The sequence below is a fragment of the Oryza glaberrima genome, chromosome 7 (genome assembly GCF_000147395.1).
Source record: "Oryza glaberrima chromosome 7, OglaRS2, whole genome shotgun sequence".
In the NCBI taxonomy this organism is placed as follows: domain Eukaryota; kingdom Viridiplantae; phylum Streptophyta; class Magnoliopsida; order Poales; family Poaceae; genus Oryza; species Oryza glaberrima.
Window position 1 is genome coordinate 1,054,481 of NC_068332.1, and position 114,970 is coordinate 1,169,450.

At 41.7% G+C, this 114,970-nt stretch overlaps 14 protein-coding genes and 7 pseudogenes across 30 annotated transcripts; 9 read left to right on the forward strand and 12 right to left on the reverse strand.

Moving 5' to 3' along the window:
• The first annotated feature begins 16,096 nt into the window (after window positions 1-16,096).
• On the forward strand, window positions 16,097-18,071 carry LOC127778280 (myb family transcription factor EFM-like). Its single transcript, XM_052304860.1, has 5 exons — window positions 16,097-16,477; window positions 16,569-16,723; window positions 16,814-17,204; window positions 17,350-17,426; window positions 17,558-18,071. Exons 1-5 carry the CDS (start codon window positions 16,267-16,269, stop codon window positions 17,789-17,791), a joined length of 1,068 nt encoding a protein of 355 aa, XP_052160820.1. The 5' UTR covers window positions 16,097-16,266; the 3' UTR covers window positions 17,792-18,071.
• A 7,117-nt stretch (window positions 18,072-25,188) lies between these two features.
• On the forward strand, window positions 25,189-28,077 carry LOC127780743 (L-ascorbate oxidase homolog). The gene is made up of 4 exons (XM_052307695.1): window positions 25,189-25,657; window positions 25,777-26,981; window positions 27,113-27,191; window positions 27,579-28,077. The coding sequence occupies exons 1-4, from the start codon at window positions 25,508-25,510 to the stop codon at window positions 27,780-27,782; spliced, it is 1,638 nt and encodes a 545-aa protein (XP_052163655.1). The 5' UTR covers window positions 25,189-25,507; the 3' UTR covers window positions 27,783-28,077.
• A 3,016-nt stretch (window positions 28,078-31,093) lies between these two features.
• LOC127780584 (uncharacterized) lies at window positions 31,094-34,172 on the reverse strand. The gene is made up of 3 exons (XM_052307506.1): window positions 33,881-34,172; window positions 31,889-32,007; window positions 31,094-31,514 (listed from the first exon to the last, which is right to left on the reverse strand). Exons 1-3 carry the CDS (start codon window positions 34,082-34,084, stop codon window positions 31,310-31,312), a joined length of 528 nt encoding a protein of 175 aa, XP_052163466.1. The 5' UTR covers window positions 34,085-34,172; the 3' UTR covers window positions 31,094-31,309.
• A 3,378-nt stretch (window positions 34,173-37,550) lies between these two features.
• On the forward strand, window positions 37,551-38,196 carry LOC127780102 (uncharacterized). Its single transcript, XM_052307053.1, has one exon. The coding sequence runs from the start codon at window positions 37,642-37,644 to the stop codon at window positions 38,068-38,070; it is 429 nt and encodes a 142-aa protein (XP_052163013.1). The 5' UTR covers window positions 37,551-37,641; the 3' UTR covers window positions 38,071-38,196.
• An 8,715-nt stretch (window positions 38,197-46,911) lies between these two features.
• Window positions 46,912-47,551, reverse strand: LOC127780706 (uncharacterized). The gene has a single exon (XM_052307660.1). The coding sequence runs from the start codon at window positions 47,478-47,480 to the stop codon at window positions 47,052-47,054; it is 429 nt and encodes a 142-aa protein (XP_052163620.1). The 5' UTR covers window positions 47,481-47,551; the 3' UTR covers window positions 46,912-47,051.
• Window positions 47,552-48,520: 969 nt separating this feature from the next.
• LOC127778940 (uncharacterized) lies at window positions 48,521-55,128 on the reverse strand. Of its 3 annotated transcripts, none has more exons than XM_052305592.1 (3): window positions 53,959-55,128; window positions 53,407-53,488; window positions 48,521-48,827 (listed from the first exon to the last, which is right to left on the reverse strand). In XM_052305592.1, the coding sequence occupies exons 1-3, from the start codon at window positions 54,970-54,972 to the stop codon at window positions 48,790-48,792; spliced, it is 1,134 nt and encodes a 377-aa protein (XP_052161552.1). In that variant the 5' UTR covers window positions 54,973-55,128; the 3' UTR covers window positions 48,521-48,789. The 3 variants fall into 3 exon arrangements, with proteins under 3 accessions (XP_052161552.1, XP_052161553.1, XP_052161551.1); XM_052305593.1 differs by having other exon boundaries at window positions 53,901-55,128; XM_052305591.1 differs by lacking the exon at window positions 48,521-48,827 and having other exon boundaries at window positions 52,991-53,488.
• Window positions 51,507-52,349, reverse strand: LOC127778941 (uncharacterized). The gene has a single exon (XM_052305594.1). It carries the CDS (start codon window positions 52,083-52,085, stop codon window positions 51,657-51,659), a length of 429 nt encoding a protein of 142 aa, XP_052161554.1. The 5' UTR covers window positions 52,086-52,349; the 3' UTR covers window positions 51,507-51,656.
• An 801-nt stretch (window positions 55,129-55,929) lies between the features above and the next one.
• On the reverse strand, window positions 55,930-56,667 carry LOC127780130 (uncharacterized). The gene has a single exon (XM_052307092.1). It carries the CDS (start codon window positions 56,595-56,597, stop codon window positions 56,169-56,171), a length of 429 nt encoding a protein of 142 aa, XP_052163052.1. The 5' UTR covers window positions 56,598-56,667; the 3' UTR covers window positions 55,930-56,168.
• Window positions 56,668-57,735: 1,068 nt separating this feature from the next.
• LOC127779865 (uncharacterized) lies at window positions 57,736-59,797 on the reverse strand. 2 transcript variants are annotated; one of them, XM_052306788.1, is made up of 2 exons: window positions 58,501-59,797; window positions 57,736-58,051 (listed from the first exon to the last, which is right to left on the reverse strand). In XM_052306788.1, the coding sequence occupies exons 1-2, from the start codon at window positions 59,717-59,719 to the stop codon at window positions 58,011-58,013; spliced, it is 1,260 nt and encodes a 419-aa protein (XP_052162748.1). In that variant the 5' UTR covers window positions 59,720-59,797; the 3' UTR covers window positions 57,736-58,010. The 2 variants fall into 2 exon arrangements, with proteins under 2 accessions (XP_052162748.1, XP_052162746.1); XM_052306786.1 differs by having other exon boundaries at window positions 57,736-58,065.
• A 91-nt stretch (window positions 59,798-59,888) lies between these two features.
• On the reverse strand, window positions 59,889-60,538 carry LOC127780527 (uncharacterized). Its single transcript, XM_052307446.1, has one exon. The coding sequence runs from the start codon at window positions 60,481-60,483 to the stop codon at window positions 60,055-60,057; it is 429 nt and encodes a 142-aa protein (XP_052163406.1). The 5' UTR covers window positions 60,484-60,538; the 3' UTR covers window positions 59,889-60,054.
• Window positions 60,539-63,450: 2,912 nt separating this feature from the next.
• Window positions 63,451-65,159, reverse strand: LOC127778798 (uncharacterized; annotated as a pseudogene).
• A 217-nt stretch (window positions 65,160-65,376) lies between these two features.
• On the reverse strand, window positions 65,377-66,037 carry LOC127779449 (uncharacterized). Its single transcript, XM_052306224.1, has one exon. The coding sequence runs from the start codon at window positions 66,023-66,025 to the stop codon at window positions 65,597-65,599; it is 429 nt and encodes a 142-aa protein (XP_052162184.1). The 5' UTR covers window positions 66,026-66,037; the 3' UTR covers window positions 65,377-65,596.
• A 140-nt stretch (window positions 66,038-66,177) lies between these two features.
• LOC127779446 (uncharacterized) lies at window positions 66,178-72,070 on the reverse strand. 5 transcript variants are annotated; one of them, XR_008018655.1, is made up of 14 exons: window positions 71,923-72,070; window positions 71,775-71,843; window positions 71,608-71,691; window positions 71,147-71,248; window positions 70,357-70,443; window positions 69,641-70,267; window positions 68,993-69,460; window positions 68,486-68,547; window positions 68,294-68,393; window positions 67,732-67,811; window positions 67,355-67,645; window positions 67,133-67,216; window positions 66,991-67,040; window positions 66,178-66,318 (listed from the first exon to the last, which is right to left on the reverse strand). XR_008018655.1 is itself a non-coding variant. In XM_052306222.1 (13 exons), exons 1-12 carry the CDS (start codon window positions 71,998-72,000, stop codon window positions 67,180-67,182), a joined length of 2,085 nt encoding a protein of 694 aa, XP_052162182.1. In that variant the 5' UTR covers window positions 72,001-72,070; the 3' UTR covers window positions 66,226-66,318; window positions 67,133-67,179. The 5 variants fall into 5 exon arrangements, 3 of the variants coding, with proteins under 3 accessions (XP_052162182.1, XP_052162181.1, XP_052162183.1); XR_008018656.1 differs by lacking the exon at window positions 66,178-66,318 and adding an exon at window positions 66,430-66,513; XM_052306222.1 differs by lacking the exon at window positions 66,991-67,040 and having other exon boundaries at window positions 66,226-66,318.
• Window positions 72,071-72,152: 82 nt separating this feature from the next.
• LOC127779448 (uncharacterized) lies at window positions 72,153-75,699 on the forward strand (annotated as a pseudogene).
• A 502-nt stretch (window positions 75,700-76,201) lies between these two features.
• Window positions 76,202-82,892, forward strand: LOC127780768 (uncharacterized). 7 transcript variants are annotated; one of them, XM_052307726.1, is made up of 6 exons: window positions 76,202-76,378; window positions 79,474-79,603; window positions 79,715-79,864; window positions 79,983-80,056; window positions 80,635-80,706; window positions 80,835-82,892. In XM_052307726.1, exon 6 carries the CDS (start codon window positions 80,844-80,846, stop codon window positions 82,362-82,364), a length of 1,521 nt encoding a protein of 506 aa, XP_052163686.1. In that variant the 5' UTR covers window positions 76,202-76,378; window positions 79,474-79,603; window positions 79,715-79,864; window positions 79,983-80,056; window positions 80,635-80,706; window positions 80,835-80,843; the 3' UTR covers window positions 82,365-82,892. The 7 variants fall into 7 exon arrangements, with proteins under 7 accessions (XP_052163686.1, XP_052163687.1, XP_052163692.1 ...); XM_052307727.1 differs by having other exon boundaries at window positions 79,758-79,864; XM_052307732.1 differs by lacking the exon at window positions 80,835-82,892 and having other exon boundaries at window positions 79,758-79,864; window positions 80,635-80,707.
• A 273-nt stretch (window positions 82,893-83,165) lies between these two features.
• On the forward strand, window positions 83,166-86,616 carry LOC127778950 (uncharacterized; annotated as a pseudogene).
• Window positions 86,617-87,524: 908 nt separating this feature from the next.
• LOC127778381 (NAD(P)H-quinone oxidoreductase subunit 5, chloroplastic-like) lies at window positions 87,525-89,674 on the reverse strand (annotated as a pseudogene).
• A 908-nt stretch (window positions 89,675-90,582) lies between these two features.
• On the reverse strand, window positions 90,583-95,508 carry LOC127779972 (receptor kinase-like protein Xa21). 4 transcript variants are annotated; one of them, XM_052306906.1, is made up of 4 exons: window positions 94,762-95,508; window positions 94,444-94,477; window positions 91,591-94,321; window positions 90,583-91,493 (listed from the first exon to the last, which is right to left on the reverse strand). In XM_052306906.1, the coding sequence occupies exons 1-4, from the start codon at window positions 94,869-94,871 to the stop codon at window positions 91,126-91,128; spliced, it is 3,243 nt and encodes a 1,080-aa protein (XP_052162866.1). In that variant the 5' UTR covers window positions 94,872-95,508; the 3' UTR covers window positions 90,583-91,125. The 4 variants fall into 4 exon arrangements, with proteins under 4 accessions (XP_052162866.1, XP_052162865.1, XP_052162868.1 ...); XM_052306905.1 differs by having other exon boundaries at window positions 91,591-94,330; XM_052306908.1 differs by lacking the exon at window positions 94,444-94,477 and having other exon boundaries at window positions 90,584-91,493; window positions 94,762-94,886.
• Window positions 95,509-98,263: 2,755 nt separating this feature from the next.
• Window positions 98,264-101,320, forward strand: LOC127778922 (uncharacterized; annotated as a pseudogene).
• A 476-nt stretch (window positions 101,321-101,796) lies between these two features.
• Window positions 101,797-108,242, forward strand: LOC127779651 (uncharacterized; annotated as a pseudogene).
• Window positions 102,555-104,388, forward strand: LOC127779244 (uncharacterized; annotated as a pseudogene).
• Window positions 108,243-114,970: the final 6,728 nt, after the last annotated feature.

The following is a 114,970-nucleotide window of genomic DNA, read 5'->3' on the forward strand; positions in this document are numbered from 1 at the left end:
CATAAAAAAAGCCAAAAAGTGAGGAAAAATGGTTTAGTTACTGCTAAATAAAAATTATACCTCTCTGCACCCTTTTTTTTTTTGACAATAACGTCCCTCCATATTTCTACTACCGCTAATTGGGGTGATAGTATAAATAAATTTGAACCCTTCGATCAAATGAAAACAATGGTTTAGATTGCTTTCTACTATCAATAGAAAACACCATAGTGGGGCTCTAACTTTTATGCTAACCCAATTAGAAGCTTTGGCATAGCTTATTCAACTAAATGTTGACAAAGGAATATTCAGTTGAATCTGAACAAGAAATGGAGAATTGCATTATCCCCTTAACTGAGCTATGTACATGGTTGTTATGATGGTTACATACACGATGAATGCAGCCTAGCTAGTTCCGGCAGTTGTACACCTTATACTGAGAGTGTTTTGCTTATTCTAATCAATCCATTCGTTTGCTATATTAGTAAGACTGCACTATTTACAGTTAATGAAATTAATTAAGGCCTAAAAAGGAGAATGGGTGTAAAAAACATTTTTTTAAGTGAGACAAGAATTAGTAAAAAAAAAGTCAGTGGAATTGATACTTTTATGTGTGTTGGCCGGTTGGGCACCATTTAGATTAGATCGTTGTTGTCTTGTACTCCTTCCGTTTCGTATTATAAGTCATTTTGACTTTGGTCAAATTCAAACTGCTTCAAATTTGATCAAATTTATAGAAAAAAGTATAACAATTTTAACCCAGGCCTTGTTTAGTTCGCGAAAAGAAATTTTTTGTGTGTGACATCGGACGTTTGACCGGATATCGGAAGGGGTTTTCGGACACGAATGAAAAAACTAATTTCATAACTCGCCTGGAAACCGCGAGACGAATCTTTTGAGCCTAATTAATCCATCATTAGCACATGTGGGTTACTTAGCACTTATGGCTAATCATGGACTAATTAAGCTCAAAAGATTCGTCTCGCGATTTCTATGCAAACTGTGCAATTAGTTTTTTTTATCTATTGCTCCATGCATGTGTCCAAAGATTCAATGTGACGTTTTTAGGAAAAAAAATTGGGAACTAAACAAGGCCCCAAAACAAATAGGCAAAATAATATATTATGAAAATATATTCAATTATGGATTTAATAAAAATAATTTGATATTGTAAATATTACTATATTTGTCTCTACAAACTTTGTAAAACTTGAAGTAGTTTAAATTTGACCAAAGTCAAAAACGACTTATAATCTGTAATAGAGGGAGTATTACTAATTGTACAAACCAGTTAGTTAGGTCAAAACATTGTTTAATTAGTTTAGGTATGATAACGGTAGGATCTTGTAATGGAGAGAATGAGCTATGTACATGGATGTGATGAGGGCTAAATGCATCAGGAATGTGCTTCTATAGAATTGCTCAAGTATACTATATATGCCTTAAAGACTTAATTTTTATGCTAATCCAATTAGAAGCTTTGGCATAGCTTATACAACTAGATGTTGACAGAGGAGCAGATAGATCGATATTCAGTTGAATCTGAACAAGAAATGGAGAAGTTCATTCTCCCCTTAACTGAACTATGTACATTGTTGTTATGTACACGGTGAATGCAGCCTAGTTCCGGCAGTTGTACATCTTATACTGAGAGTTTTGCTTATTCTAATTAATCCATTCGTTTGCAATATTAGTAAGACTGCACTATTTACAGTTATGAAATTAATTAAGGCCTAAAAAAGAGAAAGGGTGTAAACAACAATTTTTAAAAGGTGAGACAAGAATTAGTAAAAAAAATCCCCAATTACTTTCATTAGTTCAGCATCAAGAGAGTTTCATTTTCCAAAAATATATGGATATCTGTCATGACAAACAATCAAGCAAAAAAAAGAAATAGAAATACAAAAACGTAAACACAGCATAGAAATCACACACATGGAAGGATCAGTGCAATTAACAAGAGAACCTTAAATGGCTAATATAATTTTCTGAGGTTGACGTTTACTGAACCATTATTGAACTGAAAGCATGCATATTAATTTATATATATCAGGAAAGAAAAATGTGGCAATGTGGTTGTTGTTAATCGGTCAAAGGGCCAGACTTTCTTCGATCTGTCGATCAAGAGCAACTCCAGCTAGCTATACTATACTTGTGATCATCGATCTTCCAAACAGTTAATTACTCGCTGGCGATCGAATCATGCCAAGATATTCTCAAGATTCTAGATTTCTAGACCACCAATATGTGGTAGAATACATTATCATCTTGTCGCTGTAGAAGAATCTCGCATCGAGATCATCTATTAACAATAATAGCATCCATCCATGATCCATCAGGGTCAACACAACCCAAGAAATGGAAGAACGACTCCAATGGATTGTAAGGGCCAACTGATAGTAAGCTCTAAGCTGGTTTAGTGATTAAACTATCATGGTATTGAAGAGGCATTTTTCTTTCTTTAGATCCTCCGGTTTGCACATGTATCCAAGGTTTATTAATTAGGTCCCAATTCTGTCTGATATGATGCAAACTGGCACCTGCCAATCAGAAACCACTGGCAAGCTTCCAGTACCTTTCAGCTCTTGCTTAATTAAGCTTAAACCAATCTACTCCACCTAGAGTTCATGCTAATCTCTTCAGGGTTAATTTATATATACACATGGAATTCTTGTCTATAAGCTAGTACCACATAGACTATCAAGAGTCTTAGAAAATGGTAAGAACTAGAGAAGATGCTAGTATCAAATCAAGTAGTATGGTACAGTAAATAAGATAATTAATCAAAGCTGGAGGAGGAGGAGTAGCTGTCAATGAGAAGCTTCTCTTCTCTTCTCTTCTCTGGGATCAATCTCATTGGAAGAATGAATGGTTCTTTCCTCGAACACGACAGATATGGCATGCAATACAAGGATTAGAGAGAAGCTAGATGAGAGAGAAAGAGGGTGATATACTAGCTCTGCCTCCTGGAGACGACGAGGAGCCGCTTGATTGCTAAGGATTAAACGTCTCTTGTAGGTGATGCTAATCATCATTAATTCGTCAAGCTATAGCGGTGCATGCAATGCATCCTTTGCATAGTGCCAACTACCACCTAGCTTTGCCTACATGCAGCTACCCTCTTCTGTTGATTGGATTTTTTGGATCGATCCCTTGTAATTGTGGTTGTGATCCATGCTGCTGAATATTCCTGGGCCTGCTTGCGTTAGGTACACTGGTACAGCTTGATGCTGCATGCCTCCATCTGAATTTCTGAAATCTGAACAACAACAGGTGGTCAATTATTGTGTTAACAGTAGTGAGCTAGACTTGTGTCGACTATCAGAAACACTCACCGTACCTTTGCAACCGTTGTCACAGTCAAAGCAAGGAAATATTATTCATTAATTGACATTTGCTACCACGCATTTCCTCTTAATTAATTTCGTCTTGGATTCAGGTATTCAACTCAATGGTAGAGCCAGAATTTTAAGAGCCCCAGCATATGTATCTAACTACGTTAAATATATATTTGCTGTAAAAAATTTATTTATTTTTTGTAATAACATTAAAATTCTATTACGCACCCGCTGATGAGCCTGGGAAACTATTTTGATCCCTCAAGGAAATGTCCCCTCGTTTGCTTAAAAACTATCCAAACGGTTATGAAAAATTCTGAAAAAATTTGACAACACTCATACAACATATTTATACAACTCCATAAAAATCTAAGGTCCAAACTCAACTCACATGGAGAAATATAAAAAAGATAAATTCAACGTATGAATAATAGTGTGTTGTTCAAATCTAAATTTATCTTTTTTGTTTCTCAATGTGTAGGTCAAATGTGAACTTGATTTTTGGTGGGCCGATATATATCACTATACTCTACATTGTCAATTTTTTTCAGAATTTTTCACAACTAGTTGTATCGAATTTGGAAGAAAAAGATACATGATGGGACATCCCCTTGAGGAATTAGAATCCACTCCCCTATGCCACTGATTCAACTGGTGGTGTGATCAATGAAACTTGATATTCGATTGGTAAATGTTTGTTTCATTTGAGAATGGTCATATGCCAAACAATATCTAATTAAGGGTGTGTCTGTTAGGAGAATATGTCTAGTTGAGTCTAAATGTAAAGAGGTGTAGTACAACTATAACTCGCTAAAAATGAAAGTGCACTTGCCCCACATCACTTCAACACAAGCATCGTCATTCATGTAAAAAAAGAATATTTTCATAATACAGGCATCGTCCTCAATTAATTCATGATCTATATCAAGAGTGGAACACGATTCAATGGAGAAATGCGTGCACTCAAAGATCGACCTATATGGTGCTAATTATTGCTACATATGCATATAACTTTGTCCCTCTACCCTCATTCCATCATGCGATCAGGCCAGGGGCGAAGAAGATCGAGAAGAGAGAGCATAATCTTTTGCACTATCAAGAAAGGGACCAACCAATACAATGCAATGAAATGCAACCTAGAGGTTGCCATCACCACAAAGGAGGGGGGTGGGGGGCATCACAACCATTGGCTCATCCATGCATGCAAATTGGCAGCAGCAGGGAAAGGAAGAAGCTTTCTATTGATGGAATCCAATTCTAATTCAGCACTAATGAAATGCTTGCTAGCTTAGTGCTTTGCCCTAGCTTTCATGTGTCCTTTGATGGTACCTAGCAAAAGCTAGCTTTCTCCTTGCATATGTCTTCCTTCCTTCTTCCTCCCTTTTAGATGGTGGGATGGAAGAGATTCCTCAGCCAGTGCACACATCCAAAGTGCTCACCTATCTCATCTTTGCTTGCCTTTGAATCCACCACTTTGAAAGGTGCCAAAAGATCCCATCATGTTGCTACCTCTGGATTCTCTCTTTTGGTGTACATATACACAGATGGTCAATATTTGTTTGGTTTCTTTCTGTGCTTTCTAGTGCCCTTCCAGTAGTTTGGTTTAAATTCTTTTCATCTCATCAGCAATGCAAAGTCTCTGGTGTGTCTGGAATTTATTGGCTCCAGATTAAATTAATGAGTCCTCTCAGCTGAAAGCATCTTGTTCTTGACAGCCATGACAGAATAATGTGTGATTCTTACTTCTTGAACGAATCTTTCTACCATGGACCCTGTTCAAACATGCATGCCTTCTTTATCATATCTGACCTTTCTTGCATTGGTTTAGAACTATTAATTAATTAATTGCCATTGATATGAGAACATGAGATTTTTGCATATTAACCCCTGCTTGTTAGGTGCAAAAATATATTTGTCACTAGGTTCCTTAATTAGCACACCGACAGATAGCTTTTACAAATTAGTAGTAATAAGTAATTAAGGTACAGATAGGATCATACCATGTAATTACCATTCCTTACAAGTCTTAATTAAGCCCATGGTTTCAACTCATTACATTACTTTTCAAGGTACCCCACTATTGAGTATACAATACTTTTATCCCTTGCAGACAACATATATAATACAAATTATGGATTAGGCCACAAGGGCCCACAGTGCAGGCATGCTCTCGTGCCTGAATTTGTCCACACCCTAAGGTTTGGATAAGAGTGGCCAGGTAGGGCAGGCATACTACTCTCTCTCTATATATAAATGAGGTACTCTCTCATAATAAGTTTATTTTTCACTCATTCCATACATATCAATAAAAAATATAATCTCATAATTTTATCAAATTCTAATGTAATTATTTATCTTTTTATCTACTCATAATGTATTATCCTCTATTTTCATAAACTCGACTGCAATGATTATAAACAATAAATTTATTTTAAGATAAATCTGAGAGGCTAAAAATGAACTTAATTATTCTGTGATGGAGGGAGTTGAGATTAGGTTGTGACAAAGAGATGGGATCTAGTTGTCAAATCCTTAATCATGGCATACATGTATGCTTATCTAGTAAATAAAATATTGTTAATTACGGCCCAGTTGGGGTTTTCCATTCTTGCAGGGGTTAAAATTGTAGTAGTAACAGCTAGTGCCTCACTAGTGGCAAAAACGAATAAGGTGGCTATCTCTTGGTGAATAATGTCAATTTGATGACAAGATAGATGTTGGAGTAGTCACCTTCATGGATGCACAAGACCAACGGTGGCGGCAATAAACTGCTCTATCACCCAATTAATTTCCTGCTTTGTCCCCTGGTTCTTGAAAAGTCTTGGGAGTATGTCATTTGTAACCATACCAAAATTTTGGCATTGGTAAAAATAGGTCATTTGACAAAAATTTCAATAGAAGTTGGCTAGATTATTGTTTGGTTTGCTGGCAAAGTCACACTTAGGTATTTAACTAAGCCCAATAAGTTGCCAATGTCTATTTTTCTCTGAAACCAAATAGATGGAAGATTTTTTAGTTTGCCAAATATTTTGGCTTGGTTGAGAAAGGACAAATAGAATGTTGCAATCAAGACTTATTTGGAGTAGAAATTTTCAAAATTATGTGTAGGGTTTTTTATAGGGATTGGTTCAGTTCTTCAAGGACTTGAGAAAAAAATTCGGTAGGATTTTCTTCGTTTCTAACCCAGCGAAAAAGAGAATGTACTGATATTTTAAATAGAAAAGAAAAAAATAACAAGACGTGTGTCATATGATATTATCAGAGATATGTAAAGTGTTTTTCCCTAGGAAAGACCATGTTTTAAGCTAAGAAAATCTATATGTAATTTACAAGATATTTACATGAATTGGGCCACGATTCCCAAAAACCAAGAGAGAAGTTTTCATCCTCTGAATATACCTTGCAAATTGTACATAGATGATTCCTATATCCTGATGCTCTTGTCCTGCCCAAGCAGTAACTCTGAGCATCTCCTTCCCTAACATGAAAGGATGATGGAAAATTGTCTCACCTAGATACTCCTAAATTCCTATCGTCAATATTCCAACTAAAAGAAGGTTTTTTTTTAAAATCCAAACAAATTGCAACCACACGATATACATAGAGAGAAGGAAAGGGACAAGAGATTTCATGCAACCCCCCATCAATATCCCCAACAAACAAAGAGGTGGTTTGATTTGTTTGCTGAAACCAGCCCTACAAAATTTGACGTTACCAATATTTGGTAAAGCTGTAGTTTTGAAGTATATTTGGGTGTGCTGCTCATGTCAGAATTTTGTCATCTAGCTAGAATCATCAAATTTTGGTAGTGAGATCGGTTTAGGCAACATTTTAGATTATCACTTCCTCCGTTCTAAAAATATAGACATTTTTAAGGTTAGCACGAGTATTAAGAAAGTATGTGAGAATGCTTAAAGAAATGGTTCGATTAGTTGAAAAAAGAAAGTAGGTGAAAGAGAATGGTTATGATTGGTTGAGAGGAGAAGATAGGTGGTGAAATAGCTTTATTTTAAGATAATGTACTGTGTTAAAAATAGCTATATTTTAAGATGGAGGTAATACCTTATTACTTTGCATTCTTTTTAGATTACCTTGTCAATTTTCGGTAGGGTGAAAATTCGATAAGATCTATTTTAAAACATACCTAAACTCTAATTAGTGTGATAGAAGGTTATACAACTTACAACAGCAAAGGAAAAATAATTTGTAAATAAGCGAAACGGTATATTTGCAAACGAAAAAATAAGCGAAACGACATATTTGTAAACGAAAAATCATTTGTAAATAAAACTTTTATATGCGTGTTCATAGCGATTAAAAAGTAAATGCTGAAAAATAAACTTCGATGAAAATATCTCAAAATCGGTTCCAAATTAAAGGTTAAAAATTTAAATTTTGGCTGACGAGTCGTTGAAAATAGAAGAGAGGAAAGTGAGAGAAGAACCGAAGAAGGGGAAAAAAAGAAAAGAAAAGAAAGAAAAAAACAGGGGGAATTATTGCATCCGATCCGGAGGCCGGCGCGATGCGGCGAACCGATCGATTCGTGGAGACGAGGCGAGCAGATGAGGTGAGTGTTTGCCGCGTCACGCTTCCACCCCCGACCGCGGCCACGTGTTCGGTGGGCCCCACCACCGCAGACGGCGTCCCTTCCCCTCGCCCTCCAACCGAATCTCTTATCTCTATTGTACGTCGTCTTCTACGTATCCATCCAATCTCTCGCTCTACATAAACACACACTGCATGCTTCTCTACCTGCAGTCTTTAACTCTGTAGGTTTTTATCTTTTCAAACCTCATCTTTTTTTTCTTATAAGTTTATCGGCTAAAATTTAAAATGTTAACCTTAAATTTAGAGTTAATTTTAAGATTCTTTTTATCAAAGTTTATTTTTCAGACTTTACTTTTAGGTCGTTAAGAGCCCATATATAAAAATTTTATTTATAAATTATTTTTCATTTGTAAATGGAGCCCTTAATGTATCATGTTGTTGGTTGCAGGCTTGCATGTCTTCTAGTCAATTAAGCAATGTATTTAGGTTTTACTTTTTCAGATTATTCGCCCGAATTATTAAAACAGGTTATTCGCTCTATGCTTAAATACAAAGTATGTTTCTTTTTTAAAATGAGACGAACGGTTAAATATTAGACACAGAAATATATAATTGCACTTAAAATAAGACATAAGGATTATATTAGTAAGCTGATGAAAACGTCCTGCTTCTTGCTTGCTGGTGCTAAAATGCTCACTGCGCATGCTGTATGCTACTCCAACAACAGTTGTAATTAAAGGCACGCATGCACTAACAAATTACTATATTCCCAATCTACAGGATTCCAGAGATCGGCGGCCATGTCAATTAACCTTTATCTTTCAAAAAGAAAATGTTAATTAACACCTCGTTCAACGCGTGCAGTTAGCAGAGAGTAAGCATCGTGAGTTCGTGACATGGACTTTTTTGGTGTCAAAGTGCATATATCTTCACTCAAACGCACACGTATTGACGTATATACGTAGTACGGTGCCAAGCCGGCCACAATTAGCCAATTAAGTCTTCCTTATCATTTGGTTCATCACCACTACATTAATTAGACTTGGGCCATGTTTAGAAGATTAGCCTAGTGCTAATTTTGAGAGCTAATGTTTAGTCATGAATTGGTAGGCTAAACATTAGCTTAGGGTGGTATGTTTGGATCCATGGGCTAATTCAAGGCTAAAAAGTGGAGAGAGAGTAGAAAGAGAGGAGAGAGAGAGCTGCTTTTTTATGGTCCCCACACAAAATTAGCCCCATTAGCACCCCTTGGAGGGGCTAATGTTTTGAGGGGAGCTAATTCACATTAGCTCACAATTAGCCCACCTGTTTGATTCCTTGAGGGCTAATTTGAGGCTAAAAGGTGAGGGCTAAATATTAGCCCATGGAACCAAACAGGACCTTGATGTGTGTATATCATGATCCACTCAATCTTTTTTTTAAGGAAATGATCCACTCATTAATTAAAAGAAAGGATTCCTAGGTCCTAGTAATTAACTTAGTTTTACATTTAAAAGAAGCTAAATCCTATAGTTTGCATTATTCTTGAAATGGAACATCTCGTGACTGATCGTATATGTGAATTATTATTCTAATTTATTAGTATAACTCTATATTGTGGAGGTGATCATAGAGTATTTCTTAAGTATTGTAGAAGAAATTGCATACATAGTGCGGCCTACCTTAATAAGGTTTTACAACAAGGGGTGGATGGATAATAATCCTTAAAAAAAATACAAATAACGCACTCTTTTTATTATACGAAAGCACATATATCCACGAGTGCATCATTTTAACATAAAAAGGTACTACTATCATAGGAGTATGAGCCTCAAAAAGTTCCTTTTTCTAAAAAAAAAACTGAACCTTAATTACCACTTCCTCTATCCTAAGATAGAACCGAATATGACACATCTACTTTTCTAAATTTGTACTACTAAAATTTTTCATCCGATCTTATGTTATATATTTAGAATAAATGTAGTAGATGGAATCATGCACAGTAACTCCCACCACACCTATGAAAATACTCAATACGCTATCCTACTGTAAAAGACAATAGTGGTGGGTCTGCCACAGCCTACCACCACTACTTTTGCATTTTTTATAAATTAATCACTGATATTTTCTGATATTATATAATAATCTAATATAATATTTGTTTAAATCAAGTGAATAACATATATTAAGTATATATGAACATTCTACCTATAGCAAAGCATGAGTATTTTGCTAGTCTGCATATAAATGTAGAGCTGGATACCACTATTAGCGAGTCAACTTTTAGCGTGTCAACTTTTAGTGGTTGTGTTATGCAGTTGTTTCCATGGTGATTTTCGGCTATAGACCAAAATAGCGTGCTCAATGTTGAGATTGGATAGCCGCATAGCCAAACCAGGAGTTGGATTTGATGTTGGTTCACCCTATGATTAAAAAAGTATGTATATTTATTGTTGATCATAGGAGGGGGGATTAGGTTAAATTGTGCATGTACCAACAATTGTATGTTAATATATTAGACGAAAACATGTATCTGAGTAATTTTTTCACACGTTGGGACTACGAATAACTTGATTTAACTTATGTCAACTCATACGACTTATGCAAGTATGAGTATCTCGTAAGTTCTTGCAATACAAGAAAATGGGGTTGTACTTTTCTTTGTACAATGTGTACTATGACCAGAAATAATAAAACCCAAGATATCTTATCTCATCGTACAGGGGAGATATCATTTATTCGCAACAAACTAGCTAGTGGGGTGCTCACTTGCGTATGGCATATATATAGAGCCTATCTACAAGATTGATGTGGTCACTAGCTTGATTATATATTCCATTTTATTTATGGCTATATGATATTTGAGTAATTAATAGATTAAAAAAATCAAGTGTTACACAGAAGGGGCACAAAAGTAGCTACAATCCTAGACCACAATGTTCCAACATCTTCCTTCAAACTTTTTTTTTGTTTCAAGTGCTATTTTGCCTCTTGCATTGTATCATTGAGTTTGATATAAAACGACAATAGACATATCAAGCACGTTCTACATAAATGTACTTATTTTCCACCGAATTGAAAAGGTATAAACAGATTATAGCTCAAACATAAAGAAAGAAATAGAGCTCATGACATATTTCTACATAGATGTCCGTAGAGTACTCTAGGACACTAGCTATCAGTTGAGTTTGAGCCATGCTTATATATCACTTGTGTCAGTATGTGCAAATTTTTTTCATAGAGAAGCTTATCTAAAAGAATACTCATACCAAAATAATCTCTTTAGCAAAATGATCTACCCACGCACTAAATACATAGAGAAAACATCCCGGCCTTCATGCACTTCAAAAAATAGATTTGGCATGATTCAAAAGGCTAAAACATCAAACCATGTGCCATCTTCTAAACAATATAGTACGGCCTACGGTCAACTTGAGAAAAACTGAAAGGAAAAAAAAATAGAGGATAGTTGGATAAATTATTCTCAAAATTTGATAACTACTATCTCCGTCACAAAATAATACAGCTGTGGGTATCCAAATCCAATGTTTGACTGCCCGTCTTATTTGAAAAATTTTAAAATAAATTAGCCGATCACACATAAAGTGCTATTCATATTCTATCATCTAATAATAATAAAATATTAATCATAAAATAACTTCAAATAAAACGAACGGTTAAACATTGGATATGAACAATGTAAAACTGTATTTATTTTAAGACGGAGGGAGTAGTACTCTTTTCGTAAAAAAAAAGGATGGGATGTGATGTTTTCTAGCACAAATTATCTAGAAATCTTGACTCTTAGGTTTTTTTAAGGGACAGGAGAATATTCCCTCCATTTTAAAAAGTAAAACTATTATTAAATCTGACATAAATTAGTATAATGAATCTGGATAGAAACCGTATTTAATTTTTTTAAGGAAGGGAGTACAGTATGTTCTATGATTTCTATCACGTAGGGTGACGAACCCTACATAAGCTAAGCTACACGTTGTGTATGATTAAATATGGTTGTTAAGTTGCTTTCCTATCAAAAAAACTAGACAGAAACGTGGCGAGCCGAGTGCGCGTAAGGTGTCCACTGAATCCGTGACGAAAATGCCCCTGTTTCTCCAAAAATCACAGGAAATTGCCACGGAATAGAATCTTTGCCACTAATCTCTTTTCTCCTGCCCATCGAATAGGTCCAAAAATGCATCTTGTAAAATAATGGCAGGGCTCCTAGGGAATATTTCTCTTGCCCCCTCTCTCTTTCACCATATTAAAATACAGGAAAAAAAATCTTGGGAGAGTATTGGATTCAAGAAAAAGGCATCGGAATCTGAATCACCGGCCGTCCAAATTCACATGGCATATCCTCCAGGAATCCAATTTATTTTATTTGCCTATTGCTTCCTCATGGACTTTGTTTGGAATGAACACCAATGGATTGGGACAGCTAGTTTTCTTCCCTCCTTTTTTCCTTTTCTTCATAAAAGTATTACATTAGCTAGTATTTTATTTTTTTTTCAGAATTTAACTTTTTATATCGTATCTTAAAATTTGATGGTATTTTAATTTTATAGAGTGTAACATAAATGGTCATTTTGCTTTTTTAAATGGTAGCACAAATAAGTAGTGGGGATGACACCACCATACCATATAGCTATTCTACAGATGGACACAACTTTGCAAGTGACTAAATTTTAAAAGACAAATATATCTTCTAGATGGATATTCGAAACCCCGTGTATATGCCATGTTGAAATGATGTCACTGTTCCCAATAAGACAAATATCAAATGGCCAATTCTTATCTTCAAAGCGGCACCCAAAAATCTCATTCATGGTTTGTTGTTCGTGACTCGAATTTCTTTAATCATCAAGGTGGCATGGCATCTTCTTTGCAATTGATGTATAATTGGTATATTCTACTGAATGTTCTGAGAATACACTTTCTTTGATGAAGTGTGTGGTAGTTTATGATAAATATTTACAACCATGGGGATATGTACTTTTCATGTTGTTGATGAAAAACACGAGGCCTGGGAGATCTGCTTAACTCTAGTGCAGGTCCAAAGCTCGCCTTCGGGTGTGTTAGCGTGCCAGTTGATTTGATCATGTAATCGACAAGAAATAGAGAAAGAAACCGTGGTTAAATCCATAAATGATAGCCGATCGGCTAAGTGCCGATGACATATCATTCATCTTTGAGCCGATGTCATACGTGAATCGATCGGCGAATATAAATAGATAATAAAGAACTAAATCTACTCGATCGGCTGTAGATATTACCAATATATAGTTCTTATATCGATATATACTTAAATCAAGTGATTGGGATAGATTGGTCACCATGCGAGACAGTATAAATCACTTAGATCGAAATATATATTAATAACAGGACTATATATGTTTATAGCATAGCCGATCAGATAGATCTAGCATGTATCGGCTAATACCCCGATGCTACTCTATATCAGGATATTAAAACATGTATAATATACCAAACAGAAGCTTAATATACATAAATGCAATAATATCTTGACACAAGGGCAGATTTAACATGTCAATGAAGCATATAGAGCAAATATAGTTAAATCAGATAAGATCAGCTGAAACTCCGATGCTACCCTAATCGGCAACCAGAAGGCAGGCTAGAGATTGATATTCTAAGCACGACTTAATAGATCAAACTCAACTGATGCAGCATTAAGTATGAAAAGAATAACAATATCTAGACAATCAAGCTGCTGGAAGTTTCATATAGTGATAGATATCTTATATAATCTGAGTCAACGTCAAAATCTAACCTAATCGGCTGTCTTCTTCGAGAGATGTTAGCCGGTTGTAGGTTAGATAGCGATATTGCCAGAGATTATGTAAGATATATGATAACCCGATGAATTACATAAACAAGATTAGAGTGTCATAAAGATGGAAGCACTAATCCCGAGAACGCAAGCCGTCATAACAAGTTTTACCTCTTGTTGAAGATCGAAACCGATGTAGCTCAACCCGAAAGCAAGAACTCGTCGAAATAAAACTAAAGCAAAAGGGTGGCGATGCGCCGAAATTGTATTGAACGTGTGTGTTACTTGATTACATGGGGTTCGGGATCTATTTATACCCGAAAATTACAAACAATGTCCATATCAGACACGACTCTTATCTCTAACAAACTCTAAGATACCAAAAGTCTTTACGGCAGACTTTTGCCCAAACGTATCTCTAAGGAAATTACATAAAATATCCTAATTAATAGATACCATTGCCTTCTCAGGACTCTATCCATGTGCGGCAATCATCTTGAAGCACCTCAATTCAACCCGATGTCATACACCAAGTTGTATTGTCGGAATCGGCTGCATTGGCTTACCTAGTCCGACTCAGACTCAGTCGATCCTAATCGTAGCCGATCTGGACTCCAGCCGATTCCTGTTCTGTTCCCGAATCGATCTCTGCCTTTGACTCCACTTTGATCTAATCTTCTTTTCCGATGCTGATATCACCAAATTTGGTCGTTAACACATGTGTGTTATTATAGTATTATATTGAAAACGGTATAAAGTTACATTATTCGGAATTTTAAGGCATGCTTCGTGATGGCGCTCGGTGGTGAATTGTGTGATTACATACCAAACAAGGCACACATCATTGAAGGCTAGCCTCTACTGGAAAGTACCTCTTGGTATCGTTCTCTAAGTTCTAGACATGAATACTAATAAATGTACACAACTAATCAAATGTGTGCGACACACATTTGTGAGTTGCAAAAAGCACAAAATAGTCTAGCAAATGTGACAAAATGAAAAATAGGCAACAAATCAAAGGAGAAGCATACAAATTTTACTACATATGGAAAATGCGACAAAAAGAAAAACAAGTGACAAATCAAAGAAGTTTTACACAGTAGTATACCACAAGGGGTAAAAATGTTACACTAATCGAAATGTCGAGAAGTACGATGGGGCTCAGTGTTTAATTATGCAATCATGCACACTAGGCGAAGCACACAACATGAAAAGGCTAGCCTCTTGAAAGTACTTCTTGTATCACATTAGTTGTATGTTGAAGCCGATGTTTGTTAGGATGTTTGGTGCTATAAGTTGTAAACATGCATACTAACAAATGTACATGACTAAACCAATGTGTGTGGCACACATTTATGAGTTCTAGAAAGCACAAAAATGATATAGCAAGTGCAACAAAAAGAAAAATAGGAGAAGCATACAAATTTCAATGCAGATGACAAATGCGACAAAAAGAAAAAAAACAAGTGACAAATCAAAGGAGTTTTACACAGTAGTATATCACAAGGGGTAAAAATGTTACCGTAATCAAAATTTCAAGAAGTACTTTGTGATGGGATTTAGTGGTGAATTATGCAATCACACACACCGGGCAAATCACACAACATCAAAAGCTGACCTTTATCACATACTTGTATGTTGAAGCTGATGTTTGTTAGGATGTTTGGTGCTATAAGGTGTAAACAAGCATAGCAATATATACACACAACTAAACCAATGTGCGCATCACACAATTTTGAATTCCAGAAAGCACAAAATGCTATAGCAAATGCGACAAAAAGATAGACAAGAAGTTAAACAAGCGACAAATCAAAGGAGAAGTGCACAAATGTCACTGCAAGTGCTCGACGAATTAAAGGCGTGTGCTGTTACCGAATCATTCGAAGCAAGCCAAAAAGAAAAAAAAATAATAATTATGTTATTTTGTACGCATATACGAACAACTCATCGCTTCAAAGAGAAGCAATCGAAAAGCGCAAGAATTAAAAACCGATATATTCTAGATATCGGTTTTTAATAGCATCATATCCGTCCGTTCTATCCTACGCATATCTTTACCTCTAGCAATTAATCCGTCCCAAATCTGAATATCTTCAATCAATTTCTCGCCCACAGATTAATTACACCAGCCGAGTAGCCGACCCTCACCACGGAGATATTTCAATTTCCATGTCATGACCCTATAAAACCATCAGAATTACAACATCTACATAAAAAAAACTAACTTTATAAATCAGTATCATTTTTCTTGACATATACATTATTTATGTACAATACATAACAATAACTTCATTGACACATAAACAAATGGAATGGGGCTAAAGAGAAATAGACGAAGAAATGAGGGGTGTTTTGACAAAAGTATCCCTCCTCCACTGCAAGTCTGCGATGAAGAGGTGACGTGAAAACTCGTCCTCGCCTTGGTTTTAATCCCCCGAGATTCTCTCCTCATCTCTTCTCCTTCACATTTCTTCTATATATACCCAGTCTCCTCCCCTCGCCTTCCTTCCCTTCCCATCAATCCGTCCACAATCAAACCACTTCCATCTCTCAATTCTCAAGCACACACACAATCCAACAAGCTTCTCGAAGAATTCTCGATCGAGGTGGAGTGGTGGTGTATGCGCGATGGGGCTGGATGTGGGGGAAATCGGCGTCGGCGCGGCGGACCTGAGCCTGGATCTCAAGATGTTCGCCGCCAAGAGCTTCGGCCGCGTCAGGGGCAAGGACACCACCACCACCGCCATGGGTGACTGCATCCGGAGGCTCGAGGAGGAGATGGGCAAGATCGAGGTCTTCCGCCGCGAGCTCCCCCTCTGCGTCCGCCTCCTCGCCGACGGTAATAACTATTAAACAAAAAAAAAAGCCTCTTTCTTTTTTGTTTTGTTTTGTGGTGGCGAGTTGTTGATTTGGGCATGGCTTGCGTGCAGTGATTGATGTGATGAAGGAGGAGGTGGAGAAGAAGGGTGGTGATCGTAAGGAGGATGAGGAGGACGCCGCCGGCGACAAGAGCAACTGGATGAGCACCGCGCAGCTCTGGACTGGGAATTCCGGCGGCCCAGACGCCGCCGCTGCTGATCCAGTGGTGAGACTTCGTTTCGTTTGATTCTTCAATGGGTGCTTGTTTGTTTGGTTGCGTGGATTTCGGTGGCTGAAATTTGGACGATCGTCGCAGAAGCAGGACAAGGTGAGGATCTCATCGGAGGCGAAGTCCAACGGCGGCGCGTTTGTGGGCTCTGGCGCGCCGGCTTTCGCGCGGCCGAAGCAGAGCTTGATGAGGAAGGAGGACATGGCGTACGACGTCAGGATGCCGGATCTGTCGCTGCTCTCGCCGCCTGCTTCCGCCGCCGCCGCCGACGAAAGCCGCCGTCAGGTCGTGGGCTTCGCCCAGGCCGCGGCGAGGGCTGCCGCCATGGCGGCGTCTGGCCCCGCTCTCAGCCTCCAGCCCCAGCCTCAGCCGGCGGCGGCGCAGCAGCAGCAGCAGGCGAGGAAGACGAGGCGGTGCTGGTCGCCGGACCTCCACCGCAAGTTCGTCGCCGCCTTGCAGCAACTCGGTGGCCCTCAAGGTACACTTAATTAATTCATTAATTAATTGCCATTTCTAGAGCTAAGAGCACCTGCATCTGCATGTGGTGATTAATTACTTTGGAATTAGTAATTAGTTGCTCATGGTGATTGATTCCTGAATTGATTGATTGATTGATTGTGCAGTTGCCACTCCAAAGCAAATCAGGGAGCTGATGAAGGTGGATGGACTGACAAATGACGAGGTCAAAAGCCATCTTCAGGTGAGGAAAATTCACCACTGTTTTTTTTGTTTACCACAAGATTTTCTTCATCAATGTTCAGTAACAATCATGACTTCTCGCGACGGATTGCGATGATACTGATGTCGATTTTTGCGATTCTGATTGCGCAGAAGTACCGCCTGCACAACCGGCCGAGAGTGCCAAGCTCAACAATTGTGAACCAACCGATTGTGCTCATGCAAGGGCTCTGTTACATTCCTCAAGAGCAAAGCAGCTCCCAGTCTGGATCCCCTGAGGGTCCTCTTCATTTCTCAGGCTCAGGCATGGCCGGTGGCGGCTCATCGGCGGCGACGGTCAGCTGCGAGGAGGAGGATGGCAGGTCTGAGAGCTATGGCTGGAAATGATCCAAGATGATGTTTCATCACAGCTTTGGTGGGTTAGGTTAATTGCGGCGCGGCGATGAAAAATAATACCAGATCTTCAGGGAGGAGTTTGAGAGGAGAGATTAGTGTAGGTGTTTGTATACAGTGAGATCGAGCCTTGAGTGCTTGAGATGAAACTGATGGTGAGTTGGTTGTTGTCATGTATATCGAAAGAGATGATACTAGCTACAGTTTTGCGGCGAGTTTTGCCGGTTAAAGGATTCGGGCAGAGCTACAGTTTTCGCCCTGAGAATTTTACCCATATCGTGTTTCCAACCTCTCTTGAATGATTTTCTTGATATCTTCCATTTCAATCAAGCATATTACTATAGTTCTGATAAGCTTGACATTGCTGTTCTTGCTGATTGAAGTATATGAAATGGACAGTGGTTTTAGGCCTATTTTAGCAAGAGCCAAGAGGGCATGTTTCTGGCTTCTGATGGCCATCAACATTCCAGCGGCATCAAGAGCCAGAACAAGGAAGAATAATAAAAATCTTTGGATTCTTGAATTGAAAAGGGGAAAAAAAAAACTTTGGATCCTCATCCTTTTTCTTGGGACTTGAGGTGGTCCTTACCCCTGAATGAATCCTGATCATAATAAGTTTCTTGTCCAGAACCGCAGCAGAGTCGTTTCATCCAACTGACCAGCCAAGCCATGACACCAACAACACCTCTGTCTTCCACATATATCCCAATCCTTTTCTTTTCACCACATATATCTGAAAATGTACATTTTTTAAAGATAACTGAAGTTTTCATTGAATCTAAACAATTACACACGTACATTTTTTTAAGATAATTTAAGTTATCATTGAATTTAAACAATTACACACGTACATTCTTTTAAGATAATTGAAGTTTTTATTGAATTTAGACAATTACATCAAGATAGTATAAATATACCTGCTGCGAAAAAAAAAAGTATGCGATCAGAGTAAACAAAAGGGAAAAGGAAAGAGAGAGAGAAAAAGATTAGCAGACACCAAGAATCTGATGCGTCGCCGGAAGAGGAGGCGACGGAGAGGATCACACACCAAGAATCTCTCATGAGCTGTAAAACCGCGAGACTGCATCTTTCTGACTCCGATTATTTCTCGACGAAACTGTGAGCATTCTTGGCATGCAAGTCTGCAGGTTTCTTCGCTAGTAGTAACATTCTTGTGAGTTTAGTTATTGCCGTGAGGTTTTTCAGTTCCGAGAAGTCGCGTCACACATGACACATCTGAACTCATCTTCACCTCTCGTTTATGCATGCCTCTGCATGCAATCAAGCCAAAGTTTGCAGCTGCTAAATATTAGTATAAATTTGTTCGTCCTTATCGGTTGAGTCAAACGAAGGGCAGGATGATCACCCATTCTTATCCGGAATCTATTGTATTCTGAGGCATTATTAGCATTCCTGATGCTTGCTTTGAACTTGTCCCCAGCCTTGACCTGTGCAAGCATGGCTTCACTTGCATTTTTATTTATGATCTTCATCCTTATGTTGGTCTCTGGTCGTGTCTTGCGTGTAACATACAAGAGTATCAAGATCGATATTTTACTGACAGTGACAGTTTTCATCAGTTTTGTGACTTCTTCAGAGGAGCTGAAATGAAATTAGTGTGTGTTTCAGGTAATGTTCAGTTAACAGTTCCATCATCTTCCTGCAGATGAATGCTGTAAAGTGTGTGCTACTTTGGGGTTTCATCTTGTGTGTTGAAAAGGAGAATTCATGCAAATGTACAGATATGAATTAACTGGAGCATATAAATCAGTTGGTTGCTGGTGTATCCAATGTTGAAAATGGGATTGTTCTTGGATGTGCTGGTGAATATTCGTGGATCTTTCTGTCTGTCACTCTCTGCAGAGTGGAGACAGCCCAATGTTCAACAACCAGAAGCTGGTTTCATCAATCAATCGGTATATTCTTGTTGGTGCTGACTCACTAATGGGGATGTTCTTCTTCTTCTGCAGAAATTAAATTTTGTTTTTTTTTTTTGGTTTGATGTAGACCACCTGCACTGCATTAGCTGAACTTTTCAACACCCTCTACCATTTTATTCCTTATCTTGATGATGATGCTGCAGTTGTGCCACATGAATATAATTCTGGTTCAATTTGTCTCTCGCGTTCAAATCTTCAGGCTGACTTTACATGTACTTTTCAAATAAATTTTAAAAGTTTAGTCATTGCTGGGAGTAGAATTAGTCAATGTCAATCAGCAGAGTTGCAGAGTATCTCGTACACTTGTTTGCGTTCATTTTGAAAACTGGAAACATGAAACAAACTGAGTTCACAGTAGTAGATCAAAGTACAGAATTTATAAAAAGGGAAAAAAATGTGACACAAATATGTGAGATTTTTAGAGAGAAGGCCAGAGGCCCGGCTTTTGCGTGAAGGCCAAATACACAAATATGTGAGATGGGCCTTGGGCCACTTTGAAATGTGGGATTGAGAAAACACGGGAATAGGGAAAACTTATGAATATAATAATGTTCATACTCATTGGATTCCTAGGGATTTTAAAACACAAGAATGTTTCGAAACATTGTTTGATCAGCATACAGATAAAATACAGGAATTCTATACACTTGAAGAGAAAAACTTGCTCTAGAATGATTCATTTCATAGGAATTTTAAAGAAAAACAATCCTTTGTTTCAAATGGCTTCATTGGATTATTTTTTGTAGGATAAAATTCTCTAGAATTCCTATTGCTTTTCCTTAGTTTCAAAGGAGGCCTTCCTTATCTTGTCCTTGCAACCAACTGATACAAGCTGCAAGCAAGCTTTTCACATGAACGCTTGAGTTGTTGGGCCAGGCGCCCAGGCCAGCATTGGGCCGAAAAGAAAACCCAAACCTGCATGACCAGGTAAGCTATTATGCCCAAATCATGAAACTCTACACCGATTTTATAGGACCTAATTTGCACGGTTCTGAACATTTAAGAGGCAAAGATTTCTAGTATTTAGGATAAGGGATGTCAAACAAACTCGGTGTAAAGTTTCAGGCTTATAAAATCTTGATATCTCAGCAAGTTCAGACTGAAAACTTGAATTCCTTACCAGGTGATTGAAATCTGAATCTTGAAGGAGTTTCAAATGCTGGCTAGGTTGCCACTAGTTTCTTCTGGTATGAGTTTCTGCCGTTGTACTGAACTTGCCAGTATGAGTTTGGGCAGGCAGCGATGAGTTCCTAGAAATGATGGAAAAGTAAGCATGCAGAGTGCCGTCAGATGCAGTCCTCACCAACGGTCTCTACAAGGCAAAATGATGCAGAGGCATGCTTTGCTTGCTCCAACACTAATCATCATCAAACTAAGTTGAAGTATTATAATCTATGAGTAAGTTGCAGTAAACTAGACACATTTCTTTTGTGGATTTGAGGTTGGTAACTTGGGTTTAGGAGGGCAGGATGGATCACGGATGGAGTACATTGGTATGGATCACGAGGCAAAATGGTTGCATGTGAGGGTTTACTCAAAAAGAAAGGAAGAGAGGTGCTGCCTGCCTCGTGATTCGTGCACGCAGAACAAGCAAACTCCAGCTGTTTGTGCTGCCGTCCACGCGGAAACGCAATTCGTGCCCCTGATTTCTCCCGCGGTTTCTGATGAGCAAGCACGCAAATAAGCAATGCCGCTGTCTCAACTTTCAGGACTCCTTAATTTGCGCATAATAATATATAAATTATAGAAATGGAACTTTTCTCCATTAAATTACTATACTGCTAGTACCACCGGGAGTACGTGGTTTAGTCACACTGTTTGAGGATATTAAGATTAGAAAGAGCTAGTAAGAGTATGAAAAAAAAAGGGTTAGGTTTATCAACTTTTACTTTGTTTTCTGAATTAGTATATCGTTATATATTCTCTGGATGAGAATTTCAAATGTTTGGGAGTATTTAAAGAAAATCTATAAGCACATAGTCTTAGGGTAAGCATATTATTATCACATATTATTGATTTTATTATAAGTATAAATTAAATATTTTAAGAAATAAAAGCAACACAACAGTTGAAGATTTTTTTTAAGAAAACATGTTTTTTGAAGCATGAAACAAATGATTTGTTTTAATAATACGATTAATCCTTACAAACGCATTTAAAGTTCTATTTGGGAGAGTTTAATATTAGCAGTCGACTCGTAGGTAGTTTATGACAATCTGAAAAAAATTAAGTTCTTTTTCTGGATCCTATAGCTATATATTCTTAGAGTCTAAGTGAGAATATAGACTATTTTAAGAGCTGGAAATTCTTGAAAAAATTACAGCTCCTAGAATCTCCCAAACAGAGCCAAAGTTTACTCAGTACAGAACCATCGTTTGGATAGGCTTGCATATGCTTAAATTAATACGGTCTTGCATTACCAAGCTCGGGAACGTCAAAATTTTCACCAACTTCTAACTCATCAGTTGATCAAGATTTTGTAGTAAAACGGTACATCGTTTGAAACCAAGAAAGCTGGCAGCAAGCAGCGCCCCACTTGCGTCCTCTCGCAAAAAAATGTCGGTACCTTCACCCAAAAAAACGCAAGTCTCTGTAGCATTCATTAACTCTATTGTCCTCCTCCATCTAATTAAGCGGCACAAATTACGGCTTCTTTTGAACTCACCCAGCAAAACATTTGTAAAAAGTAATTTAAGCATCATCATCAGGCCAGGGCAGGCCAGATAATGCCATGGTAGGGTTATCCATTAATTATTCTAGGGTAATTAAGCAAAAAGGCAAGCTGCCTGCCTGCTACTCCTGTACTACTTCGACACGGTTCAACGGCCACATGCCTGCATGACAGCATGGTCAAAGGATTAGGATTTCCACTTATAACTAATCCTGCTCCACTAATCACCACGCGTATATTAATTAAAGCCATAAGACAATACTAATTGTCCTCCATTCCAGCCTTTGTCTGCAAAAGTGTAGTACGTACTAGTTGTAGCCATGCATGCCTGTGACAAATTAACAAACTGGCGACCATGTGCAAGCTTATTTTCTTATTTTCTGCTCTTCTCCCATGCAAGGTGACCAATTGGTTGGCTATTTTTCTGTATTACATTCTCTTGTCAACTAGACAATTAATTAGTTACTGCAATATTAATTACATGGATGCTTTCATAGGATACCTGCAAATAAATGTAACATACTCCTAGTATTAATAAGCACCACACATGGCACATTCCTTCTTAGAAAAAAGAAAGGAGTATCAGGGTATGTCTTTGTGGATAACTAATTGGGCAATTAGTTCATATCTGTAAAGTGTAAAATATACTATCATTATATAAGAGACACACATTCCTTTTAGAAAAGAAAAAAAAGTATGTGTATCAGGGGCTGGTTGTTGGATGACCAAAATTCAGATCTTTAAAACCAGAATATTCTTGTCATTTTTCTTTTAAACAAGTGGGTTTTCACGGCCGTCTATACCTCCGTGAGGGAGGGACCACACACTCCACCACACACTCCTTTGTAACGCCACGAATTCTACATTAGCTTTACATGAATTTCACATAAATTAAAATGATTTATTTTGTGTATAAAAAAGAAGAAAGATTCATGTGTTTTAAGCGAGCCAAATGCAAAACTAGTGCCAACACCAATGAGAAACTTCGATGCAAATGCAGTTAGTGTGACACACCATTTTCTATTAGAACCTGTTTGAGATAGCTAAAATTGATGCACAATCTAATTCTTTTATAGTTATTGGAGGGTACAAACAAATCAATTAATTATTAGAAAAATTAAAATGTTGCTTTAGAAAAGTGTTTCAAGGAAATTTTATATACTTTTAATTTTTACGAAACACACCGTGTAGTAAGTTAAGAATTGTTTTAAAATACCAGAATTAAAAAAAAAGAACAGGGCCTCAAGGCAAGGTAGTGGTAGATCATTATACATGTGCCCATCAAAAGAGTTACACATATGCATGTTAACTTGTTCCCTTCTTTTCTTTATCTTCTTGCCTTTAAATTTTCCCTCTTTTGACTGTTGTGCATGCTTGTAAGCACCTTTTCATTTTGGTTGTCTTCCAAGCTAAGGGTCCTGTGAAAGAATTTAATTATTGTAGAGTACACAAGAGCCACTCCTACATAGGATCATCTAGAACTATCGCCCACTCGTAGAAGCAAAAGCCGAACAAAATGAAAAGAAAAGAAAGAAGAAGAAATAAAATAAACAAAAGAAAGAAAGAAAGAAAGAGGGTCGATGAAATTGCAGGCAGTTTAATTACACTAGGTCTCGTGTTCGAACATGGTTGAAAACTTCTCCTCCCGCGCACGTAAAATGAAGTGATTCATTAGTATATAATTAATTAAGTATTAGCTAGTTTTTTTAAAAAGATTAATATAATTTTTAAAAACAACCTCTTATATTTTTTATAAAAAAATACACTGTTTAGCGGGTTCAGAAAATGTATGTGTGAAAAATGAGGAGGTAGAAATTGAAAATTTACGCTGCCGAATGCACCTTTCTTTACTCCGAGTTAAAACGTTTTAGAAAAACCTGCTTTATCAATATATATATGAGGCGAAACTTTTGCCCTCCCTTTTTTTTAAAAAAAAACTTTTTCCAAACCGTACCATTCATCCATGCATTGTTCATGCCATTTGCTTAGGCATTGTTTAGTTTCAAACTTTTTCTTCAAACTTCCAATTTTTCCATTACATCAAAACTTTCCTACACACATAAACTTTCAACTTTTTTATCACATCGTTCTAATTTTAACCAAATTTTCAATTTTAGCGTGAACTAAACACATCCTTAGTTAAGATTACTTGGTACAATTACTACGGAATACGGATGGAGGAGTTGATTGATACGAGGCCAAGAATGGAGGTTCTTTTGGACAAAAAAAATTCAGCTATGTACTGCGACGTACACACGTGGTAAGTGCATTTCCTCCCGATTCACCTTCAGATTTTGTTCTCGTCGATTAATTTCCCTGGTAAATACGAAATGTTCATGGTCCGTGATGAAATGATGATACGGCCGAGCACATAATGCGCCCTGAAACTGTAATTGCAGTACAGAAAATGGGTAACATATTCTTGAATAATTTTGGCACAACCAAAAAAAAAAAGCCGTCTTTTGTTCATTCTTGAACCGTAGGAATTGTTACAATTTTCATGTTCATGAACTTTTTTTGCAGAAACAAAAGAAACCCCTTTTTGTTAATTCCTCAACCGTAGGAATTGTTGTTACCATGTTCATGAAAATTCTTGGCAGAAAACAAATCCTCCTCCTTTAAATTCTTCAATAGCTGTACAGTATCTAGCACATTGAGATGTACGACAGCGTAATGCCGGATTCAACAAGCAAGTCAGCAGCAGCATCACTGCGTCACTGATCACTGTACTGGAGAGAGAGATGGCCAGAGAGAACGATGGTAGCCATGGAGGAGAGGAGGAGACAGGCTGGGCCGCCATGTTCCTCGCGACCTTAATTTACTCCTCCAATGGCCGCCGCTGCTGCGAAACGCGGAGAATTCTCTTCCAATTTAAAGCGCCCCATCTGTCCATCTTCTCCACCACCACTAGCATTCTTCTTCTCCATCCATCCATCCATCCATCTACGCGTAGATTTTGCTTTTCTTTGCTTTGCTTTCCAGTTGTAATTTTGTGTACGAGTACAGCACAAGCTCAGCTCAGCTGCTTCAGCTATAAAAGCTTCTCACTCTCTCACACACACACTCTCTCTCTCTGCTAGCTCAGCTCTAGATCCAGCAATGGCGCCTCCTCCGGCTGCAGCTGCGGCGTTGGCGGCGTGCATTCTCGCCGTCGCCGCCACCCTCGCCGGCGCCGACGACCCCTACCGCTTCTTCACCTGGAACGTCACCTACGGCAGCATCAACCCTCTCGGCTCCACCCCGCAGCAGGTGACTGACAACGCCACTAGATGTTCTTCTTCTTCTTGCAAATGCAGATGCAGTTCTTGAATTCTGTCATTCTCTCTCTCTGATAATTGATTTGGTTGCTTGGTTGAATCGAATCGAAGGGCATCTTGATCAATGGCCAGTTTCCTGGGCCGCGAATCGACTGCGTGACGAACGACAACATCATCGTGAACGTGTTCAACAACCTGGACGAGCCGTTCCTCCTGACATGGAATGGCATCAAGCAGCGCAAGAACTCGTGGCAGGACGGCGTGCTGGGCACCAACTGCCCAATCCCCCCTGGCGCCAACTACACCTACAAGTTCCAGGCCAAGGACCAGATCGGCACCTTCGTCTACTTCCCCTCCGTCGCCATGCACCGCGCCGCCGGCGGCTTCGGCGCGCTCAACGTCTACCAGCGCCCGGCCATCCCCGTCCCGTACCCGCCGCCCGCCGGCGACTTCACGCTCCTCGTCGGCGACTGGTACAAGGCCGGGCATAAGCAGCTGAGGCAGGCGCTCGACGCCGGCGGCGGTGGCGCGCTCCCGCCGCCCGACGCGTTGCTCATCAATGGCATGCCGTCGGCGGCGGCGTTCGTCGGCGACCAGGGGAGGACGTACCTGTTCAGGGTGTCCAATGTCGGGGTGAAGACGTCCGTCAATGTCAGGATCCAGGGGCACTCGCTGAGGTTGGTGGAGGTGGAGGGCACGCACCCGGTGCAGAACGTGTACGACTCGCTCGACGTCCATGTCGGCCAGTCGGTGGCGTTCCTCGTCACGCTCGACAAGGCGGCGCAGGACTACGCCGTCGTGGCGTCCGCGCGGTTCAGCCCGGGCGCGGCGCCGCTGATGGCGACGGGGACGCTGCACTACAGCAGCGCCGTGTCCAGGGCGCCCGGCCCGCTCCCGGCGCCGCCGCCGGAGCAGGCGGAGTGGTCGATGAACCAGGCGAGGTCGTTCCGGTGGAACCTGACGGCGAGCGCGGCGAGGCCCAACCCGCAGGGGTCGTTCCACTACGGCACCATCGCGACGTCGAGGACGCTGGTGCTCGCCAACTCCGCGCCGGTGCTCGCCGGGCAGCGCCGGTACGCCGTCAACGGCGTGTCGTTCGTCGTCCCCGACACGCCGCTCAAGCTCGTGGACAACTACAACATCGCCAATGTCATCGGCTGGGACAGCGTCCCGGCGAGGCCCGACGGCGCGGCGCCGCGTTCCGGGACGCCGGTGGTGAGGCTCAACCTGCACGAGTTCATCGAGGTGGTGTTCCAGAACACGGAGAACGAGCTGCAGTCTTGGCATCTCGATGGATATGACTTCTGGGTTGTTGGGTAAGCTACATTCCCATCAACCACTGAAACTTTCACACATTTCAGTTGCATCAATTCTCAGATGAACATCAACATGAGAAAGATCTGTTCATTCACCTTTGATGATTTCTTTCTCTGATAAATGGATTCAGGTATGGCAATGGTCAGTGGACTGAGAATCAGCGAACAACCTACAACTTGGTTGACGCGCAAGCGAGGCATACAGTTCAGGTATGTGTTGACATACTCGTAATGAATCTGAACTTCTGAAGAACAGTTAATTCTGAAAGCATGTTTTGGCTTTGTTATAAAAGCTGGGCCACATGGGTGGTCTGTTATCTTAAAAAAGGAAATTCTGAAATCTGAAAATTCCTAATGGATTTGAATAACAATTAACTCTGAAGTCTGAACATTCCTAATCAATTTGAAGAACAATTAATTCTGAATCTGAACACTCCTAACCAATTTTAACAACACTTAGCTCTGAAGTCTGAATTCTGAACATTCCTAACCAATTTGAAGAACTGTTAATTCTGAAGTCTGAACATTCCGATGCATTTGAAGAACAGTTAACTCTGAAGTCTGAATTCTGAACATTGACAATGTCCGTTTCGTCAGGTTTACCCGAATGGATGGTCGGCGATCTTGGTGTCATTGGACAACCAGGGGATGTGGAACCTGAGGTCGGCGAACTGGGACCGGCAATACCTCGGCCAGCAGCTGTACATGAGAGTGTGGACGCCGCAGCAGAGCTTCTCCAACGAGTACAGCATCCCGACCAACGCCATACTCTGCGGTAGAGCTGCCGGCCTTGGACACTGAGGAAGATGATGAAGAAGAACAAGATTCAGAATTGCATAGCTCGATCGGTCGTCGTCTGGTATATGTCTAGTAGAATAAGTCATACTACTGCTACTATAGGTGAAAGTGAAGATGAGAATTCAGAATTACAATTTCGGATATATGTTCGTTGTAGCTAAAACTGATATGCTATTACTATTCTTTGATCATGTCAGTGTTTTTTCTCTCTTGTGTTGTAGTCTGTGGACAAGGCCTCAGGCTTAATGGTGCAGAGTGCTCTGTTTCTGATGCCGCATCAATCTATTATTATGCTATTCAGTGATGTTTTTACAACAGTATCAGCAGCAACTATTGTAGATTCAACATGGGTAAAAAAGAACATTATAGATTCAGTATACTATTTCGAATTCAATCGCATGAATCAAGCAAGCGCTTGGGCAAAACCGATGCAAATTTTGGTAGAAAGGACACTGAAGAGCGGAATAGTTTCTGCTAGCTTCTGATGTCTGAACTGACGCTGATGGCTCTTCTCCTTGGCTTTGTTCTGTGAAGATTGCCAGTGTAGAGAAGAGCCATATTCAAATGTTCAGTTCAGAAATAAAAGATACTTTACAACTAAATTACATAGTAGTAGTAATCACTAACGATCTATAGAACTATCTGCAGCAACAAGAGCTTCATATAATGAGAAGTTGCAAGCTTCTCACTGAAACTGGACCAAAATGAACAAGACAGACAATAGGGAAAAATTGAACACCCATGGATTCACATTTCAGGAGAAAACAATGGACCGAAGCTCAGAATAATTTAAGTTCCATGCATGTTGCGTTAAGCATGACCTGAATATGAAGCCAAGATCACGACGAATTAAACATAAACACAATTCAACACGATGACTGAACACCTTAATGGCATCAACTAGGCAAGAAGAAACTCCTGCAGACTAAGAAATCATGGAATTATCCAGGTGAAGCCACTCTCATTAAGTGGCTCGTTAGAAGATACTGAGAAGAGCTGGCTATGGTTGTCTGCTACCTCCTGCAAGATCTACAAATACACACAACGAGTAAAAACTTAGGAGGACAACGATGATATAGCTCAAGATAAATGTACAGACAGATCAATAAGTACCTAGGTTAACTAGAGCTACTTCGGTGTGCGCTGACAATGGGCAATAAAGAAGACCATAGAATGTTGTCTTAACAAATTAAACAGCAGGTGCTTCGGTGACACCATTAATTCCATCCGATCCCATGATCCAAGTACATATACCCAATGCACAATTTTCTCGAGCAAACTGAAAATTGGTGTACTTGTAGCATTATAGGATTCATTTCTAAATATATGACATTATTGACTTTTAAACATGTGTTTGGTCATTCGTCTTATTAAAGCAATCTAAATATCATTTTTTATGACGTATTATTTGTTTCAGTGGCAGAGCGAGAAAGATTTTTGAGTCCGGGCAAACTTCAATATAACTAGTATTTACTATACAAATTTCATCATCAATATTAAAATTTTGTGGAGTTCTCGCCGGCGAGCCCGGGTAGCTGCTCGGCCTAGCCAGGTGGTGGCTCCACCACTGCTTCGTCTTATTAAAAAAAATCTAAATATCGTTTATTTGGTTGTGTCATATTCTATCATCAAGGTATTTTAAACATAACTTATATTCTTACGTATTTGCATAAAATTTTTGAATAAGATAAATAGGCAAAGCATATGTTCAAAAGCTAACGGCGACGTATATTTAAATACAGAGGTAGTACCTTGTGCGATTATATAGAACAAGATGAGATACCTGGTGTACAGAAGCTCATGTATGGGAAGATGGTGTAGAATCTACCACCCTCGGCTACCTTCTTCACCTGCTCCGATTTGAGCTCGATCATGAACACGCCAAGATTTGCTCTGTTCAACGCTGCCATCTCCGATTTCGATTTCTTGAATTTCTCACCAGGACATTCTTCAGTTTCTTCGATGAAAATCTCAACGAAAATGGCGGCATGTGCTCCGTCGGCGAGGAAGCCAATCAGGTCTACATCGGCGCGGCCATGGCGGAGTGCGGGGAAGAGCTTCTTCAGGCCGATGACCCTTTGTTTGGTTCTCTAGCTTCTTCTCTCTTCCTGATTGAGGAGAGAAAATGGTGATAAGCACCTTTGAGATAAGATAAGAAACCTGTACTAGTTCCGGAAGTGTCTTCTTTATGGGGGATTTGATTTCAATTCATTAGCGGATCATGTATCCATCTATCGTTACCCATATAATATAATTATTTTTTTTGTTCATCATGTTTACTACTTGATGATTATCTAAAAATAATATTTTTTTTATGCTTATCAGATTGGTGGTTTGTGCCCGTGAGGTAATTAAGGAGGTAGATCATGGTTGGGCATGGTCTTCTCTTGTGCATTTGAGTTTTCTGCAACTGCTCTTATCCTATTTGATCTATTTTACATGTTTGATCTCATTTTCAAGAACTCGATCCATTGATTTAAGCCAGGACTTGTAATGATATTTTGTTTGATAGACTAGTAGGTTCTGCAAGAGGGTTCAAACGGAGCAGTTGTCAAAAATTGGTTTTGTTTTTAGATGTAACTCGTCCTTTCTGGATCGATAAGGCTTGTCAGTTTGATTGCTGATACATAATCACTAATCTGTAATTTTTTTTGATTTATCTTGCATTCTCTCTCTCTTCCTGTTGTGTAATCACTAATCTGTAACTTTTTTTGATTTATCTTGCATTCTCTCTCTCTTTCCTGTTGTGTAATCACTAATCTGTAACTTTTTTTGATTTATCTTGCATTCTCTCTCTCTTTCCTGTTGTGTAATCACTAATCTGTAATTTTTTTTTGATTTATTGTGCCGCAGCTGGCACAGGCACGAACATACCCGCCGCTTGCCCGAGTGCTCGTCGGCCCTCGGTCTCATCGTACAAGCCTCCATCCATCTGCTCCGGCCGTTTCCCTCACTGCCGAGGAACAACCCATAAGATTCAGACTGCGTGATATAGGGTAGGCATGTCACAATGTGATATAGGGTAGATCTCGGCCCTCATTACGAGTTAAAATTTAACTCCATTAAAATTTTAACTTCTGAGTAAATCTGCGAGTTAAATTTTAAGTCCGATGATGCGGCTGCCGAGGATCCCGTGAGGAGGCGGCCGGAAATTACAGGTCAGGTTGGCATTAATTCTCACTTCTCGAAGATAATACATATTGCTGCATAGCACGAACAACATCTTGTCCATGTTTTTCTCAACTTGTAATCTGTAAAATTTCTCAATCCTAATAAAATTTGGTCAGCCTATATTTCTTTGGCTGATCCGGCAAAACAACCATTAACAGGCCATTGTATGGAATTTTTCACATGGACAAGGGGCCAACTGGATAAGTTCTTCATTCAGTTTAGCTAGTCAACTAGTACGAGAAGAAGGCACAGTAAATATTCATATAAATAAAATTACAATACCAGTCACTCTACTACATGTTCTTTACTGACTTAACTAATAAATACGACCAACTCTACCACGCATATTGCAGCAAAGATTACCCTCCATCAAGAGTGCCATCGACATCACTCATCAGCTTTTTCATGCTGCCACCAGAAAATGTGGGGTCGCCAAGGCTTCGATATTGTCTTGACATCAGCCAAAGAGATATCGCAGTTGCTACTGCTACAACATAGAACTCATTCCGTGGATCAATCTCGATCCTTGCATTACCCAATGCCTTGATCTTCTTGACTGCCAGCCTACACAAGATTAGAAAAAGAAAAAAGCAATTGCATCGCATGGTTAGCTTTATTACCATGCATGTTAAGTAGTAGGGACCCTAATTAGTATCACGCTAATTGTATCAATGGTAGAATAAAAGAGCTAAGCATTCTAAATCGAAGACATTGAGACCTCATATCCGTTCTTGTAAAAAGAAAATACTAGTAGTAGTAATTAGCATAGCGGGGCAAGCACGAAGATCAGATCGGTTTTAAGACTAGCTAGCAACAACCTAAGTGCATAAAGCAGAAGCACGGTTCGTTGAGCAATATGAAGCACAATGTGCATAAATATTGCATAGGTTACAAGGAAGTGTGTTGTTAATTACATCCTATATATATCCTTAACTCACCTTGCTGATTCCATAAGCTTAAAACCATTAGCATTCCTTTCCATGGAGAAGAACCTCTTCTGCCCTGCCCACTTCACACCCTCGGTTGCTTCAGAGATGACGAGGAATTGTCGCGGTCCCTGCCAGCAAGTGCACTCTGGTCAATACTGCTAAGGGTAACACGTAATCATAGCAAACAGAGCTTGATTGTTACACAAAATTATTTACTTAAACCCAATCATCAGAAGAAATAAAAATTGCGGAGCCAGCATACGCATCACAGGACTATCTTAGCAGCCAGCCTTACTGAATTAAATATAGAGTAAATTGTATACCGGGACAGATTTAGTTACCAAATTTCACTTTGTTCAAGGGCATAACCAATTTTTTCACTTTGGGCTAGAGTTTCTTTCCTTCTGTTGCACATTGTGCCACCTTTCCCACCACCCGGCTGGGCACTGCCTGCACATCCTACCATCGCCGACACCATGAAGCTGTTGCTGCTGCCGCAAGGTGTGAAGAGCAACAGCACAGGTGAAGGAAGAGGAAGCAAGGAGCAAAGTTCTAGGAGGAAGCAGATGGAGTTTGATCGGTTGTGCACAGATGGACCTCACCTGCTCACCATGGGCACATTCCTCATTGAGTTGTCATTGCGTCTAGACTCTAGCCTAGAGGATGAGAACACATGGCCTGGATATAGCTGCGGTGGTGAGGAGCTAGGAGCGGACAAGACAGATTGAGGAGGTCTAAACTGAAACAAAAGCCATGTCCCTTAGCCCAAAGTAAAAATATTAGTTGTACCCTAGTCCAAAGTGAAACTTTGGTAATAATACCGAGCCCAAGTTGCAATTTACTCTTAAATATATCATGATGCCACAACAAAAGTGTTGCTTCTATCTATCTTTTCTACCTCAACCTATGTTATAGAAAATATTGAAAAAAACACTAGTTTAGTCCTGATTCCCAATATACTAATAGAGAAACTGAGAAAAACAGCTAGGGAAGAGAAAAATGAATTGAACCGATTTGTGGACTGTGGTCTCTAGCAATGATCCAAAAGCTTTCATAATTAGACTGATGAAAATTTTTAAGTATGTACCGATAGAAGTTACATTAGCAGCCCAAAATATAGTGCTTCCAGGTAACATCCATTTGGAAATCAAGGGGAAAATGGGTTGAAGGGTGTTACGCCACCTGCCTAAATTATTAGGTGGCACGCAATGGAAGCTAGAGCTCCACAGAATACCACTACAGCCCCAAGAAAACATGTGCTGCGTTGCCAGGTTCCTCCAATCTAGTTGTGTATACGCAGAAGCACTTGGAATGGAGTGAATAATAGAACATCATTTCATTGTTTCTAGAGATCTTGTTAAAGCAGCAGGAGATCTGACATAGACTAGCAAAGTTCCACTGTAGACAAAGCTCGTAATCAATTTGTAGTCGGATTGATCATAAATCCTATTCTTCTGAAATCAAAAGCTCAAACGAAACACCTACACGAAATTAACCTCATATTGATCATAAAACCCTATTCTGGAATCAAAAGAAACGCCTACACGAAATTAGTAACATTTTCGACCGGGCGGCCGTACAAGAAACTAACCTAGCAAGCGAACCAAGCATCAGAAATTTATCCTACTCCCTCCGTCTAAAAAAAATGGCAAACTGTGGATTCCCGTGTCAACATTTAAGGTAAACTGTGGATTTCCATGTCAACGTTTGACTGTCTGTCTTATATGAAATTTTTTTATAATTAGTATTTTCATTGTTGTTAGATGATAAAACATAATTAATACTTTATGCGTGACTTATCTTTTTAATTTTTTTCATAATTTTTTTAAATAAGACGGACGGTCAAATGTTGGACACAGAAACCAGGGTTTGTCTTTTTTTTTTTTGACGGGGGAGTACGTTTTAGATAGATAGATAGATATAATAATTTTTTTTTTAGAAAAGAAAAGGTGCGAGGGGAGCAAGCGATGGGCAGATGGGATCGATCGAATCGAAGAAGACCTGGAGGAGGCGGCGAGTGGGCGCAGCTGCTGCTGCGGCGGCGGCTACAGACATCTGCGGCATCGCGGCGGGGCGGAGGGAGGGCAGTGGCGGCGCCTGGTCGATGATCTCCGGCCGGCGGCGGCACACCCCCGCTGGAGCAGAACAGGATCCGGAGGCGGAGCGGCGGAATACCCTCGCCAAAGCCGATCGCATCATCGCCATCACCTCCCTCCTCCTCCTCAACCCTCTTCCTTCTTCTCCCTTTCCCTTTTTTTTTTCTTCTCTCGATCTTACTTACGACTAGATAGGGTTGCGGAGTCTAACCACGCGGCCTTCCGTATTTGAAACTCTAATCCATGCCAATTTGCCAAAATTAGAATCGGACTTTTCAACTACTCCTGCAGTATATATATATTACCGAAAGGAAAATAAAATCAACTCTGCTGGAGTAGCTCACAGTAACAGACACCTTATTAACGGTTGCGGTTTGTATTAACCTAAAGGCACCGCCATAATACATGATATTATAATAAAGCATAATACCAGGCGGAGTGGTCGATGAACCAGGCGAGGTCGTTCCGGTGGAACCTGACGGCGAGCGCGGCGAGGCCCAACCCGCAGGGGTCGTTCCACTACGGCACCATCGCGACGTCGAGGACGCGCCGGTGCTCGCCGGGCAGCGCCGGTACGCCGTCAACGGCGTGTCGTTCGTCGTCCCCGACACGCCGCTCAAGCTCGTGGACAACTACAACATCGCCAATGTCATCGGCTGGGACAGCGTCCCGGCGAGGCCCGACGGCGCGGCGCCGCGGTCGGGGACGCCGGTGGTGAGGCTCAACCTGCACGAGTTCATCGAGGTGGTGTTCCAGAACACGGAGAACGAGCTGCAGTCTTGGCATCTCGATGGATATGACTTCTGGGTTGTTGGGTAAGAATATAAGCTACTCCCTCCGTTACAACGCCGCGCGGTGGAAGAGGCGGTAGCGGAGGAGGAAGACGCGGTCGGTGACGAGGCGGCGCCAAGGCTTGCATACGAGGGACGCGCGGACGAGGCACTCCGGCTCGTCGGGAGGGAGGCGGAGGAGAATCTCGCCGGCTATGGCCTCGTCCATTAGCGCCCGGCGAACGCGCAGCGGCGGCGGCGCCATGCTCGCCGGCGGCGAGGGCTAGGGCTTTTTGGAGGGTTTTGCTCGGCTTTGGCTGCGGATGTTTCGTATCCACAAATTTAGACAATTTGATCCTCTGTAAAACTAATTATACAAATAAACCGTGGCCAAAACTTATTTCAAAAATGACCCTTTTGTTTAGCGCCAAATCCCATAACGCTGAAGTTAGACATCTCAGTGCCAAATAACGTGGCACTGAATGTGAGTTGGCACGCCGACTCAGACTTCTATCCACAGTGGCACGACATTCAGCGCCAGTTGACGTGGTGCCGAGGTGTTTAAGTTTAGCGCCATGGGATTTAGCGCTAAACAAAAGGGTTATTTTTGAAATATGTTTTGGCCACGGTTCATTTGCTCGTTGTATAATTAGGCCCCCTTTGATTCAAAGGAAATTCATAGGAATTTTAGAGGATTTCATTCCTATAGGAATTTTTTCTATATAGCCCTTTGAATCAAAGGAATGGATATTATGGAATTCTATGAAAATCCTATGGATTGCCTAATACCATGCAAGTTTTGGAGGAATTATAACATGAGATAAAACTTCTTGGAAACTTTCCTTTGAGTCTTTATCTCTCCTCTAATTCTTGTATTTTTCCTATGGTCCAATAAAATGACCATTTCTCTTTTTCTTATGTTTTACAATCCTCTGTTTTACACTTACATTCCTATCAAAATTTTATGTTTTTTATATTCCTATGTTTTCTCATTTCTGCGATTTAAATGGGCCCTTTGTTTTTGCAAAGGTACGAATTGTTAAAATTTGTGTTTCGTACCCGTATGGCGTTTTGTATGCCATTGGATCGGGCCTTTTGCGGTCCACACCGATTATTCTTCGTGGGCCTTTGCTCCTGGGCCCTAACTAGGCCCACACCTGGCAAACAGTTGCAAACGCACAAAGTTTTGAATCGAATGGGGAAATACACCTGCATTGTTGAGTGCAGTTGGAAGTTTGGAACACTTTAATGTGGTGCTGCATCAAACTTCTCCATATGCAACAAATGCAAATGCCACCATGAATATTGTGCTTCAACAAGATCATCCATTCAGCTGAAAAAGAGTGATATATTACTGTGTTATTAATCCTTTTCAGGACTCAAGATTACCTGCAACTGCAATAGATAGAAGTCTTGGACTGGTCGCATGGAGTACCACATTATATATTATCCATGAACCAACCAAACACTGAAATAAATAGTTCTCGTATTTGAACACGAAATAACTGAATCTAATCAACTACTCCCTCCAGTTCCATATTAATTGACGTGTTGGACAAGATTGAGGTCAAACTTTTATAACGTTGATCATCAATAACTTTAAAAATATTTAGTTTAAAGAAATTAGAACAACATATATAGATTTGTATTTTAAAGCACTATAATAAAAGTAAACATGCATTTATTTATTATATATATTATAGTAGAAAAATAAGGTCAAAGATATATCTTGTAGACTATGTCATTGTCCAAAACGTCGATTAAAATGAAACCGAAGGGAGTAGTCAATGCGTTGTATCATTTGTTTTGCTACACGGGCGCTACTGCTTCAAATCAACAATCCTGCTTGAGAGACGAGCTAGTGTCTGCATGATGAGCCCAGGGGTCAGGAAACAAATGAGACTACGACCATGTAACAGTCAACATTTTTCAGCTATTAATTAGGCTCGTTAGTTTGATGTTGTCGCTCAACGTAGCATCCTTGAATTTGATCATCAGTGTACTTGAACAAGAGTGGGACATTTTCTAGTCCAACCTTGTAAGATTTCAGTCCATACTTTCCTGTATCTGACAACACATTTTTTTTCTTGGTATTGGCTGTGTTTAGTTCCACGCCAAAATTAAAAGTTTGAAGAAATTGAAATGATGTGACGGAAAAGTTAGAAGTTTGTGTATTTAGGAAAGTTCGATGTAACGGAAAAGTTGAAAGTTTGAAGAAAAAAGTTGGAATCTAAATAAGGCCACTGTTGGCAAGGTCAAATAGTGGCTTTCCAAGAAGACATCTTCCAGTAGTGATCTCCACAATCTGCATGCTAATCAATCATCTGTCAAGGATTAGTAACATATGTTGTGATGAACAGAACTGCCTGCCTACGTGCCGCCGGTAGCTCACTCGATAGGCAAGTAGGTAACCGTGCACACTCGCTTCAGAAAATGTGAAAAGTGACTCTGAAGCCAGAACTTAAAGTCAATTTTGTACACCAATTCTTCTCCTCCCTCCCATGTGAAGTCAATTTTGGCGTATACTCCACTATATATGTATTGTACTCATAAAAGACTATAGCTGCCTGCAACAGCACAAAAGCTTGACAAATTCCCTTCTGGGCTCCCATTGATTTCTCCGCAATATTTTTTTTGACGCGAATTTCTCCGCAATATTAATTAATCGATTAATGGAAGCCTAACAAAACGAGTAATATGTATTTTCGGTCAAACAATCCACGCTCCACTCAAATCAACTCCATCACACACCGCTGCTATATATGCAACCTGCACCTGCTGCCTTGCACTCATCACAAACAAGAACCAACTCGATCTCATCATCAACCCACATCAAACATTCCACACAACATATAGTTCGTGTCTCTCTGCTTCACCACACATTTCATCGATCGCAATGGCGTCTCAGGCCATCCAGAGCCACCGCGCCGGTGCAGAGATCGTCAATGGAGATGCCATCTGCAGGAAGAAGTCCATTGAGCTGCTGGAAGAACTTGGCCTCCCCAAGGGCCTCCTGCCATTGGAGGACATCGAGGAGTTCGGCTACAACCGGGACACTGGATTCATGTGGCTGCTGCAGAGGAAGAAGATCGAGCACACCTTCAAGAAGATCAAGCAGACCGTCTCCTACGCCGGCGAGGTCACGGCGTTCGTCGAGAAGGGGAAGCTGAAGAAGATCGCCGGCGTGAAGACCAAGGAGCTGATGCTCTGGCTCAGCGTCGTCGAGGTCTACGTCACCGATGCCTCGCCGGAGAAGGTCACCTTCAAGACGGGAACCGGGCTGTCTGATACCTTCGACGCCACTGCATTTGCTCTTGGGGAGTAGAAGTTGACGCGTAATATTGGGGGTCTATGACTGAATTCTGGTTAAGTTGCCTCAATTATTTGTTCATGAAAGTCGAGACATGTAAGCTTTATTTTCGCTTTTATATGAAAAGAAATTTTATGGTTATTGAGGAAGTATCTCGAGATACTTAAATTTTTAGAGCAAAGTATATGGACGGTCTTTAAACTTATAGGGGTGTGTCATCTAGGTCTCTAAACTCTTAAAATGCATATCCAAATCCTAGAACTATGATTCATAGGGAGGGAAGAAGACGATAGTGTATCTTCTTTTCTTTTCTTTTTCTTCTCCTTCTCTTTTTTTCTTTCTTCTCCTTTCTCTGTGACCCGAGCAGAAGAAAGGAACAAAAAAAAAAGAAGAATGTGAAGAAAACAAAAATGAAATGGAAAAGAAAAAAAAACAAAAGAAAAGGACATGTCACGTCCACGTGGCATGCCACATCAGCGCCGAGTAGGATCCTAGAGAGGCTGCGTTGATTTGAGACCTAGATGATACACTTAGACAAGTTTTGGGACCTAAATCTGTATTTTGAGAGTTAGGGGATCTAGATGACATAACTTTTCAAGTTTAAGGACCGCCTATGCATTTTACTCTAAACTAGTATGGTGGCCCGCGCAATATCATCATTATATTTTCTCTCATATAATAGCATATATGTTTTCTCATTATATTATTTAAATATATTAAAATGACAACATAATTTTAAATTTATCAAAAACTTTATGAAACTACTAATGTGTAATATTCATATTGTATTTTATATACGTGTTAGTTATTAATTATTTTTAATATCAAATTTTAGTTATTTGTAAATTATATAGACTCTAGACTCGTCTTTTAATATTTCTTTTTTTTAATTCCGAATTTTCTATAAATTGTATTTCTATATAGACTCTAGGCTCTTCTTCCAATATTATATATTTTTACTTCTAATATTATATATTTTTACTTCTGAATTTTTATTTTTTCTAATTGTATTTCTATGTGGACTCTAAACTCATCTTTCAATATTCTTTAATTTTTAATTTTGAATTTAAGTTACTTTCAAATTGTATTCCTATATTGACTTTAAACTCTTCTTCCCATGTTTTTCTTAATTTCGAATTTTAGTTATTTGTAAATTGTATTTTTATACGGACTCTAAACTCTACTTTTAATTTTATTATGTTTATTCCGAATTTTAGTTAGTTTAAAATTCCTATATGGACTCTATACTCTACTTCTAATGTTCCTTATTTTTTTAGTCCCGAATTTCTATTTTTTCTTAATTGTATTTCTATATGGACTCTATACTCCACTTCTAATCTTCCTTATTTTTAATTCCGAATTTCTATTATTTCCTAATTATATTTCTATATGGACTCTAGTCTCCTCTTCTAATATTCCTTATTTTTTAAATCCGAATTTCAGCTATTTCTAAATTGTATTTCTATATGGACTCTATACTCCTCTTCTAATATTCCTTATTTTTTAATTCCGAATTTCAATTATTTCCTAATTGTATTTCTATACTCTACTTCTAATAATCTTTATTTTTTAATTCCAAATTTCAACTATTTCCTAATTGTATTTCTATATGGACTCTATACTCTACATCTAATATTCCTTTATTTTTAATTCTGAATTTTAGTTATTCCTAATTGTATTTCTATATGGACTCTAGTCTCCTCTTCTAATATTCCTTATTTTTTAATTCCGAATTTCAACTATTAAATTGTGTTTCTATATGGACTCTGGTCTCCTCTTCTAATATTCCTTATTTTTTAATTCTGAATTTCAGCTATTTCTAAATTGTATTTCTTTATGGACTCTGATTTTTCTTTTTCTCCGATTAATATGAGAATTTCTAAGCCATGAGAGCAAACGTGGAGGTTACTTTTTTATTCCTTTAATAATATAATAGATTTTGTACTAAAAGTTTTGGTACCGCTGCCTCTACCATGGAGGCAGTGGCAGCTGCTACCACTATCGCCTTCTTCCCTTCCTGCCAATAAAAGTTGAAAAATAAATTATGATGGAAAAAAAATCCTAAAATCAATTTAAATTTAAGGTTGAAAATTTAAATTTTGGCTAATAAATATAAGCATAAATGAAAAGATGAGACTACTATGCATTACGTGAATACTATTCTACAAACGAGAAACATGAATACTACATGACAGCCAATGCTCGCAAGCCAAGCCAACTCTGGCTTTGTTCATGGACGAGGCTTGGGCTTGACTCGTTTGCTGCTCATGAACCCGGTTCTTTTCCACCCATAGAGGTTGCATAGGTAGAATGGATGTGAAAAAATAATAATAATTGTTTTTAATTATCTTTATAAATGCTTAGTTGATACTATCTCTGTTTCATATTATAAGACGTTTTGACTTTTCTTTGTCAAAATTCTTTAGATTTGATCAAATTTATAGAAAATTTAACATATACAATGTCAAATTGGCTTCATTAGATGTAACATTGAATATATATTTTCACGAAACCTTAGGTCACGACCTTCGCTGGGCTCTTGCCGGCAGCCGAAGTACCCTTCCTCGACGTGGCACCAGCTATAGCAGCTAGGGTCTTTGCCCCCTCTAGGTCTTTCTGGCGAAGGGGTGACGAGCTGAAGGCCGCGCCAGTTTCCGGATGATCCGGACTTGGGGTGTATCCTGGCGAATAGTTCTCACCCTCCGTATCCTCTTCGGCCGCTTCCTCCACCTCCTCCTCCTCACCCCTCTCGTCCTCCTCTTCCTCGTCGTTCGCGCCCGATTCAGCGGGTGAAGGGGCGGTGGATCTGGTTGCTCAGCGGGTTTTGCTTCGGCCCCCTGACACGGTTTTCGCAACACCTCTCTTACACTTCTTCGACGACTCGGCTCCATCGATGATCGTGACAACCTTGATCGGGTTCGCCCGAGCGGGAGGCTCGCTGTCGAAAACACGGTTCGCGCGGCCGCTAGTTTGTCACGAGAGCAACATACTGTACTCTCGTGCGGTTAGCTCGCCAATAATGTTATTCGCCTCTGTCAGCTACCACACTGTCCAAGCCGAACAAAGATGAAAAAGGTATGTCTAGCATCAATCGGGTTGCGAAGATGAAAAGGCGCGAATGATGGCGAAGTAATAATAAAAAATGCACAGAACGAAGAAGAGAAACTTACGATTAGCGCTTGCAGGCAAGACGAGATAGGGGAGGCCATAGACTTCCTCGTTCACACTAAGCTAAACACCCCACTCTCGGGACAGAGGGCATATGCGAAACATGTAGTATTCTTCAACAAGATCGTGGGTGCTTAGCCGGAGGGCGGTCTTGCGAAGAAGTATGAGCCTCGACTCCAGCATGCCTTCCACCTCCACGTTCGGTTTCAATTCGATGGAGATGGCACGGTGATGGCAGCGCAAGGCCTCCGCCCGTTCGGAACCGACCACATATGGAATGTTGTGGTAGAACCACTTTTGCATCCAGTGGTGATGCCACTTGGGCATGGAAGCATGGAAGCATGGATGCCACTTGCATCCGTTCCGGTCGAAGAATGAAGTTGACACTGCCGAAGACCGTCTTCTTCGGCCCAGCAGCCGTCTGCACTATTTTGGAAAGGATGGTAGCAGTGAAGATGGCGTCGAACGACTCCGCGGTTGGGGTGAAGCCAGCGGTATGACATGCCTAGTCGAACACTGCAATCCGTGCCAGGGCGGAAGGGCTCAGCTAGGGAAGCTTGATCTTGTAAAGTTGGAGGACATCGAGAAGGAAATCATCGCATGGGAAGCGAAGCCTAGTGTCGAAGAACGTGGAGAAGACCAACGTTCGCCCATTGCCCGGAGTTGGAACTAGAGCTTCGCCCGACACGAAGCCCTACCCTTCGGCGACGACTCCGGAGGCCACCAAGGAGGCAGGACCCGACTCCTTGATGCGAGATTTGCCAAGGAAGTAGGAGAGATCTTCGCCAAGGCGACCTGGATCAGGCCCGGTAGCGGCGGCCTTAGCAGGCTTACGCGCTGCCATCGGTAGCAGGGCGAAAGGTTGCAAGTGGCAAAAGGGTGCGGGGGCGAAGGAACACGCGCGACAGCCGAACGAGGAAGAGAGGTCGCTAAGAGCGGGGGAGTTGAAATGAGAATGACTGCGGTAAGAATGAAAGCGACCCGGGAGGGGGGGTGGATATATAACCCCGAAGACGCAATGGTTTGGCTACCGGCCAATAGCGGCCAAACACGTGGTGCCCTTAAAGGGAGGCAGTAGTAACTTCCTCTTCTAGATGGGCCAAACAGTAAAAGGCCACAAAAACAGTGCAATACGGCCCAAAACTAATCTAAATAAAGAAGGGGGAGGCAAAGAGAAGGAGTCTGTCCAAGCATCCAAATCGACTCAACTCCGAACGAGTTACTAATTCAAATAAGGGTGCGAAATCAAGTAGAGTAGAAAGAAACATAAAAAATGAAAAATATATAATAATAAGTTTTAAGGCTTTGTTGGTTAAGAGAGGTTTTAGTAGGAACATCGGCCGAAAGGGTGCGCCTCATTGCCATACCATATGTTTGCACTGTCTCGGCCGAAGCTCCCTACTCACCCTTACCCGTGAGGAGCTTGTTGGAGGCATGTCATGAGGGCCTTCCGGCTGAACCTACCGAAACCATCAAATCGGCAAGACGCCAATTGGGTCCAGGAGGTTCGCCTTAAGCGAAGCTTCAAGGCGAAGCCAAAGGACGAAGTCAAGAGGGTTCACCACCAAGCGAAGCCTTAAGGCGTAGCATGAAGGGTTCGCCCCATGGAAGACTGGCTTCGCTAGGAAGCCCATCAAACTAGCGTGGCCCATGAAGGCCATTTGCCTCTTATGGGCCAGGCCAAGGACCCACCTAGGGCCCCATAATTAGAATAGACATTGTATGCCCTTACTGGTGTCCCTATTCAAAGGGTATGCATGTAAATTCCCCTGTACACACTAAACTCTAGAGGGTATGAGCGTGTACTAAGACTATAAATAGCCCCTAAGGGCCATGTAATGGGGTGATCCCTAAAATTTTTTATCAATTAATACAATGTTTTACTTTCCAATCATTCCACTAAGAGAACCACGTCCTTCAACGTGAAGCTATTGTCATTTCGACAACAACTATAGTATCACATAAGTTAATCATGGATTAATTAGGCTCAATAGATTCGTCTCGTGAATTAGCATAAGGTTATGGAATGGGTTTTGTTATTAGTCTACGTTTAATACTTCTAATTAGTGTCCCAACATCCGATGCGACATGGACTAAAATTAGTCCATGTGATCCAAACACCACCTTAACCAAATACAACTCACTCTGCCACGCAACAAGTCTTATCAACTCAAGGACGCATGATGACCAGCTTAATTTCCATCATCATCACCATCATATCTCGCTCTCATCTCAGCGCTAAGTCTTTCCAATCTATGGTGCAGCATACTATGATACATTTCTGTGTTATCGCCTTCATAGTATGCTGACAACAACAGCCCAAGACATATCACATTAAATATTGCTACAAGAACAACCTCAATTTTTGCGCTAATTGGCCTATTACCGCATTCATTGATCCTCCTAGCTGCCAGCCTGTACATAAGGGAAGTAAAAAAAGACAGCGTTGGTTAGCTTACCAAAATACCTAATCATTTCAAATAATGTTTAAACAAGTATGGAGTTAGGAGTACAATAATGCTAAGTGTATTCTATCTACTATTGGTACTAATTACCGTACAACATACAATACATTCTATCTACAATAATGCACTAGCTAGCTAGTATCCATAGGAGAATATATAATACAATAATATATAGTACAAGGTATAATAAGCATTCTAAATCAAGATATATAGACATACTAATAATACTATACATTCTCAAAGTTCAGGTAGATCTTTATGGCTAAGAAAGTAACAATAACGAACATGACCATAACCAGCTGGATTTTAAAATAGCAAATATATTATTGCATTGAATACACGAACTATAGTGTTACATCTAATCCTTACCAACCTTGATGATTCCATAAGCTAGCACCACTGTTACCATTCCTTTCTGCCGAGAGGAACCTCTTCTACCCTGCTCACTTCATACCCTCGGTACCTTTTAGATATGACACGCTAGCCCCGCAACAAGCGCTCTTGTCAATATTAAGGACAACACATAATCATAGCAAAATCATTTACTAAACTCAAATGTTAGATGAAAACAAGATCATGGAACCATCATATCATCTACGCATCAAAAGTCTATCTTAACAGCTGACCTTGCTGACTTGATTGGATAACTATACGAGGAAGTGCTGCTCAAAATTTTAGTTCTGAGAAGTATGATCGGATAACTAAACTTAACGATAGGATAATAGGAGCCCAAGATGGAAATGTGTTTCTTTCTTTAATGTTACATCACAATTGGAAATGTATTAGCCTAACATATAAAAAAAAGAGGGCAGAAGTGCAATACGCTTGCCAAGTCGATCAATAAAAAAACTCATTCCAAGAAGAGATGAAGAAAGCTCCCAAATTGGTGTCGCCATATGTAGCACTTGAAGGTTATGTGGTCTTATGGAAAAATCGAGTAGTGAGCATAAGGTAAAGCTACTCAGAAGGTACCCTCAAACTCAAACCCCTATAATCCACTTTGAAAAAGCTTAAGCGAGAAAGAAGATCTTTACACGAAGAAGTCTTTTCCATTATCAAACCAATCACGCAATTTATAGCCATGGTTAGGCTAAGGGAAAACACATCCTGAGTTGCCAGGTTTCCATTCTAGTACTTGGGATGAAGTGAATAAAACATCATATTACTACTATTACTAACTAATCAATTTTCTTTCTGCTCGGGCGACTGGCTAGGCCCCACCATGTGTCCTGCCCCCACCTGCCACGTGTCTCCACAAAAAATATTTCGTCTAGTGTACTCATAATATTTCAATATGTATAGATCTAATGTTGCAGTGAATTGAAACATTCTTTTGCAACAAATCACCCACATATTTTGGAAACCCTCTATTAATTTTTTGTTCCACAAAAAATGTTTTACCTAGTATACTCATAATGTTTCACTATATATGGATCAAATGTTGCAGTGAACTGAAACATTCTTTCGCTATTTGCGGAAACATTGTTTTTATATAAGGTGAAACAACGCCTGATTTAAACGATTGAAACATTTTCGATCTACTTAGTGAAACAATTCCGATATACTTGGTGGAACAGTGTGCAACATTTAAAAATAATTCAATAATAAGCTAATTTTTTTGGTTGGAATATATCCATGTGTGGTCTTGTTTTAAAGATTTAATTGCAATGAATTTAATGGTGCAATCGGATCATGATTTGGATAAATAATTTAAGAGAAAAAATAGTTTAAAGTAGTTTGCACGCACGCGTCATGTTGACGTCATGCTGAAGTAAAATAAAATGGGAAAACGAATTCATTGCACACAAATTTCAATGGAAAAACACCCATATCAGTACTTCAATAGGAAGTTGGAAATTTGTGTGTGTTACGGGGAGGGTCTCGTCATACTGTTTCATCGTATGAATGGTAAGACCTTTTTTTCTTATATATGTGAATGAAGGGGTAAAGAGAGCTGTTGGTTATGTTTACCCATATGGCTTTTAAGTGGGTCTAAGGATAAGTTTGAACTAAAATAAAATTTGAAGTACTTATATGGACAGATTGAAATGTCAAGGGCCATACCGAGCCTTAGAACTTGAAGGACCACTTTGGCTATTCACCCATATCCAAAATTAGGGTGTGTTTAGATCCAGGGGCGTAAAGTTTTGGCATGTCACATCGGGTATTATATAAGGTGTCACATAGGGTGTTGGGGCACTAATAAAAAAACTAATTACAGAACCCGTCAGTAAACCGCGAGACGAATTTATTAAGCCTAATTAATCCGTTATTAGCAAATGTTTACTGTAGCACCACATTGTCAAATCATGGAGCAATTAGGCTTAAAAGATTCATTTTGCAAATTAGTCGCAATCTGTGCTATTAATTATTTTTTTAGTCTATATTTAATATTTCATACAGGTGTTCAAACGTTCGATGTAATGGGGTGTAAAATTTTGGGGTGGGATCTAAGCACCCCCTTATGTTGGAAGTTTCCTAGGGGAACCATTTTTTAGTTTTTAGGAAGCTAATTTTAATTAATCTTTTGGAGGGATGAAAATTTTTACATCTCAAATTCTGTTTAGCATTCTCATAACCAAAACTTTGGGATGTTGTCGGTGATGCTATAATGCAAAGATGCACATTCTAGAGAATTTTTTTAGATAAACCGTGATACGAGGATGGCGGAACGACTCCATTTGCCCCCTTTGTCGCAGGAACCAGGAAACAACCCTCCACCTACTAGCAGGATGCAAATACATGAAAAGAATCTGGACGGCACTAGCGGAATGAACAGCATGTGGCCAGCTTAGGCCAACCCATTGGCAAAACGCCTCAATGCTGCTTGAGTGGTGGGAGGCTACTGTAAATACCAAAGTTGTGTCCAAGAAAACGTGACGGACCCTTATATTGCTAGTGGTCTAGGAGATATGGAAAGGAAGGAATCGTAGAACCTTCCAACAAAAGTAGCTCCCGGCAACTAGCCTTCTAGCCAATATCAAGGATGAATAAAAAAAACATGGGTTCTGGCAGGCGCAGAAATCCTCGGCAACTGGCTAACTTTATAGATAGTTTGGTACAAAGGTACTGAGCTTGTACACTTTTTCTCTCTTTCCTTGGACCTGTATAGTTTACTCCTTATATTTTCAATGAAATTGGCGGCTCGCCGATTTGTTAAAAAGATATAATGTACATTTTTTAAAATAATTTTGTTATTAAATAATGGTAATAGATTTGATCACAACGCAGTGTACATGGCACTGCTGATTACTCGAGTTTAATGCATGAAACAACAAAAGTTACCATCTTTCTTTGACACGGACATTAACCATAAACTTTTGGCATCATTTCGAACAATGCAAGCAAATTAATTCTAAGTCCTTACTCCCCAAGTGCAAACGCAGCAGCGTCAAAGGTCTTGCAGATTCCGGCGCCACTCTTGAAGGTGACCTTCTCCGGCGACGCCTCGGCGGCGTACACCTCGACGATGCTGAGCCAGAGCATCAGCTCCTTGGTCTTCACGCCAGTGATCTTCTTCAGCTTCCCCTTCTCGACGAACGCCGTGACCTCACCGGCGTACGACACGTTCTGCTTGATCTTCTTGAAGACGTGCTCGATCTTCTTCTTCCTCTGCACCATCCAGATGAACCCGGTGTCCCGGTTGTAGCCGAACTCCTCGATGTCCTCCAATGGCAGGAGCCCCATGGGGAGGCCGAGCTCTCCCAGAAGCTCGATGGACATCTTCCTGCAGATATCATCGCCGTTGACGATCTCCGCGCCGGCGCGGTGGCTCTCGATCTGTGACGCCATTCGAGCAGTAGTTTCAGAGAAAATTAGAAGAGAAGTTTTTGGTTTGGAAATATGTTGTGTTTGTTTGTGCAAATGGGTTGAGAGATTGCTGCGATGGAGGATGAGATGTGGGGTTCTGTTTATATAGAGTTTCTCAAGTATCATGTTAATTTGCTTGTTCATTGTGATGAAGATCTGTCCAGGCTGCAGATGTTGCGAGATCCCCCCATGATACTGAGATTTAGTGTATCCCATAGTGTGATGATATTGAAGAAACCCGTGTTCTTTATTATAAAACTCAGTCATTATCCTAGAGTGTTGTCGTCACGTCGTGCATTAATCAATATAAGCAAGTATAAACATGTATCATCAACTATTGTTATTGTATCAGTGAGTATCATCCAAAGTGCCGTTGTGTATCGTTGAAGGTATCCTGAAGATTTCAACAGATTGAGACGAAAATCTCAAAGACTCGAATTCAAAAGTTAATTTGCACGTGTGCACGATCGATCTGAGGGTTCAAGTTCTCAGCTGTTGCAGTCAATTCTATTGCTGCTGGAGCTGGACTGAACTGTGAATGGTAAGCTGCAGTCTGTAGCTTTGCAAATGTTGATTGATGTTCAGTAATTCACTTGTCGGAACAAACCTACCTGCCTGCCTGCCTGCAGGCTGCTGGTAGCTCAATTTCACAGGCCACTTGAAACACATGAAACACATCTCTGTCGCTTGCAAAATCCCAACAAAATTTCAGCATTCCATCCAACACATGGGAATTAAAATTAGCCGATATGTTTTTTTTTTCGCCGGGCCGAATTCGCCGATATGTTAGAGCCCAGTGTCCAATTCCGATCCATGCGAGGTCGTTGCAGCAGATGAAGACGGAGACCGTGACGTCAGGGAGGCCTAGAGGAGGACGTGGCGGAGTCCACGATGCGGCCTGGTTTTGTTGCAACAGAAACGGTCAAGCATATGTTGGCGGTCAAGTTTGAGGAAAATCTGACTTGTAGGAACTCCAGATACCTTCAGCATTGAGACCTTCTATTCCAGAACTGCTCAGGAAATATGCAGGCTATATCTCGGTTAATATGTCCATTGCTGCGATCATGACAAGATTCCATCGTTTTGATGCACTCTGTTCTGCAGTGTTGCGGTAAATTTGCGTTTCTTCAAGAGTAGTTCTCAGTTGCTGCATCACTTCGGTGCATACAGTAAGGGCTGAGCCTGAAACTGTACAATATCTGCTACCCTCTGCTCTGCGATGTTGCTTGCTGATCAGGAATTTCTTCTTTTGTCATGACACTGATTTGGTCCAGCACCTTCGCCTTCATGCTCATTTCCTCGCTGATGGTGCCCGGCAACCGGCAATATCTGAAGGATAAGCAATACGTCAAGATGCAAATACACATGGTTTGCCATAGTTACAAGAGACTGAAAAAAGCTTGCAGGTTGCTACAGCCTACAGAGTGGCAGGAAAGCATAAAACAAATCATCGAGCGAATGTGCCATATCCATTCAATGTTTTCAGAAAAGCTACTATAGGAACAAAAGATAGTGCAGAAAACTCATAACATTGGCAGTTTCAGTCAGCAATAGAAGGCAAGCTGAAGTATAATGAGGTTCAATCTTGCTCCGCTGTAGTATAATATAGTGATTCAAAATATCAGATGACAAGCTGAAGCCATGCAGTTCCTCATGGCAGGCTTGCCTCTGCTATATATCTAAGAACATTCAATCATACCTTGATGAGTCATGCAGTCAAATCTCTTCTTAGAATAACACAGCCGAAACCCCAGTTCCATTAACTGAACAGCAGTTTAAAAGGCAGCAACTTCAGTCAGATCTCATAGTTTTTGTGTTCACGATTTGTCAAGTTATTATTCAGCTTACCAATTACTACTTGGTCAACCAGGTACAACCAAAAAAAAAGAACTGTAATTTTAATGTTTTCACAGCCTGAACTACACTAGAGTCAACCACTCAATCTTATGATTACTCAGTAGCGCAAGAGCGATTCAATATATCAGTTCCAATTAGGCTTCCCAATCATGGATTGAATATTATCTTAAATAAGAAGAAATGTCAACCTAAAAAACAGATCATGGGTAGAGATCATAAGCAGTTAAATGAGAACAAACTGTTCATTGTGTGACTCATCCTTTTTCACTTGCATTACAAACTGGATAAAACATCTTAACTGACCTTTGAACACGATCGCATACTTCATCTCCCCATCCGGAAGGATAAAAAAAGAACCCAACACAACTTGATCATAAAGTTCAGAGAAGATAATTTAAACTACAAGTTGAAAATCATTCCTAGTTACTGACAATGTGCACTAGTCTACAAAGCTTACGATTTTTTTTCGCCGGGAAGGCCGAAGGAGGCCATCCAAATGTATTAAGAAGGAGTAAAAGTTACAAGAAAAAACATCACAATGCACCAAGGTGCATGACCTCACACCACGCGCTACCACCCAAGCACAAACCGCTGACGGTGAAGCCTAGCAACAAACGACCCCCGCTAAGCGTGGCCGAACGCTGCTAGGCCTACGGCAACACCACAGAGACAAAGACTCCGAAACGAAGCCACCACGGTGGTCACGACATCCAGGATGCCGCCATCGCCCATCTAAAAAAGATGTGGTTTTCACCCAGAGAAGCTCATCGAGAAAGGAAGAAGGTAACCCTCGACAACGCCCTAAGGAGGTTATGACGCCCGAAGACGTAGCCGCTGCTGGCCCAGTGAATCACCGGACTAGGCTTTCGCCTGGGACCCTACAACCTTGCCTGTAGATCGCCGTCCACTAACTCAGAACCACCACACAGACAAATGGCAACACGTAGCTTCCACCACACCGCACCGACGCCCCTCCGTCGGCCGACTTCATTGAACCACACCGCACTGAGCCCCTCCGGCAGCCGACATCAACCACCGCCCCTGAGAGCTGGCCCAGGACCCCTCCGTTCCACCACCCGCCGGCCTCCTCGCCAGCTTTGGACGAAAGGAGAACCCGGGACTAGATGGCATTGCTTTGGCAGTCTGAGCTTCCCCCGCTGACGAGCTGCTGCCTCAATCCAACCTAGAAACTCCCCACAGAGAAGGGGAGGAGTTCTAGGAAGGGCGAGGGTGCCGACCGGCAACGGAGAAGACGACCCACCGCCGCCAGCTCCCTTTACACTGCCATCTGGACTTGCGCCGACGCCAAAGACGCTACTGCTGCTCCGGCTCCGGCGCAACCCACCGGCGCCCCCGTCGCCCGGCCGCCGCGCCCCATCTGGCCGCGCCGCACAGCCCACCCGGCTGAGGAGGGCACCGCGGCGACACCCTGGCTGCCCGGCTGCCGAGGCCTGCCTGCGCCATGGGGGTCGCGGCCGCACTGCCGAGCCACGCCCTGGGCTGCCGTTCGGACGGCCGCACTGCTGAGCCGCGCGAGCCCGGGCTGCCCGGACCGGCCGTGCGCCGAGCTGCCGCCTCCCAGCCGCCGCGCCCGGGCAGTCGCACCGGGCCGGCCATGCTGCCGCCGTCGCTCCCAGCCGCCACCGCGCCCCGGCTGCCGCACCGGACCAACCACGCCGCCCCTGCCGCTGCCGCCGCCCCCCAGCCACCTCACGCCGCCGTCGCGCCAGATCCAGGCGTGGGGTGGTCGGATCCGGCCTTGGAGGCGCCGGATCTGCTGCCTCCCCACACCGCGCCGCCATCGCCACCTCTGGCCGCGGTGGAGGGTCTTCGCCGGCGTCGTCGTCCCGTCCACGTCGCGCCGGGAGGAGTCGCCGGGAGGAAGAACCTCGCCCCGCCTTCCCTGCTCGCTGCCGGCTTTGCCGCCGGCGAGCTCCGGCGGCGGCGAGGCGGTGGGGAGGGAGTGGAGGCGCGGGCGGCTAGGGTTTTTTCGCCCCCCGAGCCACCCGCGCGAGAGCGACGCGAGGAGCACCTACTAGTACTATTAAAGCTTACGATTTTTTAAGTGCCCTGTCCCAATGTTCATTAACCAAGTTGACTAAGGTATTGTGCAAAACAGTTTTTTTTTTTAATACTGGAACAAATGCAGGAATATACTCATATATGTTTGCAAATTGCAATAGAAAAGATTTATATAACAGTACATGGTGATGTAAGATAGTGGCTTTTAAGCCTTTTACATAACAAGATTACAGATTTGCACCATCTCTAGCTTACAGTAGCTGACTAACTCCTTAAGCCTTACTCACCAAGAGCAAAAGCGGCAGCATCGAAGGTATCAGAGAGCCCGGTTCCTGTCTTGAAGGTGACCTTATCCGGCGAGGCATCGGTGACGTAAACCTCGACAACGCTGAGCCAGAGCAGCAGCTCCTTGGTCTTCACGCCGGTGATCTTCTTCAGCTTCCCTTTCTCAGTGAATGCCGTGACCTCGTTGGCATAGGAGACGGTCTGCTTGATCTTCTTGAACGTGTGCTCAATTTTCTTCTTCTTCTGCACCAACCACATGAACCCAGTCCCCCTGTTGTACCCGAACTCCTCGATGTCCTCCAATGGCAGGAGGCCCTTGGGGAGGCCCAGCTCTTCCAGCAGCTCAATGGACTTCTTCCTGCAGATGGCATCTCCATTGACGATCTCCGCACCAGAGCGGTGGCTCCCGATTTGTGATGCCATTGGATATGTGGCTCACACAAAGAAGTTTTGGTTTGGTATTGTGTTGCAAATGGTTTGATGAGAGATTGTTGGTGATGGAAGATGAGATATGGGGTTCTGTTTATATAGAGTTCTCAAGACTTGTCTGCTTGTTCATTCTGATAAAGATATGTGCAGACTGTAGAGGCAAAGGTTATGGACTTTGGATTCCAACTCGTGAAGAACAAAGCTTTGAGTCATGACTCAATGATTCATGGCTCAGTTGAACACCCGCCTTTTCTGACCATGCAGTTGATAACTGCATATTAATTCTATGCACAAAGCCCCTGACCAAGTCCACTAATGGTGTAATGCATACACTTCTTCAATCCCAGCATGCAATATACAATACAGTTATGGATGTATGCTGGTCAGCCAGCCAAGGATGACCCTTTATTTGTTCTGTATTTTTTTTTTTAGCAAGGAGCCAGAGATGGCTTAACTGACCAATTAATTAGCAGTGGTCCGGTCCAATTCGTTGGGCTTATGATCAATACTGGACACTAGTGCCATATGAACGAAGCCAGAGCACAAAAACAAAATCATAACATTGGCAGCTTCAATCAGCAATAAAAGGCAAAGTGCTCTGCAGTCAATGCGATTCGATCTTATTCCTATGTAATTATATAGAATAACCTCGAATAACAAACTCATGACAGGCAGGCTGGTCTCTACTCTATTAAAGCAGGCTGGTCTCTACTCTATTAAAGAACATCAAATCCATACTTTGATGAGTCATCCAGTCAAATTCTTTTTAGAATAACACAGCCTAAAACCCTTAGTTCCATTAACAGAAACAATTAGAACAGTTTGCTTTTACTGAACAGTTACAGCAATTTAAAGCACAAAAAATGCAGTCAAATCTCTCAGGTTTTTGTGTTCATAATTTCTTCAATTTATTATTCAATTTATTTTTACTAAATAAGGTGCTCCAGAAAAAACATGAGCAGTAACCTTTGTATTTTCAGTCTGAACTACAACAGGTAGTAGGGTCAACCACTCAACAATATCACTACTCACCAGAGCAAAAAGCAAAAAACAAATGCTTCAATATATTGGTTCCAAGTGGGCTTCCATATTGAGCATTGCCTCAAATAAGAAGAAATGTAAACCTATAAGATTGAGGGTAACGGTCCTAAGCAGTTAAATGAAATGAAACAAATTGTTCACTGCATGAACCATCCTCTCTCACTTGCATTACAAACTGAAATGAAACACCTCAACCAAGCACGGTCACATACTCTCTTCTTACTTCGATTGCCTATCTGAAATGATAATAAAAAGGAATAACTCTGTAAGATACCAGAAGCATAACGGAAGGGTCTGGATGGGTCACTGTACAGTCTGTACTCCAGCTGGGTGCGACAACCTCCCCCTAGCAAGATCTGAAAATACATAATGTATAAAACTTATAACCATATTATGCTCAACAGTAATACCCAAAATGAGGCATGTAATTTAACACAGTGCTATTTTGGAATGTATAATTCAGAAAAAATAAACAGTATAATAGATCAAGCCATCAAGAAATGCCTAGGCAATTACCAAATTTCAGGAACATTTCATAATATGTTGAACCAATCAAAAAATGATGTAAGAGCAACAGAGTTTTACACTTTTATGTGATATTGAATTTTCATAAATTCAGTGCTCTTCAGTGCAGAGCACATATATGCTAACCCATACTTTTTAAGTTGCTAACTGAAAAATCATGCTTGCTGTCAAATATCCATAATGGCGTAATTTAAGACTTTTTACGCCACCAACTGAAATTACAATAAGGATCTAGACTAGTACCTGAAGTGTAAAAGCTCATGTAGGGAAGGACAGAATAGTAGGGCCTGCTGTCACCAACCTTCTTCACTTGGCCTGATTTGAGCTCAATTGCGAACACGCCGACATCCGATGACACGAAAATGGTTTGTGTGCCTTCTATGAAACCAACCAGATCAAGTGAGACTGAGGGGTTATCCACCGGGATCAGCATTTCCAACTTGATTACCCTGAGTTGTTCCCAATCTGCAATCCCATCATCATCATCCACATACCACGACCACAGCACGAGGCCGCGGGTTTCCATAGTAGCAAATCCCAGTCCACCATCCTCCGCTGTCATCAGGGTTCCCCCTTGGTAATCATCCCACAATGGCGGCTCAATCTCCCAAAGCTCATGGCTGCCAATGTCATACCCCAGAATTCTAATGCCATTCTCACAGATGAAGAAGAGCATGTCTTCGACAAGGAGGCTGGGCAACATCTCGACATAGGAATCGAACACGATTGAGGCCTTGGAGCTCCACTCTCCAGTCTCCGACGAGTACAAGCACGCCCATGAGTAATGGTACCCGTGCTCTCCACTGCCCACGAAGACGACGAGGAAGGGGCCTTGGTGGCAGTCGAGATGGCGGCAGTCGCGCGCAGCGCATAGCACGGCCCCGGTGCAGAAGGCGTGCGGGTGCGGCGGCACGGGAAATCGATGCTGGTCGCCGGTGATGGGGTCCCAGACCATGAGCTCCATGGGATTGAAGAGGTTGATGAGGACGCGGCCGTGGCGGCAGTCGAGCGCCCACCACCAGTGGGGAGAACCGATGGCCGGTGGGGAGAACGGCGAGGAGGCGGTGGTGGTGGTTGGGACGAAGCGGGGGGCGGAGGAGATCGCCTTGTCGCCGTCAACGTTGTGGAGGAAACCCAGCATGGGAGGTGTTCGATGAAATGCGCGGTAGCGGCGGAGGAAGGCCGGGTCGGTGATGATGCGGCGCCAGGGCTTGCAGACGAGGGAGGCGCGGACGAGGGATGCGGGCTCGTCCGGCGGGATGCGGAGGAGGATCTCGGCGGTGAGGTCGTCGATCAAGTCCGGCAGCGCCGCCATTGCCGGAGCGAGCGAGCGATCGAGGGTTTGGGTGGAGAGGAGGCGGTGAACTCGTCGCGCGCAGGAGGACGCTGACTGGCGGTGGCTTGACGGGAGTCGCTGTCAAGTGGGGCCCGCAAGGCAGTGAGAGTGAGACTCCTTTCGTGTACAATCACAGCTGCGCTCCGGCCAGTTTGAACATGGAATGAATTCAATTCTCCTATATTTTGAAACTGTAATAAAGAACCAGTCGATTTTCGTGAAACCGTTGGGTACTTGGTTTGTGGAAGCCGAACGGTATTAGCTGGTTTTCGTACGGCGATCAAAAGTCATCAGTTTTTACTAGTTTTTGGTTGATTCTCCGTAAATTGGTGGGGAGCAGTTTTTACTTTCAAAACGAAAAGGGAAACCCTGCTACTAATACATATTCACACTGTGGCAAACTGGCAATGGATCAACCCAAAACTTTAACTAACGGAAAAATGAGCAGCCGATTTTTTAATAGATGACTCCCTTAATGTTTGTACATATGTTTAACCTTCATCTTATTTTAAGGTATATGTTTTTTGCGGGGAATTATTTTAAGGTATATGCAATGGCCATTTTTTACTTGGTTTATTTTGAAAAATACTTTAAGCATGTACTACATTTTTTTTCTATATTTTTGCAAAATTATTAAATTAAATGAGATGAAATATCAAATGTATGTCAAAAGACCAATAGATGAACACGGTAGAACCTGCTCGCAAAGTTCAGAGGACGAACAAAACACAGTTATAAGCACGGCACAGCTGGCACCTTAAACTCGAGCCATTTTATCAGTTTAAACTGCAAGTTGAAACCCACTCCAAGTTAGTCATAATATGCATGTTAGTCTCTGCATATCTTTTTCTTTTTGGGAAAGGAAACCTATTGAATCGAAAGCTTACAATTTTGTAAGTGCCCTGTTCCAGTGTTCCTTAATCAACTTGACTTGTGTTGTCTTGTGCAAAACAATTGTTTCTCAGAACAGGAACAAATACAGGAATATACTCGTTCAAAAAAAAAAAACAGTACAGGGATATACCCATGTATGTTTGTAATAGTACAAAAGATATAACAGTACATGGTGATGTAAGATAGTGGCTTCAAGCCATTTTTACATAGTAATTAAGATTAAGAACTTGCAGTCTTGCATCATTTCTAGCTTATTATAGTAGCTAACTGACTCCTTAAGCTTACTCTCCAAGCGCGAAAGCGGCAGCATCGAAGGTGTCAGAGAGCCCGGTTCCCGTCTTGAAGGTGACCTTCTCCGGCGAGGTCTCGGCGATGTAGACCTCGACGACGCTGAGCCAGAGCATCAGCTCCTTGGTCTTCACGCCGGCGATCTTCTTCAGCTTCCCCTTCTCGACGAACGCCGTGACCTCGCCGGCGTAGGAGACGGTCTGCTTGATCTTCTTGAAGGTGTGCTCGATCTTCTTCTTCCTCTGCACCAGCCACATGAACCCAGTGTCCCGGTTGTAGCCGAACTCCTCGATGTCCTCCAATGGCAGGAGGCCCTTGGGGAGGCCCAGCTCTTCCAGCAGCTCAATGGACTTGTTCCTGCAGATGGCATCTCCACTGACGATCTCCGCGCCGGAGCGGTGGCTCTCAATTTGAGATGCCATTGGATATGTAGTTTGGGGCCAAAAAAAATGTTTTGGTTTGGAAATGTGTTTTGTGCAAATGTGTTGGTGAGAGATTGTTGGTGATGGAAGATGAGATAGTGAGTTCTGTTTATATAGAGTTCTCAATTGAACACCAGCCTTTTCTGACCATGCAGTTGATAACTGCAAATTATAATTCTGAAGCACAAAATCCCTGACCAAGTCCACTAATTATGTAGTGCATACACTTCTTCAGCATCACAGCATGCACTATACAACCAGCCAAGGATGACTGTTATTCATTCAGTTATTTATTTTTGGGAGGAACCAGGGATGACTTATCTGACCAATTAATTAGCACTGGTCTGGTCCAATTCATTTGGTTCATGATCAGTACTAGACACTAGTGCCATATCACCTAGCACCACCAATTCAATGTTTCCAGAAATAGCCATAGGATGATAGGAACAAAAGGCAGATCACAAAATCAAAATCATAATATTGGCAGCTTCAATCAGCAATAGAAGGCATCTTACTCCTATGTAATTATATGGAGCTCGAATGACAAACTAATGCCATGGAGTTCCTCATGGCAGGCAGGCTAGTCTCTACTCTCTTTAAGAACATCAAATTCATACAGCCAAATACATTTTAGAATAATATCAAAATCAATCAGCAATATAAGGCAAAGAGCTCTGCTGTCAATGCAATTCAATCTTACTCCTATATAATTATATTGAGTGATCTCAAAAGACAAATTAATGCCATGAAGTTCCTCATGGCAGGCAGGTTAGTGTCTACTCTATTTAGGAACATCAAGTTCATGCCTTGATGAGTCATGCTGCCCAATCCTTTTCAGAATGATATGGCCTAGAACCCCAGTTCTATTAACTGAAACTTCTACAAAAGTTTAAATAACAGAAAATGCAGTCAAATCTCACAGATTTTTATATTCACGATTTCTTCAAGTTATTATTCAGTTTATTTTTTACTAAACCATGTGCTCCCCAAAATAAAATGAACACTAAGTCAGTAACCTCTGTATTTTCACAGTCTGAACTACTATAGGGTAGTAGGGTCAACCACTCAAACCTTGTCACTACTCAGCTGAGCAAGGAGCCAATAACAAAGGATTCAATATATCGGTTCAAAGTGGGGCTTCCAAATCATGGATTGAGTATTACCTCAGATAAGAAGAAATGTAAACTTCAAAGATATATATGCATGGCAACGATCATAAGCAGTTAAATGAGAAGAAACAAACGTTCACTGTGTGAGCCATCTTTTCTCAGTTGCATTACAAACTGAAATCAAACATCTTAACTGAGCACGGTCACATAGTACTCTCTTCTTACTTTAACTCCCCATCTTAAAAGATAATAAGAGGACTATCTCTGTAAGATACCAGAAGCTTAATGGATGGGTCACTGCACTTCAGTCTTCAGCTGGTTCCTCCGGCCTCCATATAGCAATATCTGAAAATACACAACTATAAAACTTATAACCATGAAATAGCTCAACATCAACATCCAAATGAGGCATGCAATTTTGGAGGTAGTGCAGTCCTGTTTTGGAATGTATACTTAAGAAAAATAGTAGAATTAGAATAATTCATCAAGATATGCCTAAGCAATCCAGCTAATTTCAGGTCCTCAGGAACATTTCGTAACATGTCGAACCAAACAAAAAACAAGGTAAGAGCAACAGAATTTAATACTTTATATGTGACATTGAATTTTTATAAACTCAATGTTGTTGAGCACAGAGCACATATATGGCAACCCATACTTTTTAAGTCGCTATAACTGAAAACTAAAGCTTACAGTCAAATATCCATAATGGCGTAATTTTATACTTTTACGCTGCTAACTGAAATAATGCATGGTCCGATTTAAGGGAGGCTGTACAGGATCTAGGCTAGTACCTGAAGTGTAAAAGCTCATGTAGGGGACGACGGTATAGTAGCCCTCCTTACACAGCTTCTTCACTTGGCCTGATTTGAGCTCAATTGTGAACACACCAATCTCTGATGAGATGAAAATGGTATGCACGCGTTCGGCGAAACCGGCCAGTTCCCACGACAACGACGGGTTACCCACTGGATTCAGAAAGTCCAACCCAATTACCCAGGATTTTTTCCATTCCTCAATGCCATCATCACCCACATACCGCGACCACAGTAGGATGCTGCAATCTTCCACAGTAGCAAATCCCAGCCCACCATATCCTGATTCCATGAGGATGCCAACCTCATGCCCCAATGGCGGCGGGTCGATCTCCGAGAGCTCATGCCTGCCAATGTCATACCCCAGAATCCTCTTGCCACGCTCACATCTGAAGTAGAGCGTGTCTTGGACGAGGAGGCCGGGCAACATCTCAACATAGGAATCGAACGCAATGGAGGCCTGCGAGCTCCACTCTCCAGTCTCCGACGAGTACACGCACGCCCATGAGTGGTCATCCTCTCCTGTGCCCACGAAGACGACGAGGTAGGGGCCTCCATGGCAGTCAACATGGCGGCAGCCGCGTGTAGCGCACAGCACGGCCCCAGTGCAGTAGAAGTCCAGGTACGGGGGCTGAGGGAAGATGCGGTGGTCGCCGGTGGTTGGGTCCCAGACCATGAGGTCGATGGGATTGAAGAGTTGGAGGAGGAGGCGGCCATGGCGGCAATCGAGCGCCCACCAGTAGGTGGGGAACTCGATGCTCGGTGGAGGGAAATCGGGGTAGAATGGAGAGGGGGAGGTGGTGGCGACGAAGCGGGGGATGTAGGAGCTGTTGCTGCTGTGGTCAACGTTGTGGATGAAGCCGAGCATGGGAGGTGTTCGGTGGAATGCGCGGTAGCGGCGGAGGAAGGCGGGGTCGGTGAGGAGTTGATGCCAGCGCTTGCAGACGAGGGAGGCGCGGACGAGGAACGCGGGATCGTCGGGCGGGATGCGGAGGAGGATCTCGTAGGTCATGTCGTCCATCAACTCCGGCGCCGACGCCGCCATGCTCGCCGTCGCCGTCGCCGGAGGCCGGAGCGAGGGTTTGGGAATTTGGAGTTGGGGTGGGGTCGAGAGGAAGGAAGGCGGTGGTGGACAAGACAACCGTCTCGAGTGGGGCCCACGAGTCGATGAGAGTCGTGTACAATCACAGCTGCTCATAATATGCTCAATTTTATTTTTTATTTTTTTTGCATGGATAATATGCTCATATCAGTTTGAGTACAAGGGTCCTTTGTTTTTTTTTTTTTTTTTTTTTGCACCTCGAACTCTGGCACCCAAAAGAATTTTCAACAATTTAAACAGCAATGACAATGTGCACGTTAGTCCTTAGTCACTGTTATTTTTTCTTTTCTCTTTATGATGAAAGGGAACAAATATATATAGGACTATACTCGAATGTTTGTAATACAAAAGAGATAATAGTAAGTACATGGTGACCTAAGATAGTGGCTTTAATCCTTTTACACAGTTGAGATTATGGTCTTTCATAATTTCTACTCCCCGAGAGCAAAAGCAGTGGCATCGAAGGTATCAGAGAGCCCGGTTCCAGTCTTGAAGGTGACCTTCTCCGGCGAGGCCTCGGCGACGTACACCTCGACGACGCTGAGCCAGAGCAGCAGCTCCTTGGTCTTCACGCCGGTGATCTTCTTCAGCTTCCCCTTCTCGACGAACGCCGTGACCTCGCCGGCGTAGGAAACGGTCTGCTTGATCTTCTTGAAGGTGTGCTCGATCTTCTTCTTCCTCTGCACCATCCACATGAATCCAGTGTCCCTGTTGTAGCCGAACTCCTCGATGTCCTCCAATGGCAGGAGGCCCTTGGGGAGGCCAAGTTCTTCCAGCAGCTCAATGGACTTCTTCCTGCAGATGGCATCTCCATTGACGATCTCCGCGCTGGCACGGTGGCTCTCAATTTGAGATGCCATTGGGTATGTGGTTTCAGGTGAAGAAGTTTTAGTTTGAAATTTGGGTTGTGTGCAAATGGGTTGTGAGATTGTTGTGATGGAAGATGAGATGTGGGGTTCTGTTTATATAGAATTGTGAAAGTTTGTTCATTCTGACAAGATTTGTTCAGACTGTAGAGGCAAAGATTATGGACTTTGGATTTCAAGTCGTGAAGAACAAAGCCTCGAGTCATGCCACAACTGTACCCCAGCCTTTTCTGACCATACCATGCATATTCACTCTGACGCAGCACAAAGTTCCTGACCAAGTCCATCCACTGATGAGTACTACACACTTCAGCATCTCAGCAAGCAATGTTACACAGCACGGTTATGGATGTACGCTGGGCAGCCAGCTCAGAGATGACTTATCTGACCAATTAGCATTGGTCCGGTCCAATTCGCTGGGCTCATGATCTAGCTTGAATACTACTTCCCGTTCTTCGAAAACAAGCTAACATCCAAGTTTCACACACTTTCATACAACTTCAGTCCATGTAATTTTGCACAGTACAGGTTCGTAAAGTATGCTCACTTTACAAGTACCAACTAATACAATTTCAAGAGAGAAATTTTACAAACCTGCTAAGCCTAAGATGAATGCACAAGCGAGTCAAAGTAATGCAAATGAATAGCTGTAATTACAAGATTTGGCTCTATTCTGATCACTTCCAATATTCTTGAAGTCTACCACCTTTAGTTCCATGTAAGCTTTTGATTCTCTCCTGGGAGAGCTCTCATCTTCCCTTGCGAACTCTGAATTTCTTGCTCTTCAACTCTTAACTTTCTGTCTTGAAAGAAGATGCACGGCACATACAAAGCGAGGCACTGACCCATCATGTGGCTGATCACTTCTTCTTGTTACACTTGTTCGCCTCGAAGTATCGCCCGCAAGTTACTGCATCAGGAGGGATGATGCCTCCTTCCTGTCAATCACCATCGCATAAACAGATCAGATGCGCCTATGGCCATTCCACCATGGCTGTCCATTGAAAGTCAACTGGTACAAGAGCACATAGTAAACACTAGTATTAGAATGAACACGTATATTTTACACTACCAGCTAAACAGAAAATTACATTGCAATAAGTTCAGCTTTCACCCGGCGAAAATAAGTTCAGCTTTCCAACCCTCCCATCTAGAATACTTGACCCAGGAATTCTCACTACTACTACGATAGTTCAAATTACTTCCCAGATTTCAGCTTTAGAACTACCCACACACTATGTTGACACGCCTACATCATAGTAAAAAACGATGCTAAACCAACTGATGTAACATCAAAGAATTCATTGCGTGGGTCAAGCCGCTTACTGTTCCATGCCTTGATCCTCTTGACTGCCAGCCTACATAAGGGAAATTAAAAAAAAAAAGGAGACACCACTGCTAACTTAGCAATACATATTGAGATAAATAATGCATGTGTGTTCAATCTGAAATGATGTTCAGAGTTCAGACATACAAGATTGTTGATCCCCATAGTATTCTACTACTAGTGATTATAACTGGCATAGCTTTAGCTAAAAAAAGAATAACATAGACTGTAGTGCTCAAACTAAACAACTTGAGTACATATTATTTCAAGTTTTTTTTGTGTGTTCAGCGATGTGAAAAACAATTTAAAGGGTTAACACAGCATCCGCATTGGATTGACTACAATGAATTGTTCTGCAACACCCCATCCTTACTCACCTTGTGAATTCCTAAAGCTTAAGAGTCATTAGCTTTGCCTTCTGTCGTGAGGAACTTTCTCTTGCAGCCCACCTCATGCCCTCAGTTCCTTTAGAGATGCCAGTGAACACTGCATGCCTTGCAGCAAGCACTTCGGTCAGTATCAAGAGCAAAACATAATTATAGCATCAGAATCAAAGGCAAAGCATAATTATAGCAAACAGGTAAGTTTTTCATGCACTAATGAACTTCATTGCCAGATGAAATAGATATTGTGGAACATCCATTTAGTAAGGTTCATCAGTTTAAGTTTACTAGCTCAATATTAATTTAACTAATCCGAGCCAGAGGAAGGCAACAAAACTAAGTTATGATCACAATTCACAAAGGCAGATATAGAAATCCTGCATACAACAAAAGGTTGAGCTTGGAGGAAAACAAAGCTGCCATGCCACCAAAAGGACTGCAAGTGACCTGTCATCATCAAGTTAATTTACAAACACCGTATGCAAATTCATAAACCTCATCCTTAAATAAAACGAACACCTACCCAAATCTGTGTCAAAAAAAAAAAACACACCTACCCAAATTCAGCCTAAAAAAATGCAGGGAGTCAGGTGCCCTATTTGCATATGGTCATATACACTAGTGCGCCACACTGTGGCTTAGGAATAATCAATACGTCAAGAGACTGACGCACATGGTTTGCGATAGGCTACAGGAGACCAAAAAAAAAAAACTATGTAGTTTGTTAAAGCATTAAGCAAACATCAAGTGAATGTGCTATATGCCTATTTCCACTCAATTGTTTTCAGAAAAAGCTACAGGAACAAAAAGAGATAAAAAAAAGACAAGTGCAAAACCACAACATTGACAGCTTTCAATCTGCTGTATTTTACTTCAAATGACAAACTAAAGGCATGGAGTTCCTCATGGCAGGCTTGTTGGTACTATACTTAAGAACATTGAATGATGAGTCATACAGTCAAATCCTTTTTAGAATAACATGGCCAAAAATCCCAGCTCCATTTAACTGAAGCTATTACAGCAGTTTAAATGTAGTCAAATCTCCCGGTTTCGAAGTCTGGACTACACAGAGTCAACCACTTAAATTTATCACTACTCACTAGGGCACATGCAAAAATGGAATATTCAATATATCAGTTCCAAGAGGGCTTCCCAGTCATGGATTGAGTATTGTCTCAAATAAGAAGAAATGTAAACCTGAAAGATAGATCCTGGGTAACGATAATAAGCAGTTAAACGAGAAGAAACAAGTTGCGTGAGTCATCCTTTCTCACTTGCATTACAAACTGAAATCAAACATTTTCATTGCGCACGATCACATACTTTCTTCTTACTTCCACTCCCCACCAAAAAGGATAAAAGAAAAAAAGAGGACTTAAAGTTCAAAGGACTAGCTCTGTAAGGTAGAAGCAGCTCAATGGATCGGTCTGAATGGATCACTGCATTCCAGCTGGCTGCGCTAACCTCTTCCTAGCAAGATCTGAAAATATGCAAAGAATAGAACTCATAACCATATATAATAGCTCAACATGAACACCCAAATAAGGCATGCAATACTTTTTGGGGAAGTATAAATGTATAATAGATCAAGTCATCAAGATATGCCTAGGCAATTTAGCTAATTTCAGGAACATTTCGTAACATGTACTAGAACCAAACAAAAAATTGGGTAAGAACAACAGAGATCTATGTGATATGTGACATTGAATTTTGATATATATATAAACACTGTTCTGAAGCACAGGGCATATATGTGGTAACCCATACTTTTTAAGCCACTAACTCAAACAATGCCTAGTCTGAATTTTTGAAATTTCAACTAAGGCAAGCTGTACAAGATCTAGGCTATTACCTGAAGTGTAGAAGCTCATGTAGGGAATGACGGCATAGTAGGGCCTGCTCTCACCAACCTTCTTCACTTGGCCTGATTTGAGCTCAATTGCAAACAAGTCAACATCTGTCAACATGAAAATTATATCTGTGCCTTCTGCGAAACCAACCAGACCACCTGAGTAAAAGAAGTTAGGGATCAGCATGTCCAACTCAATTATCCTGGATTGTTCCCATTCCTCAATGCCATCATAACACACATACTGCGACCACAGTACGAGGCCGCAAGCTTCCACAGTAGCAAATCCCAGCCCACCATATTCTGATTCTATGAGGATGCCACCATCATGCCCCAATGGTGGGTCGACCTCTGAAAGCTCATGCTTGCCAATGTCATATCCCAGAATTTTCGTGCCATACTCACAGTAGAAGTAGAGTGTGTTTTCGGCGAGGACGCTGGGCAACATCTCAACATAGGAATCGAGCACAATGGAGGCCTGCGAGCTCCACTCTCCAGTCTCCGACGAGTATACACACGCCCATGAGTGATCATGCCTTCCTGTGCCCACGAAGACGACGAGGAAGGGGCCTTGGTGACAGTCCAGATGGTGGCAGTCGCTTGCAGCGCATAGCACGGCGCCAGTGCAGTAGGCGTGCGGGTGCGGGGGCAGAGGAAACGATGCTGGTCGCCGGTGATGGGGTCCCAGACCATGAGTTCCATGGGATTGAAGAGGTGGGAGAGGACCCGGCCGTGGCGGCAGTCGAGCGCCCACCACCAGTTGGGGGGATCGATGGCCGGTGGGGAGAATGGCGACGCGGCGGTAGTGGGGACGAAGCGGGGGACGGAGGAGATCGCCTTGTTGCCGTCAACGTTGTGGAGGAAGCCGAGCACGGGAGGTGTTCGGTGGAATGCGCGGTAGCGGCGGAGGAAGGCGGGGTCGGTGAGGATGCGACGCCAGGGCTTGCGGACGAGGGAGGCGTGGACGAGGTGCGCGGGTTCATCCGGCGGGATGCGGAGGAGGATCTCGGCGGCGATGTCGTCGATCAACTCCGGCGCCGACGCCATGCGGGAGGACGCGGCTCGCTCGCCGTCGCCGGAGCGAGGGTTTGGGTGGGAGAGGAGGAGGTGGACTCGGACTCGCGGCTACTTGGTGCGGTTCGACCGTCGCGGGAAGGGAGTCGCTGTCAAGTGGGGCCCACGAGGCAGTGAGAGTGAGACTCATGGTTTGAAAGAACTACAGTTCTTCCATTTTCAAGCGAGTATCAAATATTCACATGTTAAAAATGGATTCCCCAAAATTACACCGAACTCAAAAAAAAACCCGAGAAGATTAGTATTCCCCAAAATTAACTGTACGTCTGTACCGATAAATTAATAAGTGTACCTTAATTAAACATGCAAAACAGTGAATTTTTTTAATATATCCGAACAAATACAGGAATATACTCATATGTGACTGTGTTTGCAATACAGAGATACAACAGTACATAGTGATGTAAGAAAGTGGCTTTAAGCCTTTTACATAATTTAGACGATAGGAGTAGCCGACTCATTAGACCTTAGTTCTTACTCCCCGAGAGCAAAAGCAGTGGCATCGAAGGTATCAGAGAGCCCAGTTCCAGTCTTGAAGGTGACCTTCTCCGGCGAGGCATCGGCGACGTAGACCTCGACGACGCTGAGCCAGAGCAGCAGCTCCTTGGTCTTCACGCCGGCGATCTTCTTCAGCTTCCCCTTCTCGACGAACGCCGTGACCTCGCCGGCGTAGGAGACGGTCTGCTTGATCTTCTTGAAGGTGTGCTCGATCTTCTTCTTCCTCTGCACCAGCCACATGAATCCTGTTTCCTTGTTGTAGCCAAACTCCTCGATGTCCTCCAATGGCAGGAGGCCCTTGGGGAGGCCGAGCTCCTCCAGCAGCTCGATGGACTTCTTCCTGCTGACGCCGTCTCCACTGACGATCTCCGCGCCAGCACGGTGGCTCTCAACCTGTGATGCCATTGGCTTAGCTATAAATCTCTCTAGCTCGGTCGAAATGCAATCCCACTGAAGAGTAGCTTTAGTTTGCAGGAAGTGATGAGCTTGCTCTGATGGAAGATGAGATTGATCAGGGCCAGTTTATATAGATGCACGGAGAGGCCAGCCTATGTGCTGTTCATTCTGAATGAGACACAAGCTTTGCTTTCAGACTAGCAAGCAATGGAAATCTTGGAGCAATGACTTTGCTCTCTCGCCTTCTCTGACCGTGAATTGTCTATCGCACGAAGTACCTGACTGACCAAGTCAATCCGGGCCTGCAAATGGAATAAAAGAAACATATTTGAGTCACTTGTCACGGCGCATATAGTAGGAACAGTTAGCCGCACACCACGGCGAAACCAACGTACGGGTTAGTTAGCCAGATACGACTATAAAACTTGGCCAATATGAAATGACATTTATGTAGCAGCTCTAGCGCTGGTCCGGTCCAATACGTTAGGCTCACCAAGCTGCAGTACATAGAACACTACAAAATTATTGTTTCTCTCTCAAATCAATTAAGAAGTTTCACATTTTCTCTATCGAATTGTAGCAATCTATCAAAGTAACTAGTATATGCACGCTAGTTAAATAAATAGTACTTCGTACTAGGCTACTAGCTAGTGAAGTAACATTCATTCGTTCATTCATTTTCTTTTCTTTTCTTTTTCTTGTTTTGAAAACTTAGGCAAGAAATGCCTTATATGTATTGATGTAGCAGGAGAGTTCAGTTAGAAAGTAACATGTACAGGATAATTTCATTCGTTTCAAGGGGCAGGCTAGTGTTCACGTATGAAAATGATCAATCAGTTTTAAGGCGAGACAGGAGAATGAGTATTTCACTGCTAATAGTTCATGTAACTCATAAGCAACATGAAATTAGGCCCAGAAAAGTAGGGCTAAAGGTATACTAGTAAATCAAGAGAAGATAATCAAGCTGATTGCACCTCCATTTTGCAGCGGCCACCCTGACAAGGATGCCAAACGGCGGATGAGCCTTGTGGAGAACAGAAGATTAATTCAACATTTGTTTGTTGCATGAATCGGACCATACAACATAAAGACCAGAGCAAAGGATAAACTGATTACCAGAAGGTCATTCCACGAGTAGCATGTAACAACAAGCTACTCAAATTTCAATCCTGCTCACAAAGCTCCTCAAACCTGGCCAAGCTGCAACAGCCAAAAACTAATCATTACATTGCATGGTTCATATTAATGGAGCTTTATAAGTGAAAAAAAGGGAGAAAACAGCAGCATAATCACAATTTCACTGAAAAGCATAGAAGACATATGACCATGACCACAAACCTCTTGAGGAGAGGCTTTGGATTGTAAGGGAACAGACCCTTCCTATGAAGATCTTCCAGTGTTCTCTTCAATGAAAGGAGGCATGCTTTAGCATTTAGGAAAAGCTTGTGTTTGTTTTTGCTTTTCTTATGACATGCAGAACCTAACTTAGGGCCTTCAATTGAGCTACCACTGCTACTATTTGCATCATTGAAGGTCTTCTGCCTTTTAAAGTTAAGTTTCTCTATTTTTGCCTCATAAATTGAATCATCAGTGAAAGAATGCCAACATTGGGTTACCAGGCGTAAGCACCTGAGATAGAGTAACAGATATCATAATGTGGAGAAGGCACCTCTGTTATGCTGTTTATATACAAGGATTTGTAGGTACAAACTGACCTTAACAGATACTGTGCGCAATGCACACCTACATCTTTAGATATCAGATAATCAACAAGCACCAAGTGATCATAGTGCAGCTGCAGAATGACATTAAAATAAACAAATACTATTATCCTCAAGACTCATATTGTAGAGTGGAATCAGAAGAAGAAATTGGAAATCTACAGAAAAGTAATGGTGCATGAGCCAGCAAATGCATGAGACTTTATTAAGTTTGTAATGTCCCTTTACACATTGTATAACCCTCCATATGCTTGTCTGAACTTGAAAGAACATGGAACATAAATAAGAGTGTCTTATTTTTTTTTTTTTGGGTACAAGCTACAGTAAGAAGGAATCCGCAACCAAATAAATAGTAAAGGATGCCCCCCTATCTTAAACAGTTTTGAACACTGCTGATTACTAAAGATTGCTACTATATTTTTACTACATACAGCAGTATGCCTGTGCAGAGAAATGAACAAGAACTGAAATTTAAAATGCCACCAATCCACCATGCAGAGAGTTGTGCTTCTTATAAACCTAGTGACATGAAGTAAAAGTATTTTCACTGACTCACCAATAAAAGCAAGAGATGGAAAACATGAACTGGGTCAAAAATGCTCGAGAACAGTTTGCCACCAATCAGTTCAGAAGCCCATCTATTCTCCATGCTATCTCTGGAAGTTCGGAAAAAAAAAAAGAGCATAACTTTTAACTACACCCAGATCTGGATAACTTTCTAAGACAAACTGCTGTACTCTTTGCTTACATTTTCGAGGAAATGAGTGGAGCATCAAGAAGTTGTAAGAGAACGTTGAACAGCATGTCATCCTAAAGTATAAAGGAACAGATCAGTATTATGTTAACACTTAACACTAGGAAAATTAACAAACTTAGCTGACAAATAACTTAAGCATCTAGATGAATTGGTTTGGAAAAACAGAAAGTGCAGAGAAGACAAATACAACTGGAATAAAAGCATTAGCACCTCTCTGTAATAACTAACATGCCTTTTCACTGGGGCTTATGCCAAACATAACAGGCAACTCTATAGTAGTGTAGAGTAATATAAATGTATGAGAAATATCCTACTGTAAGGAAACAAATTATGTCCACAACAACCCACTTCCGAAGACAACTAGAGCATACTTGCAACTACTGCCAAATCCAAGTTACCAAAAACTACTTAAACAAAACCAACAAGATGAAACATATTTTCTACCTTGAACATTGATCAAGGTTAATTAGCTACCAGGCAATTGTAACAGATGCATACCTCCTCCATATATAACTGCAGAAAGCACAGAGCATTGTCTGTAGATGATTTGAAGCCAAAAATCTTATCTAAGAAACATCTCTGAAACCAGTCTGAAATTTCTGATAAGGCAAAACAGTCACAATGATCACTGCAGTCTAGAACTTTGTGACCAAGCATTTGATCGTCTCTCTTGCATGAACATTGCAGTGCACTGTCATTGCCATTGTGAGCCAAACATATGCAAAAGCTAAGAAACAAATACATAGCCTGTCTTTGTAAGTGCCTAGTGGATTTATCATGAGTCTCACCCAGACCTACAGTGCTCAACAAAAATGGGGATCCTTCCAAACAGTTTTCTGGTTTAGCAATATGTTGCATTATATGTTCATGAAGAAGATCCTGGAAATGTTGTCGAAGTAATTTCAGGCAGCAAACAATATATGAGCAATCCTTCTGGATGTAAGGCTTTAGCCGCATCATTATCATCTGCATTGAAAAATAAATAGCAGACTGATGATGGTCCAAAAACAAAATGTTTAATTTCATAGAAGAACTTTATATGCACCTGATTAATCAAAAACTGTTTTACAATTCTTATTCGTAAAAAATGAAAAGCAACAAAAATGTCAGTGCAGTAATAGAAAATCTTTGCATGTCTGAAATTACCAGAAATTTGTGCTTTAAGTACTGAGAGAGACTTTTGGGGGCATCCTGATGCTCTGGTAATATAGCCACTAACTTAGGAATTACACCTACAAGCTTAGCATAGATATCTTGTCCATTGTTGTCTTCCAGGTCACTTTGCTCAAGTAAAGAGCACAATAGTTGGAGGAGACTGCTTGAAAGAAATCCTAACTGTTTCAAATCATCACTCAAGCTAAATGTGCTATCCTTGACAAGGTTTAGAGGTTCTCCAACATTGAGTTGATAATACAAATCCCAATCAACCATAAGAATATGATGAGCAGATATACAAATGAAGTCCTCTTTCAGTTCATTATCAGTGTGTTTAAGGAACTTTAAAATAGTGTGCAGTACTCGAAAGAGACTGGCCACCATATGCCCATTGATATCAAGACACCGTAGCTGAAGTACTTCCACGAAGCTTGTGATATTGGTGCTTGAAATAATAATGTCGTGACTTAGACTTTCCATAACAGAGCAATAGCAAATTGAGTCTTTTCTGAAACTGCTGATGGAGTCAATTAAAGAAGGTAAAGCACTATGAGCGCATGTTGATACTGTATGTATAGCTATCCAGACCAGCTCAACAAATTGAATCCAAACAACCTCCTAAAATAGAGCAACAACCATGGAATAATAAATATTTTTGAGAGAGAAGTGTGGATCAGATTGAAAATGAGAAAGCATGAGAAGCTTACAAACTTCATTAGAGAGTCAGAGATGACAATCAGGATATTCCCAGCTGAGTGTTTAACATAACTGCTACAGAAACCAAAGAAGCCAACCTGAAAAGGATGATGTCATATACTAACAAAGTAAGCTGTTGAAGAAAAAAAGCATGAGGGTACGAAATGTAATAAAACAGTATACAGTCACCACAATTGTCAATAATATCTAATTCTGAAGCAGTATATGTAGTTTAAAATTTCTGTGGAGCCACAGTTTCAACAACTTCCTCTGGTTAATTTTGTTGTTATTTTTTCATGCCTCCCTTTTCTATTGGTAAGAGTGGATGACACATTAACACTACTTACGGATCAAATGACATGATTCGAAGTTGTTGATAGAGACCCACAGGTGATCGGGATAACGCCTATGCCCTACTTATATATCCTGATGCCAATATGCCTGAACAAATGTAAAAGATTAAGGTTAATGAAAATGAAGACTAATCCAGTGTTGCTCATTGTCTTTGTGTTGCTATATAAACAATGAATGACTCAGGCAGTTAGGCACTAGCACCCAGAACCCTTCGCTTCCCAAAGACCCCAACAATTACTTATTGGTTCATAGTAGCATAAAAAGTGCCATATGTATTTAGTCTAAAGAGCCATTGCTCAATGGTAGGGACGAAGGGTAATATTGTGCACTTCATATTTAATACTGTAACAGGTGGTTATGAGGAACTGGGACCATATGAGGATCCCGCTGACTATGATTGGAAAGTTGATGGCTGACGCAACGAAGCTGTATATGAAATATTCTTACCAATATGGAGATAATATTGGCCAGGCAGCTAAATCCATCATCAAAATGCTGGTTAGCTGGTAAACTGCAACTGTGAACTTCCGCGGAACATGAAATAATCTCCTAAAGAAAAAGGGTAAGAAACAAATGAATGTAATACTTGGAACCTGAGTGACAGAATCAAACAAATTCCCTCACAAAACAGAAATCAGTTACTACATGAACTAAGTAATTTGATCCCATAAAGACATTTCACAAGCCATTCTACATCATCATCACAATCCCAAACCACTCCCTCTCTGCTCCGTGATGATACCTTACACTACAGGGTTAAAGCCATGTGCTAATAATAGATTTTATCATTACGTTCTAATTCCTCAACCCCAATATAAAGCAAATGCTCAGTCAGTCGCATAATTTCGACTAAACCTACAGCAGTTCAACAATCAAACTGACCAAAAAAAGGCTATCGGAGGCAATACCTGATCCAATTCGCACCCTTCGTCGTCGTCCTCCTCCTCCTCTTCCTCCTCTTCCTCTTCCCATCCTCGAATCGCCTTACTTACCTAAAAAAATCCCCAAAAAATCACGGAAGGGAAGGGCAATAGAGCGCAGCAGTAACAATCGCGAACCCTAGTGAGAGGATTACTCGGGAAAGCGCGAGGAGGATCCGCCGCTCGTCCTCCCGTGTGAGCCGCGTGGCCGGCGGCTTGGGTTCCTGTGAGCGGCGCGCACGGAGTGAGAGGCTAGGACTAGGAGACCAGAGTCATCAGAGGCCAGTGCAGAGAGCTGCTTACGAGGTGGGGAAGGAGTGCGCCGGCGACGAGGTCGCAGAGGCGAGCGAGCTGCCGCCTCTCCCGCCGCCGCCGCGCCATTCGCGTCGCGCCGCCTCTCCCCTTCCGGTGGATTCGAATTGGGATTTCAAATTCGGAGAAAAGTTTTTGATTTTTGCCTGAAATTCTCGGAAATTCATTCGAGGTTGGTAAATTTATTGGGCCCATTGCGCTAATGGGCCCGGCCCATCATTACACTACATTAGATAAAGCCCATAGTATTATAGGCCGTAAGAGTCACAAGGGGAAGAACCGGAGAGAGAGAGGAACGGCGATGAGGAAGGCGGCGGCGGCGGTGGCGCCGTCGACCACGACAGGGTACGGGTCCGGCGAGGCGAGGCGGTCCTCCGGCGGCCGGAGAAGCCGCGGAGGCAAAGGGTGAAGAGGATGAAGGAGGCTTCACCTGCCACCGCGCGTCAAGTACATGCACCAACTACTATTTCTCAATTTCATTTTCCGCTTGATTCATTCTAGTAGTCTCCTATAATTTCCACTGAGTTTTGGGTCTAATAAATTAATATAAGCGCGTGTTAGTTTCCACTTTGGTTTTCATCGATGCGATTATAGCGTAGTTTCGCGTTAATTGAGATCATTTATCTATAGGGTCTTATCCTATTTATCTATATGATCGTAAATTGCAGGGAACTAAGGCACCTTCTGTCACATGATCCCATCATCATTAGGTAACAACAAACACCAGATAAAAGAAGTGGTAGGGTGGGTGATGATCTTAAGAATTCAAGATTTGTTGTCGATGACTGAGTAGCCTCCGCCAGCGAGCATGATAAGGATTAGATTGTTTTATTTTCTTTTTGGGAGAACGATTCAAGTATTCATTACTCCTATCTTGGAAACGAAATGCGGAAATGGCATAGTTGATTACAGAATTTTTGGCTAAATGACGCGCTTAAGTAGATAAACACAGATTAGACAAACCCATGCTAATGTAAATCTACCCTCGTTTGCAACTTCCTACGGTTTTGCGGGTGAATGTGACATCTTAATTAGGAACTTTCCTCCTCCTTCGTGGAAACTTTTCATGTCTCTTTCTGTCTTTCATATGTTCAACTTCAGTAATATTACTTTTTTGAATACTCATTATATTATTAAGGTTTAGTAATATTACAATAATCTCAATCTGCTCTACTTCTTCATATATAGACAGTTAGTTCATTTGTAAGACAGCTGCTTACTCCTACTGTCCTACATGCATGGTTTGTCCAGGTCCATCAATACAAATCAATAACACCAGTACACCACTAGGCCAATTCTCTGCATGTGACCTGGCCAGCTTCCAAATCTTCTCAGAGTTGGGATCAGTGGCTAGTATCTCGGTTCTTTAGTAAGAGCCTAAGAGGCAAAGGTGAGAATTTTATTATGCATACCATCTACCTATACTTATACTAACTGGGTACTTCAAGAAAATATCTTAATAGGAAAAGCAGTGAATAAATTGCTGCCACTACATATCTAGTAATAGTTCCTCCTTTCTCACTCACCTTCTATCCATTCATCCGTCTAGTGGGAGTGAATTATAAGCTTAGATTGAAAGAAGAATAGACATCGATTACAATTTGCTAATTGTCAATTTTTAATTTCATTAAATTAATAGGATACCACTAAATTGAGAGCCCGAAATTGGTTTCCTTTTAAATCTTATAATTTTTAAATATAAATCACTTTGTCCTTAACTTCTTAAAAACAGCTTCACACACACGCGCGCGCACATATTGTATGTATGTATGTATGTATGTATGTATGTATGTATGTATGTATGTATGTATGTATGTAACATAATTTAGAGGATTTCCCTACGCAATTTTGAGCAGACCTAGATTTCAAAAGTAGGATCAGGTTTAGTAACAATTCTTAGCTTAAGTTTCTTAGATTCAATTGTAATTTGTATATAACAGATTCTAACATTAGAATTGGATTTGATACTTGATAGACAACTCTTACTTTCTACTATTTATATAGACATGGCTGTATTTTTTATATACAACTATATCGATCAATCTATATCATTATAATTTGGACCTATCACGATCAAATGGCCAATATCTTTACTTTTTTTTTCTTCAATTAATGTGATAATTTCTACGTCCCTTAAGCGAATATGATGCCCCATTTCGAGCTCTCTCTGCAACCTAATCACTTTCACTTTATGTCTTCTGTCAAAATGCTCCCTTTTTTCTTTTTTTTTTCTGTAGAAACAGTCCTCATGGCAGAAATGGTGGCCTCAACTGTTGTCCAAGAGGTTTTGGGCAGAGCCGTCTCCTACTTGTCCAGCAACCGGGAGAAGGTGTCCGAGAGGCACAACTTGGAGAAGTTGGAGATGGCACATGCTCAATTGGAGCACGCCCTAGAGAGATCTTCAAAGCTACCCATCACAGATGTTTCCTTGCTTCGTCAGAGGAGGATGTTCAAACGTGCCTATGAGGAGTGCAGTGAAGTGGTGGAGAAATGCAAGGTGCGGATTTTGGAAGTTGCTGAAGAGCAAGGGGTAACACACAGCTATTTTCCCAAGCAGTTTGTCCAAGCCGTAAAAGCCATGAAATCATATGTCTTGTCTTTCCTTGGCATGAACAAGCAATATCTTTTGAGTTGCTCCCATGTTCGCAGATTCGAATGGTTTGCAAAGAAGGCTGGTAAGTTTGCGAGGGATGTGGAGACTGGCCGTACACTTTGGCACTACAACTTTTTTAGCTCTCTCATTAGACCACTTCTAGAAGGGAAACATCTCAAGTATGACATGCCATTGCAAGGAAGCAAAACCCTTGGTATTACAATAGTACCTGGAAGGGCGTGGCGTAGAGGCATTGATACAGTTAAATAAGGAGGATAGCAGAATGCCACTGAAAAATTTTTGTCTGTTGCTGATACTACGACTCTCAGAGAGCACGGACATAGTTAGGATTATCATCAATTGCTTGCAGTTACTTGGGCCTCATTTCATGCGTTTGGCTAAAGATGCAATTGGTCAACTTGCTGCTCTACAACACTCACATCCTCAAGACCTCGAACCACTGCTAGCACTTCAGGCCGTGGACTACCATCGGAGCTTTCTTGCCTTTCGAGCTACAGTTGCTCGCCCTGATCCATTTTGTTGCAGAGAAAAGAGGCTCGATCCTTGTGCTGACAACACCATCTCGCCCAATTTACCATATGATATTCCAGAACAAGTTATCTATGTGCGCTGCAGCAGCTACATTTCGGCTGTTGAGTACAATTACTTGTACAACTCAAGCAATATTGTGAGGGATTGGTCTATCCTGAAGATGGTGATCAATATTTCGCCTCATTTTCTCGCACCCTGAAGCCAATCGGGGGAGTTACAGTAGTCGGGGAGCAACTGATAAGTGTATGTATGCTAGTCTGCACGAAATGCAGGAGATGGCAGTGTTAGTGCCCAAGGTAATGGATTGCTTCGTCTGTCAACCTGACTTGGGGTTTTATTCACTGTCTTTTCATTCAGTTCATGGTTATGGATACCTTTGTCTGATGAAGCCGCGCATCCGGAGCTGCAAAACCAATTCTAGTTGCAGATCCAAGGCCAGGAGAGTATCAAAGAGAAGACATAACTAGTGTAAGTTTTGGTAGGGGCGGACAGTTTAATCATGTATTATGTATATGCTTACTGAAGATGTTCCCCTTCAAATTAAAAGATGTATAATATTGTACTAGTACGAGCCAGTGTGTTTAGGTTTAGCCAAGGCCCATCTTAGTCTTGACTCTTGACAAGCCAGTCTATGTTAATTAATTTCCTGTATGTTCAATGCAAATGTACATGTTTTACATCTGCTAGCTATTGTTCAGTTCTTTTTTTTTTCTGCCACAGTTAGTTATTTTTTCATACACGAATTTTAAAGCACATCGAATGGTTCAAAATTACATGATAGTTACATGTAAATTACAATGAAATTACATTGAGATTGTACTAAAAGTTTGACAAATGTAAATATAGTACAATCTCAATATAATTACATTGTAATTTATATATAGCAAAATTTGTTGACAGAAAAAATTTCATTGTAATTTCAATATAATTTTTAGAAAAAAAACGTCAACAAATATATAACAAAATCGGCATTACTATCTCATTGCTGAAATAGATGAGCAATATTTATCTCTTGGGCCTTATTTGGATGGGCCTCAATTCTGGCCCACCCACGTGTATTAATCTATGTAAGCGGGCTGTCATTTCGGCCTAGCCAAATGAGGCTTTCAAGCTGTTGCTTTCGGCCCAGTCCACTGCCGCGGTGACCGAGAGCGCTGGCGGCGAGCGGCGGCGGCGCATGGCGGCACGGGGAGGTAGGAGGCGGAGCATGGAGGGGGAAGCTAGCTGCGCCCCGGCGCGACGGAGATGAGGAGGCGCAAGCACAAGCGCACCCACCGACTACCGCCGCGGCGAGCGCTCGAGGTATGCACGCTCGGTTCACTCGCATCTCCGGTTGGTTTACTGTTGTTACCGCCGGCGTCCCGTCAGATGATGGAGAAGATTTTTCACCGCCTGCTCGAATGATGCTACCATCTTTCACACTAGGGAGTAAAATTAGCGAGGGATCAATTTGATTTTTCTACCATCTGTTCATACTAAGGGAGTAAAATTAGCTAGGGGTCAATTTAATTTCCACCATGGATGTGCTTTATAGGTAGTTGCATCGTCAACAACTTTAGAAGTTACTTACGTTTGCTTTCACATTTTCTGCAATAGTGATAAGATACTACCGTCTAATCGGTTTTATGCTGTAGAAAAGGACATCCCATTATGAAAGGGAAACTGATTTCACTTTCGTGTACGAGGAAAACGTGATGCCAGGCATCGGACTAGATATTATTCCGTTCTTCTCCCTAAATGATTAAACAATGACCAGAGTTTGACAAGGGTCATTGAAGAATTAACCAAATGACAAAGACCAGTCACCTCATCGCAAGAGATTGTTGTAGCAAATGGTCCCCATTTGGCCATTTTCTTCTCCTTGAGAATATAACAAAACCAACTGAGTGCAGGACTCGCTAACCACTTTTGACCCATTAACCCTCAAAAGTCCTGGGTATCACAATCCATTCCTATCCACAATAGTTTTTTCTTCTTCTTTTTTGAGCCATCAGCGGAGGGCCGAAGAGGCCCACTTGAACATTTCATTAATTCCACAATAATCTGATCACTTTCTTCTGTCCCTTCCAAATATCAGTATATATTACAGAATTGTGAGCTCGCCATTCAGGCAATCTGGTCTCAGCCTGCTGGGTAGATTCTTATACTGCCACAGTGCCACTTCATGTGCTCTTTGGCAATACCTTCCATCCCAGGTTCTTTTCTACCAATTCAAACTCAGCAGGCTGAAGTAGTTCTACTATAATCAGAGCAATTCATTACAGATCAGGAATCACTGATCTGTCCCTTTATTACATTGGGCATAGTGATATGTGATCGAGTCCTAATGGCAGAGATTGTTAGTTCTGTGGTTGTTCATGAGGCAGTCAACCAAATCATACATGGCTTGGTGAACTGGAATGAGCGAAAATCAAGCGCAGAGGAGAACATGGAGAGGCTGGAGATGGCACACATCAGGTTGGAGGCTGCACTTGAGACATCCTGTAAGTGGCGAATCACTGATTCTTCATTACTGTGTTGGCAGAAGAAGCTGAAGCGTGCTGCTCAAGAGTGCGATGACACACTGCGCAAATGCCGGCAACGCATCCTGGAACAAGAAGAGGCAGAACAAGAAGTAAGGAATTCCTCTATTCCTAGACGAATAGCCCATGCCACCAAGTCATTAGTGTCCTCCTTATTTTACAGCAATATCGATGGCTCATGTAGATCTGCTGTTCGAAGATTTGAGTGGTTTGCAGATGGAGCTAATGAGTTTTTGAGATTTGTGGAGTTTGGAGGAACACCACATCAGTACTTGTTCTTTGATCCTCTTATCAGGCAACTTCTTGCAGGCAAAACGCTAGAGTATAAATTAGTGTCTGAAAATAAGTACCGGTTGTTTGTCATACGGCCCTTCTGTATTTCAGAGAATAGAATAGAGGCTAGGCTGATCTTTGACAGTAAAAATGCTAGTGCACTGGAGGATGATTTTTTCCTGTGTATGCTGCTACAAGTTTCAGAGAGTGTGGACATACTTGGCATTGTAATCAAGTGCTTGCAGCTGTTTAATCCCCATTTCATGTCTACAGCTGAATCTGTTAGGAATGAACTTACTCAGCTACCTTCACAAGATTTCACCTGGGTGCCATATGCTGAATCATGCCACAAAAAACACTGGGATAATATTCACAGCATTACTACCCAATGGTTTCGCCCTAACCCATTATGCTGCAAGCAGCATGGTCAGAACCACAGCTGTGAAAGTAGCAATCTAGGAATGCCATCTGTACAGGGTGTTTCTCTAGGACCAGTTATTGAAGTGAGTTTGCAGTGCCATGTCCCAGTTCCTGAGTTCAGAGAACAGGGAACAATTGTCAAAGGCAAGCCTTCTCTTAAAAAATGCCCGCATATGAAAGTTGACCTTGTCTACACACCCCATGGCTCATCACAAGACCTACTCCCAGAAATCAAGAGTTCTGTAATAGAGGTAATTAATGGTGATAAGCAACATTGCTTGCACACAAACATTGCCTTGGAACTAATGGAAGAGATCATGCTGCCAAGGGCAGTAGATTGTTTTCATGAGAATGCAGAAGCGAAATTGTATCAGATGCTTTGGAAGTCTAAACATGGTGGTGCATATCTTCAGGTTATGAAGGCAACCATGAACACTCGGAGCACACAGAGAACCATTCGAGGATCTAGGAAAGCAAAGCTGTTGCAACAGCAGGGTCATAAAACACAGCATCGTACAAATGCAATCTCTGACTTCCTCAACCTTTGGTCTGCACATGTGCCTGTCCAGCTGCAGGGCTCAATCCTCGATTGGATTCAGAAAGAGAAGGAAGCACAATTAGCACCTCCTCTACTGCGCCTGAAATTTTAGATCATGTAACAGGGACTGGTCAAGAAAACACGGATAATTAAATGAATGGAAATGTAATATTCTAGCAGAGAAAAGTAACTCATACGGAGTTGATTTATAAGTCATTAGGAGTGTATTGATATGAAATGTGTGCTACATATGCTGCTGCTGTTGGTCTAACTCAAAACTTATGTTTGTAAATGATGATAACATGATGTTCATTCTCTGGTAATATAATGTACAGTTTCATCATTGGAAATTTGGATATGTCATATTTTATTTGAATTTGCATGCGTGTATCGTTATTGAAAGTGATGAAAAAATTTCATATCTCACTCAAATTTCTGTACTTCACATTCCCATGCACTTCTTTTTTTGTTTGGGTTGTTTGCATCCAGCACGCATTTTTTTTACAGAAATTGTCAGTTTGACAGTCGTACCATCTCTATGGTAGTTCAAACTACTCTATATGTTTAGGAGATTTTGAATTGAGAGAAGACAACACATGCATATATGTAATAATATATTCTGACTTCATCATGTGCTGAAACAGAAAACAGAACAATGCAGCAAGGAGGAGACCAAGTCATTTTTTGTGTCTGTTGGTGGGTCTGTGTGGAGGTGGGCATGCCAAGCCAACATAAGGTGCCAAATAGAACAATTTCAATGCATATGGAAGACAGGTATGCCATTAAAAGTGTTCAGAAGAATCCCAATACTTGGTCCAATTACAAAGCATGACCGGTTGGTAGTCTATGATTCAGAATAGTTAATTGTGTCACTAGTATGTACAGTTCATTTTATAATTGATGCTGATGGACCCTTTCGCAAAGGAAGAAGACTTGCAATCCTGTGAAACAGAGTGTGGCAGGCAATTTCACCGGTCTGAACATATATTACTCAAAAGTTGGTTCAGTTACAGAATATCTGGAGAAATACCAGAGGTAATAATGCCTTTTCACCCTCCAATTGACATTTTAACTAGTTTGGACACACAGTTCCAGCTGAATTGAACTGAACAGTGAATGCAACTGAACTGAACTCTCCTCTTACCATTTCCAGCTGGACGCACATTTATGGTCTTCAGGCTTGCAGTGCAATCTGTTTACATCATTATTTTCAACTAGTTTGGTGAGGTGAGTATATTTTCTGCTGAAATCTTGATATTGTACTATTATACACCTCTCTATCTCAAGTTATTTTCTTCCATTTTACTATAGGACTAGAGGAGGTCAGGGTTATTAACATAATAATAGTAGTAAAAAGGGAAAATCCATATGGCATATGGAGAGTTAATATGTGCTTTACTTGGGCCTCGATAGGCCAGCCAAGCTTTGACTGACAAAGGGCCCAATAAACCCCTTTGACCACCACCACGTAAGCAGGTGACAAGCAAGCCAGTGCCATGGCCATTCACTGACAAGAGACAACTGACAAAAGGATTTAACTTTAGCTAGCCCAGGATCGGACAGTCAAAATCAAGAGACGGCAGTTTCAACTGGAGACTAGACTAGGTCACTAGAATGATGTATTCTCCTGGATGACATAGTCATCCCACAAGACTCGCTTACACCAACTTTGAATTACTCACTTTTTCCTCACCAGAATCATGCATTAATGCATTTCACTGCCCCCTGCATAAATATCTGTTATCTTACACTATTGTCAGTCTTTCCGTCTTTCGCACTAAGCTCTCCTGCAAATTGCAATCCAGTTATTGTCTGCTGGGTACTCTTCGGTGAACCTGTGTGACCACAAATTGCTTCCTATTGATTCAACTCAGAAGGTTGGCCTTTTTACATACTACAACATTGCTCTTTTTAAGTACTTATTAGGTATCCATTTGTCTGTATTTTGATTCTATCGGGCATAATGATGTAGTGATTGATATATATATTGCTCTGTCCTGATCAGGGAGGGAACATGGGAGAGGTAGTCAGTTCTGCCGTTGTTCATGAGACAGTGAACAAAATCATATCTGGCTTGATTGACAAGTATGAGCAAAATTCAAGTGCGGAGGAGCAGATGGAGAGGTTGGAGATGGCGCACATCAAGTTGGAGACTGCACTTGAGACATCCAGTAAGTGGCAGATCACTGGTGGGCCCTTGCAACGTTGGCAGAAGAAGCTGAAGCGTGCTGCTGAAGAGTGTGATGATACACTGCGCAAATGTAGGCAGCGCGTCCAAGAAGAAGAACAGGCTGAACAACAAGTAAGGAATTCCTCCTTACCTACGCGAGTTGCCCATGCCACCAAGTCACTGATATCATCCATCTTTCACGGCAATATCGACGAGCCGATTAGATCTGCTGTTCGAAGATTTGAATGGTTTGCTGATGGAGCTAATGACTTTCTGAGATCCGTGGAGTTTGGAGGGACACCACGTCGTTACTTGTTCTTTGACCCTCTTATCGGGCGCCTTCTTGCAGGCGAAACACTTGAGTACAAATTAGTGCAAGGAAACAAGCAGCATTTGTTTTGGATACGGCCAAATAACACCGCAGAGCGAGGAGTAGAAGCTAAGTTGATCTTTGTTTACAATGATGAAAGTGTGCCTGTGAATAACTTTTTTCTAGGTATGATGCTACAACTTTCAGAGTGCACAAACATAGTTGGTACTGCAATTAAGTGCTTGCAGTTGTTTGCCCCTCATTTCAAGTCTACAACTGAAATTGTTAGGAAGGAACTTAGTCAACTACCTACACAGGACTTCTCATGGGTGCCACGTTCTCGTTCATACCATTGGGACAGTATTCACAGTACAGTTACTGAATGGTTCCGCCCAAACCCAATGTGTTGCAAGCATCGTAGTCAGAAGGTATGTAGTAGTGGCAACATGAAGACATATTTACCAGACATTTCTCTAGAATCAGTTATTGACGTGAGTTTGCAGTGCCAAGTTTCACTGCCTGGGTTAAAAGATCAGGTCACAGTTGTTGAGAGCAAACCTTCTCTCAAAGAATTTCCGCATCTGAAAGTTCACCTTGTCTATACGCCCCATGGCTCTTCAGAAGACCTATTCCCAGCAGTCGAGAGTTCTGTGATAGAGATGGTTAATGGTGTTGACCAACATTGCTTGCACACAAACATTGCCTTGGAACAAATGGAAGGGATCATGCTGCCAAGGGCTGTAGATTGTTTTCGTCAGAATGCAGGAACAACAGTGTATCAGATGGTTTGGAAGTCCAAACATGGTGGTGCATATCTTCAGGCTGTGAAGGTATCCAAGAACATGCTGAGGCAGAGAACCATTCGAGGAGCCAAGAAAGCGAAGCTATTGCGACGACATGATCATTGGACACAGAGTCGCATAGATGCGATCTCTGATTTCTTCAATCTTTGGGCTGCGCATGCGCCTGTCCAGCTGCAGGGCTCAATCCTCGATTGGACTCAGAAAGAAAAGGAAGCACAGTTAGCACCTCATCTACTACATCTGAAATTTTAGATCATGTAATAGGGACTTGTCAGGGAAATAGGGATACTTCAAAGAATGAAAATGTACTACCCCGTCACAAAATATAAGCACTTTTAGCTAAGAATATGGACAAAAATGCTTATATTTTGGTACAAAGGGAGTAATATTCTAGCAGGGGAAGTGACTTAGGGAGTTATCTCCAAGTTATTAGGAGTGTATTGATCTGAAATGTGTGCTCCATATATTTGCTGCTGCTGTTTGCGCAGCGCAGAACTTAGTAAATGGTGATAACTTGATGTTCATTCCCTGGAAATCTAATGTACAGTTTCACCACTGGATATTTGGATGTCATATTCTATTTGAATTTACATGCGTGTAATATGTTTGAAGCCTTGAAGGTGATGAGAAAATTAGCATATATCAGTATCTCGCTCAGATTTCTGCTATTGGATATTCCCATGCACTTATATTTTCCTTTCTTTTGGGGTTATTTGTATCCACACATTTTTTAACGGGAAATTCTGAGTTTGATAGTGGTACCATTTATGTGTAATTTATTGTTTTGCTTAAATATACCGTTGCGCGAAAATGACAATGGTGTGATGACGCCAGTTGGTGATGATAATATTGTGCTCGATGATCATACACAATATTCTGCATGACTTTATTTGTAAACAAAGTTGTATTGTGGCAGCGAAGCAAGAAGGGTAACAACCAGGTGAGTTAGTGTGGGCTTTAGTTGGGCCCTCGATGGGCTGGCCAAGCTTCCACTGACACTTGGGCCGCATGAAGGCCGACCACCACAAGCACGCCGCCGCGGCTGGCCATGGCCTCCGCGGCCGCGGCCGCCGCCGCCGCCGTCGCCGGAGGACGGGGTTTCTGGTCGATCGATAGTCCGCGCCGACGAGGGCGCTCGCAGGGAGGTCCGGGCATGGCGTTGCATTCGTCGATCCGCTGCAACTCCACCACTAGGTGGCGCCTTATGTGGTGGCGCGTGCGGCGACGCGGAGAGGGAAGAAGAAGAGAGCGGCTGTTTGCTCGCGCCTCGCGGCGGCCGCTTCATGCGCCTGCGCACTAGCCCGTGGTACGGCTCAGTTTCCCCGCATCTCGCAACCAGTTTTTTCTTTGGTTCCATGCTTAATTACTGTTCTGTAATTCTGTTTAGGAGGTGAAAGAGATTTTTTTTAAGATAATGGATTTTCATTAACTTTTTGCCGGGTCAGCGAAGGAGCCGACCAAATTTCGAGGATTTTCATTAATCCGGGCTCTATATTCACGAAGTATATGCACAACCAAGGAGGTGAAAGGGATGGTAAAGGACTACCGGCCTGTTTGTTTGGTTGGAGGGAGTGGTAATGGGGAATGAGAGTGTATGATATCTGAAAGTTTAAGTTTGTAGTTTGGTTGAAAGATTTGGAAATTCGAAGGGGTTTGGGATGGAGAATTAAGAGGTCCAATTCCCACCAATCTCTTACCTGGAGGAGGCCTGTTAATTCGTGAGATTTGGAGGGAATTCGATGTGAAACCAAACAAAGAATAGGGACTAAAAATATAACTCCCATGATCAATCCCACTATCAACTCCCTCCTTAAAACTCTCATTCCTCTTCCCTTCTCTTCAAACAGGCCGTAAAGGTTAGTAGCCGGAACTGAATTGATTGCAGACTTTGCAGTGTCGACTGATGCTTAGCTTTAGCCCAAGATTGCAAACCATCAAATCTCCGGTCTAAAAGAGTGTGGCAGATCATCAATCCCACCTAGGACGGTCAAAAGCTCAAAAAGAGGGTAGTCCTTTAAGTTGATTGACGAATCAACAGGAGATTAGACTAGAGTGATGTGTTCTCTCCACCATACACATCAAACAAAGACGCGCTTAGCACCCAACTCTGACATGCTCACTTTTTTTTCTCTCTCCCTGGAATCATGCACGTCACTGCCCCCCTGCATAAATACCTCCTTGTGTTACAGGACTGTTCATTCTTGAAAACTGCAGTCCAGTTATCTTGTGCTAGGTACTTTCTCTCTCTGGGTGCACCTGTCTGACCCCCAAGGCCCCAAGTTACTTCTTATTGATTCAACCCAGAAGGTTAGGCCTTACATTGAACTTTGAATTTCTCACTTTTTTCTGTATGGAATCATGCATTATTTCATTTCACTGCCCCCTGCATGAATATCTCTTATATCACAAAATTGATTCAATTCAGAAGGCTGGCCTTTTCATATCCTACAGCATTGCACTTTGTTAGTACTTATTAAGAATTCACTGGTCTGTCTTTTGATTTAATGATTGATATAGTATATATTGATTCTTGATCAGGGAGGGAATCCTACAGATTACTGAAGATGGGGGAGGTGGTCAGTTCTGCTCTCGTTCATGAGACAGTGAACAAAATCATATCTGGCATGATTGACAAGTATGAGCGAAAATCAAGTGCGCAGGAACACATGGACAGGTTGGAGATGGCACAAATCAAGTTAGATCTTGCACTTGAGACAGCCAAGAAGTGGCAGATCACTAGTGAGCCGTTGCTACGTTGGCAGAAGAAGCTGAAACGTGTTGCTGAAGAGTGTGATGACACAATACGCATGTGCAGGCAGCGTGTCCAGGAAGAACAAGAGGCCAAACAAGTAGCAAGGGATTCCTTCTTTCCTAGGCGAATTGCCCATGCCACCAAGTCACTGATATCGTCCATCTTTTATGGCAATATCGACGAGCCGACTAGATCTACCGTTCGAAGATTCGAGTGGTTTGCAGATGGAGCTAATGACTTTCTGAGATCTGTGGAGTCTGGAGGGACACCGCGTCGTTACTTGTTCTTCGACCCTCTTATTGGGCACCTTCTTGCAGGTGAAATGCTAGAGTACAAATTGGTTCAGGGAAATAAGCAACATTTGTTTTGGATACGGCCCAATAACATTGCAGAGAGAGGATAGAAGGTATGGTGTTCTTCGTTTACAATGATGGCACTGCACCTGAGGATAACTTTTTTCTTGGTAGATACTACAGATTTCAGAGAGTACAAACATAGTTGGCACTATAATTAAGTGCTTGCAGTTGTTTGCTCCTCATTTCGAGTCTGTAACTGAAACTGTCAGGAAAGAACTTACTCTGCTACCTACACAAGACTTCTCCTGGATACCGCATTCTCGTTTATACCATTGGGACAACCTTCACAGTATAGCTACCGAATGGTTCCGCCCAAACCCAGTGTGTTGCAAGCATCATGATCAGAAGGTATGTGGTAGTGGCAACATGAACATGATAGAATTACCAGACTTCTCTCTAGAATCAGTTATTCAAGTGAATTTGCAGTGCCATGTTGCACTGCCTGGGTTCAGAGAACGGGAAACAATTGTCGAGGGCAAATCTTCTCTCAAAGAATATCTGCGTGGACCGCATCTGAATGTTCTACTTGCCTATACGCCTCACGGATCTTCAGAAAGCCTATTCCCATCAGTCGAGGGTTCTGTGATAGAGGTGATTAATGCTAATGAGCAGCATTGCTTGCATACAAATATTGCCTTGCAACAAATGGAAGAGATCATGTTGCCGAGGGCCGTAGATTATTTTCATCAGAATGCGAAAGCGACAGTGTATCAGATGCTTTGGAAGCCTAAACATGGTGTTGCATATCTTCATGCTGTGAAGGCGACCGTGAACATTCTGAGCACACGGAGGACCATTCGAGGAGCTAGGAAATCAAAGCCGTTGCGACAACAGGATCATAAGATGCATCATCGCACAGATGGAATCTCTGACTTCCTCAGCCTTTGGGCTGCGCACGCACCTGTCCAGCTTCAGGGCTCAATCCTTGATTGGGTTCAGAAAGAGAAGGAAGTACAATTAGCAGCTCCTCTACTGCGCTTGAAATTTTAGATGATATAGGGCTCGTTTGGTAGAGTTTCAACTCCTAAATTTAACTCCAGAAGTTGAGTCTAGAGTGGGGTTATGGAGCCGCTTAAAACCAGGTCCACCTCTTTGGTTCATTTTATGATAGAGCTCCATTCAGCTCCACTCCCATTTTGGGTGGAGCTAAAACTGTTTGGCTGAGCTCTAACTCTAGGAGAGGTGGAGCTAGTGCTAGTCAGGAAATCAGAGAAACGTGAAGTACAAATGTAATATTTTAACTGAGAAAAGTGACTTGTAGGGAGATAATATCTAAGTCATTCGGAGTTAACTGATATGAAATGTGTGCTACATATACTTCTGTTGTTGGTCCAACCCAGAACTTATGTTGGTAAATAGTGATAAGATGATGTTCATTGTCTGGAAGTCTAATGTACAGCCGTGCTCATCAGATGTGTCATATTTTATTTGAATTTACATCTGTGTACCATGATTGGAGGCTCATGCTTTTCCCCCATGGAAATTCTTAGTTTGACAGTGGTATCCTCTGTTTCATTTTGCTAAATGATATCAATTAAACGGTGTATCAATTCCATAAATTGGATATAGCAATAAATAAATCAGCAAAATTCTTTTATTTTAGATAGAAGAAACTTTTCTTCTATCTAAAATAAAACAATGTACCCTTCTATCCAAATCCAATTTGCATCGATAAAATAAATCCAAATTCCAGTAGTAGATGAATAATTGCAAATTTTTGTGTGTACGAGATTAGAATAACTTCAAAATAACTGACATAATTTTTTATTTTTCCTGATCAGAAAAATACATGAAAAAGAAAGGAGGTAGAAAAATTTTTGGATTTATGGTTAAAGAAGAAAAAGAAGAAAACTGGGGTTCTGTTGAATTTCAAGTATTCAGTTTCACCAATAAGATACGGAGACTTGCTTCACATTTGGAATTACACAAAAAAGATTTTTCATCGGAAAGAGGTCTCCGAAGACTTTTGGGAAAACGTCAACGTTTGCTGGCTTATTTGGCAAGAAAAATAGAGTACGTTATAAGAAATTAATCAGTCAGTTGGATATTAGGGAGCGGTAATTTCATCGTTCGAATTTTTTTTCTTATTTTATTAGTAGTCTTATAATAGTCTTAGATTTTGCATTTTGATGAGCCTCGTTTTGAGGAATTCATGTAATAATCCATTTTCATGGAATAATGAATTAAGGAAGAAAGGATATGAGTCTACCGCTTACAAGAAAAGATCTCATGATAGTCAATATGGGCCCTCAGCACCCATCAATGCATGGTGTTCTTCGACTGATCGTTACTCTCGATGGTGAAGATGTTATTGATTGTGAACCCATATTAGGCTATTTACACAGAGGAATGGAAAAAATCGGCAAATAGGAAAGCTACTTAGGCAGGAGATAGGGGAATTCCTTAAGAAAGAAAAAAGAATAAGAACACAGATACATAACATAAAAAAAAGAATAAATAAGACGAAATTCGACCTCCCCCTACATATTTAATTTCTTCTCCTATACAAAAATTAGCAAGACCTACTCCATTGGTAATTCCATCAATGACACCCTTGTCGAAAAACTGCGTTAGTTCGGTTAATCCTCTTATACCCAAGGTAAAGGTCCTAGTATAGAAAATATCTATATAACCGCGATTATATGACCAACTATATATCTTTTTTTTAGTTGATGGAAAAAATACTTTTTCAGACCCCTTTTACAAAGGAATTTATTAAATCCAAATTCTGAAAAAAAGAGTAAGCAGATCCATAAAACATATATGCTATGAATAGACCAAAAATAGCTAGACTTACAGAAGAAATTGCATTAGTGATAAATTCATATGAATTTATGGAAGAATTAGAACTTTCTTGGAAAAAGTTGATTGAGGGAGTTAGCCACTTTGATAATATGGGTAATTCCCCTATTTCATTATCAAAATGGATTCCTATAGATCCAATAAACAAAGTACAAAGCAATAATATAAGAAGAGGAAATAGCATAGTATTTCCCGGTTCATGAGGATAGACAAAAGTGTTTTTAGTCCCCAATGAAGTACTAAAGGACCCTATCCTATTTCCTGTATTAACATGAATTTTGGATAGATTTTGTGAAAAAAAAAGAAACTCCACTCTTCGCTATTGATAAAACGAAATCTCTATTGACTCCTTTAGATATCCTTTTTCCCCATAACGATATTGAATACAACGAATCCTCTTTCGTACTACTGTAATTTTAAAAATGAACACGCAAATACCCATCAAAAGTAAGTAAATATATCCGAAACATATAAAACGCAGTTAATCCTGCAGTAAAAGAAGCTATTATTCCAAAAAAGGGTGAATATAACCAACTATTACTAAGGATTTCATCTTTGGACCAGAAGCAAGCAAGAGGTGGAATACCACAAAGAGAAAGGGTACCCCATAAAAAACAAGTTCTTGTAATTGGAATGTATTTTCTTAAACCACCCATAAGAACCATATTCTGACTTTTATCTGGTGAATATCCAACAAGAGGTTCCATTGAATGAATAACAGATCCGGATCCCAAGAATAATAAAGCTTTCGAATAAGCATGAGTGATCAAATGGAATAAAGCAGCTTGATAAGAACCTATACCTAGAGCTAACATCATATAACCCAATTGAGACATTGTAGAATAGGCTAAGCTTCTTTTAATATCTCTCTGAGCAAGAGCTAAAGTGGCTCCTAAGAAAAGTGTTAGTGTACCTATTAAAGAAATGAAACTCATTATCAAAGGTAGGGATATGAAAAGAGGAAGAAGTCGAGCTATAAGAAAAATCCCCGCAGCAACTATGGTTGCTGCGTGTATAAGAGCTGAAATGGGGGTGGGTCCTTCCATAGCATTGGGTAACCATACGTGAAGAGGGAATTGTGCCGATTTCGCAACTGCACCAAGGAATAATAAAAAAGCACACAAAATAGTAAGCAAGGAGTTAATCTCATTATTAGGAATCCAATTATTAGCTATTTTAAACAAATCCCGAAACTCTAAACTACCTGTTATCCAAAAAAAACCTAGAATTCCTAATAACAGACCAAAATCCCCTACACGATTAGTTACAAAAGCTTTTTGACAAGCACTCGCTGCAATTGGCCGTGTAAACCAAAATACTATCAATAAATAGGAACACATTCCCACAAGCTCCCAAAAAAAATAAATTTGTATCAAATTGGAACTAGTAACCAATCCCAACATGGAAGTACTGAAAAAACTTATATAAACAAAAAATCTCAAATATCCCTCATCGTGAGACATATAATCATCACTATAAATAAGAACCGGGATTCCTACAGTAGTAATTAGTATTAACATAATAGAAGTAAGCGGGTCGATTAAGTATCCAAATTCTAAGGAAAAATCATTATTGATGGTCCAAGACCATAGATATTGATAGATAGAACTTCCATTTATTTGTTGAATAGACAGGTGAAATAAGAATACCATAGCTATACAGATGAACTTATGTTGGTAAATAGTGATAAGATGATGTTCATTGTCTGGAAGTCTAATGTACAGCCGTGCTCATCAGATGTGTCATATTTTATTTGAATTTACATCTGTGTCCATGATTGGAGGCGCATGGTTTTCCCCCCTGGAAATTCTTAGTTTGACAGTGGTATCCTCTGGGTGGTTTAAAATTCAGGTTATATGTATTTATGATGATTTTGAGATGTAACAAAAAAAAACATGCTATATTTCTTCTACTTCATCGTGTACTGAGACACAGAAACAAAGGAAACACACAAAAAGCAGCAAGTAGGAGAAAAAGCTAATTGGTGGGTGGACATGCCAAGCCAACAGATGACTCCGAAAGGGAACAATTCTAATCCGTCAAACAGACAGGTTTTCCATTACAGCTGTTCAAAAGAATTCCAAAATTTTTGTACTTAGTCCAGTTGCTAAGCTTGACCTTGTCTTCTGACTGATTTTTTTTTTGACTCAAAATGGTAGAGAGACTCTACCTTATATCAGTATTCTGACTGATTAGTCTTTCTTTTTATTTTTTTTAGAGAAGGATATTTTTTATCTGGCCTCTACATCCAACCAGATATATGCAACCTTTTAAAATTAGAAACTTAGCCTATCAAATAGGGAACTTAGCTTTCAAATAACCTAATCTGAAATTCGCTCCTATAAAGATTTGAACTCAGGACCTTATGATGCTACTCAGGTCATTGCAATCACTAGGCTACATACCCTTTCACAACTAACCGATTAATCTGTCATAGAGAGTAATCAATCAGTTTATCAACGGAATGTAATATTTTTTACTTTTCTTTTGCTCAGTTGATTCAGTTTATATTTGACGGATCCTTCCAAAGACAAAAACTTGCCATTTTTTTCTTAAACTACTACAGCATTTTTATTTTTATTTTTTGAGAACTGGCAAGCAATTTGTTGGCCTGAAACATAGATATTACTCAAAAGTTGGTTTAGTTACAGACTATTTGGAGAAATACATTGCAGTAACTGTCCAATTGACATTGTGAAGATACTGAACCTCCCTCTAACCCTCTTCACCAGTCACAATTGCAGTTTGTTTAGAGCACTATTTTCAACCAGCTTGGTGAGGTGAGTACATTTTGCTTTTTCGCAGGCTGGCGTATGCCAGCCAAAGTTTATTAAGATTTTTCGGCAAGAGAGTTACAAGCTACAGAGATTACATTTTTTTTTTTTGAATCAAGCTACAGAGATTACATTCTACACCAAACTCCTCCAAAACAGGCTACAGCAGCTACGGGGAGACTGCCCGCGTCTACAGATGAGTAAATTTTGTACTTGCATTGCTCTTATAGTCAAATGTATGGATAACAAAAGACAGTTACTTGTAAATGCCACCTGCCATTTTATACACTGTGGTACGCGCACTAATGAAGTGTATAGTATACTTAGCTCTACATTCCAGATATATACGATATGTTGATCACTTGCAGCTTTGTTGCTGCCTCTCTCATGTTCATTCGTTCACTGGGATTCTGGCGTGTGCAGGAAAGTGCCACTCCAAGCATGTCCAACAGCAACTGGTATGCTGCCTTCTCTTCGTCCAACATCGCTGGAGCAAGCTCCTTGAGATCTTTTCGGAGGTAAGTATCAATGATATGATCTATCACATCTGGATAGTTCCTCTCGACGAAACTGACGATGCTAAGTCCATTGCAGAACAGAGGATCAGTTGGCCTTTTCCCTGTTAGCAACTCCAATAGTACCACGCCAAAGCTGTATACATCTCCAGAGGTTGAGAGGAATCCTCCTCCAGCATATTCTGAGTTCATGTGAAATGTGCAAGGTAAGGTAAGAGTTCATGTAAATAACCAGTTGGTTGTCACATAAGTGCAAAAGTTACAGCTAGAGAAACATACCTGGGGCAATATACCCTATAGTTCCTTTCAAACCGATCGAACTGATTGAGCTCGAATCTCCAACGGCAGGTGACTTGGATTTGAGGTAGAAATGCGCTATGCCAAAATCTCCCAAATGAGCAGTCATATCATGGTCTAGGAGGACATTACTTGGCTTTAGATCACAGTGTATTATAGGATTCTCACAGTCATGGTGTAAATATTGCAATGCATCTGCTATGTCAACAGCTATGTTTATTCTTTGGGACAGGCTAAGTTGATTTGAAGCATTTGTACCACTTGCGGGGTGCAGCCAAGTATCCAAGTTGCCATTGGGCATGAACTTATACACTAGAGCCTTGAAATCATTGCCTACATTATCAATTGTTGAGCATGAAGTTAGAACTGGAAGTAGATTCCGGTGCCGAATGCTCCTCAAAGCTTTGCATTCTGTCATGAAACTTCTATCTGCACCTTGCATATCAAGATGAAAAACTTTCACAGCGACAACCATGTTTTCTTGGGTTAGCGTTCCTTTGTACACTGAACCGTAGCTTCCTCTCCCAATCAGATTACTTTCTGCGAAGTTCTCTGTAGCTTGAGCTAGATCTTTAAAAGAAACTATAGCAAACTGATCACTAGAAGGCAGCAATGGTAACTGCTTTCTGAACATCTTCTTTCTGAAAATTGCAAGGTAGGCCAGAAATATGAGACATAAAATGCCTAATGTAGGGACCAATACCTTGACCAAAAAATGTCGTCGTCCAGTTTTACTTTTATAAACAGTGGGGCATGAAGGCATATGTAACTCCAGTACTCCTCCACAAAGCTGTCGGTTGCCTTCAAGTGAGATGGCCGTAGCATTTCTGAATACCCCATCTGTTGGCACTTGACCTTCAAGATGATTATCTGATAAATCCAACTGGGTGAGAAACTGTAGTTTGCTTAGAGCAATTGGGATAGATCCTGTCAAATTGTTATGTGAAAGATTGAACAAAGTTAGGATGCTAAGGTTTCCCAAAGATGTGGGAATGCTTCCTGAGAGGAAGTTTTGCCCCATGTTGATGGTTCCTAATTGCTGACATGTGCCCAAAGTAGGAGGAATTTCCCCAGTAAGGTTATTTGATGAAAGATCAAGATAGCTAAGCTGTTGAAGGCTACTTAAAGAAGGGATCAGGCCTTGCAAATTATTGTGGGATAATCCACATTGGACAATTGTGGGTACTGTGAAGACCTCTTTAGGTATGTTGCCTTCAAGATTGTTATAACTGAGGTCTAACTTTGAGAGCTGTCGAAGTTTTCCTAGGCTGGATGGTATGAAACCATGGAATTGATTGTTTGAAAGAAACAATTCTGACATCTGGGAGGTGTTGCCAATGGCAGCTGGAATGTTCCCAGTGAAGTTGTTGCTGTCTAGGTATAAAGCCTGTAAATTTACCATGCTTCCAATCCACCCTTCAATCGGACCAGTAAAACTGTTGAAATCCAATCCAAACTTAGTTAACCTATGAAGATTTCCTATGCTCGAGGGCACTAACCCTGAAAGCATGTTGTTACTCAACACAAGGTTGTCCATGCTAGAGGAGAGGTTGCCAACAGAATTCGGCAGGACACCTTGCAGTAGATTTTGGTGCAGTGAGAGCATCTTAAGACGCGTGCAGTTGCTCAATGCATCTAGGAATTCCCACCCCCAACTGTCTCTTGCTTCAAGATTGTTCATGTCAAGACCAAGCTTTTCGATCTTCCGGAGTTTACCAAGAGAAGGAGGGATTCGGCCAGTAAACCCTTGGTTATATGATAGGTCTAGCCACTGCAGCTCAGTTGCATTGCCCAATGAATCAGGGATATGACCTCCCAACATGTTGCCACCCAAGTAAAGTTGCTGAAGGTTAGGAATGAAGTTGCCAAGGTCAGATGTCAATGGACCATGCAGCATATTAAGTGGTAGTGCAATTTCGTGGATGTGTGACAGATTGAAGAGCACCTCCGGGATCCTGCCTGACAGCCGATTTCCACCTAGCAACAAGTAGGACATGTTGGACAGCTTCCCAAGCTCCTCAGGAATGGATCCCTCGAGCATGTTGCCTTGAAGAATGACAGTATTGAGCGAAGTGATGTTCCCTATTTCTGGTGGGATGATCCCAGTGAGGTTGTTGGAGTGAAGCCGCATATTTCGCAGGTTGGGGAGGAGGGCTATGTTGGGAGTGATATCACCAACTAGATGGTTCCTTGAAACGTCCAACGTCCTTAATCTGGTGCAGTTTATGAGTGCCTCCGGAATAATACCCTGCAACAAGTTGCCACTCAGGTCAAGAAACACCAGCTTCCGCAGGTTGCCAAGCTGAGGTGGCACTCGGCCGGAGAGCAAGTTGTCGGGGAGGCTCAGAGAAGTGAGGTACGACATGTTTCCAAGGGAATGGGAGATCTGCCCGGTCAATGTTTGCCCAACGAGGTCCAGTGCCACGACGCGGTGCGCCCGCTGGTCGCATGTGACGCCCTTCCACCGGCACAAGTGTGTGTTGGTGTTCCACGAGCTCATGGCTCCGAAAGGATCGTTCGTGATCGCTCGCTTGAAATCTAGGAGCGAGGCCAAGTCTGTGCCATTGACGTCCCCATCTTGCGTTGATGCGCCGCCCTTGATGCCTCCAGCTCCATATGACAGTAATAACAACACCATGGTGCACGGTATAAACATACCCAGTTCCATGTGCTGCTTGCTTGCAGTTGTACCCTTATGAGAGATCTTTGCTAGCTGAAAGAACTAAAGGAGGATGCCATCAGTATGTGGGACAAACATGTACATTCCAGGAGAGAAAAAAGTGAGTGAAAGATAGCATATTTTGGGACAAATTGGCATGAAGCTGGACTACATACGGTGCAATGACAGTTGAAGTCGATTGCTATTTCACTGCAAAACGAGCTGCTTGTTATCTGTCTATTATGAAAAAAAAGAAGAAGAAGAAAGAAAGGCGAACTATCATCCCAGAAAGGCAGGCAATCGAGCTATCATCTTGGAAAGACGAAGAGGAAGTGTAAGTAAAAATAGCACTTAATTCTACCCAACTGTTTATAAATTGTTCGCACGATAGTCATGCTAGCATCCAATAAGTAAAGATTGACATAAGACCAACGAATTGTATGGCATGAAACACGAAGAGAGCAAAGGCAGGGGGGGGGGGGGGGGGGGGGCACCTTGTTACGTCGGTGTTACTGATCAGGCGAAAAGTGTTGCTAAGAAAAATTGAAGGTTCGAAGTGTCCCGAGAAGGGCTTAAATGGGAGAAATTTACGGCATATCTCCATCCATATCGTTTTCACCTGCCATGAATTTTCCACATTTTGCCAATCCAGTCCTGCACGTATAGGAAAATTGCAGCCAGTTTCATGATTCAAAGCCTGAAAAACTGATGAATCGGCATCACATCTCCATCCAGATCGTTTTCATCTGCCACGGCCTTTTTGACATTTTCCCAGTGACGCGTTGCCCAGGCGACAACGAGTGGCCTTGCATCGGATACCATTCGTGTAGACTCTTATGCACAGCGTGGTGGAGAAGACGAACGAGCAATGACCTCGCATGATGTCACCATCCCTTGTACTCCTACAAGGAACGGGTGCTCCATGGGGAAAAAAAAAGCAGTGGTCCACAGCACCTGGATCTGCAAGGTGGAGCAATGCCGACCGCCTGAAGTTGAGGGCCGCCTCGCCATGGATCTGACTGAGGTCGAGCTGCCACAGTCCGTGGACCATGGTTGCCGCCGGCGGCCTGGAGGGACGAGCACACTGCACACCATCCGATGGATCGGAGGCAGCTTGGGAGGAGTAACCAGCTAGGGGAGGAGGAGATGGGAAGTGCGGCCGTCGGCCGGAAGCGAGGAAGAGAGTCGGCAATGGTGGGGGGAATTGGGCATTGGGGACGGATACTACGGCCGGTAATGGGTTTCCCTCTTCCTCTGTCCCTGTCATCTAGGCATCAATAGATAACCTTTTCGTCTATATGAATCTATCTATTATATATCATCCATAAAAAAAAAAGTAGCCAACACGTTTGTTCTCAAGGTCTAAAAATTCTCACATTAATCGAAGAAAAAATAAGCAGAGTTCATATAAAAATACAATTTAGAAATAGCTGAAATTCGTAATTAAAAAATAAGGAATATTAGAAGAGGAGACTAGAGTCCATATAGAAATACAATTCAGACATAGTTGAAATTCGGAATTAAAAAATAAGAAATATTAGAAGAGGTGACTAGAGTCCATATAGAAATACAATTAGAAAATAAATGAAATTTGGAATTAAAAATAAGGAATATAAGAAGTAGAGCATATAGAAATACAATTAGGAAATAATAGAAATTCGGAATTAAAAAATAAGGAATATTAGAAGTCATATAGGAATTTAAAACTAACTAAAATTTGGAATAAACATAATAAAATTAAAAGTAGAGTTTAGAGTCCGTATAAAAATACAATTTACAAATAACTAAAATTCGAAATTAATAAAAATATGGGAAGAAGAGTTTAAAGTCAATATAGGAATACAATTTAGAAGTAACTAAAATTCGAAATTAAAAATTAAAGAATATTGAAATATGAGTTTAGAGTCCACATAGAAATACAATTAGAAATAATAAAAATTCAGAAATAAAAATAAATAATATTGGAAGAAGAGGAGTCTATATAGAAATACAATTTACAGAAAATTCGGAATTTAAAAAAAGAAATATTAAAAGACGAGTCTAAAGTCCATATAGGAATATATAATTTACAAATAACTAAAATTTGATATTAAAAATAATTAATAACTAACACGTATATAAAATATAATATGAATATTACACATTAGTGGTTTTGTAAAGTTATTGCAAAATTTAAAATTATGTTGTCATTTTAATATATTTGAATAATATAATGAGAAAACATATCATATATTATATGAGAGAAAATATAATGATGCTAGCCGCGCAATCTGCGCGGGCCGCCATGCTAGTTTATATTATTCTGTTCCAATTTCTTCCCGAAACTTTCCAAGAAAAATTCTGAATTGGATCCGAAATTTCCAAGAAAAAGTACGAATTACCACCCCCGCGAACTATTACGGTAGTACGATTTATCCCCCTAAACTATAATACCGGACATTTAGCATCCCAAACTCTTAAAACCGGATAAATTACCATCCTAACTCGATTCGAAGCGGTTTTCAGCCTACGTGACGACACAGTCAGCAAAAACAAATAAAAACCGGTGGAGCCCACCTGTCCACTTTTTTTCTCTCCTTCTCTGCCCCCCCTCTCTCTCTCTCTTGGTGAACAGAGGAGGTGGCTGGTGGGCAAGGACGAGGAGCCGTGGCCGGGGCGGGCGGCGAGCGGCGGGTGAGGGTGAAGGCGGCTACGTGTGATGGGCGGCGACGGAGGAGGCTGCGGGCAACGGGCGAGGAGCCAAGGCCGGCGGCGCGTAGGGGCTGAGGCGGCTGCGGGCGACGGGAGAGGAGCCGAGGCCGTCGTCTGTCCTGCTGCTTCCGCCGCATCCCGATGAGCACCCGTCCCCCACGCACGCCCTCCTCATCTCGCGTTGCCGCCTCTTTGTCTCGCGACGACGACGCCCAACAAATCCGGCTCTCTCCCAGAGTTCACCGCTCCCGCCTCCGTTTCCCACGCCCGAACTAGATTATAATTACATATTTTTTAAAAAAGTTAAGATGAATAGTAAAAAAATGTATACAAAAGTTAACGGTGCCATCTATTAAAAAACTTGGTTCAGTTGAAGAGTATTTGGAGAAATACAGACGGTGTGCAGAGCAGATTCTGGTACAGTTGCTACTTATAGACTTTTCACTGTTAAATTGACATTTTTCAGATAGTGAATAGAAATCCGGACTCCATTTATACGAATTGACATCTCCAACTGACATTGAGAAGGAGCTGAAACTCCTTCGGCACACAATTGTTTCGCTCTTCCCCACTCCAAGTCAAGCTGCAGTATATTGAAAGCACTAGTTTCAAGTTTCAACCAGCTTGGTGAGTTGAGTAACATTTTGCCATTTTGGGCACAAGCACAAGATTATTTTTTGCATTGCGGACTTGTTCACTTCGCCGCCAATCTCAACCCTCACAATATTTGATAGTACCAAATTTTTCGTAGGATAACAAACTAAACAAATCTTGACATTGCCACTTCACCAAAATTTAGCATTTTCGAAAGTTTCTCCTAATACAAACACTATCAAATTTTGGCAGGACCACAAACTGAATACATCCAACGTTACCAAACGTCAAAGTGTGCCAAAATTTAGCAAGGCTAATTTTGGCGAAAATCCCTGCATTACATTTAAGGATGCAAGCGGTGCAACCCACGAACCTACTTATATGTTAAATAAAGGGTAATCCGCAGGTTTTCGAGTCATGACTCGGCTTTGCCGCGTCGTAGAGAAGCAAGTAGATCAACCCATAAACCTATTTATATATCAAATTATTAGGTAATCCACAAGTCAACCCGCGAGTTATCCACTCATTTTACCTATAAGCAGGTTCGCGGGTTGGACCGCTTGCATCCCTAACGGTTGCATTGCTCTGATGATTAAATGTGCGGACCGAGTTGAACTAGTGTGGGCCTTACTTGGGCTCGGCCTTGTTTTTCACTGCAACTGGGCCGCACAAGCACAACCCGACCACCACCACCTCACCCACCGCCATGGCCTCCGCCCTCCGCCCTCCGCCGCCGGACGATCCGCGAGGTGGCAGGCCGCGCCAGCGGCGCAAGGAGGTGAGGTCCGGCAATGGCGTTGCCTTGCGCGATCCACTGCCACTACTGTCTCCACGGGGCGCCACATATGCGAGCGCGTCCCGGCGATGGAGGAGGCCTCGGTTTCCCCTCGGCGGCCGTGGCGCACCAGCTCAAGGTAAGGCTCGGTCTCCCTGCATATCATCATGTTTGTTGTGCGAGATCTATTCAACCGGTCAAGAGGAGTAGCCGGAAGTGATTGCATTGATGATGATGATGATTTTTCCAAACAAAAAAAATGTTGCAGTGACGAGGATTCAATCAGCATTCAGAAGCATCCATCCTTGTTGGTTTGGTTGCCTTCAATCTTATCTTAATAACAAAATTTGCGTTTGATCAGTGAAAGAGAGCATAAATCAACTGGAGAATCGTCCTCTGTTTTTTTTTCTTTTGTTCCCTCTGTCTTCGTGCTGAACTTCTCTGGAACTTCTGTTTTTTTTTTAAGCAAAACTTCTCTGGAACTTCTTTTTTTTTTTTTGAAGTAAAACTTCTCTGGAACTTCTGTAATCGTTGCGTTTTCAGTAAAAAAAAAACTGGAGAATCATATAGTTTTTTTTTTGGTTGATAAAGAGAGGTCAAGCCCCTCCCGCTTTCATTAATGAAAACGATACGATTACAAGGTTCACAGCAAAAGTTCAGGTTGCTACCCCCTAACAAACCCCTGTCAAACGCATCTCTGCTTACAAGTTCAAACACCAGGCAGACTGGCAAAACGATCACCAAACATGGCACCACGCCTTCCCATGGCTAAGAAGAAACCAAAAAGACGCATTACATAAAAGACATCAGATTCTCCTAATGCTTCCAATTAGGAGAATCACATAGTATAATAGTTCCAATTAGGAGAATCACATAGTAGTAATACAGGTGTTCTTCTCAAACCATACGTCAAGGGTTACCTAATGTCAAGGTGCTCTCATAATCTTAATAAGATTTGGTTGGCCTCTTCTTATGGCCAACCCTGCTAAAAAAGGGTTACCTAATTCCAATACAACCAACTTTGATTTACTCAATTTTTCTCCACTAAAGACATGGCATTCATGCGCAGGCTCAGCATTCATTCAGTCTAGTTATCGTCTGCTGGATACTCTCCGGTGCACCTCTCAGAAGGTTCGGTTTACCGTTTTCATATACTTCAACGCATTATTAGTTTTCAGGAATTCACTTATCTATTTTTTGTTTCATTTGAGCATCCTGATCGATCTATTGATGTATCTTGCTCTGCGCAGATCAGGGAGAGATTATTGAAGATGGAAGAGATGGTCGGTTCTGCTATCGTTCACGAGACAGTTAACAAGATCGTATCTGGGTTGATTGATAGGTGTGAGCGAAAATCAAGTGCACAGGATAACCTGGAGAGGCTGGAGATGGCACAAATCAAGTTGGACTTCGCACTGGAGACATCCAATAAGTGGCATATCACTAGTGGCCCATTGCTACGTTGGCAGAAGAACCTGAAGCGTGCTACTGAAGAGTGCGATGACACAATACGCATCTGCAGGCAGCGTGTCCAGGAAGAACAAGAGGCCGAACAAGTAGCAAGGAATTCCTTCTTTCCTAGGCGAATTGCGCATGCCACCAAGTCACTGATATCATCCATCTTCCATGGCAATATAGACGAGCCGAGTAGATCAGTTGTTCGAAGATTTGAGTGTTTTGCAGATGGAGCTAATGACTTTCTGAGATCTGTGGAGTTTGGAGGCACACCACGTCATTACTTGTTCTTCGACCCTCTTATTGGGCATCTTCTTGCAGGTGAAACTCTAGAGTACATGGTGCAGGGAAACAAGCAGCTTTTGTTTTGGATACAACCCAATAACATAGCGGAGAGGGGAGTACAAGCTATGTTGTTATTTGTTTACAATGATGGCACTGCATCTGAGGGTAACTTTATTTTGGGTATGCTGCTACAACTTTCGGAGAGTACAAACATAGTTGGCACTATAATTAACGGCTTGCAGTTGTTTACCCCTCATTTCAAGTCTAAAACTGAAAATGTTAGAAAGCAACTTACTCTGCTACCTACACAAGACTTCTCCTGGGTGCCACAGGCTCATTCAAACCATTGGTACAACATTCATAGTATAGCTATTGAATGGTTTCGCCCAAACCCACTGTGTTGCAAGCATCATGGTGCGAAGGTATGTGGCAGTGGAAACATGGACAAGATAGGATTACAAAACGTTTCTCTAGAACCAATTATTGAAGTGAGTTTGATGTACGCAGTGAAGTGAGTTTGATGTGCGAAGTTTCACTGCGTGGGTTCGGAGAATGCGGAACGATTGTCGAGGGCAAACCTTCTATCAAAGAAGTTCCGCACCTGAAAGTTAACATTATCTATATGCCGCATGGCTCTTCAGGAGACCTATTCCCAACAGTCAAGAGTTCTGTGGTAGAGGTGATTAATGGTAATGAGCAACATTGCTTGCACACAAACATTGCCTTACAGCAAATGGAACAGATCATGCTGCCAAAGGCTGTAGATTGTTTTCATCAGAATGCAAAAGCCAGAGTGTACCAGATGCTTTGGAAGTCTAAACATGGTGGTGCATATCTTGAGGTTGTGAAGGCAACCATGAACATGACGAGCACACGGAGAACCATTCGAGGAGCCAAAAAAGCAAAGCTGCTGCGTCGAATGGATCAGAGAACGCAGAGGCGCACAGTTATGACCTGTGACTTCATCTGTGACTTCCTTAACCTCTGGGCTGCTCATGCGCCTGTCCAGCTGCAGGGCTCTATCCTTGATTGGATTCAGAAAGAAAAGGAAACAGAGTTAGCATCTCCACTATTGCGTCTGAAATTTTAGATCATTTACAGAGACTGGTCGAGGAGACACGGAGAATTAAGAAGAATGGAAATGTAATATTATAGGGTGAAAAGTGAATTGTAGGAAGTTAAATTTAGAAGTCCTTAGGAGTGTGTTGATATGTAATGTGTGCTCCTTCCAGCTGATCACTTATGTTGGTGAATGGTGATAATATGATGTTCATACTCTATCAATCTAGGCTTTGATCGTTTGTGCTGGCTGCAGCAGCGCAGCTGCAGCCAGCAAGTTGGGCGTCCTGTTACGGCTGCAAAAAAAGAACGTGCATTAGAGCTGGCTGCAGGAGCTGCCAGCACAAACGATCAGCGCTAGATCTGCCTGTTCCCCCGCCGTCGTTTGTCTCAGGAGCTTTGCATCACCAAACATAGCGAGCTTAGCCGCAGCCATTGAGAAGGATAAAAATAAAAAACGATGGGGCCTACTTATCAATATCAAGGATAAAAATTGAGAAGATATGAAAAAGAGACAAATCATTAGCTTATAATTAAATGAATATTGATTATTTTAAAATTTAAAAATGAATTGATATGATTTTTTAAAATAACTTTTATATAAATTTTTTTTTTAAAAAATATTTAACCGTTTAGGAAGCTTGCGCACGGATAATCTTGTTCCATTGAACTCTGCCAGTGTGGTTTCTCTTGGGCCGCGATGGTCACAACCTAGCTTTGAATTGGGCCACGCAACCACATCGTCTCCACGGCTCCACGCCGGCGCCGCCGCGTAAGCAGGCGACAAGCACTCCCCGGCTGACATGGCGTCTCCGCCGCCGGGCGAGGTTGCTGCCACCGGAAGATCCCCAACGAGGCCGCGCGTGGACCGGCGACGTACGCGAGGAGGTCCGGCCACGGCGTTGCTTTCCTCGACCCGCTGCTGCCACTGCAGGGCGCCATATATACGAGTGCTCGTGCGGTGAGCCGGCGATGCGGAGAGGGAGGAGGCCGCCGCTTCCTCGCCGCGGCCGCGCGGCCGCGCTAGCTCGAGGTATGCTCGATTTCCTCACATCTCGCAACCTGTTTTGTCCAGCTTAGTTACAGTTCTGTTTAGAGGGGGGGCGTTAGAACAATCGCCGATGATGTACATTTTTGTTCAGAACAGCACCATTGCGGAAAAGGAAAAAAAAAAGAAGAGGAAAGATCATGTTTATGGCCAAAAATATTTTGTTATGCAGATTGCAATTGTGTAGTGCAGTCAGTCCCAGATCCCAATCAGTCAAAGTCAGGAGTACTAGACGGGACTGATTGCAGATTCTTTTAGCTTTAGAAAAGGATTGCAGTTACGAGGAGAATTTGCCTTCTGTAGGTAGCCCTGCTGAAGATTGGGCAGTCGATAAGGGCAGATTTTTGAAGTCAACAATATCATCCATCTTTCGTGGCAATATGGACGAGCCAATTAGGTCTGCTGTTCGAAGATTTGAGTTGTTTGCTCATGGAGCTGATGACTATCTGAGATCTGTGGAGTTTGGAGGGACACCACGTCGTTACTTCTTCTTTGAGCCTCTTATTGGGCATCTTCTTGCAGGTTAAACTCTTGAGTACAAATTAGTGCGGGGAAACAAGCAACTTTTGTTTTGGATACAACCCAGTAACATAGCGGAGAGGGGAGTACAAGCTATGTTGTTATTTGTTTACAATGATGGCACTGCATCTGACGGTAACTTTTTTTTTGGTATGCTGCTACAACTTTCGGAGAGTACAAACATAGCTTCTCATGGAGTTACTGCTTAGGGTGTGTTTAGTTCACGCCAAAATTGGAAATTTGATTGAAATTGGAACGATGTGACGGAAAAGTTGGAAGTTTGTGTGTGTAGGAAAGTTTTGATGTGATGGAAAAGTTGGAAGTTTGAAGAAAAAGTTAGGAACTAAACCAGGCCTGAACATGTTAGGAAGCAACTTACTCTGCTACCTACACAAGACTTCTCCTGGGTGCCACAGGCTCATTCAAACCATTGGTACAACATTCACAGTATAGCTATTGAATGGTTTTGCCCAAACCCACTGTGTTGCAAGCATCATGGTGAGAAGGTATGTGGCAGTGGAAACATGGACAAGATAGGATTACAAAACATTTCTCTAGAACCAATTATTGAAGTGAGTTTGATGTGCGAAGTTTCATTGCGTGGGTTCAGAGAATGCGGAACGATTGTCGAGGGCAAACCTTCTATCAAAGAAGTTCCGCACCTGAAAGTTCACATTATCTATACATCGCATGTCTCTTCAGGAGACCTAATCCCAACAGTCGAGAGTTCTGTGAAAGAGGTGATTAATACTAATGAGAAACGTTTGCTTGCACACGAACATTGCCTTACAACAAATGGAAGAGGTCATGCTGCCAAAGGCTGTAGATTTTCTTAAGTAAATTTGGTCCGCCTTTCTTAGGCCAGCCCAGCTAAAAAAGGCTGTAGATTGTTTTCATCAGAATGCAAAAGCCAGAGTGTACCGGATGCTTTGGAAGTCTAAACATGGCGGTGGATATCTTGAGGTTGTGAAGGCAACCATGAGCATGACGAGTACACGGAGAACCATTTGAGGAGCCAAGAAAACAAAGCTGCTGCGTCAAATGGATCAGAGAACACAGAGGCGCACAAATGTGACCTGTGACTTCATCTGTGGCTTCCTTAACCTTTGGGCTGCTCATGCGCCTGTCCAGCTGCAGGGCTCTATCCTTGATTGGATTCAGAAAGAGAAGGAAACAGAGTTAGCATCTCCACTATTGCATTTGAAAATTTAGATCATTTACAGGGACTGGTCAAGGAAACAGGGAGAATTAAGAAGAATGGAAATGTAATATTATAGGGTGAAAAGTGAACTGTAGGAAGTTAAATTTAGAAGTCCTTAGGAGTGTTTTGATCTGAAATGTGTGCTCCATGTCTCCATATGCTGTTGTATGTCCAGCTGATCACTTATGTTGGTGAATGGTGGTAATATGGTGTTTGTACTCTATCAATCTAATGTACATCCTCACTCATTGGGCGTGACATATTTTATTTGCATTTGCATGCATTTACCATGATATAAGGCGATGACAAAATTTTGTTCTTACCCGATTTCCTGCTATTTCATATTCCCATTCACTTTTTTTTTTGTAAAAAAAAAAATTGTAGTTTGCATATCAGTAATTTGCATACAGTGGTATCCTCTGGGCGGTTGAAAATTCAGATTATATGTATTTAGGATGATTCTGAAATGGAACAAGAAAACACATGAATATTTATTCTGACTTCATCGTGTACTGAAACACAGAAACAAAGGGAATGAAACACAAAAAAGTTGCAAGAAGGAGAACAAGTTGATTGGTGGGTCCGTGAATGGGTGAGTGAGGAAGGTGGACATGCCAAGCCAAACAATTCTAATCATCAAGCAGACAGGTATTCCCTTAACAGTTGTTTAAAATAATTTCAGTAATTTTACTTAGCCCAGTTGCAAAGCTTGAGATTGGTTAAGCCCTGTGGACATGTGGTGTTCTTTATTTCTTCTGACTGATTAGTCTGTGATTGAGAGTAATCAGTTTGTCACCAGAATATATCGTTCAATCTTAAACTTTTGGTTAAGTCACAATTACAGTATATTCTAAGCACTAGTTTCAACCAGCTTGGTGAGGTTGGTACATTTTGTACGGTAGATTATTGCATTGCATTCCTCTGTTAATTAAATGTACGGACAAAAGACAGTTACTAGTAAATGCCATCTGCCATTTTATGTAATGTGGTGTTCGCGTTAATGCGCTCCATCCCAGATATATACGACGTTTTGCTCTCATTCAACTTCACTGCTGCTTGTCGCGACCTCGGTTTCCTCCCATCTCGCGATCTGTTCTGTGCAGTTTGGTTACTGTTCTTTTTTTTAGATTGCAGGTAATTTCATTACCCGGTTTTTTGAAAGGAAGCTTGAATCTTACACAACAGAAAAATAAAACTACACAGGAAACATGGTAAAACACTGGGATCGTCAGCTTTCAGTGCCCTTTGCACATCTCCACGAAGGGAGAACAGAGAGTAAACCAGCCAAAAACACCCCCACACACCCATCTTCCCTAATACATCAAAACAAACTGCAGCAAAACTACCCAATCCCCAGGTCATCCTGCTGGGCATCTCCAGGCCGAAGCTGTACCTTTACCATCTTCTCCATCAGCTTCTTAACAACGTCGTCCAGCAGGGTGCAGTCTTTTCTTCTTTGGAGCACCCTCCAGCGCTGCATCAGGGCTATCGATCTGTACACAACCTGCAAAACAGATTTAGGCAATGGGTTACTGTTCTTTTTAGGGGAAAGATAAGTTCAGTGAGAATTGGCAAAAGATCTGTTCAACCACTAAAGAGTCAAGACTAGTATCTGAAACTAGTGACGAGTTGTTACTTTAAACTTTCCTAATTGCAGAGGCGTGGAGGATTTATCTTTGGCTAGCCTTGCAATGAGATTGGACAGTCATAGAGGGCAGTTCTCTTGCGTGACAAATCATACGGAGACTATGTTAATTAGAGTCTAAAAGGTGATGTGTTCTCACTTCTCACCTGGTGCTATGTTAATTAGACCATACATCCAACAGGACCCACTTAACTTCTGAGAAAACACAATTTTGCTTTGCTCACCTTTTTCTCCACGAAGTCAGTCATGGACTTAATTTCTTCTGACCAACTAGGCTGTGATTGAGACCAATCAGTTTGTCACCAGAATCTATCTTTCAATCTTAGACTTTTCTTTTCCACAGTTAATTCATTTTATATTTGATGGATCCTTCCACAGATGAAGATTTGTTATTTTTTCTTTTAATTAATTTGAAACGACTATGGAAAGCAATTTTATTGGCCTGGACATACGTATTACTCCAAAGTTGGTTCAGTTACAGGGAGTATTTGGAGAAATACAGGCGGTATTGAGGGAAGACTTGTCATCCTGCTACCGGATGACAAGTCCCCCTGCCATTGTGAATCAATTGAATCCCCTCTTCACCACACAGATTTATGCTCTTCACAAGTCACAACCGCAGTATGTTTAAAGCATTAGTTTGAAGCAGCTTGGTGAGGTGAGTACATTTTGTTCTAAGTTCTTATACACCTCTGTTTCTCTAGATCTGTCATGAACAGTTCTAACTAGACCTTTCGTTCCACTTTTACAAGCAGGAAGGGGTTTATCAACAAGAACATCCTGATGTCTGAAATAGTTGTTTCCGCGGTAATCGGCGAGGCTGTGAGCAGGGTCTCCACCTTCTTCATCAACAAGCATAAACGGAAATTAAACGAGGAAGATGGCATGGAGAGGCTGGAGATGGCACACATCAGAATGGAGGCAGCCCTGGAGATATCCAGCAGATGGCCTCCGGTCACAGACGCCTCACTCCTGCGTTGGAGGAAGAAGCTGAAGCACGCATCTGATGAGTGCAGCAAGTCATGGAAAGATGCAAGCGTCGTGCCATGGAAGATGATGAGATGTAGCAGGAGGTCAGGCAGTGCGCCTTCCCTAAACGGATCGCCCATGCCACAAGATCATTCTTATCATCTTTCACCGGACAGAAGAAAGTTGATAGCCTGATCACCACTTCAACCATTCAGAAGTTTGAAAGGCTCGCTGATGGTGCCAGCGAGTTCCTGAGATTCATGGAATTCGGTAGCATAGGCAGGAGGATCAACTACATGCTCGTTGATCCTCTTACCGGGCACCTTCTTGCAGGCAAAGCTCTACGGTATGAAAATTCTCAAGGAAATCAGCACTACCTAGCAGCATGGCCAATGAGTTTCGCAGAGCGAGGACTAGAAGCCGGGTTGTTGCTTTGGTACCAGAACCATGAGAGGCCGGAGGAGAACTTCATTTTTGGAATTCTACTACGTTTGGCAGCAAGCACGAACGTGACCGGGATTGTGGCCAGGTGCTTGGAGTTGTTACCACCCAATTTCAAGCCTGTTGCTGAAGCTGCAAAGCAGGAGCTCACTCAGGTGCACCATCGAGCCTTGTACTGCTTCCCGTTTGTTGATTCTACTGATCCAGAGTACTCGAGGAGAACCCACCATTCAGAGACTCACCATGCTCGCCCAAACTCCGCATGCTGCCAAGGACACAATCACCATGGTAGATACCCGGACCCGGTGATCAAATTGGTCGTACGGCGGTATATCTCTGCATGGCAGAAGCCATCATCGTCTTCTTCATCATCATCATCATCTGGTCATGGCGATAGGAGGACACCCCTGCTGCAGCTGACGGCCGTGATCGGGCCGCACACTTGGCTGGAGGAGCTGCCGCCTAGCCCGGAGCGTTGTTGTCGAAGCAATCGACGGGAGGGAAGAGCACGGGAGGGAAGAGCAAGCCGTGCACACGAATGTTCGGTTGTGCGAGGTGGAGGAGCTTCTGCTGCCCAACGCCATCAATCGCCTGTGCCGCCATGAGGCGGCAGACGATGGATCGTCGTCGTCGTCCACGCACGAGGTGCTGTGGCAGTCCGGCCATGGTGTCGCCTACCTCTGCTTGAAGAAGATGGGAAGAGAGATGGCAGGGTGCAGGCGGACTCATTGGCCGTGTCATTGTGGAAGATTGTGGCATCGCCGAGCTCAGCTCTGGTGCGGCGGCGGAAACGGCGCGGTGGCTGGTGGTGGCGGCGCCGGCGGGAAAACAAGAGTATGGAAGAGAAAGCGCCCACTCCGCCGAGCCATCGATCTATGAGAGCTATGTAAAAACCAAACCTGATAGGTATTGATTTGCAAAAAAAACAAACATGATTAGCGATCCAAAATTAGGGACTTCGATTGTAAATTTTGTTATCTATACGAGTGACCTGATTGCGGTAGTGTCATTGACCTGATTGTAAATTTGTGGGTGGGTTGCTACCATCCGTTGCGACTAGCCGAGTAGGGTCATGAATGTAGAGAGTAAATTGTATCGCCGGTATACGAACCTGTAAAATGTTTATTTTGGTGCATGAATTTGTCTGATGCGTGCGGAGAAAGACGAAAAGGAAACTACATGGCTAATCTTATTGATTTAGGGGGTGCGGAGAAAGACGAAAAGTAAACTACATGGCTAATCTTATTGATTTAGGGGCTGATTAGGATACTATGTAAACATATATCAAAGAAGGTTGTAATTAGATATACACCTCTTTAAAAAAAATAGAACAAGATATAGTGATTGTAGAAAAAGATTTAAAAAAACGAGCAATGATATAAGGGCTAGAAATATATGAAATTCATCATGGATAAAGTAAGGATCAAATTATAAATATTGTATGTCTTATGCATACTCACTACACGTATTCACATCACATCCTAATCAACATCCGTTTCGTATAATTAACATTGCTAAGTTATTTTTATCCTCATTCGCAAGAATTAGACAAGTTCATATACTAAAACGAGCATTTTATAAATTCATATACTTAATTACACCCACCTAACAAGTTTTGTGTACCACCAATACAATTTACTCAATCTAAAAACAGAAAAAAAAATAGCAAGGTTGGCCCTCATATTACGTGGCTATCATCAAAATAAAATTATATTATAGTACAAAATTATCTACAATTTTTACTTATTTTTGAAAAATAGAATAGCCAACTCACCGGCTATACCTGTCATCGGTCATATCGTATTAGATATATATAGCCATATCTATTTTTTAAGATAAAAAGAACTTATAAATCAGTGACACGTTATTATTGAGAAAAATAATAAATAAAGTAAGGAACTATAACCGAAAATACTTTACCTTGGGCGACTGGCGCGGGGGGAGCCGGATCAGGGCGCTCCCCCCGCGCGCCCCTCCCCCCACGTAAGCACCTGTTAGGCCCACCTACTTCTCCCTCCCCTTTTTTCCATAAAAAATGTTTCACCTAGTGTACTTACAATGTTTCACTATTTATAGATCTAATGTTGCAGTGAATTAAAATATTCTTTTGCAACAAAAAAATCCACATATTTTGGAAACTAAAAAAATGTTTCGCCTAGTGTACTCAGAATGTATATATCTAATGTTGCAGTGAACGAAACATTCCATAAAAAAAAACCACATATTTCGGAAACCCCTATTAAAGGAATTTGGTTTATTTTTTGTTCCACAAAAAATGTTTCACCTAGTGTACTCACAATATTTTATTATGTATAGATCTAATGTTACAGTGAACGAAACATTCCATTGCAACAAAAAAAACCCACATATTTTAGAAACCCCCTATTAAGGGAATTTGGTTTATTTTTTTGTTCCACCGAAAAATATTTCACCTAGTGTACTCACAATGTTTCACTATTGTTAACGACCAAATTTGGTAATATCAGTATCGGTGATAAAGATGGGATCAAAGCGGAATCGAAGATGAGGATTGTTGCGGGAACAGAGTAAGGATCGGTTGGAGTCCGGATCGGCTACGACTGGGATTGGCTAAGTCTGAGTTGGACTGGTTAAGTGATACAGCCGATTCCGACAATACGACCCATGTGCGACATTGGGTTCGAGTTGATGTGCTTCAAGATGATTGCCACACATCGATAGAGTCCTGGGAAGGCAATTGTATCTATTAATTCGGATATTTTATGTAAATTCCTTAGAGATAAATGTGGGCAAAAGTCTGCCGCAAAGACTTATGGTATCTTAGAGTTTGTTAGAGATAAGAGTCGTGTCCAATATGGACATATCTTGTAATTCTCGGGTATAAATAGATCCCGAGCCCTATGTAATGATAAACACACACGTTCAATATAATTTCGGCGCATCGCCACCCCTTTTGCTTTAGTTTTATTTCGACGAGTTATTGCTTTCAGGTTGAGTTGCATCGGTTTCGATCTTCAACAAGAGGTAAAACTTGTTATGGCGGCTTATGTTCTTGAGATTAGTGCTTCCATCTTTATGATACTCTAATCTCGTTTATGTAATCCGTCAAGTTATCATATATCTTGCATAATCCTTGACAATATCGTCATCTAACCTACAATCGGCTAACATCTGTTACCAGAAGGCAGCCGATTAGGTTAAATAACGACGTTGGCTTAGATTATCTGAGATATCCACCACTCTATGAAACATCCAGCGGCTTGATTGTCTAGATATTGTTCTTCTTTTCATACTTAATGCTGTATCAGTTGAGTTTGATCTATTAAGCCGTGCTTAGAATTTCAATCTCTAGCCTGCCTACTGGTTGCCGATTAGGGTAGTATCGGAGTTTCAGCCGATCTTATCTGATCTAATTATCCTACGTGCTCAATTAACATGTTAGATCTGCCCTTTATGTCAAGATCTTGTTGCATTTAAGTATATTAGGTTTCTGCTTAGTATATTCTATTTGCTTTAATATCTTAATATAAAGTAGTATCGGAGTATTAGCCGATACACGCTAGATCTATCTGATCGGCTATGCTATGAACATATATATAATCTCATTATTAATATATATTTCAATCTAAGTGATTTATACTATCTCGGTAAGGTGACCGATCTATCACAATCACTTGATTCAAGTATATATCGATATAAGGATTATATATCGTTGATATCTAGAGCCGATTGTGTAGATTTAGTTTTGATTTGTTTACTTAACAATTGTCGACCGATTTACATATGACATCGGTTCAAAGATAAATGATATGTCATCGGCATCTAGCCGATCGGCTATCATTTATGGATTTAATCACGGTTTCTTTGTCTTTGTTTCTTGTTGATTGCAGGATCAAATCAACTGGCACGCTCATATATCCGAAGGCGAGTTTTGGACCTGCACTGGAGTTAAGCAGATCTCCCAGGCCTCGTGTTTTCTATCAACACGCTTTTGGCACGCCCAGTGGGACCGATTAGAAGTCAGAAGGCAGCTTGGCTGAGAAACCACCACTGTCTCCGTCGTCGGCCAGCCCGGGTAATATTAAGGAAACGACCCAGAAGTTCGGTTTGACTAACGTCCATGAAGGAAACGTTGTGCCCATTGATCTAGAAAAGCTCACTCCCGAACAGAAGAAAGACTTCAATGCAATGATGCAGTAAGCACGAGATCAATTTTTAAGTTCATTCATGCAGACTCGTAAGGGCACATTTGTTCAGAAGTACAAGGTGAAGGTGGTTCCTGAGGATCTTGGGATCGGTTCTTCTAAAGAGGGAGAAAAGAAACAAGTTCCAGATGGATCAGCCTAGCCGAGTGATAAAGGCATTACAGATGGGTCGACTCAGGAGAGCCAGGGTGACTACTCTCATGGAGTACATGGAGTTCAAGGTGACGCCACTCAGGGACTGCAAGGGGGAAATCTTAATCAGAATGACAATGCATTCCATGATTTTTTCAATAACTTTCAAGATCGGGTTGACTATGCCGTGTATAATGCTTTGATCAATCAATCTGGAGTGTTAACTAATACCTTGTCAAATATGATGAAATCGGTAGCCGATGGTTCAATAGCTGAACATCAGGCTGCAGGCCCAGTTTATTTGCAAGGGGGTACTTTTCCAAATTATCGGACTTTGATTACCGATGTTCATCCATTTACTCGGGGAACTCCTCCTGTTGCATTACCAGCTCAGTCGACGGTACCAGCATCGGCTCCAGCACCTGCAGCGCCGTTGTCGGCTTCAGGTCAATTAATCAATCCTCAATTATTGGTAAGAGAGCAATCACAGTATCCTGGACCGAATGTGACTCAGTTAACACAAGACCAGGTTGCATCTATGTTTTTACCTCCTCAGAATGCTATTAATTCGGCTCAGCAGCAGCCGATTCAGCAAACACCGTCCAGGCAACAGGTTGTGCAGCCTATTCAACAAGCATCTCCAATTCAGCAGGCCATGCAACCAGTTCAGCAGACGCCACCAAGGCGGCCGGCTTTACAGCCGATTCAGCAGACACCGTTGAAACAGCAGGTCATTCAGCCGATTCAGCAGCAAGCCTCAATGAACGCATCGGCTGGGTTTGCAATGCTGGTGGTCAGCCTGTGCAGTACATTGCAAATCAGATGGTCTCGGAACACTTGGTTCATCATGTGCAACCGGATGGTTCGGTGGTACCTCAAGTTATTCCTGAGCATGTGGCGCGTGGTATTCAGCTGAACCTTCACAATTACCAGGGGGGCAATTTGAGTTATCAATATCAGCCTCCATCACCCCAAGTTCAGTGCCAACAGGCAGGATCGGTTCATCCTCAGTTCTACAACTAGTTTGTGCCTACACCACAACAACCTCAAGGAACACCTCAGCAGCGACCATGGGCCGACGTGATAGCTGATGTAATGAGGGAGCAATTTGGGCTTAAACAAAAAGAGACTGGGAATTTGTACCGACAACCTTATCCTGAATGGTTTGAAAGAGTCCCTTTACCTAACCGGTTTAAAGTACCAGACTTCTGAAAGTTCTCAGGACAGGATACTACATCGACTTATGAGCACATCAGTCGATTCTTAGCTCAGTGTGGTGAGGCATCGGCTGTAGATTCTTTGAGGGTTAGGTTATTCCAATTGTCATTAGCTGGGTCGGCTTTTACTTGGTTTTCTTCTCTACCACATGGGTCGATTAACAGTTGGGCCGATTTAGAGAAGCAGTTTCATAGTTATTTCTATAGTGGGATTCACGAGATGAAGCTGTCTGATCTCACGTCAATCAAGCAAAAGCATGATGAGCCGGTGCATGAGTATATTCAAAGGTTCAGGGAAATGAGGAATAAGTGTTACAGCTTGAGTTTGACTGATGCCCAGTTAGCCGATTTGGCGTTTCAAGGGATGATTGCTCCGATCAGGGAAAAATTCTCATCTGAAGATTTCGAAAGCTTGTCGCATCTTACACAGAAGGTAGCTTTGCTTGAACAAAGGTTCGCGGATGCTAGGAAAAGCTCTAGGAAGATTAATCATGTCTATTCTTATATATATGGATCGGATGATGAGGATGATGATTCTGAAATAGCTGCAGCCGAGTGGGTCAGGAGCAAAAAGGTTATACCATGCCAATGGGTGAGGAGCTCAGGAAAAGAGGAAAGGCATGACTTTGACATAACTAAGGCTGATAAGATATTTGATTTGCTACTTCGAGAAAAACAGATTCAACTTCCTGTCAGACATACAATTCCATCGGCTGAAGAGTTGGGCAAGAAGAGGTATTGTAAGTGGCATAATTCTAGGTCTCATACGACTAATGATTGCAAGGTCTTCAGGCAACAAATCCAAACGTCTATTGAGGGAGGAAAAATCAAGTTTGATGATTCGAAGAAACCAATGAAGGTCGATGGTAATCCTTTTCCTGTTAATATGGTACATACAGCTGGCCAATCAGCCGATAGGGTCCGTGCAAAGGGTTTTCAAGTGAATTCGGCTAAGATAATCAACAAATATCAGAGGAAGTATGACAAGCAGCAGGAGAAGCATTATGAAGAACACGATGATGGTTTTGATCCTCATTGGGGTTGTGAGTTCTTTAGATTCTGCTGGAATGAAGGGATGAGGTTACCGTCCATCGAAAACTGTCCTGGGTGCGGTGATATCATTGAGAGCTCAAGCCGGTCATATAGTAGGAGTAATCGGCTGAGGCAGGAAAGAGTGTCTGTTCATCAAAGATTGGGCCCAGTGAATCAAGGTCGTGGTCAGGAGGATGAGATAGTTAGAACAAATCAATGGTGTCCTTATGGTATTTTCACGAAGAATCAGAAGAGAAGGGTTCAAAGGTTGAGGAGCAGGGAGCGTCTTCAAGAGGTTGAACAGGAAATTAACCATCGGCTAAAGAAAGCAAAGCCAAGACAGGAATGGCGTGTTAAGAATCAGGTTCCCGTAGCCGATGATGTTGCAGCCGAAGAGGCAAAGAGGTTGGCAAAAGGGAAGAGTGTTGTAACAGCACCAATTAACATGGTCTTTACATTGCCAACCGAATTTGGGATTGATCAAGCCGATGTAGACGAGGTAGAAGAGGAATCGGCTAAGTTGGTTCTGTCACCAGAGCGAGCAATGTTCGAGAAGCCTGAGGGAACAGAGAATCGGCATCTTAAACCATTGTATATAAATGGTTATGTCAATGGGAAGCCGATGTCTAAGATGATGGTCGATGGTGGGGCTGCAGTAAACTTGATGACTTATGCTACATTCAGGAAATTGGGTAGGAACATCGAAGACCTCATCAAGACGAACATGGTGCTTAAAGACTTTGGTGGCAATCCATCAGAAACCAAAGGGGTTTTGAACGTGGAGCTGACAGTCAGCAGTAAAACAATCCCTACAACATTCTTTGTCATCGATGGGAAGGGTTTTTATAGCTTGTTGCTTGGAAGGGATTGGATTCATGCTAATTGTTGTATTCCTTCAACTATGCACCAATGCTTGATTCAATGGCAAGGCGACAAGATAGAGATCGTGCCAGCCGACAGGTCAGTCAATGTTGCTAGTGCTGATTTAGCTATTTGGGAGATGGATGGTCTTGATTGTTTATCTGGAAAAGTTTGGGATGGAGATTTTTTAAAAGTATCCGATTCTGATATACAGCCAATTGAAGATGAAGAGCCCAAGCTATTATTTTGAGGGCATCGTGGAGGGTTCGAACGTCTACACCAAGGATACAGTAGATGATCTCGATGATAACCAAGGTCAAGGTTTTATGTCGGCCGATGAGCTGGAGGAAATTGATGTAGGTCCAGGCGATCGGCCAAGACCGACATTTATTAGTAAAAATTTATGTGCAGAATTCAGAACCAAGTTGATAGAGCTCTTAAAAGAATTTAGAGATTGCTTTGCTTGGGAATATTATGAAATGCCAGGACTCAGCCGATCGATTGTTGAACATCGGCTACCTATCAAACCCAGGGTTAGACCACATCAGCAACCGCCGAGAAGATGTAAAGCTGATATGCTTGAGCCTGTTAAGGC

What these genes read in the sequence shown, in the direction of transcription:
- LOC127778280 (XM_052304860.1), top strand. Translation starts at nt 16,267, where the DNA reads ATGGGGCTGGATGTGGGGGAAATCGGCGTCGGCGCGGCGGACCTGAGC. An exon ending in CCGCCGCTGCTGATCCAGTG is followed by an intron (nt 16,724 to 16,813) that starts GTGAGACTTCGT and finishes CGATCGTCGCAG; the next exon opens with AAGCAGGACAAGGTGAGGAT. An exon ending in GCAACTCGGTGGCCCTCAAG is followed by an intron (nt 17,205 to 17,349) that starts GTACACTTAATT and finishes TTGATTGTGCAG; the next exon opens with TTGCCACTCCAAAGCAAATC.
- LOC127780743 (XM_052307695.1), top strand. Translation starts at nt 25,508, where the DNA reads ATGGCGCCTCCTCCGGCTGCAGCTGCGGCGTTGGCGGCGTGCATTCTC. An exon ending in TATGACTTCTGGGTTGTTGG is followed by an intron (nt 26,982 to 27,112) that starts GTAAGCTACATT and finishes AAATGGATTCAG; the next exon opens with GTATGGCAATGGTCAGTGGA. An exon ending in AAGCGAGGCATACAGTTCAG is followed by an intron (nt 27,192 to 27,578) that starts GTATGTGTTGAC and finishes CCGTTTCGTCAG; the next exon opens with GTTTACCCGAATGGATGGTC.
- LOC127780584 (XM_052307506.1), bottom strand. Translation starts at nt 34,084, where the DNA reads ATGGCGATGATGCGATCGGCTTTGGCGAGGGTATTCCGCCGCTCCGCC. An exon ending in CCACTCGCCGCCTCCTCCAG is followed by an intron (nt 32,008 to 33,880) that starts GTCTTCTTCGAT and finishes ACTTGCTGGCAG; the next exon opens with GGACCGCGACAATTCCTCGT. An exon ending in AAGCTTATGGAATCAGCAAG is followed by an intron (nt 31,515 to 31,888) that starts GTGAGTTAAGGA and finishes AATCTTGTGTAG; the next exon opens with GCTGGCAGTCAAGAAGATCA.
- LOC127780102 (XM_052307053.1), top strand. Translation starts at nt 37,642, where the DNA reads ATGGCGTCTCAGGCCATCCAGAGCCACCGCGCCGGTGCAGAGATCGTC.
- LOC127780706 (XM_052307660.1), bottom strand. Translation starts at nt 47,480, where the DNA reads ATGGCGTCACAGATCGAGAGCCACCGCGCCGGCGCGGAGATCGTCAAC.
- LOC127778941 (XM_052305594.1), bottom strand. Translation starts at nt 52,085, where the DNA reads ATGGCATCACAAATCGGGAGCCACCGCTCTGGTGCGGAGATCGTCAAT.
- LOC127778940 (XM_052305591.1), bottom strand. Translation starts at nt 54,972, where the DNA reads ATGGCGGCGCTGCCGGACTTGATCGACGACCTCACCGCCGAGATCCTC. An exon ending in AATCAGGCCAAGTGAAGAAG is followed by an intron (nt 53,489 to 53,958) that starts GTTGGTGACAGC and finishes ATGTATTTTCAG; the next exon opens with ATCTTGCTAGGGGGAGGTTG.
- LOC127780130 (XM_052307092.1), bottom strand. Translation starts at nt 56,597, where the DNA reads ATGGCATCTCAAATTGAGAGCCACCGCTCCGGCGCGGAGATCGTCAGT.
- LOC127779865 (XM_052306786.1), bottom strand. Translation starts at nt 59,719, where the DNA reads ATGAGCAGCTGTGATTGTACACGACTCTCATCGACTCGTGGGCCCCAC. An exon ending in CATGAGCTTTTACACTTCAG is followed by an intron (nt 58,066 to 58,500) that starts GTACTAGCCTAG and finishes TAAGTTTTATAG; the next exon opens with TTGTGTATTTTCAGATATTG.
- LOC127780527 (XM_052307446.1), bottom strand. Translation starts at nt 60,483, where the DNA reads ATGGCATCTCAAATTGAGAGCCACCGTGCCAGCGCGGAGATCGTCAAT.
- LOC127779449 (XM_052306224.1), bottom strand. Translation starts at nt 66,025, where the DNA reads ATGGCATCACAGGTTGAGAGCCACCGTGCTGGCGCGGAGATCGTCAGT.
- LOC127779446 (XM_052306222.1), bottom strand. Translation starts at nt 72,000, where the DNA reads ATGGCGCGGCGGCGGCGGGAGAGGCGGCAGCTCGCTCGCCTCTGCGAC. An exon ending in TCCTCCTCGCGCTTTCCCGA is followed by an intron (nt 71,692 to 71,774) that starts GTAATCCTCTCA and finishes GGATTTTTTTAG; the next exon opens with GTAAGTAAGGCGATTCGAGG. An exon ending in CCAATATTATCTCCATATTG is followed by an intron (nt 70,444 to 71,146) that starts GTAAGAATATTT and finishes CATCCTTTTCAG; the next exon opens with GTTGGCTTCTTTGGTTTCTG.
- LOC127780768 (XM_052307726.1), top strand. Translation starts at nt 80,844, where the DNA reads ATGGGAGAGGTAGTCAGTTCTGCCGTTGTTCATGAGACAGTGAACAAA.
- LOC127779972 (XM_052306905.1), bottom strand. Translation starts at nt 94,871, where the DNA reads ATGGAGATATGCCGTAAATTTCTCCCATTTAAGCCCTTCTCGGGACAC. An exon ending in AGTAACACCGACGTAACAAG is followed by an intron (nt 94,478 to 94,761) that starts GTGCCCCCCCCC and finishes CTCGTTTTGCAG; the next exon opens with TGAAATAGCAATCGACTTCA. An exon ending in ACTTCAACTGTCATTGCACC is followed by an intron (nt 94,331 to 94,443) that starts GTATGTAGTCCA and finishes ATCCTCCTTTAG; the next exon opens with TTCTTTCAGCTAGCAAAGAT.